The following is a 144179-nucleotide window of genomic DNA, read 5'->3' on the forward strand; positions in this document are numbered from 1 at the left end:
TGGAGATAAGTGGCTCCTTTCCTGGCCTTCTTGACACCAGGTCATCCTCCAAAAGTCTTCGCCTCACTGTGCATGCAGATGCACTCACACCTACCTGCTGCCATTTCTGAGCTGCTGAATTAACTTTAGGAGAAGGTCCTGGTGCTTGCAGGACGTTCTTAGATGCCCTGAAGACTTCTTCACAACTATTGAACCTCTCTCCTTGAAGTTCTTGATGATCCGAGAAATGGTTGATTTAGGTGCAATCTTACTAGCAGCAATATCCTTGCCTGTGAAACCCTTTTTGTGCAAAGCAATTATGACTGCACATGTTTCCTTGCAGATAACCATGGTTAACAGAGGAAGAACAATGATTTCCAGCACCACTCTCCTTTTAAAGCTTCCAGTCTGTTACTCTAACTCAATCAGCATGACAAAGTGAGCTCCAGCCTTATCCCCGTCAACACTCTCACCTGTGTTAATGAGAGAATCACTGACCTGATGTCAGCTGGTCTTTTTGTGGCAGAGCTGTAATGCAGTGGAAATGTTATTTTTGAGATAAAGTTCATTGTCATGGCAAATAGGGACTTTGAAATTAATTGCAATTCATCTGAAAACTCTTCATGACATTCTGGAGTATATGCAAATTGTCATAATAAAAACTAAGAAGCAGACTTTGTGAAAAATAACAAAAAATAATATTTGTGTCATTCTCAAAACTTTTGGCCATGACTGTACACTAGCAAATTATATGTTACAACATGGCCAAAATAAAGACAAAGCCAGGGTATTGCTAAGCAAGTCTAACACTAATTCAACTTGGTCACTAGGGGGCACTCTTTTGATTGTTGTATGAGGATATTTTAGTTTATATCATCAGCAGATTGACAGAGCAAATATATATGTCAGTTATTTATCTGATAACTTTCATAAAGCAAATAAGAGTAAACTACATCGTGCAAAACATTCATATAAAAAATGAAGTATAAAAACGGTTTGTGAATTGGGCTGTAAGCTGCTCGGCATTAAGTTCCTTAAATTGCAAAGCTGGAAGAAATGAAAATATATTTCATGGTACTTGGGAGACACTCCTCCTTATTTTAAAAGGAACTATCATCTCACTGTATTCATGAAGCGTCGTTCCCCTGCTAATTGTGTCACGTTTTGCTACAGCAAGGAGCCTGTTGTTAAGTGATACCCCACGCACAGGCAAGCAGCGATGTTTATGTAGATTGATTACATCGTATTTGACAGTCCATGCACGATGGGACAGATGCTTTAAGAAGTTGCCCTCCTCCCCAGCGTCCCGCCCCCACCTGGAGAGCCGCTTTGCAGACAGTGATCGCGCAGTGTGCTTGTAGGATCACCGCTGGGGAGATCTGCACGGTGAGCAGCCAAACGATCGGAAAGCTGTAGATCCTCTCCAGCAGGGTAATTCCTGGTCAGGAAAAGCAGCACCACAGTAGCCATAATCTGGAATACAGTGGGAAGGGCAGGGTGAGACAAGACCGATTTCATGCAGTATTACCCGCTCTAATGATATCCGTGCATTGATGGGAAGGATTGCAAAACTATACGGATTCTAAAGCCGTACAAATCAAGACTGGTCGTGTCCTGCGGAGCCCCCACTTCAAGCAGCACCTGCTGCAATCTGGCGTGTGTAAGGTAAAGGGTTGGGGTCTGCTGGGGTAGTTTGAGCTGTCCAATTCGGGGCATGAGACTGCTGCCTGAAGGATATGTTTATGTGTTTGTCTTATTAATGAATTAGTGACTTGATAGAGAGTCACACTGTCGCACAATTACATTGGACTACACACTGTCGCACAATTACATTGGACTACACACTGTCGCACAATTACATTGGACTACACACTGTCGCACAATTACATTGGACTACACACTGTCGCACAATTACATTGGACTACACACTGTCGCACAATTACATTGGACTACACACTGTCGCACAATTACATTGGACTACATATTACACGACTCTGTTTTATATATAGGCTAAAGCACTGGAACCAAAACTTTCTCAGTTTGAGGCACTCTTAGGGTCTCCATATTTATTTCAAGGCATCCCCTAAGCCAAAATAATTACTAAGTAGTCCCCCACCTTGCTTGCCACCAGCCCAGGCCACGAGATCTCTGTGGAGCTCCAGGGAGCCATGGCACACAGTTTGGAAACCGTTGTGCTAATTGTTTTTAATCATTGCAAATGGCAGTAATGATTCAAGTTTGGCTTATGTTAAGTTGTTTATGCTTATTGAATTATGTATTTTTTTGTATTTAAATAGTATGCATTTTTTTTATTTGGTCGTTTTACTTTAAGTGGCTGGGTGCTGAAAATTTTTGACAATTTACTTCTTTCAAACCTTTCCATACCTTTGGAAGTCTCTGAGGTGGATGGAGACAGTAGCAAATTAGTGTATCTGGCGTCTAATGCCACCTTTTTCATTGCACCCAGTGCTATGATCTGCCATAATCCAGTAGTCCATTTGTGTATAGCTTGTGTTGTATTTGTTTATTTTTATTTTTTTTAACTTTGCTGCTTTCGGTCATATAGACAATTTTATGTGGTGCTTATCTACATTACTGTGTTAATATACTGTGACTCTTTATTGGATAGTGGATGTAATAATAATACTAACAGTTTTTAGTGCCAGTACAATAAAGTACTTTACTGATGTATTCATTTATTTATATTGGTTGTTCAGTAAATGCCCGTTGTTTGATAAAGCCATGGCTCATTTGTTCATTTGTTGTAGATATGTGTTGATTTCATTGTTCATGTGCTTTAACTAACAAAGACTTAAATACTGTTTGAAGTCTGTGCCAAAAAATTGCATCAAAATTTCTACTTTTCTGTTGTGACTCTTGGAGACCCAGGTTGCTCAGTTGCAATGGATATTACACCAGTGACAATACACTGGGGCCTATTTATTCTTGCTTCTGTTCATGAAAATGCCCTAAAAAGGGCTGCCACCGCACATTAAAGTACCATGCCCATTTATTGCAGCAGATATCGTAGATATCATCTGCTGCTTTACATTTTTCTTCGAAATCCAGAGCAGTCCCCATAAATGTCTATGGAGACTGCCATATATCACAATTTAACAAGTTCTAAAAATCTTGGATGTTATCTTGAAAATCTTGAATATAACTTTTATTTCTACAAGGCCCTGTTAAATACAGTAATGTTACTGTAGTGATGTCATGTGTAGGTCAGTTGGGGTGAATCACACCTATAAAGTTACTGTCCTAAATGTTGTCAATGTAAAATGACCACTAAATACTGCAATCATGTAAAATAAGTAATTATGATATAACTGGCTCGGGTTCCCATGTGTCCCGGACTTGTTAGGATATTCAAGGTTATTGCTCTTGTAAATATGTGATTTGGAACTCCAGTTGTCTTACAATTTTGGGCTTATGGTACTCTGTAACATAATTTGTTAGTACAGGGTGGTTCAAAAGTCGCAGTACACCCTTTTATTTCAAAAACTCTACAGGAATTGGGCCGATTGGCCGATTTCAAGATGGCGCCCATGTTTGGTACATACCGTAAAAGATAGACCACGTCACCCATACCTTACTGGAGTATTCAGGTTTCCCAATTTCCTGTAGAGTTTTTGAAATAAAAGGGTGTACTGTGACTTTTAAATCACCCTGTATAATATATTACACTTTTGGCGAAAGCATGATGTGTCTTTTGGACATGGACATTGTATAAACTTTGTCTTGCTTGCTTTTATTTAGAAGTATGGGAGCCATAAGGATGGTTATTGAGTAGTCACAGGCTGTTGTGAGCTGCCATGTTGGTCTATTAAAATCCCTGGCTCTATATAGTATATGTTTATTGTGACATTTTGTGTGCCTTAATAGAAATTCAATCTAAAATTGTTGTAAAAGTAGTAATTAAGTTTATTGTTGCAATAATTGACTAGCATGTTAAACGTGTAACTTTATAGAAGTTTACTGTGTTGTTGCAGGAATAAAGCCTAGCATATCACCCACTACAACAGATCACAATATCTTATTTTGATATCATGGAAGCAAGTAACTGTGGTTTGCTCATTGCATAAAGGTCTTGCTTCATCTGTAAAATGTTTGTTTTCTTCAAGCAGTTTTTCAGAACCCTTTTTTCTGTCTGATTTGAGATTTTCCATTCTTTGAAAGAAGTGTTCATAACTTGCGTTTTCCCTGTGTTGTCAAAACATTTACTGTACTGTTTCTGCTACAGATGACTTACAAACCAGTCATCCTTTGTAAGTTCCGGAATAGTATTAGAAAAATGAAAGGTTAATCTAACCCATAAAGGATATTTGAAGAAGTTAAATTATACAGGACTTACTTTTTTTTCTTCTTAGAACAGCTATAAGCAAAAGTCCTTTACTTAACCAATAAATGAAAACAGTAATAAGCTGCTCAACGCAAGCTGCCACAATTCTAAAAGCATATACAACAACACAAGTCACAGATTTATTTAGATGGATAAAAGGATTTCTGTCTTGGGTGCAATGTATAACTGTAGATATTTTTTTTTTTCACCTCCTCTACTTGTCAACTTCCTGCTACTATATTTAATCGCAGTACAACCTTTGCATTATGATAACATCTTTGTGGCTACTGGCATATATAGCTTTATAGTGATCACTTTAACAGATGACATTAAGGAAACAAAAAATGATATTTTAGTAATGCAAAGATGAATGTAACATATTTGAATTTCACATAAATTAAATATTTATTTTTACTTCTAATGTTCAAAATATTTAAATGTTTTGGGGTTTGCAGTTTTCCCCTCTTTCTGCTGTCACCTCCCACCTAGTGGTAGGCATATCTGTATGCAAATGAGGAGAGGGGAGGTTCAGCAGCAGTCGAATAGTGTATAGCAGTGGTTCCCAAATTGTGTGCCGTGGCTCCCTGGGGTGCCGCGCCAATCTCACAGGGGTGCCTCGGCCAGGGCCGTTTGTAAACAAGGCAGGGGGCTTCTTGTAAAATATTTTGGCTTAGGGGTGCCTTGAAAAAATTATGGAGACCCTAAGGGTGCCTCGAATTGAGGGAGTTTGGGATCCACTGGTGTATAGTGACTGAAGCCATTTGCCACTGTGTTTTGGGAATGGAAGTTAAAACCATTTATCTTTCTTCTTACCCATAGCCATCAAGACAAATTTATCATGTTTCACAGTTGTCAATTTTCACTAGTGTATTTGTGATTGTTCCAATGCTTTGGTACAAGCTAGCGGACAGCAATGTGTTGTTTTACACTCCAGCTGAGCTAACCATACTTAACAGATAAGATAAAACCAGAGAAGTGTGTTTTACTTTAAAAGCAAATACATTTTTTTTTCTCATGGTTTCCACCCCCCCAAACATCACCTATCCCATCACCACCAACAATAGAGTTTGTCCTTGACCTGATAAGGGAATCTTTTGAAGCTCTTACCAGTTATTGACCATTATTATGTTATCTTATGTTAGGTATTTATAATTTATATAGGTTTGTGTACACTGCAGAGTTGCTGCATCATGTGTGTGTTCAACTTTTATTTTTATCTGTCCCTGCAACTTTTATTTGCTTTGTGTAGTTAATAAAAAACACATTTTCTTGGTCAAATCCAACTTTTGGAAGTTTTGTGGTATTGTGAAATTGAACTGGAGACAGATATGAGAAGACTAATTGATTTGGTTGAAATAAACTTCAGTTAAATCTGTAGCATAATACTTTGTTGACATTGATACCATTGCCAATAATATCACTCTTGCAATACTGGCTTTTGTTTAGAGGATTTGGTGACTTTCCACTTAGTTTTTTTGCTATTTGTGTACATGGCCAAATTGAAGGGTTATGCATGCTCCTGTGATTTGAAACAGACACACAGTATAGTAGTGTGAACAATCCAAAATAACAGTTTCTAAAAGCTTAAACAGAAAACAAAAACATTATAGTTACCTCTTAAAGGACTAACCAATCTAAAAATGTGAAATGGGCTACTAAAAGAGCTTCTATTACCAAATATGCCCAATAAATGTTTAGGAACGGTTTCTGTAATAAATCATTAATCATCGTGTGTGTGGGGGGGGGGGGGGGAGTATTTTCTGTTTGTGTTTTTTTTTTTGCATTTATTTCACAAATGTTAATATCAATAAACAAAATAAAAACAGTGCAGGCATAATTTTATACTGTCATGTATGGTTGAACAAAAGAACATGCATTTAGTAGGAAAGCATTGTTTAATTACGTTTTAGCAGCATATTGTAGTGCAAACCCTCAGTAAACTAACTGAATGATGCTGTAAGCCTTTCAGAACCAAAAATGGAATTAGTAATCATTGATGTAGATAAAATGTTGCCGACAATATCAAATTACAACTTCAGTAACACCTTTACTTATATTCCTGAAAAATACAATATTCCATTTAATTGAGTATACTTATATTTTCGTTATACTAGCCATTCAAATTGTAACTTTGGGGATGTATAGAGCACTCAGTGGCCCCCTTTATTAGGAGCACCTGCTTGTTAATGCAAATATTACATCAGCCAATCGTGGCGGCAACCCTGTGCATACAAGTATGCAGACCTGGTCAAGAAGTTCAGTTGTTTAGACCAAATGCCAGAATGGGGAAGAAATGTGATTTAAGAGACTGCTGAGCTCCTGGGATATTCATGCACAACAGTGTCATAAAGTGGTGCGCAAAAAAACATCCAGTGAGTGGCAGTCCTGTGGGCAGAAACACCTTGTTAATGAGAGATCAGAGGGGAATGTCCAGGCTGGTTTAAGCGGAATGTGGTGGAGTGGGAGATATTATATATAACAAACAACTTAATCTCTGGTGCTAATAGGATGTAAATGCAAAATAAAAGAGAACCTCGGTATTGCTAATAGGATGTAAATGCAAAATAAAAGAAAACCTCGGTATCGCTTTTAGTAACACAATTTTGTGGTTGTTGTAACGATATTAAACCCATTATTCGGTGATTCTGCGCAACTCTGTGTTTTTCCTTTGCTATATAATATATATACTCAAATTTTAACATAGCAGTCGTCTTCCCTGCGAGGGGGGAGACGTGTGCAGCAATCAATATCTGTTCTTAAACACAACGGGCCTGATTCATTAAGGATCTTAAATGAAGAAGTATCTTATTTCAGTCTCCTGGACAAAACCATGTTACAATGCAAGGGGTGCAAACTAGTTTGCTATTTTGCAAATAAGTTAAATACTGTCTGTTTTTTCATGTAGCACACAAACACTTGATAGTTTATTTGTACACTGAAATTTAAAGTTGATATTTGTGTGCTACATGAAAAAACAGTCAGTATTTAACTTATGTGCAAAATAGAAAACTAGTTTGCACCCCTTGCATTGTAACATGGTTTTGTCCAGAAGCCTACTTTACTAAAAAAAAATTTTAGTTCACTTTCTTTGATGAATCAGACCCAACATACCAAATGTCATTGAAATGTTCATATTCTATTAAATATGCCAAAGATGTTCTTACTTCATCCACCCATCACTTCCTTACTTGTATTCGCATCAAAGTGATCACAACATTGAAATAGTTTATGGAAAATTGAGTATGCCTATGGGTCTTTCCAGAAAGTCCTGCTGTAGCAATTTTCTGATGGTCTTCTAATGATCCCTGTTTCCGCTTTTTCCGGCACAGTGGAATTAAAGGGAACTGTAGAGTTTGCTCACACCAATGCATTGTGACACTTGAACCAAAACACATTAAAAATTAATCTACAAAAGCACATGCATTTTTGATGTGTTGAACAGGATGCTAATAAATTGTTTAAAAGGAAAAAAACCTACATTTCAAGCATTAATTGGTGCAGTGAAACTGCATTCCAAACACATTGGTGTGAAAGAGCCTTTAATGCATCCAATTCCCCAGATGGCCACATCTCTTATTTGGATGTAATAGTTTGTGGACAGATACGAAAGATCTTTATGTTCAACCTGCTGAATTGTTAGCAGGGTGAGATGCGATGATTGCCCAATAGAAATTAGTGTCTCCTAACTGACATCTGCTAGTTCCTGATCAGATATTGATCATTGGTCTCTTTTTGCCCATACATTTGTGTTCATTTCGCTCTATGCCTATTTGACCTTTAAAATGTCAGCATAGATGTGCACTTTCCATTGAGCCAACCACGTCCTACAGCTTTAGTGCTTCCCATGTTTTATTGATGTCTTGACTTAGCTACTTATTTGTTGGTGTCACTATGCGCTCACCATTTTAACAGTAGAAGTTTGGTTTCAAATTGTAAAACCCTAAAAGGCCAGCTTCAATTTTAAGTATAATCTGCGCAGTGTTCCAAATTAAATTCCTATTTGTTTTGCACGAAGACTGAATAGTGTATCTTTGATTTCTAGATGAAGATTGCACTGTTTGGGTTCAGTTTGTCATGGTAGAAGTGACACATATTTTGTGTTGACATTACTAATTCATGTGGTCTTGCTCCAGTGGTTACACAGAGTGATAAACTTAAAATATCTGGGGCAGAATGACCTTACAAGATGTCGGTTGATGACTGAATATATGTCAAATCTCAGTAAGGAAAGCATTTAATGTAGAAAATGGTTGTTAAACAAAGCACACAATGGGAATTCTTTAAGGTCATTAAATGTTAGGTGCTGCTTTCTGCTCCCAAAAATGTCTGTCTAATACTAGTAACCTGGTACATTATTAAGACCTTGGCAGTGGAGGAAGGAAACCCCAAGTATGTTTATACATATAGTATACATGAGGGGAAGGATGGATCCCCCACTAGATACAGGTTTGCAAAGTACAGATTATAACTTTAAGTATGCAGGAAACTGAAAGGTCACATTTTTGGTGAAACAAATTTCTTTTTTCTTTATTCTTATTAGATTTAGAAGCAATTTTAATAATAATGGATCAAAGCCAATTTGTTCCATAGAATATTATTTATAAAGAGATGACATATTATGCAGCACTGTGCATTGAGGGGGTCATAATACAAACAAATGAAATACAATGTCATAAAACAGAAGGTAAGAGCCTATATACTACATTAGGTGTGAGGGACAATTGATCCAAAAGGCAGCGGAATAACAATTGTTGCTGTTGGGGAAAGCGTATTTGTCTACTGCTCAGCAGAAGCAGCATCAGCCACCAATATTAAAGCAGTGATTGGCTGTTGGCATTTCTGTGCAGCTACCATTGGTGCGGTACAGGGTGGGAGAGGGGCGGGGGTGAGACACAGTGGAAGGTGGAGGCATGGAAAATGAATCTGATATAAACATCATAATGCAGTGTGCTGATATATTTTTGCAACCGTGACAGTCCTTTACCATTTCTATTTAATCTATTTCCTGTTCTGGTTCTGGAGAAGGCTTTTGTGCTGCACTTGGTACTATTATGGTTATTAGCAAACTCTGAGTAGCTGTGTGCAAGGTATATTTTTTTTGGATCATTCTCGCTACAGGACACTTGTTCCCTATATTCATCATCATCATTTATTTATATAGCACCACTGATTCCGAATCGCTGTACAGAGAACTCATTCACATCAGTCCCTGCCCCAATGGGGCTTACAGTCTAAATTCCCTAACACACACACACACACACACACACACACACACAAGGGTCAATTTGTTAGCAGCCAATTAACCTACTAGTGTGTTTTTGGCGTGTGGGAGGAAACCGGAGCACCCGGAGGAAACCAGGGAGAACATTCAAACTCCACACAGATAAGGCCATGGTTGGGAATTGAACTCATTGATAGCCACCGTGCTGCCTAAGTTGCGGCTGCTGCCAAAGAAGGTTGCAGTGGAGGAACAGAGGTGGCTCACTGGGTTCAGCACCTGAACTGAGATGATAATCCAGTAGATCTATGGAACCACCCTGCCCTGAGTTGATTACACTCCTATGCTACACTTTGTAACCTCCCACTGCATTTACAAATGTACGCCTGTTTTTATAATTGTGAGAAGATAATTAATGCACAGGGATGACCTGTAGAACAGGCCCATGCCTTTCTGACACACAGAAAACCATGACATTTCTTCATAAATTATTTAAATTGTTTAAAATGATAACTTGAATCAGATATGCTGTTGTGAACATAGCACCAATTATTTTATTCTAAGCCCATTAGTGTATTTATAGAACCAGTAAACAGTTTGCCAAAGGATACCAGGTAAACATAATGTAAATGGCAAGAACAGGGCTTGCATCAGACAGAAGTGTTACTGTATGTCATGAAGTATAGCAGAAATGATGATTGTACATCATTGAAAGGCAAGGACCTACACTTTAATAATTTGCCTTTACTTTTGTTTTTGAGAGACAAAGAAATGGACTTGTGAAAATAATGATTTTAGAACATTATAGCAGGATTTTGCAAGCATTTATTTTACTTGTTTAATTTGGCGACAACAGTAGTGGCAAACATGATTGTAATAGATGTACTAGACTCTGGAGTAATAATTTGACAACTATGTTCTCCTTGTGACTTTGTGGTTTGCTTCTAGTACATAAATTTCTTTAAATCGCTTAAGCTGGGTACACACTACAGGGTTTTTGTCCAATAATCGGCTCAACCAGCCGACATACGACCGTTCGTTCAAAAGTCGGGTCAGTGTGTGCAGTGACACGATGGTTGAAAGTCTGCCCAAATGGACGATTGTGTCCTCATTTGGTTGGTCGTACCGTTAAATATTTTCGTTCCAATCTCCTTTCCGTTGTGTAGTGTGTGTGTGTGTGTGTGTGTGTGTGTGTAGGTTTCCGACTGATCCACGACAGTGAGTGTGAATTTACAATCATTGTTCATGACAACATGGCTGTAAAAAGTCGCTAACGGGACACCTGCTCTTCCCTTTATTGTCTAAAACAAGGCTAGTGTGTATGCAGTCCATGGACCGAGCGATCGGACCATCGATCGGGTGTAAAATCGATCGGCATAAAAAGTTGGTGGAAAATTCTGTAGTATGTACCCAGCTTTACACAGGCAGTGCTTAATGTTGACTAAAGTGAAACGTACAAGGTATGTGTTAAGGTGCTGTGCTTACTAGGCTGTATGCACTTTTAAATCTAGATGCCACCTAGCTCACAGGAACCCATTTTTAATACAAGAAGTGTGCTGTTCCTCAGCATCTTAAGAAGGAGCAGCTGTCTGTTTGGCTGATCCCATTACATGCCTCTGAAATAGGTGACAGTCTGTTTGCCTTCGGGAATTACAGATTAAGATGTGATCTGTTGGGGGGGTTGAGCTATGAAAGGTCAAAGGTTCAGTCTCCCATTGTATTTCCAGAAAGTACAATGTAACATAACGAACATAATTACCATTTCTCAGACAAACTTGATTATATCTTGATTTATAAAATCCTTACTAAACTTTCTACATTTGCGGTTTATATAGTTGTAAATATGTAATTTTTTGTCAGTGTGTCTTTGGAGCATATTTGAAATGTAGAGAGGTTAAATATTCTAAATCTACTGTGTGGACCTAGCATTAAGTGTTTATTATTTACCACTCCAACTTTGTGTTACGATAAGCTTTATATATGTGGTAACTACATGTTTATGGGTCACAGATGAGTGAAGAAAGTGTAAGATGCTGTAGATTTCCTTTGGATGTTTGGTCACTAAAATATGATTTGAGGCGTAACCCTTGGACATTGATCGAGGAATCTCCCCTTAACTTTTGTCCCAAAAAAACCTACAAAAGATTTAATGGAATGCATAGGTCTGTAGAAAGTGTATGTTGGCCATGTCTTTAGTTTGTGTGGTATAGTTACTTATTAATAATAATGCTAATATTGCTATCAGTATACATAAGGTGTCACTAAGCCTTCCATTGTCGCCACATATTTTCAAGGCTAACTAATGATCTGCATGAACACTGGCATGTTGACAACTATTGGCAAGGTAAATTTGTTTTGGAAATTTTATGGCGATATTGTCCAACTGATAGAAAAATGTGACAAGGGTGAAGATGATATGTTGGTCTGTCTGCTTTTGTTTAAATTGGGTTTCTACTTTTTGCTAATTTTGAGGTATTGATGTTGATGTTTAAAAATGTAACATTGAAGCCTGAGTCAAAATAGATCTTCTCTCCACTTTCCTTTTTGAGGAAGATTTTTATGTCCCTCCTTGAAGGGGGTGGGGGCGGGGCAGAAAAATGGCCCCAAGTTTAATGCTAGAGGACCTTTCTTCATCCATCTGGTGAGGGGTGGGAACAGGGCTGCCCCCATGCCGTTGATGTTTAAGTAGGTTTGGGTAATATGGCTCTCCTGTTGTTGTGGAACTATAAGTTCCAGTAAATGTATACTGGGACTTGTAGTTACACAACAGCTGGAGAGCCACAGGTTGCCTGGATCTATTACAGATGAAAAAGCAAAAAAATAGAGATAAACAAAACAATCCCCAGGAGCATCTTTTTTGTTTTTTAAATGCTGTTTATTACACCCCAAAGTACCTATATTGGCTTACATTGAAAGCTTTACATACATGAGAAGGTGGTGGGAGAAATATTTAAACTCATAAGAACTTTTGTGGTGCTCAAAACACAATAAAAAGCAAAGTGGAAGAAAGACATAAAGTTAAAAGCAAGTGAAATAAGAGCATTGTAAGTAAGTTGATTGACTGCATTTTTTTTTTTTTTTGTCCCAGCTTTACTAAAGGTAAGCAGTGAGTTATTCTTGGATAACCATTCTGTTTGGAGTGGAGTCTCCTCAAATAATGGTAACCTGCCCTGGTGAGCTAGTATAGAGGCTTGTGTGTGTGTGTGTGTGTGTGTGTGTGTGTGTGTGTGTGAGAGAGAGAGTGTTTTGTGGACCTTTATGTTGTCTACACAAGGTCCCACTTATTTCCTGAACCACCACACCACCAGGATGGCTAGTGGGATGGTTTCAATTTGTAGAGGGATCTACTCTCTGGTCTCATGTCCATTAAACACAGCCCTGCTCTGACCAGCATAAAATGTAGTCCCTTTAATAAGATAGCACACAATAACCAGGTCTTACACTTGTAAGGCTGCACTGGTCATTGTATATCTGTGAATTTCAATTGCTTGTTTGCCTAAATGATCTCCAGAGTGGTGGTATTGCTAACAATATCTATATTTTAGGTCAGACACTTTTAGAAATGTGTGTAGAGTTTAATAACCACTTTGGCTGCGTAGAGGCTGGAAATAAAGGATGTCACTATATGTGGGATACAGTAGGGTAAAAAAAGAAAATCATAACCCCACTATACCACCCTATAGGCGCTATAGATGATGAATAGTCTCTAAGGAAGGGTCCACTTTGTGCAGAATGCAGCAATGTCCACACATAAAAACTTCAATTTGGGGATGACTTGATTCTTAGTTCATACGATAAGTTTAATGACTATTGTTCCATTTGGTTTAGATGGTTAGAATTCCAAGAGTCTGGAAGATACGCTGCCTTACCGTGCCTGGCAGCACGGTGGCTAAGTGGATAGCACTTCTGCCTCACAGCACTGGGGTCATGACTTCAATTCCCGACCATGTCCTTATATGTGAGGAGTTTGTATGTTCTCCCCGTGTTTGCGTGGGTTTCCTCCGGGTGCTCAGATTTCCTCCCACACTCCAAAAACATATTAGTAGGTTAATTGGCTGCTGTCAAAATTGACCCTAGTCTGTGTGTCTGTCTCTGTCTGTGTGAGTGTGTGTGTATGTTAGGGAATTTAGACTGTAAACTCCAATGGGGCAAAGACTGATGTGAATAAGTTCTCTGTACAGCGCTGCGGAATCAGTGATGCTATATAAATAAATGGTGATGATGATGATAGTCCTCCTTCTGTTATTCCATTGAATTGTGTCTATTGCTCATTTTTGAATGGATCTTTGCTCTTAGGTCCCTTCCCATCCCTTTGCTTACCTCTTTTTTCTTTCACTCTGTTATATAATTTCTCTCTCTTCCCCCTTTCCTCTTCTCTCTCGCTCTCTTTTCTCTTCTGTCAGAACTTTTAAGTAATACTAATGTTTAACATACAGAGGCAATTACCTATGCAAAGGCGAAACATATAACTCTGATAGTTACATGCGGGTTAATTTAACACTAAAATGAATAATACCTATCGTGGTTATGTTCTCCATGTACTTTGATAATTGTCATCACATGTGATTGCCCTTGTTCTTTACGAATGTATTTCTGCAATTGTATTCAATAAAAAGATATTGTATAAAACAAAACAAACTTCAATTTGCCAGTATACTGAGCAGTGTGAATGATTCACAGGTGTTGGTAACTATGTAAATCGTTACTCGCGAATACTGTAGTGTTCAATAGAAGAACCGACTTCCGCTAGATCCTCAGTGCTAATAAATATTGAATGCGTCCTGAACAGATGTATTAAACAATTCCAATCTCCAATACGAGTGAAAATACAGCGGATAGTTCTTTAGCAAGTGGCAGATAGAAGAAGCCTCTGAGGTAAATGAGAAACTTGTCTCTTCGTAAGTTAGTGCCTGTAGTGCACATTACATTCACACATTCAAAAACCACTTGATACAGCTGGAGAGTGCTTAATGTTCAGGAGCTCCAAAGTGTTCAATATCGCATTTTGTCATACGTGACCGGATGACATCGGGACTATAAGCACTGATTAGCTTACCGGCAGGGGATCCTCTCCAATCAAAAATAATATTTTTATTCAAATCAATAAACAGGAATATGGACCTTGACGGGTTTCAGTGCTATATGCACGATCATCAGACGGATAGGGGTGCCCAATATATACATAGGCGATATATGCAAACTTTTGTGGCCTCCTATATTAAAATGGCAACTAGAGTAAGTCCATCATATTCAGTGTATAGAGAAGAGGAGAGGAGGGACGCGGCGCCGCGGTCACGTGAGTATTTTTTTTTTTTTTTTTTTTTAATATTGGTCCAGCTCCCCCCACCAACGATCTGACAATAATAATAACAACCAATAATGGTTTGTTCTTGGCATAGGAGAAAAAAACAACTTTTTTATTTATTTTTTTCCTCCACAACTCCTCTTTATAAAAAGCACCAATCATATTCTCTGTTAGCATCTTTTAAAGGTAAGGTAGTAGTATTATTATTATAGATTTCTAAGGTGCCACAGTGCTTTGCAGCGCCATACAGTAGTGAAAACGGAGACATACAAGGTAGATAAAATAAATGCAAACATGAAAACAAAGGGTATGGAGGACCCTGCTAATTAGCTTACATTCTAAGTGGAAGAGGGCACAGCTGAAACAAGAGGAGCAAATGTGGTTCAGAGTAGAGATTGGGACAGCTGTGAGGGTGCATTAGTGTGAATAGTGTTATCGGGGATAAGGTCACCTTTAAAAAAGATGGGTTTTCAAAGAGCATCTAAAGATTTGAAGGCTGTGGGAAAGTCAGATTGATTGTGGTAGGGAATTCCATAAGTGGGGAGTAGCACGGTAGAAGTCTTGTAGGTGGGAATGAGAGGTAGCTACATTATACGAGACAAGGTGTAGGCCAGAGGTAGATATAAGCGGGCGGGAGGGGGAGTTTTAATGTGAGATTTGAGATGTATGCAGGGATAGTGTTGAGGGACTTGCAAAGTGGTGCAGCAGATGTGGAGCAGTCAATGTGGAAGATCAGTCTTGCAACAGCATTTAGGATGGATTGAAGTGTGGATATATGGGTATCGGGAATGCCAGATAGTAGGAGGTTGCAATAGTCAAGAAGGGAGATGATGAGAGAATGGATAAAAGTTTTGGTAGCATGTTGAGTAAAAAAAGGGTGTATTCTGCCAATGTTTTGAAGGTTGAGTCGACGGGACTGGGAGAGAGTCTGAATGGGAAGAATAAAGCGGAGGGTGGAGTCAGCTGTGCTAACAAGGCAACGGGCTTGGGAGACTGAGGAAATTGTGTTATTGACAGATTCGAGGGCAGGTGGTGACTCTGACAGGAGGGAAGATAGTAAGCTCTGTTTTGGACATGTTGAGCTTTAGGTTGCGTTGGGACATCCATGTGGAAATAACAGAAAGACAGTTGATTACACAAGATAGTATGGAAGGAGAGAGTTCAGGGGAAGAGAAAGATTTGGGTGTCATCAGCGTAAAGGTGGTATTGGAGGTTGAATGAGCAAATTAGTGCCCCAAGAGAAGAGGTGTACAATGAAAAAATTAAAAGGCTAATAACAGAACCCTGCGGAACCCCAACAGATAGTGGGATTGGAGGGGGTGGGGGGGTGTGCCAGAGGTAGAAACACTAAAAGAGCGGTTCGATAGGTAGTAAGTGAACCAATGGAATGAAGGCCAATGGAATGAAGGGGGTGATCAACATGTCAAAAGCAGCAGAGAGGTCCAGAAGAATGAGAGCGAAGAAATGACCCTTAGACTTTGAGTAAGTAGATCATTGATCACTTTTGTGAGAGCAATGTGCAATATGATATAGCACGTGCCCTTGTGTATTTGTAAGTTTGCGAGCAGGGTTCTCTTACCTCTCTGTCTGTATGTATTACCCAGTATTGTTTTCTTAATGTTTGTTCCCAATTCTAAAGCGCTACGGAATTTGCTGGCGCTATATAAATAAAAGCAGTTTCAGTGTAATGTTGGGGAGGAAGCCTGATTGCAGAGAGTCGAGAATGGAATGAGAGAAGAGAAAGTGAGACGGGCGTTTAGTGTACAAACGCTTAAGTACTTTGGAGGTAAAGGGGAGGAGAGAAATACGGCGAGAGGCTGGAGCGAGAGATGGTTTCTTTAAATTTGGTGAGATGAGCGCATGTTTAAAGAGGAGATGGAAATGTGCCAGTGGAGAGACAGGTTGAAGAGTTGGATTAGAGGTGGGCATTTAGTAGAGGAGAGGGAGCCGAGCAGTTTGGAGGTAATAGGGTCAAGGGGACAGGTTGTACGGTGAAATGAGTGCAGAGACTTTGTCTTAAGTTACTGAAGAGAATGAATTAAGAGTGGATTGAAGAGTGTAAGTAACGGTGGGGAGAGTGTGTGGAGTGAGTGGAAATTGGCATGAAGAAATATCTTGTTGAATGGTGTTGATTTCTTTTTTTTTTTTTTCTTTTCTTCTTTAAAATACATGGCAAACTCATGGGCTGTGAAGGGGGAGGAAATGCAGGTGGGCCGAGAAGCGAGTTGAAGGTGGCAAAGAGGTGACGTGGGTTAGAAGACTGGGTGGATACTACAGATTTTAAGAATGTTTGTTTGGCAATTGACAGGGCAGTGCTGTAAGATGAAAGGATGAATTTATAGTGGAGGACATCGGAATCGAAGCTAGATTCACTTCAGTGGTGCTCTACAATATGGGAGCACTTTTGCAGGTACCGGGTCTGTTTGCTGTGCCATGGTCGGGGTTAGGATTGTCAAAAACTATATGTAGTAGCTGGAGCTGCATTGTCTAGGGCTGAAGTGAGTGTTTGGTTATAGAAAGAGACAGCTTGATGAGGACAGGACAATGCAGTCATTGGAGGAAAGAGTTGTTTTAGTGACAATGAGAAGTGGATTGGGTTAAGAGTACTTAGGCTACCTTGATTCATAGTGATTCCAAATGGTGTTAGCTAGACTAGGTACCGTTCCTTAAAAATATGAGGGAGGTGACAAACTGTTCTCTTTTCATTTGCTGTACTAAGCAAAGTTTCTGTTATCCCAATACCATTACATTCTTATCTAAAGATGGAGGGGTGAGTATTCTAGTCCTGGGACTGATTGTTTTGAATGGTTGTTTTAGAAATAGTGTGTTTATTTTATTCTATCCTAATAATATGAGGTAAATAAACCAGTGGACAAAATGGACCTTAGTCTTTGTGTGCGTGGTAGGATGTTTTAGATTGTAAGCTCCAAATGGATAGATACTGAGGTGATTTATAACCTATTTTCTGTACAGCTCTGCATAATATGATTGCAGCTATAAATAATCAAATATTGACAAATCTTCTTGAATGATAATGACACAAAGCTAAACCTGTGCAATCTTTAGATGCCAAATTATTTAGTGCAAAGTCAAATGAACTATTGCCTTTATTGCATCCATTTTCTCCAGTATGGTTTTGTTTTGTTTTTTGTATTTATTACAGTTGAGGTATCACCTAATTAATCCCCAGTGCTGATTGATGGGGCTTCCAGCCTGGCTCTCACCCTACTTACTACAAGTTAGAATGTTGGATTCTCCCAGAAAAATCACTGTGACTCCGTGACAGTGTGGCTTATTCTGTTATCTACTTTTGGTAGGTACTACATGCTGCATACTGGGAACACCCCACAAGTCCTGTCGTTTTGAAGATGCTCTGACCCAGTTGTTTAGCCATCACAATTTGACCATTGTCAAATTCTCTTGGATCCTTACGCTTGCTCATTTATCCTGCTTCCAAAGCATCACCGTCAAGGACTGACTGTTCACTTGCTGCTTCATATATCCTACCCCTTGACAGGTGCCATTGTAACGAGATAATCAATGTTATTCACTTCACTTGTCAGTGGTTTTAATGTTGCAGCGCTGTATGAAGACTGTTACACAGCACTATGTGGCAATGGTAATACACCCTGGGGTAACCAATCCAGGTTTGTTCACAAATCTTGCATGTGAAATCAGTCACAATCACAAAAGAATGGGCAGCAATTTGTGAAATGCAGAACAAGGCAAATGAATTGATTTTCACTAAGGGTAGAATTTCTGCCTGCACATCCAGCCAGTATAGATGATGGTGACTGCCTGTCCAGTGTTCTGTGTTTAGAGAAGTGCTAGTGAATGACTGGAAATCCCTCCAATGTTAAGCGATAAAACCATAGTCCTAACTGTGAGGTGATCATTTTCAGATCTCCCGGTAAAGTGTCTGTGGAGTATAAAGAGTGAGCTATCTAGGCAATATATTTTGTATATCTTAACCTCCTAATTGGTGCTCCGGCTTGTAAGCTCTCCTCATATATTGGAGCTTCCAGTTAGGATGGTACTCAATGGTGTCCCTTTTAATCCAATACTGTTGTTATAGAAGTTGGACTTTCACCAATCATTTGTGTGTGTTCAAGTTAAAGCCCTACATCAATGTTACATTCTGGTTGATGTAATGGATATATTCAATTAAGCACTTGTGGAAAAACTTTTGTACAGCATTTCCCTTGGTGATATAGAAGACTGTACCCATGAGACTTATGTACTGAAAATATGATAATGTCTGGATCTGGGCATAGGAGAAGTACTGTGTTAATAGTATGTAGTATTGTTGTTTCAAGCTGCAAAGTACTTATAGATGATGGAGGTTCACCGGACAACAAAGTCCAAAAGTGTTCTCTGCCAATACGTGACATCTTAGCGATGTACGAGTTCACTAAGATGTGATAAAATATACAGCTCTGATATCATATTTATAGTTCACTTCAGTAACTCACAGATGACGACTTTCCTCATACTATGTGTCATGGTTCATGATTATTAAGTATAAACATATCTTTGTTCTAATTTATTTACTGATGTGTACATGTTTGACATTCTTCAATAAAGAAATATAAAAAAAATAAATAAATAAATATACAGCTCTGCCTAACTTCAGTGCGGTGTTCCCCAATTCGTTGGGTATGCTTGAAGGGTCATCTCCTAAGGCAGTTGTGTCTGTGCCTCTCCCCCATGAGATACAATTGGGAATATCATAGGGGAGAAGTGATGATTACCCTCTGTATGTATGTTTGAGTCGAGCAGTAGTAGTAATAGAGAGGAGGTGGCACTGGTTCATTGGATCCTTGGCATTGGAGTCATAGCCTAAAACTTAAATGTAAGAAAACAAGTAATTTGACTTTATTACTTCATATGGTGACATGAGCATGATTCATGATAATTGGATTGAAGTTGCTTGGATCATTATGGGGCATGTTGGTAAATGCAGCTGGGAGCTGACCACTATAGGTGTGTGGTCGCCTGAAAGATGTCTTGAGAGGATTCGACCGCTTGGCCTAATCGATGAATGGCAAAGCATCTTCTTGTGCAAGTACGCTTATTTGTCCATGTTGCACATTTTTAAGTGAACTCTCACTTCAGTTCTTAGAAATGCCCCCTGACAATCAATATGCTCCTGAGTTTGTGTACCCATCTGAAACTGCATGTAAAGCATGAAATGTCACTTCAGAATGCAACCTGCGATCACTTTATTACTACCCATTTTATTCATTTAAACCGTTGAGTTTTTCACCTGAAATATTGTTCAGGTTATCCTTATTTCTTACATTAACTGTGAGAGTTAGGGGATATTGTGATGTGATCCTTTCATGTGTTTGAAGGTGGTGTTACATTGGTTGATGTTGAAATGAAAGATGCAATAGGCATCCTATTGAAACTATAGGATGAGATCTGATTTTCATTCATTTCATGCGTTTTTGCGATCTCCTGTCAGCATGGGATGTCCATGTAAATGCTCCCTCTCCATCCCTGTTGCCTCTTGTAAATTCTCTACTTTTGCATCTTGGCAAAAAGTAGGTGCACTCGTGAGCCTAATCCGTGCTCGATAAGGAACACCCTCCTTCCGCCCACACTTTCCACCTACTGGTGCAAACTGCAATCATGGCCCGAAAATCCATTTGTTCCTGTAACTTCTTTTATATTAGTACTGTAATGCTACCAAAGAGCATTTGTGCTGCAGGTTTGCACTTTAGCGACTCCTAAATGATCCTTAATAAGTTTGGGGATACAATTCTAGGTTCATGTTCAAATAGAAAACCTGTCCTAAGTCTTCCTAATCTGTAGAATAGACTTGCTCCTCTTTAATAGACTGATGCTTGTTACAGGACATTTAAAGGGCATTTTTTTTCTAACCTCTTTAAAAACGTAATATTTTTGAGTTTGATTATTTGTTCTATATGAAGTCATTTAATTTCAGAATTGTTGGATCATCAGGACAGATTATATTGCATAGTTACTATATTTTTTAAACTTGTTTGTGCTCTACAGTATGATACTGTGTAGATTATTTAGTTTATTTATATAGTGCCATATTACACAGAGAATATTTAATCAGCCCCTGCCCCATTGGAGCATACAGTCAACCTACCAGTATGTTTTTGATATGGTGATTACAAAACAGAGTTGATCAAGGTGTTTCCAGATGTGTGGCAAGAGGAAATGCTTATCGTATGTTACTTGTATGGGGTAGACAGACCCGGGTTACAAATCAGAAGACCATCTGTCCTGTTGTGCAACTTCCTGCTAGTTGCCCTTTTGTTGCACTCAAACAATGGCTTTTTTTTTTTACCCTCCTCAGAGAAGGGATTTTACAGTTCTGAAAAGAAAGGGCAGCATGACTCCTACACAAAATCCCCCCAATAATATCATAGTCAAGATTGTGAAAATAGTGGAGACCTTTTGTATATCAGCTTTTGTATGACAGCTTTCAGATGGATGTATTATAGTGTGGTTCAAAAAGTAAATTATACGGCACAATTACAAATGGTACATCAAAAACTATTTTAATTATTACTGATAATAAACACCAGAATAGGTGTGAAAAATATTTCACTTAATTAAACCACATTAATGTGGTGTACATCAATGTGTGACTTTTTTTGCTCCTTATTTATTATTTCTAAGTGCCCTTGTTCGAAGAATTGTCTCCAATTTAGTTTTTTAAATGTGAAAATTTGTCATCCACAATGTGTTGGTGAAAATGTGTGGTCAGTAATTTTTTTATTGTCTGTAACAATATTTAATTTTTTTTTATGTTTATGGACCTTTCCTCTGCACCTCCATGTCTGCACTGTGTTGTACAGTGCTCACACATACAATGTGGATGGAGTACATTTTGCTTGCTTCTTACTGACTAAGATGCAGTAAAGGAAACTTGTATTAGCCCATTTCTGTTGGGTCAATTTTGCAACACTACTCGTTTCGTTTTGTTTTTTTGTTTTGTTTTGTTTGTTTTGTTTTTGTTTTTGTTTTTTCTATTTTTACGTAAACTGGCTCCAACAAATAACTCCTATTTCCTGGATGGCTATTGGGAAATAATGATCTTCCTTTTATATTTGATGTGTTAATTGGATTAAAAAGAGTGATTTCGAAATGCCACATTTTGTAGCTTTGTACCCATGTCTTCCTCTCTGGCCTTTGTTAACCATTCCTGGTTGTTTCTAGTCAAACCTGGTCTAATGGTTGTGCATAATTAGTCAGGATTAAGTCAGGATTTGCTTAGTTGTCATTTGAGTTCCCCTTTTGTTTCAAAACCCAAAGACCTGCTGAGATAAACACAATCTTCTATGGGCTGTTTTCTAGACAGGAGAGCAATGGTAACCCCCCCCCCCCCCCCCCCCAACCTATGTCTTCTAGGTTTCTAAGGCAACTGTCTCTCTCTTAAGAATCTGATATATTGTTAACAAACACTTTGGCTGTGTATGTGTTCTTGTTCAGTTTCAACTTCACGTGTATTGTAAATTTGAAAAATTCCCAATGCAATGTTACTAGAAATTCAAATGAACAAAAGAAAATTAAGGCAAAGAAAATTAGTCAGGACTTATTTATCATAGGGCATAAAATCCTATGGCCAACTGAAACTGGTATTTTCTCTAGCAATAGGGCTTTGTACTATGCATTAAGCGGTCACCGGTGATGATATCCCTGCAGTCAACAAGGTTCGCCAGAGTGGAGCTTTGCATAGAGAAAACCTACTTTGCAAACATTGTGGCGGTACATGTACCGTGCAATACTTGTATTGTTAACAAAGGAAAGTGGATGAAAAAATATGTTGTTCTTTGACTGGCCAGGTAAACGGTAAGTTAACCTTTACCCCTCTGGACCAGTATCGTCAAGGCAATATTTTAATAATAAGTTGCAGTGACAGATTACTTTTTTTTTTTTTTTTTTTTTACATTTGAAGTGGCACTCTTTCAGTTTTAATTGTCAAACTATATTCTTTTCATCAGCCATTTTGTAGCCTCTTAATTGCAATGTTAGTTACTCGCTGTTATTTCCACCTACCACCAGGAATATACAGTGTTTTACCAATAAAAACCTAGCCCAAACTGGCATTAAAATGTACATTAAAGATTACTTTTTAACACATATTGTATGTGAGTGGATGTGATGATAAAAAAAATTGTTGTACCAAATCAGACCGTATATATTTGCATATTTAAAACATACATTTTTAACTTTTATTACGCTGCTGTGCAGCTAATGCTAGTCAATACAATTGATTCCTATTCATCGTAATGGGAGCACATTGTGGATGCAATAAGAGAGGTGTTTACATGTACGTTTCTGACCGAGTTTGGCTTGAGCAAGATAACGTCTCGTCACTGTTGCATATTTTAAGAACCAGTTAAGCGCATCTAAACACAAATATACATAAATATAGTATGGTTTTATTTGCATTGTAAGGAGATACATTAAAGCCTTATTCATTGGGTGTGCAAGTAACTTTTTTTTTTCTTAGCAAGACAAACACAGGCTGCTTCTGTCATCTGGCCCAAGCTCTGAGTGACAGAGTTCAAATCCAGTGATCAATTTGGGTCTGGCTCTCTACTGGCATAAATTAGGGATATGAGATGTCCTAATTTCAAGAAGAAGAAAATATTATCTGGGAAACCCCAGCAGCCAGTCATCTGTGTCAATGGACACTTTTATTATAAATGATTTCTCTTGAAGTAGAACAGAAAAGAATATTTAAAAAGCTCATAAGAATAGAAACGTGAGTGATTTTACTGATGATCCCAGCAAATGTCCTATTCAATTGCATGTTCAACCTCAAAATCAACTTCATGTTTAGTCTATTCTGGGTGTCAAGTTGCTATGTCCATTTGTCTATGATCTCCTGGCATCTCTCTAGGACAGGACTAAGTGGTAATTGTTCGCTCTACTTTAACACTTGGCTGCAGCCAGTGGGTTTTTGTTCTACAGGATCTGCTTTTGTTTCCTTACTCCTGTAAAACTTAACACTGCTCCATCGAAATCTGTTAGTTTGTTAACCCTGTGGCTGTATATGTTCTCAGGACAGCCAAACGGTCAGCCAGAGAGAGAACTACTGCTGAGCTTAATGATGATGTGTGTGGACATTGTGTCCAATGTATCCTAGCAGAGCAGTTGTTGAAACCATGGCTGATATCAATATACCCTGTTGTTCTTTGAAACCTGGGCCAGGGTGCTGCAGCTGTGTTCATTCTGAGATCACCTGGCATGCACTGAGGTGCACAGTGTGTTCTTCCTTTTTGGTTCTATTGTGTGTTTATGCTATGTATACCTCCGTAACACCTTCATCTTTCACTCTGCATTGATGAATGTTCCTGTTCCATCTACAATGTTATTATTTTTGTATTTTTGTTAACTCCTTATACGTAACTGAAACTTCAGGGTAAATTGATTACCGGGCATGAAACCCTATGGCAGGCGAAAACTGGTGTTTTTGTCGGCAGTAGGCTTACCCCTTAACATCAGCCAGTAATAGAAATTAAATGCTATTGAAGGCAGTAAGATTTGCAGCAGTATTTGTACCATTGCAATATGTATTCTTTTAGGAAAAAAAATCATTATAAAATGCTTTATTATTTTGAAAATGTAGTTTAAAATTGTGTTTGTCCATGTGCATATTGGTACAGACTTGCCTGGCGAAGCACTGTGGTGCCTTACAAATGGATGGCAATAGTAATAACCTTGTACTGTATAATAAAAGTATATTATGTATAATGATTGAAAAAATATATTAATATATTCACAGCTGTGTACTGTATGCGTTATGTCATAACTTAAATATTTCTCATTTCAAATATCCACTACCACCTACCATAAAAGTTTGCTAATGTGCTCTTCCCCCGAGCGGATACTGCTCCATACTCCCGTTTTTTGGGTTTTTTTTTTTTGTTTTTTTTTTTAAAGAGATACTCAGGCTCGGTTCCCCAAGAACTGAACACACCCGAACTTAACAGATCTGAGTACCGAGCCCTCTCGTGCGCCCTTGGAATTGAAAACGAGGCAAAACGTCATTATTACGTCGTCGGATCTCGCGAGCTTTGTATTCTATAAGTACCGCCCTCCACTGCGATAAAGCACAGAGGGACACAGAAAGGGTAGCACAGTTCTTTGCAGTCTCTAGTGCAGGTTGTGTTTGTTGGTAAAAAGTTAGGTGTTCGAGCAGCATGAACCAATGGACAAGTATGTGGGTCTTTCTTTATTATATTTGTATTTAAATTAGTGAAATACATTTTTCATAAATATTTACATAAGTGCACAATACAAACTTGTAACAAAGACAAACACATTGATTTAATACTGATACACAGTCTGATTCATCTTCAAACACAATGTGAACGCAACCCAATCATAAATACGTTTTTATCAATGATGTCTCAATTTAAGGGGAGAGAAAAAAAACAGAGTGCTTCCTACATAGTAATTAGGAACTGACACACAGAGCAAACGCCAATGCTCGTTTCGCTTAAACAGCTTTTTCAAGGCAAACCAGAGCCTCAGTATCTTGGACATTAAACAATCTATCAGACCAGCCCCTATAGTAACATAACAAATCCAAACCAATCACATCATGTTCCTCATGACAGTGATGGACATTCTTGTAATCCAAAGCGGGACAAATCAGTCAATTTGGTCCCACCTATCATCTATCGAGATTGGGATCATTCTTTATCATATTGTGATCATTGATATAAACATACTTATTTATGATTGGGGACACTGATATTTCAATAGAGTTTCAACCTGCATTTAATCCAGTCTGTTCAACCCACTATTATATGAGGATCAGACTGAATGTTATATATTTGTATTATTACCAGCATTTGATTTTGATTAGACTTAATCTGGATAGCTCACAATCTATCATTATAAGAGTAGCAGAAAGGCAATAACTCTACAGCTGCTTTGAAATTTATAACCATATGATAGGATCATAACTATCTGGGGCATTAGTCCTGTACTCTACCCTATACTCTCTTTATTTACAGACTATGATATAAGTCTCTTATCGGATAATTATTCCTACATATATGTGATTATTATACCAAGACATACTGTCTTAATTATTTTACTAAGAACATGACCGCAGAGTAATCTTGAAGTTTGCAATATTAATTTATGTCTTGTTTTTAATATTTCGCTAGCTTTATTTGTTATTAGGATGACTCTTTATTTTTAAGAGGTAATCAATAAAATATGTAGGTTTTAATTTAGTTAATAACATATCATTCTATACATCCTTGAGTGTCCCTTTTAGTTACCTTCTTTTTTCTTTTCATATACTGACTATATTTAGGTGCAAGGGTGACTCAGGGATTCCTCTATGTTTAGGTAGACTGGGAAATGAGCTACATATTTGTGAACTCATTATAGACATACTTGCCAAGTCTCCCGAAATTCTGGTCAGTCTCACGGATTCCCGGGAGAGCTGGCGACTCTCCCGCATCTGGCCCATCGGCCAACTTCAATAAAATTAGAGCCGGATGTACGGGCGGAGGGGAGGGGCTTTGCAATTTGCGTCATTGTGGCCCCGCCCCCAGTGATGTAATGCTGCTTTGGGGTCTTTTTACACTGTAAAAAGACCCAAAACAGGCATTACGTCACCAGGGCAAATTGCGAAGCCCCGCCCCCTCCACCCATACACCCCTCCAGGATCTCCCGGACCCGGCCAACATACGTTTGGCAAGTATGATTATAGAATATACGGTTCTTGATATACCTAGTGCGGATATGTTCCTTTCCTTTTGCACATGCATATGTGCAACATCAGAATGCATACAAAAAAATTATTTTTATAAATTAATTTACAACTATTAATACTATAATCACTCATAAAAATATCACATTTATTTTTTTTACATAAATCAGGATGTTCTTAATGCACACTGTGCATAAAATGCCTTTTTGTAGTTTCTCTTACTTGCATGTTTGACATGCCTGCGTGTTGGTCATCATGATCATTTGGCACTTACACCTACCCTGTACATGGTGCAAGTGATGCTGCTAAAAAAAAAAAAACACGTGTACCTAAGAGATGCCCTGTACTGGGATTGGACGAATGTACGTGCGATCAACACCCTCTCAGTACATTGTCTACTTGCATCTCCCACCTCTGTTCCGCCCTTTAAAACGGAGGCAGTCGGTGGTGTCATTTGTGTTTGGACATTGAATTCACTGGTATAAAGTCCAATTTTGAGCATGTGCAGAGCAATTTCACGCAAGATACGGCGCAAAACGGAACTTGCGTCCAAAGACGGATCGGGCCCACAGTGTTCTATTTTGCACGTTTTTGGTTTAAATCTACAGGAGTTTGAAACTATACATTTACCTGCTTTCAGAAATCTCTTCCAAGTATTGTTCTGTTGTGAAATTTAAATTACCAGTCCAACATTCAGAAATATCCTGTGACAGCAATGTTTATTATGTTATTTTGACTTCATTACTAGTTTCAACTCCATTTATTTTTATTTAATGTCCTTTGGTTGTGGTGTTGTGTACAGTTGGAGGAGATGTTTCATTGATCAGTAGAGAATTGGGGGAAAAAAACACAATGTTGGTTGACGCATTGTACAATAACACCAATATGTCATTTTGACAATTACGTTTTGGTGGCATGTGTCCCTCAAATTACCTGCCCACTAACCTTAATCCAGACTCAGGATGGTTTAAACTGTTGATTTTGTCACTGTTTTATGAATCTTGGCAATTGGACCATAAGCACTGTTGCCGACAGGCCAAGCTGAACTTGGCATCACAGGTACAATCTGTTCCAATGTTGAGAGGTGAAAAGGTCAATCTCAAGTGAAGTTTCTGGCTGACATATCGGGGAACATAATTCATCCTGGCATTTTGTTTTTTTGTTATTTAGAGCAGACAGTGAAAATATGTAGTGCTTCGTACAAAATGTACTGCTCTCTGCAGATAAGGGTTGAGTTTTCTTTATAAGCCTGCATTGTAAGAGAACAGCGTGAGCTGAAGTACAAATGAATCATTTTAAACATAATTTGGCTGTGTCACTAGGGTAGATGTAGTCATCCCTCCCCCCTCATAGTGTGCTCAAATAATTTCTGCATGTGGAAGGTTTTATGTGGGATGTCCAAATTATTTGTAATGTAATTATTGTGTGTTGTTGTAAATGTAGCTCGTACCTACTGCTTCCTCTCACTTAAAGGATATTTTTCCAGTGCCTGATAAGTAACCCTTATCCCCTCAAGAGGGTTGTGTATTAGTTTTGCACATAAGCATCAGAATAAATTAATAGCTCAGAGCACAAGTATGTAGTGTTCACACAGCTAAGCCATAGGTGATCTTAAAGTGCACACCCTTATGTAAGCGCTGATCACTGGTTTTGGGAGATTGTCCTCAGAGCATTAAAAGGTGGAGTTGCTGCCATCCATATATGATTGTCCATATAGGTCTGTACACCCATATGTGTATTGCTGTCGGAAGAAGGATCGGTATTTACAGTAGAAAGGTTGTACCACCCTCTACTTTAGCATGTAGCTCACTAAGCCTTCACCTGCAGCCGCTAGCTCCTTACTGCTTTGTCAGGTTTGTATGTTATAGCTTGTTTACACTTGTTGATCTTGCATTAATATGCTGATATGTTATTATAGATGGTTGTGTTTTTTTTATTAAATGTATTGTTCTAATCTATTGGTAAGATTAAGGATAATTTGTGGCCCCTTTTGAGGACAAATGGCTGCATGTAGCATATCCCAAGGCTTTGGTGGGGTGGAGTGGGCTGGAGGGCTATAGTGTATACCCAGCCTTACTTTGTGTGAGAATTACCCTATTTCATTTATGATCCAGAAATCCCCTCAATACCTTGATGATTGACTGACCCTCTGGTAGTATGATTTGTACATAACCTCGAAACCTGTTGAATGAAAAATGCTCAAATTTTAGCCACCATCCCTAGTTAGACTACACCACTATAGAGTAGAATGTAGGTAGCTAATGCACAGCGTATGTGGTGACTGAATGGAATCATCAGCTGTGTTTTTAAGACTCCTCTTAAAATACCTATAACAGATTTCTGGTGCTCTCATCTCCCTTCTGCCAGAAGTAGTGGTCTTAGAGTTGTGTGCATGGAATCAGGGTTACATATTGAAGGTTGGGGAAGGCTGGCCAAATGTGGGCTTTTCTCAAGTGAAACCCAACAGGAATGCAAACTACACATTCACTGGCATTCATGAATCCTTCTTCTCTGGATTGTTAATACCATTCAAATCTCTCGCCACAGCGCCAGGAGATGTTTCTTTGGTAAAAGTGGGTTTTAACTACATTAAGCAAATACATATATACCAATATATTCCAAACTAAATAGATTGCACCCACAATCCACGCAGAACAATTCTGATTAGCCCATGACACACTCCCTATTTCAGTAATGCCATGCTGGTTTCTGGTATGCCACACCCATTAGAAACTCCAAACACAGGCCCTGTCTTTCTAAAATCATAACTCCATAACTCTTGGAGGTGGTGCAGGTAGAGTAAAGCTAGGTACACACTACAGGGTTTTTGTCCAATAATCGGCTCAAACAGCCGACATATGACCGCTCGTTCAAAAGTCGGGTCAGTGTGTGTAGTGACACGATGGTCGAAAGTCTGCCCAGATGGACAATTGTCGCCTCATTTGGTTGGTCGTACCGCTAAATATTTTCGTTCCAAACTCGTTTCCATTGTGTAGTGTGTATAAACTTCTGACCGATCCACGACGAAATTGCAATCAGTGCTCACGACAACATGGCTGTAAAAAGTCGCTAAAGGGATGTCCGCTCTTCCCTTTATCGTCCTAAACAAGGCTAGTGTGTATGCAGTCCATGGACCGAGCAATCGGACCATCGATCGCATGTAAAATCGATCGGCATAAAAAGTTGGTGGAAAATTCTGTAGTGTGTACCTAGCTTAAGTGAGAATGTCTTTATCTGTCTGGAGTCCGTTTACAAGCCTAGTTATATATTCCATTGCAAATGTGTGCTTTAACTTCTTTATTATTCAGTATTCAGGCAATTTAACGTGACGTAAGATTTCATTTGTTACTTTAATTGTATTTTCTCTCTTCCATACTGATTTAATTTAAATCATGTTCAGAACATACTTGGTATGGGATCACAGATGAGGGGTAGCTCTGCAATGACTGAATTGCCATCCATCATTTGTTATTATCTATTAAAACAGAACCCAAACTAGTGTATAGTACTGCTGTTGGGAATATATGATTTTGTTTGCTTTGAACACTTCCAAGGCAGAGTTTGGAAACACAATACTGAGCAAATATTTTTGTGTGGGCGTGTGACAGTCACTGGTCAGGGTCAGAGCAGGGCTGATAAAATGCTCTAGGTCAGAGAGCCCCAGTGTCTAGAATTAAATAGCACTTCGGGAAATACAATAGAAAGCTGCATGAATTTGGTGGCCTTTAAAGGGACCCAGTCATCAAAATGTAATATAATGCTCTCTCTATATTTAAACCCGGCTTTGACCAAGGTGGCTAACGTTCAAGGATGTGTTGTAAATGATACTAATTTCTGCATCACCTGTCCTATTCTGCACTTGTCTTTTCTCTTTCAATATGAGTGTTAGGATTGTTTGAGAGTGGACCCAGTAGATCCAGAGAACAGCACATGCTCAGCCCTGTCTACCTTCTGTCTCATGCCTGCACCTCCTTCGTCAACCTCGTACTTGTTGTTTTTATGTATGATTTATATATTTTATGATTTGTTATTCTGTCCGATGCTTCTGCTCCTTACATATAAATGATATTGATTATTAAATCCCCACCAACATGTGATTCAGCTCCTTTAGTTGGAGATTTGTCCAGACCCTCATCCCAATAGCAGTAATATAAATGGAAGGCATTTGTATGTGTTCAGTATCTGAGTGTTCAAGCACACTGTACATTTCCTGGAGGCATAGTTGTTCTACTGGATTAGGGGGGAGATCTCCCAGATTCCTGAGATTCAGGGAAGGGCGGGTGGTTATCTGTCTGTGAGATGGGAAGGGAGGTGCAATCTTCAGACACAAATCATATCTTCAGGCCCCGCCCACCTCAGGGTGAATGGCATGATAACTAAATAATCAGCATTATACGCATTTGGCATGAATGGTGTCTTGTTTCATTACTTCACCTCAGCATCACCCTTTATGCTTTAAGCTGAGTACACACTACACTTTTTTCGTCCAATAATCGGCTCAAACAGCCGATATACGGCCGCTCGTTCAAAAGTCGGGTCAGTGTGTGCAGTGACACGATGGTCAAAAGTCTGCCCAAATGGACGATTGTCGCCTCATTTGATTGGTCGTACCGTTTAATATTTTCGTTCCAATCTCGTTTTCCGCTGTGTAGTGTGTATAAACTTCCGACCGATCCACAACAGGGAGTACGAAATTACAATCATTGCTCACGATAACATGACTGTAAAAAGTCGCTAAAGGGACTTCCGCTCTTCCCTTTATCGTCCTAAACAAGGCTAGTGTGTATGCAGTCCATGGACCGAGCGATCGGAACATCGATCGCATGTAAAATCGCTCAGCATAAAAAGTTGGTCGAAATTTCTGTAGTGTGCACCCAGCTTTAGAGACCAGTATTTTATACTGTAAAGACTAGGAATTTTTTACCATGCAGCTAACTACAGTTTTGTGTATTGGACAGCTAAATACTCATGCTTTGTTTTTTCTAAGTGCTAGTGGTGAGAGATCTCCCATATTTCTTCTTTCTGATGCTGTCCACCATTAAGTTGCTATTATGTATTTTTTTTTTATTTGTTGTTGTATAACTTTTAATAAGTACATTGCTTTATTGTTCTAGTTACTACCTTTGCTTTTATGCCCTGTAGTTATTTATTGATGTTCACTGCATTGGATGCAGTTCCGTCCAGATCGTAGCTTTGTTATATTACAGGACAAAGAAAATAAACCAGTCTACCTGATAAAGCAGATTATGGTTTTTATTTTGTTTTATGTAGTAGTAGTTCAGTTGGAGAATTGCATTTTATACTTAGCTTTGTTTGTTTTGCTTTTTTTCATCAGGTTACAATGTTTTAAAAGTGCTTCAGTTACCATGTTAGAAACAAATATTTTCTATACTGGTAGTTGGCAATTAGCATAGCATAATTAGTTTTAGAAATTAGTTTGATTACCTCATTTAGCACACTAACCCCATTTTTATTTCAATTATCCTAAGTGAAGTTGAGACCATTTTTAAATGTAAATTTTTTTTGTTTTGTTTACCAGCTTTAAAAGCTGTAGAACTTGCTGTAATTGCATTAAGAATGCATACCACCCTCCTTTTGATATGCTAATCTGTAAGAACAAAACCAGCCATTACTGTTGTGATGAATGACTTGACCTACAGTGATGGATGAGATAGTCAAAATGACTTTGCACTGTAAAATCTCCTTGAAGGCTGAAGACCATTTGTGAAGGTAATAACACATCATAGAATCATTTGCACCCATTTGGGGACTTTTTTGTTCCACATGCTAATTTTCTTGTGCGTTTTTTTTTTTTTAGACAGTTTAGTTTTACCCTTAAAAGAAGGTAGTATATTTTGAAGCTAAAATTAGGATGACTGAGGTATATATGAAGATACCAATAAACATCTATTACTGTAGCTCCAGTAGTGAATAGGACATCTTATTGTAGGACTGAAAACTGGAAAGAGAACAGAAGGACAGACTATTGGGCTGACGTTCTCAACAGTCATGACAGTGAAACAATTTAAAGTTCACAGTTCTCTACTCACTTTGGTATTGCCCTGATGTGACCTTACGGTATATTTTCACCCCCACTCAGGAAAGTTACTGCACACTGCCACTTATGTCTCTAAAATACTTTTTATTTCTTTTACAGTATAAGACATTCCACTGAATTCTCTCTTCAAATAAATGGTGTGTATATTTATTAGCGGTCCGGAAAGCTAAACAAAATAGGTCATCTTCAATAAAATGTGTACAGCAATTTAGAAGACTCTTACAATTATGTGTTGCTACTTTGTTTTTTTGTGTATATATTTTCAGCTTTACTTTTTTTTTTCTCTTCAGTATTTACATTAATATTAGGAAAACTTGTCTTAATCCTCATATTTGCTTGCTTGTTGGTTTTTCTGAATTTGTCTTTTTTTTTTCTTTGAAAGAAGTAGTTTATTCTAATTGTCTCTGGCCTTCATGAGATGTCTATACAACAGATAATTTTTGGCTGCGTGTAAGATTACAAGACCACATAGAGAAGCAGCACTACTTTTTCTGCCTTCATTTCTATATTAACTTGGGTATAATTCCAGTTGCTTTGTATAACTGCCACACATGGCCACTGCTTGACCTTCTGGTAGGTGTGCATTCTTATTTGCAATTGCTCCGTTTTAAGACCTCACTTTCATTACTAAATTACTTTTAGTGAAGAATGGGTTGTTTAGATTAGCTTAACTTGGTCACAGGCTCATCAATGCTTTGAGTGTCACTAATTTAGTTTTATAGTGGGCCCGTAACTTAATGATTATGGCTTTTTCATATGACAGAATAAGTGGTTTTCTCCCCATCCTTTCAGCCTAGGGCTGATCAGCTATTTAGGCTCCCCAAGCTTAGAGAATTGTATAGGCTGGTTCTAGCAATGGCATTCAGAAGGAATGTCCCAGTCTTTTGTTTACTGAAAATGAACTCTGAGTCTTCACATACAGGAGCGCTCTGCAGGTAGTCAAGATAGTAAGGGATTTAGGACCTGACCTCATACCCCAGTGGCTAATTAACTCTGGGAAACTCTTTAGAAATAAATTGACGCTTTGGAAACTGGAAATGTTAAATTCCTGTAATGTAGTGCTCAGGAGGAATGTGACTCTGCCATTACTAGCAATTTCCAATGTCTTACCAGTTTGATTGTGGGTAGGATATTTTTTATTTTTCCATCCAGCAACTTAAATGTATTTAGAATTGTTAATTGCAGGGATAATTTTCAGTATCCATTTGTTTTGTTTTTTTCCCCAAAAATTTTTTTGTCGACGGAAGTACATTTTTATTTTTTTCAATTTTTTGTTACAAGAAAGTTTGATTGGTTTAGGATACACATGTCTAGGTTCTGTAATTGGATTTATGTGGACAAATCCTATTCTTTTTGGAGGGCATAAAAGAGATGGCTACGGTGGCCATTCAAACCCCCTCCATCCCACATCCTGGCTATGTCTCCTGCGCCAAAATGCAACCATTTTGCATCAGCATTGGTGGGGTAGAGGCAGTCCTGTAACTAGACACTTTAGTGCCCTGGGCGAGACAGGGCACCGGCGCCCCCATCTTAGTGGGAGTGACCTTTGTTGAGTGGGTGTGACCAACCTACTATGGAGGTGTGGCTAGCAATTTTCCTTCTATGTGTCTTATTCCTGAAAGCTGTAAAGAAGCCCAACGATGGAAAAAAACTTGTATCTATACACAAAAACTAATAAGCCGTGTCTCAGTGTAATTATGCGTTATATATGAGAATTTGACTTATTGTCCCTCTCTCAGTGATGGGGTGCAAATGAAGACCGGTCCGTCCACTGTGCCCTGAGACAGGTCAGGTGTCTTGTTTCTCCTTCTCTTGTTGTTCTACCATGTCCCGGACTGAGACACAGGGGTAAGCCGCTCTAGAGGGGTTCCAAAAAATTGACTTAAAATAAATATAATATAGCAATCCCAGACAGTGTAGCCTTTTTATATACCGTATATACTCGAGTATAAGTCGACCCGAATATAAGCCGAGGCACCTAATTTTACCACCAAAAACTGGGAAAAATTATTGACTCGAGTATAAGCCTAGGGTGGGAAATGCAGCAGCTACTGGTAATTTTTTATTTTTTTTTAAAAGCTCACTTCTGTTTAATTACTGTAATTTCAGTCAGAGTTTTAAACAATCAGGATAATCACAGTCTTAACAAATTATTTCATAACTCAAACATTTCTATAGGGATTCTATGCACATGGAAACACAAAACAAAAAGACAAGATGATTTGGAAATCACCTGGCAACTCCAACTAGGTAAATAATTTTTTTTTCAAATGTGTACTGTGAAACAGGAACAACAACATAGACCAAAAACAAAAAATGAATATGATAATGGTAAAGCAAAAATCAATGTAGGGTGCTGTCACCATAACGAGGAACCCACAGGCTCTTTATCTGGGCCAACTTTTGGAGTGTGTAACCAGGGTTAACCAGCAAACACACACTGCACCAGATCACATCTTACCAGGCTAACTGCAGCCTATCATTCACCTCCAGTAACATGGAAATGGAAAAATATTTTCACATTTAAGAAAGTAAAGAATACATAAGTTTATTAATGCAAAGCACCAAGAAAGCTTTTAAGGAAGGATTAAGTTACACATGTAACATAACACATAGTACAGTACCATTCAGATGCGCTGGTAGCCAACCCTGGGGTATCCCTTTTTAAGGCGTAATCCTTTGTGACAGAGGTGTCACCCCACAGATCCACAACAACATCGCCAGAGATTCAAGAAGAAGTCCTCAAAGTCCTTCACTTTATGCTCTGATTCTTCAATCAGTTCAGCAGCAGCTGTATTCCCGCGTTAGTCCTGACATCTCTCTCTCTCTCAGCCCCGCAGTGGAACGCATGTGCGTTCCACATACAGGAAGTTCGGCATTTCTGTTACAAATGCAAAACTTCCTGTCAGTGGAACGCACATGCGTTCCACTGCGGGGCTGAGAGAGAGAGTTAACAGCTCAGGGACCGGACACCAGGTAAGTTGACCCGTGTATAAGCCGAGGGGCCTTTTTCAGCATACAAAAATGTGCTGAAAAACTCGGCTTATACACGAGTATATACGGTACATATTACTCTCACAATCCCAAGCAAAATGTGCAAACAACACTCTTGACAGAGTGAAAGGTGATGGCATATTGGGAGAGATGCAACTGATTTGATGGCAATATCAGCCATATATTTTCCTGCATATTAAAGATATGCAGTACAACTGGATATATATTTTTTATGCATTAATAAGCATCAGGCTCCACTTAAGCAGATGACCGCGTTCTCATTCCGGTGTCTTGGCCATGTGAAGATGTGCGCTCTCTGATGTTAAAGATGTCCTGACAGGAATAAATAAAATAACTCCTTGTATTCTTTTTAAATGTGGAAATATATAAATTGCGGAGGTGGAGAGGTGCTTGGTAGCATAGGGAGAGGAATCCGTAGCAGAAATAAAGAAGTAATAGTGCCACTGTATAGGTCATTGGTGCGGCCTCATCTTGAATACTGTGCTCAGTTCTGGAGGCCATATCTCCAGAAGGTTATAAATACATTAGAGACAGTACAGAGAAGGGCAACTAAAATGGTGCATGTCCTACAGCACAAAACTTACCCGGAAAAACTTAAAAATCTTGATATGTGTAGTATGGAGCAGAAAAGAAGAAAAGAGAAAGGGGGGACATGATAGAAACGTTCAAATATATCAAGGGTATAACAAGGTACAGGAGGGAAATATTTTTCAAAGGAAGAGAAGTATTAGAACACGAGGACATGCACTGACACTGGAGGGAAGTAGGTTCAGAAGAATTCTGAGGGAAAAACTACTTCACAGAAAGGGTAGTGGATAAGTGGAATAGTCTCCCATCAGAGGGGGTAGGGGCTAATGCAGTAGAGCAATTTAAATATGCTTGGGATAGACATAAGAATAGCCTTACAAAGTACTAAGGGTCAAATAGGGTTTGAGGTTACCATAGGTTAAAAAATGGGCAGACTAGATGGGCCAAGCGGTTCTTTGTCGTCAAATTCTGTGTTTCTTTGGAGAGATGCTAGCAAGGTGTAGAATATTAAATGATTGGGTGTGCTGGGATATTAAAGAGGAGTGTGGTGAAAAAGCACAGACTGTGTTATTAAAGTGACTTTTATTTGTCTTCCATATTTTGCATATGTGACTTTGGGTAATTTATTGCTTCATATTTACCTTTTTCAGCTTCTCTTCTATACTGCTCTATTCCTCTTCATTATCCTTCTGTGTTCTGCTGTCTGAAGACAGTCCTCTTCTACCTTCCCAGTCCAGCCACCGCTGTGCTTAACTCCTGGCTCTTCTCTGTTCCTCTAAGTCCACTAACAGCGATGCACACGGAGGGAGGCAAAAGCTGGCGCGCACGCACACACACAGGGAGGGGGGCAGAGGCTTTCACAAGCAGAGAAGGAAAGGGGAGGAGACAAAAGTTGTCACTCATGGGAATTTGTTGAGGACACAAGTATATTTGGGTGAAGCTCTGCCCACTTTCTGACAAGCTTCGCCCCTCCTACAAAATGGGAAGTGTGCCGACACTGTCGCACACACAGAGATGGGGCGTGATTGAAGGGAGAGAGACTGTCGGAGGGGAGGGGAGGAGAGAGAGCCTCACCTACCGACGACACAACCCACACATGCCTAGTTACGGCTCTGGATAGAGGTGCTGTAGCATGTGCTAGTTCTAGGCGCTATGACTGTTATACCACTGTCCACACAGAACAGCAGTAACATTTGAGAAAGCTTTATTTGGATCATTCTCTGTACTTCATGTGCATAATGCATATTACATTACTGTCTGTTTGGGCAGCACACATCAATTCTTCCCTGCAGAGGCGGAACTAGTGAGCTGTGGGCCCCCGGTGCAGGGAACCAGGAAGAAGGGAACCGGGGCCTACAGCTCGCTAGTTCAGTTGAACTAGTGGCATTAAAGTAATAGCCTTTACTGGTTAAGTGAGTAGTTTCTGTATGCAAAGTTTATGATTGCTGAAAACTGTTCACATGCTGCAATATTTGGTAGTTGAATTAACATTGTGGTGTCTGTACCTTCAAAAATGAACCCTATAATTAAAATCGACCAGGTTAATGTTGAGCATGTTGGTAAATGAAGTCAGCGGATGCTCAATATCAACCTATGGAGTCTCTTTATTATCGGCTGATGAGCCTTTGCACCTGCCACCATAGCTGTTTTCACCAAAAAAGGCAAATTTTTAATTTGACCATATTAAAGATTTAACACCAGAGAAATCACTGATTTTTTTTTAAAACTTTCTATTTATAACAGCAGATTTGTGTAAAGTACAACAGTACAGGTCATACAAATAATCCAAGAACCAAAAATGCTAAATATGAAGGTTTCATAAGAAAAATAAGAAACGCATACCAATAACGGAAGAAATAAAGGTACAATTTTCTTTTCCGGGTGCAATCCAAGAGGGAGTTAAGGATCTGCAGAGTGAGCAATTTTTTTTTATTTATTTATTTTTCCCCTCAGTATCAAAGGTGTGTCTTGTACCATTGTACTTATCTAGCGGATATAACACACTGCTATGTTTTTTTATTTTTTTGGGGGGGGAGAGAGGTACGAGGGGAGGGAAGGAAGGGGGAGGGACAGAGGAGGAAAGGTAGAAAGAGGGAGCGCAAGTAAAGTAGGAGAAGTAAAATTATAGAAATTTTAAAGAGATCAGGAGGGAAAAGCAGCTTAAACTTATGATAGACCTGGCATAGTACTGTTGTTAATGCTGTACCAAGGATCCCACACTTTATGGAACGTGGGAACCTTGTCATGAAGGAGACTAGTCACATATTCCATGGATGCCGTGTGCCAGGTTCTTTTCATAACACCCTCTCTAGAAGGTTGTGAGGCCTTCTTCCATTCACTGGCTATTTGTAACTTAGCTGCATTATAGATGTGTCGGATCAACTTATCTGATGTTTTAGTAATCGCCTTGATAGGTTGGTACAAAAGCACCGAGAGTGGGTTCTTAGGCACATTAATTGAGGTAACCTGTCAAACCAGTGTTATAACTTCGTCCCAGAATTTAGCTACTAAAGGGCAATCCCACCAGATATGAAGGAAAGAGCCCACCGCCCCACAATCACGCCAACATAGATCTGAAGTTTGGGGGTAGATAGAATGTAGTTTCTCGGGGACCATATACCATCTGGTGTATACCTTGTATGAGTTTTCACGAATAGCTGTGTTAATGGATGACCTTGAGATTCTTTCACGAATGAGCGACCATCTCTCCTCGTCTAGGGTCACCCCAAGATCCTGTTCCCAAGCCTGCTCAAACGGTTCTTTAGGAGGTGATGAGAAGGACACGAGTGAACTATACAGGATCGAAATGTAGCCTTGGAGTCCCGGGCTATAAATACAATGTCTCTCGAAAAATGTTGGCAACCGCAACCTCGATGAACCGGTCTGGGCTTGAATAAAGCTTTTAGTTTGCACATAATGAAAATAAAGGTTGCTTGGAAGTGCGTGTCTCTCGCACAGGTCTGTGAAAGAACGTGGAGCATGCTCACCCATCAAATGATAAAAAACGGTCTAACCCTGCCCTTCTCCAAGGATAAGCAAAAGCATTGATGCACCCCTGTGGGAAACGAGGGTGTCTCCACAGCTGGGTTAGAGGCGAAGGGAGAAATCACTGATTTTTGCAACGCGTACCCTGTTTTTGCCAAATATTGCCGTCCGCATAGATTTCTTACAGGGATGGCAAACGGTGTCAGTTTATCAAGCAGCAAAAGGTTTAACTTTTTTTTCTTAGCTGTGATATACTTATCTGTTGATGGAGTTAACCACAGAATTATACAGGTCAGACGTGGATTTGCCCCAGCTCTGCAACTTATCAACATTCATGTAGCGGCAGCAGATTCCATAGCGCTTTACAATTGGGAACAAGCAGTAATAAAACATTACTGGGTAATACATACATACATACATACATACATACATACATACATACATACATACATATATACAGACAGAGAGGTAAGCAGGCCCTGCTTGCGAGCTTACAATCTATGGGAAAATGGTTTGATACACAAGGGTAAGTGCTACATCATATTGAATATTTGTTCAGCTAGAATGCAAAGGTTACAAAGTATTTAGTGGGCTGTATGCTCAGGCACACAACTATGTTGGTCAGAGGGTTGTTGTCTTGTGTTAGCTGTGTAGTGGGTGGTAATAGGGTAATCTAGGGAGATTAAGATGGTGGTTGAGGAATATCATAACCTTGTCTCAAGAGGTGGGTTTTCAGAGACCGCTTGAAGGTTTGAGGGCTAGAGAAAAGCCTTGTGGTGTGTGGGAGTGAATTCCATAAAGTGGGTGCAGCCCGAAAAAAGTCCTGTAACCGAGAATGGGAGGAAGTGATGGGAGTGGAAGAGAGACGCAGATCTTGTGCAGAACAGAGGTGTCAAGTTGGGAGATCTTTGTAGACAAGTGAGGAGATGTATGTTGGTGCAATTTTGTTAATGGCCATGTATGTTGGTAGAAGAATTTTATATTTTGATTTGTTAAAAATCAGGCAGCCAATGTAGAGACTGACAGGGTGACTCAGCAGAGGAAAAACGATTTGCAAGGAAAATCAATTTAGCTGCTGCGTGCAAAATAGATTGTAGGGGTTCAAGTCTGATTTTGGGTAGACCAGCAAGGAGGAGATTACAATAGTCGATGCGGGAGATTGAGTGCATGAATTAAAGTTTTTGCAGTGTCTCTCATACTCCTTCATACTACACCTCATCTCCCAAGAGACAGTGGTTGTGAAGGAAAGCAGAGGAAGTGGGACAAGGGAGGAGGTTCTGTGAGGTTTTCATGCTCACTGTGCATGGGTCTTTGGGTTTTAACTTTCATTGGGGTCTTCTGGGCTAAGTCACCCTAAAAACACTCAGCTATGTGATTACCATTTGGGCAGTTGCAGACAGACCACGGTGCAGGGAATCCCAAAGACTGTGCTCCTAATCGGCAGCAAGATCTTAGCCGGGCGCAATGAATGAACCGCCCACAATACACCAACACAATAATTTTTTTTTTACTTTATTTAAATTATCACCCGGACACGTAGATTCTTTCCAAAATGACCAAGTGTAGGAAACCAAATTGATAATGTTTTGGCAGGAAAAATATTCCAAAGGGATCACCCTAAAGCTGTAGGTATGCAAACTTTGATTTATTTAGGCTATTTGTTATGGGGACCAAGTGGTCAAACCTCATGAGGGTCTTAATGGGAGTTCTTAATGCAGTCAGATGACCACACCTTTAGGATAATAGCGTGCCTGATGTAAAATATACAACTGGTCTTGTTTTGCTTATCTCACTCATTTTGGGGCCCATATACAGTGAAGAGGCACCATTGTTGTTTGTGTGAGATGAGCTTTACACAAGTATCGGTGTAATAAATGCTTTTAGCTAGCTTCAACACACACACACACACTAATGTATTTGCAGAAACCAGAATTACCGGACTTCTGTATGCACTCCAGACATCCTCTTCGGTAGAGAAGACGTTTCAGAATCTCTTAAGGAGAATTATAGAAGATAGTTGCTTCCATTCAGATCGCTTGTAAGATATTGGCAATTACATTGTGCTCTGTTGTAGTAGATGTTTCATCTGTACAGGCTAAACTTCCTGTCCAGCACTGCATTCCTTGGTGTTGTAAAGTTACAGAACAGACCAGTGATGGGGAACAACTCATGGAGCTTTATAAGAAGACCTTTCTTTGCAATGATATTGCCCATATTTTATAGTTTAATGAAATGTATTAAATTGTTTTCCAAGCCAAGTAGGTGGTGTTCAACAGCTACATATTATGCAATGTTGTGTTGTAAAATGACTTCCATTATTTAACAGATTTACTAATATTAGAGATAAGGGTTTGATCAAAGGGATTTTTTTTTATCACCGTTAAAAGATACTTACTGCAAACCTAAAATGTCTGACATCCAAGGGCATTTGTTTCACATGAGGTTTTTAAGACAAGACGGTTACATACAATGTCAAGGTATGCAGGCTTTAACATACACTTCAGTGACTGTTACAAGATCCTTTTTCTTATTGGATTAACTTGTATTTTAAGTTTAAGGGTCCTTTCAGAGTCCATTGACCATCTTGGATATTGCAGCAAAAGCATGTCTGTGTCTAAGAGGCATTGCATCAGACGACTGCTTTGTTCATGTAAATGATCATTCAAGAATTTAGAAACTGTTAAGCAGCCTAAATGCAAAGAGATTAGAGGAATGAAGCTGAATTGATCTAGTCAAACCTTGGGGTCTAGCTAAAGGGCTCATGACAATCTTTTTTTTTTTTTTTTTTTGAAATGCAAATATGGTGGCGAAGAGGAGGCGATCTCTCATTGTGTACTAATGATGAATGTCTGTCTTTTCCTGTCTAGATTTCACCTAGCTTGTGATCTAGACTGGGTGCAGTCTTTTGTTTTTGGTCATCCAAGCAATAAAGAACTTGAGATGTGGGTGTATATTTTCTCTGTTAGTGTCCACATTTTGTTTAGAGGGGACTAATTTAATTGTATTATTTGTGTTTATTTTTTAATCTTTGTTAAGGGGCATCAGTTCCTGGTAATGATTTGCTAATCATTACAGCCATACTTTTAAAGGTATCGCTTTTTATTCACTTGTTTTTTTGTTTTTATTTTTCCCATTTAAAAGTGCTCTACCCTCATCTCCATTAAATAAAGCTGGATCTTAGCAAAGCTGTCTTCTCAGTCACCTGCTGAGTGCTAAGCAGCAGCATCATCCAAAGCTAACACACCAGAAATATTGGAATGAGTGTACTTGGTTCTGTGTCATACTGACCTGGCTGTGACTCTGAGTGTTTCTATTTCAACACCTTCTCCTATAATGGATTTGTCATGGTTTTTTTTTTCTTGCCTTTTTTTTTAACATATCATTCAGGTCTCTCTCTGTTCTGCCTGGTAAAGTAAATGTCTCCTTACGTTCATAACCTATTTTAGTCCTGAGGGCAGGCAGTACTTTTGGCCAAGGAAAATAGCCTTTTGTAATTTATCTGTTTAATAAAAGCCAATGGTGTGCGTTCGGCAGCTAGTTGGGACCAATTAAAAGCCAGCGGCGCAAAGCTCATGTCATATCAATTGATTTTGCACATAGGCATCTCATTGTTGGAGAGATGAAGGAGGGTGGGTATCAGTAAAGACAGGAGAAGGAGGCAACTGGGGAAGTTATTCTGATTGTTTTCAGGCCATTTGTATTGCTGGGTCTTGGTTAGCACTGGGAGGGCTGACAACATTTTGGATGGGGGACAAGCACAACAAAGTGGCTCGGTGAGCAGTTTCTTTGGCCCATTGAAGTCTGTATTAATAATTTTTATCCAGTTTCCAGGCAATTTAGGCACATGAAAACTTAAAGCAGGCCTGTCCAACCTGCGGCCCTCCAGATGTTGTGAAACTACAAGTCCCAGCATGCCCTTCCAGCTATCAACAGGTTGTCTACTGGCAAAGCATGCTGGGGTTTGTAGTTTCACAACACCTGGAGGGCCGCAGGTTGGACAGGCCTGACTTAAAGGAACATTTTGTAAAATGGAATGAATAGACTTCTATGGCACAACTGAACGGTGTTAAAATCGAAGGATAACAAATGTTCATCTTCTTATTATACATTTTAATGCTCTAAGGATACAAGTGTGAATGGGCTGTGATGTCTACTGCTATGCTCACAGTATTTAGTCATATGCCCTCTCTATACAGAAGAGCTGCCATATCACTCCTTGTTGTGCCACTGAAAGGGCCACACGCCGCATTGAGCTGTTAGTTACCTGTCCTGTTGTACTTGTACTTTCATTCTGTAAACTCACAATTTTCTGCCACAAGTCACAGAATGTGAGGCACCCAGAGCACTAATAACAATCCAGAATAACTTATCCAATTGGCTCCTTCTCCTGTGGTTACTGCTGCCCGCCCTCCTCCATCTCTCAAACACTGAGATGCTTATTGTGCAACACCAGTTGATATGACATGAGCTTTGCGCTGCTGGCTTTGAATTGATCCCAACAAGCTGCCAAATACATGCCAGTGGCTTTTACCAAACATCAGAGAAATTACAAAAGGTTATTTTCATTGGCCAAAAGTACTTCCTACTCTCAGGAGGAAAATGGGTTATGAAAGTGAGGAGATAGTTACTTTACCAGGCAGAACAGAGAGCGAGAGACCTGAAGGATATTTAAAAACCAAACAAAATAAAAACGAGAAAAGAAGCGCTCCTGACTGTTGGCACTGAACTAGTTTCTTTTCTAGCCTTACTTAGACGCAGGGCCGGATTAAGGGAATGAAGGCCCCTGGGCTGTAGCCCAGTTAGCCCTATGGTTAATCCGGCCTTACTAAGACGGAGGGACTTTTGCTCAATTCTAATAAGAACCAGTGAACATAAGAAAGACCCCCCCCCCCCCCCCCAGAAAACAGTGATGACGCCTACCTCAGTCTTTTCTTCTATGTTTTTCCTTTACCTTCCTCCTTTGTCTCATATCTACCTCTTGTTGTCTCTACTGTCCCCTTTCCTCATATCTGATGCTCCTTGTTTCATTATCTTGTCTGCCTTATGTTTCTTTCACTCTGTTATTTCTTGGCCTATTCAATTGTCCATACTCTTATCTGTTCCCATGTCTTTTTTTTTTTTTTTTTTTTTTTTTTATAGGTAGTTCCCATGTTGTCCATGCTTATTTTTTTATTTTACTTTTGTTCCTACTTGACTCACCCCTTGCAAACTGTTGTCTGGCCACTACCTAAATACATATTATTTGACCCACGTCTGTTGTCCGTGTGTGTTCTCTGTTCCCCACAACTTTTTCTATTGTCTGTCTCTGATCCTGGACACTCTATGGTTATGATAGGAAGTGATGAGCAGAGCCCTATTTGTGACTCTTGTGTCACTCAGAGGTTATTCTCGACTCTTGTCCCGACTCTTGTACCGACTCTTGATGTACTTTTGGCTGCATATCCAACAGGGAAGTAGATGCCTTACTGTCTAACACTTCAAAAGTCTACAGTATTCTATAGCAGATCTTAAGGGACAGTCATCAAATTGCCCACATGGATATGCAGACGAAGTATATCAGGAATTGTGACAGCCTCTTCACTCTTTTACATGTGCCCTTGGCCATGGCCCATTCCTAGAAACTGCATGGGCATCTCCAGTCTTTTATACTGCTCTCCTCCCAATCCTCCTACACCTTGCAACACTGTGACATGATGTGATATCTCGCTGGACTGGGAGGAGCAGGCAGAGAATTGAAGCTCCCCATTGGGTATATAATTCACCCATGTCTGCAGCGATACAGTCCTATTGGAAGAATCTATAGTGAGAGTGGTTAATCAACATCCTTTCACTTTGTCCTACCTATGCCTCCTTAATAAAATATACACCAATGACAGCAGATATGCCCTTCAGTTTTAAGCACTATCAGACCCTACTATATACAATATTACTCTTTCCAGCCCACTTGGTTGCTGCCCATATACTAGATACTGACCAGGAATTGTTACTTTTGGCTGTATTGTAATCTTATTGAAACCCTGTGGAGATCCCCAATCTATTGCAGCTGCAATATTATTGTATATGTATAAAATGCTTTCGTGTTCAGATCTATTTAAGCTTTATTTGTATTTTGTGAAATAAATGATAGATGCCCGTTAACAGAAGGGGCCCCATTTCAGGTGGTATATGAATTCCTGCCACCCCCCCCCCCCTTTTTTTTTTTTCTTTTTTTTTTTTAGTCCCACCTATTAAACACAGTTGCCCATATACAGTCCAGCCAGGCTTTTTGTGTACTCACTATTCATGTGGCTACAGCCTATCGATTTACAAGGAACCAGTTCCTCTTTGATATGTCTATTGAAATGAAATGTTGATTTCCCATCAATATTTATTCAGGCCACACAATGGTTGAATCTACTGTGCAAAAATGATCTCTTAAGTAGTTACCTTGAGTTTGTTGTGCATTTTTATTTTTTTTATTTATTTTAAAGTTCTTCTGCAAAAGTATGCTATGATAATTCTCCTGCGGGTGAAATCACAATTTTTAGTAATTGTATTCTCATGAAATGTGTTGTCCTTTTAGTTAGATGATAGTGATGAATGATAGGCTGCCTGCATGTGCTCCCCAGCTCTATCCTGCTTTATGTCCAAAATTCCTTTTTTTCTCTGCTTTAAGTCCTGAACTTCACCTATGGAATTCTCGGCGAGTAAGAAGAAGACTGAACTTGACTTTCCTTGTCCAGAGCCGCCAACCTTCCATGTCACATGACATACTCCACACAATACAGCAGTACATTTTGAGGTCCAAATAGGGGGTTGTGCAGTTTGTGCCGCATGGTCTCCCTATGCTGCATGATTCTTGTTGTTCATTACAGCACGGTAAGGAATTTTAGGCAGACCCTGATTTGCACCAATGTGCTGCAGATTTGTTGACTATTTCTGGTTCTACTTAGATATGTGCACATGCATTATCATGAGGCACATTAAAGACAATGAACATAATAGGTTGGGGCGATGGAAACCTCTGTATTACATGCTTGCAACATTTGAAAATCTGGTCTAGTCAAATTAAATTGACAGCTTTGGTTGTTGTTGCTTGTAATAGCATAAAATGACTGCTGATATGTTACAAATGGTTGTATCTTTCTTTGGTTCTCTGTACTGTTTAAACTTCTTACCGAGATGAAGACTAATGGTCGGCTCTTTTCATGATTAGAGGGCTGCACGTGTAGGCTTACAGTGCACTAGGTTGCCCATCAATGTTATATGGGGTCACTGCATTAGGAGAGAGAGAGGCTGATTTAGGAGCTGCTTACAACCAATAAATGCTGTCGTTAAGGCATTGAACTCTTCCTTCAAATGTCGCCCAGGCAATTGCTACCAAATTCGGTGTTCATCATGCTCCACATGAGCCAGCAAATTGTTGCTATGCTTTTTTTAGTTTGTGATTGTGTTTACTTTTAAAAATTTTTTGCTGATTGGATTAGAAAGTGGACATATGTGAGCCATGTTAATCTAATATCAAAATACTTGGCATCAGGATTATTCGCTATTCACATAAACAGGTGTGGCTTTATTATCACAAAATAGTAGCTGTTTAAGACCTCTTTCCTGCCTTTGCCCCCTCCTTCATTAAAATATATCATAGGTACGAATTTAGAGAAATTGCCTGGTTAAAGGAGGCACTATCGGTTCTAAAACTGTATCATAGTAATTGTCGCCACGGTGTGAAACATTAAAGCATTAATATGATAACTAAGTCTTCCACCGAAATTTTATTATTTTTTTTCTTATTTTTATAGGATTTTTTTAAAATATATATTGGGGCATATTCAATTAGATGCGATGTGCGGATAAATATTGCTGCTGCGCATTTTTTACGGTAATACAGTATAGCAACATCGCATTGTGAAGGGAAATATACAGAGTGTCTTTGCGCCCTTTTGGGAGCCACTCACTGCACAATTGAGTGTGCCCCAGAGTGAAGTTTTATTAGCCACTCTTTTCCATTTAATTTCCAGGGATTTTTTTTGTTTTGTTTTTTTGTTAATTTAAACCGTGATGGCATGGTTTATGGTTATAGTTTTATTCATTGAGGAGGGGGGGAGGGTTATACTGAAATGTATACTTCAAACTTGCTTTGCCCTCAATTTAATTCTGCATAGATTGTATGTCTGCTACATTCTTAATAAGCAAACTTTCTATGTTAATACTTTTTAAACAGGTTTTTCTCAAGTTTTATAGATTAGTTTGTAGTTATCTTGTTCTATCCATTCATATGGTTTGCTAACTAGCAAGTTGACCTTCAGTGGAAAAGTGAGCTTGGTCACCAAATAGTTTTTATCTGGCCTTGATTTGTGATGGGGTGTTCTGTCTTCACCATTGTTTGATTTCTGCCTTTGAAAGGTTTATGGTCCCTCTGTCAGTTAGGACAACCTCTGGCTGCAGATCCTGGAGATGTTATCTGGTGCTCACTCACCACAGTATGCTCTCGGCTAAAAGCATCTGTCACTCCAGGCATTGTAAGATGGATGGGTCTCAATTGAACTGCTGCTGCCAGCAAATGGTGAAACAAAAAAAGGTTTTGGTGATTGGCGGAATGGCTAGGGAACAGACAAGGCAATTCTGTAAGATATCGAGAGCAAGCAGTTTAGCTTGGAAAAGAACAAAGATGGATCGCATGTCATGTTCTAAAGGTCCTGAAAAGTGAGAGCATCACGTGTTTCCTTATCCATGGTGGTCCTTTTCCATTGATTTCTGTTTCAGCTTGTGCATCTTGTTGGCGGCTTTACTTGTTTTCTGTTCTTGTTTTTTGTGTATCGGATAATTGTTTTATTTATACAAAGATACTGCATCATAAATAAATTGCACTTCAATAACTATTTTTTTTTTTTTTACTTAGCAGCTGCTGAATAAATAGTATTTGATACATTTGTTTAAATATTTTATTTATAGAAATCTACAATAGGGAACCTTAATAATAATAATAATAATAATAAGCCCTTTATAAAATCTGGCTTTCTGGAGAAATAAAGATTTATGCGGTTGGTGTCATACTATAAGCATCATACGCATGGCAAACAGTGATACACTGAATCCTTTTCTTGCTGCGTTAAGACGTAAAATTGGTTTCTAAAAAGATTCAAACACTCATGATTGGGGACTGCTGAGGGTTTAGTGGTTTAAATAATGGATGAAAGAGTAAATGACCACAAAGGAGAGCCGGCCATTTAAGAAAAAGTGTTCTTTGAATGGATGGCTATTGCCCAAGGCCAAAGGTCTTTGTGTATTTTCATCTGATTATACTGAATACTAATATCTTCACTAGCAGGTGAAGTGTGCAGCACGTGTCACGGGGTAAAATGCTCATTCAGGCCCATGAATAGCAGGATTGGATTACAGTTGTTACAGATTTTGAATCATTAAGATCTTTGTGAAAGCCTACTGTTTTCTCAGAAGCAATATTCTTTGACCTCGCTGGCCATCTGTGACTGTCTTCATGTTGGTGGAGAGACAAGGCCACCCGCATCAGAATGGCAGAATGCAGGTCTTTAGAGAATTCTGTAAATTGATTTTTTTTCTTCTTCTCTATTAGTTGTGAAATTGATTATTTGGGGGAACTGATGCAGCTGTAACTTGCTTTTTACTTGTATCATTTTCTTTACTTTTCGACAATTTATTTTATACATCTCAATTTAAATACATATGAAAGTATCTGAAACTTAATTATAGTGAAGAGCATGTTCTTCAAAGTAGCTTCCCCCTTTTTTCTTTCTTTTTTTTTTTTTTCTTTTGCACTAACTTTTTAGTATGTGTTTTGTGGTTTTTTTTGTTTGTTGTGTGTGTGTGTGTGTGTGTGTTTCCAGTACATCTTGTGAAATGCTTCAGTTTAGGGGCAGTCTCTGGTGCAAGGGCTTAAAATATTACTTACCCACAAATAGGTCTACAAACTGAAAAAGTTACTTTGTTGCAACACTTTATAGGGAGAGACATGATGTGTAAAATTATGAGCATGTCACACAGAACTAAGGTCAACTTGGAACATCCAAAACCCCATTTCTAACCCTACCCCCACCCTTCCCCTCTAGCTTTCATGATGTGCTGCCTTATTTGCATACGCAGCACACCATGGGAAAAAAAATGTTCATCTTTGTTTGTCCCTGGACTTCATGTGTGTTTTTTTTTTTATTTTTTTTTATTTATTTATTTATATTAGAGAAGCTGTGGCATCAATCATTGCACAATAGTTTTTCTTCTGGAGGTTGTTGGGAACGTGTGGGATGTTCAAATTATTGGTAAAATACATAGAATCCACAAAATCATCTAGTGGTTCTGTTTTAAATTTGGGTGCCAATGGGATCATCCATTACATGTATTGTGTATTTGTTTAATATTGTCTTTTTATTAAGATAGACAAATGATGGGCCTAATCAGTGGCGCACGCAGGGGGGGTTTCTGAGTCTCTTGAAACCCCCCTCCCTGCGCTAAGTGGCCACTGTCCTATACAGCAGCCGCGGCGCTGTCAAAGAAGAGTCCGTGGCGGTGCTGTATTGTATACAGCACCGCCGCAGACGCTTCTTAGACAGCGCCGCGGCTGCTGTATAGGACAGCGCTGGCGAAACGGAGCTGCTGCAGCAGCTCTCTCTCGGTTTTTTTTTGGATTGTTTTTGGTTTTTTTGGGTCGGCGGGGGGAAACCCCCCCCTCCCCCTCCCCCCCCCCCCCCCCCGACAATCCTCCGTGCGCCGCTGCTAATTACAATTCAGCTACATGTGATTTAATCAGTTATCGGTTTGTAAAATATAAGGAACATTTTACAACTGTATGATTGGACCAATCATACAATATCCTGCCTTTTTATTCTATTTTGTTTTTGGTATGCTATGTTCCAAATAATTTAACTTTATGGGAGCGTAGACACTCCCCTCCCCCCTTCTGAATAAAACCAAAAGTTCAACAGGAAGTATCAGCAATTCAAATGTAGACTTGAAGTTAATTTGGGGTTAAGTGACACTCATATTAGTTGAGCATTGTTAATTAGAACCAATAAGAAGACACAAGACGGGGTATTCTCCATAGGAGTGTGAGTTACCAGTTGTTTTGTAGAGAGAGAGTGAGAATTAAGCTAGGTCACAGCTACAATGTAATGTATTTATTCATAATGAAGTATACTTTAATAAAATGTAAAAAGGTTCCCTGATCTTGGGGTAATGTATATTCATTTAAACTGGGTACACACCTATGGAATTATCGTGCAGATTGCACGATAAATGATAGTTTGGTCAAATATTGCAAGAGTGAATATCCTCCTGCGATCATATTTTATTGTATCAAAACACGCTGCATCGTTTGAGTTGGATGTTCTAACCTTTCTAGAAATCACGATCAGTGATGGAACATTGACTCAATAGGACTACTGTGAATAGATTGGTACAGGATTTAGGGAAAGACTGCAAACACACGCTTTCTATTTTGAGATACAGGTTTTATACCTGAGAGAACATTGAGGTTACTTATTTTGATCACTTGTGTCTGTAGTGTTTTTTGCACCATGTGAGTTTATTTATACATCATATAGAGTTTATGGTCCGGAGCTTGATTTCTGAAGCTGGTATTTTGCTTACTTAATAAATTGTTATTATCGTATCCCTGTTCTTACTACGAACACTCTCCATCCACCTCTTATACACCAAATGCGCCAGGGAAACTACCATCTCTTGTCCTTTACAGAAAATGAGGGTTAGTGCCCACCTCTACCCACACTCTTTCCCTTACGGCAGCACCCTACATATCCTTTCTATAGGGAAGCGCGGACTCCTCAGTCTATTCTACCTTCAATGATGGAACAATGTATGACAAATGTAGAAGTGTGTATGTATTCACGGTCAGCAGATACTTAGGGGCAGATTAAATTCTGCCACGAATAATGCGGCGTTAGCAGTATTACTGTTATTACGGTAAAACAGCACATAATTACCCTTAATTTTTACATCTCGCGGCTCCATATTAACGGTAATACTGTTAACACGTATTTGCGGCAGAATTGAATCGGCCCCTTAGAGTGTGTACAGAGTCAGGATCTTTTCAGCAGATGGTTATGAGAGATGAAGTTCACAGGTCTAAAGGTACATTGTGTAAGTGTGTACACATGAATCTGTATTGTCATTGGGACTTTCAGTTGTTTGTAAAATTGTTACAGAAATTGCATATGATGTAAGATTGCCTAGGTGTATAACCAGGATTAAACGCATTTGATTTGAAATTTCACAAGTTTATGTTTCAAAGTTGCATGATACCAACTTTGTGTTGCTATATGAATTAGCGGACAGTCTGTAGTTGCTTCTTTTGTTTTAAATTAATGAAGGTTTTTGTTTTTTCCCATAGGTTGGTGAAGAGCCTGTTAACAGACTTTTGCTCAGTAATGATGCTATTCATGTTGTGCAACTGAAAGCACATAGGTAAGTCTAGAGAAATGCTCAGTGCGCTGCTGTGTATTGTCCTTCATTGTGAAACTTGTGACTAGGTAATCATTTGTGAGGAGTGGTGAGGTAGTGGTAGTGTCCACACATGGGTTCACTCCCCACTGTGCAGTTGTAAAGTAAGGGTAACTTTTGCTCTGCGGCGTTACCCTGTTGTACAAACAGGGCTGAGTTTATATTCCTCCACCCCCGAATGCCACCCTAACTGGACCCCGTCGTTTTCGGATCCTCCCTCCCCCTTCCCCGCCCTCTCTAGCTGTGCATTGAGCGTACTGAGTTGCTGTGTTTACTGTACTGTGCTGTCTCCCATTGTATTGTGATTTTGTTTGTCTCTGTACGGCGCTGCGGATGCCTTGTAGCGCCTTATAAATAAATATTAATAATAATAATAATAATAATAACTCCCAGGCCACTTTTGCATTGGCTCGTTCTTTCTCCTCACAGTCAATCCGTGACTCTGGTTTACCACTATATCTAAACTGTGTAAATTCTTTTACTATATTGTACTAGAATTAAATTTGACCGTGGATTAATAATAGTGGACAGGCCTGTATCTGCAAACATACACACACTCTCCTAAGCTGCAGAAATACAGATACATATGGAATATGAGGTGAAACATATATAATATATATATATATATATATATATATATATATATATATATATATATATATATATATATATATATATATATATCCTATAGATATATTTTTAATCCCAAACCACTGCCCATACAGTTTTACCGCCATATGCAACGCACTGTTTGCCTTTCCACATTTCAGGCCAGAGTGCAAAGGTGAATGTCACTGTCCAGCACATACTTTACCTTGTTGACTTCCTCTTTCATTAAATTGGACATTTTTGGTACTTCCCGAGTACTGCTGGTTTGACCCTCATCAAGGTGAATTTATTAATGCTGAAAAAGTAAGGTGGCATTTTGTGAAGTTTTAAAATATTGGTACAGTTCTGTATGCTAGAAATTATTGCCTCTTAGGTGACACAAAAGTCACAAGTCTTTGATCTTCCTATAAACCCTGTGACGGAATGAAGCACAGGTGTATGTGTGTTTAATAGACTTACATTCTGTGATTGTTGCAGAAACCTGAATATATTTAGTTACAGTACAGGGTGATTCAAAAGTCGCAGTACACCCTTTTATTTCAAAAACTCTACAGGAATTGGGCCGATTGGCCGATTTCAAGATGGAGCCCATGTTTGGAACATACCGTAAAAGATAGACCACGTCACCCATACCTTACTGGAGTATTCAGGTTTCCCAATTTCCTGTAGAGTTTTTGAAATAAAAGGGTGTACTGCGACTTTTGAATCACCCTGTATATGCCCTAGCTGGGTGCTGGCCATGTCTAATTGCAGAACTAGTTTATAAGTCACATAACCAGAATCCCAGCACTGAAAAAAATCTAATTTAGTCTGTAGTTCTCCTGACTAGACATAATAGCTATTCTACTGATACCTTGCTGAATGCATTGGGAATGAAGCACAGGCAGCCGGTTCAAGTTTGCTCCCTCTGCATCTCAGTATAAAGTACTCATGTGCAGATATGTCTTGTACTTTTCCTTCAATATATATCTAAAATGTTGTAATATTTCCTGTTATGTTATAGAACGGCATGCATGGTCTGCTAAAAGCTTGTAAGCTATCACTGGTACCCTGGCAGCCAGAAATGAATCAAATAGGGCATGGAAAAGCTATACATTTTCAAGTGTTTGCTGATTTTCAGTAATTCCTAGGGCGATGATGCCATGTCGGGCTTGTTCCTAATGTGCTTTCACCTTATTTTTTAGTACTTTGTACAGGAATCAGGATTTTTGAATTGTTTTTGGTGCTTTAGTTTTAGCTGAATACAGGTCTTTCAAAAACTTTTAGGATTCAGTATTTGTAATTTGTATGTAATAATCCATATACTTTTAGTTTTTAATATAATATATTTAATATAGAATATTTATTTATACATTGATAAATGATGACTAATATTGCTTCAATGTATATTGCTCGCATATATTTGTATGTTTCTTGTTTTTCTAGGGTTGAATAGTAGTGGAAGGAACAGTTTTCTTTGTTGTTTTGTGTGTACATGGTGTGGTATTGTCCACAATATATGTAACCTACGGTAATCAGGTAGGTATCTGCAGTGGTTTTCATGAAATGCTGATTTGATGAGGTTTCTATGAATACACATTAATAATGCCTCTTTTGTCTTTTGGCAAGATGAGCCATACACCATTTTCAATTTTTATATATATATATATATATATATATATATATATATTTTATATATATGCGTACCGTCAAATTAGGATGTACAATCTTGGACAACGCTATGTCTGCCTTTTCTGCATTATCTTTTACGAGTTGAGATCCAGAGTCACAGTTCTCGAAGAAGATCCACTCTATTCCGAGTGGATCTTCTTCGAGAACTGTGACTCTGGATCTCAACTCGTAAAAGATAATGCAGAAAAGGCAGACATAGCGTTGTCCAAGATTGTACATCCTAATTTGACGGTACGTATAAATACACACACTCAGTCTATTATCCTGGAATTACACTGAGGCGCCTGGCCTGTGCTTTATTTCAGTATATGTATATGTATATGTATATGTATATGTATATGTGTGTGTATATATATATATATATATATATATATATATATATATATATATATATATATATATATATATATATATATATATATATATATATATATATATATATATATCTCAAAATAAATAAAATGTTCAGCAGTTAGTTTCTTTAGTACTGTGGGGTTTTTGGTTGTCTGTATAATTTGGGTTTGGTGTTGCTTTATTTTGGAGCTGTGCTATGTGAAATCAGGGAAGTATTTATATGATCATTTGGCATTATTGAGAAGTCCACTCTTAGTATTGTGCATCCCATGTGCCCTTGTAGACAACATCTGTACTTGAGGAAAACAGATTGGAGAGGTAAAGTAATGATAAACATAAAATAAAATTAATCTAAAATAAAAATATGTTTTGTCCTCTGAACTCTGCAGCCCAAGTCATGCACTTTGTGGTAGACACAGCTGGTTTTTTTTCTGACCGAATGTCAAACTACTAAGCAAAACATAAACTGGTTGCTTGTAAATGTAATTAGCTACTTTTAAAGAGTACTGTGCATGAAATGGCTTAGAAAAGTGCTGGGCTTCCATCTGCTACCCAGCTCCTTCCTGCATTATCAGGTTTGTTTGTTACAGCTTGTAACACTTGTTTAAAATAACTGCTTATATATTGTTACATATAGTTGTCTCTTTGATTAAATGCATTGTTTTAACTTATTACTGAGATTAAGGGTAATGTGCGGTTTTATTTGAAGATTAGAGAGATGCCCATGCGGCTACTGAAGTATATCAGGATGCCCATCACTGGCATAGAACAAGTTTAGGCACCATTTGGCTCTTCACAGTGATTTTTAGCAAAAAAAATAGGGATTTTAGAAAAAATAGGGATCCAAAACCAAAACACGGGGGTCAGCCATCTCTAGTTTTACAGGAATGTTGCTTGCGTTTACTAGACTTTTATATTCTGGTTTCTGTAACAACTACAAAATCTATTTAGTTACAGTATGTGCTGTAGCTGTGTACAAGCCGTGATATGTGTAGAACTAGTTTATAAGGAACATAACCCGAATTTCATTTCTGAATAAATCTAATTTAGTCTGTAGTTCATCTGACTAGACAAAATAGCTGTTCTACTGATATCCTGTGTCAAGCAGAGAAACGTTCTGTTTGCAAACAAAAGCTTTGCAGCTGAACACAGTGAACTTCAATGTTTTGGTTGGTCTCTGACTTTTATTTATTTTTTATTTTATTAGTAGACTCTATTGTGGGAAAAGGTTATTGCCACAACCAGTCTGTACAGAACTCTTCTGCATTATAATGTTTACAATTTACCCAACGTACAGTTAGTGGACCCTCAATAATACCTATATGATGTTGCTAGATCCTAGAGAATTGATAACTCTCCTGAATGAAGGGGTAATGTGATGTCTGGTTCATACTTGCCAACTCTCCCGGAATGTCCGGGAGACTCCCGCATTTTGCGAGAGTCTCACGGACTCCCGGGAGAGTGTGATAATCTCCCGCATCTGGATAAATAGTGAAGTGGGCAGAATTAAGTCCCAAACGCTGCGATTCCCGGTGAATCGCGGCGTTTGGCCCCACCCTCCGCTGTCAAATGACGCGTTTTGCGTCATTACGCCATGGGGCGGGTCCAAAATGAAGCGCATTTTGGAGCCCCGCCCCCCGTTACGCCCACCTCCTCCGCAGGCTCCCGGATTTGAAGATCAGAAAGTTGGTAAGTATGGTCTGGAGGTGAATCCTATTTAAATATTACTATTTAAATTGGAAATCTGCACCCACCTAAAAGTATTGTCAAAAACCTATTTTCAGGGCACCTGTACTGTTATATGTAATAGGTGTCAATGGCGCTGATTGTAGATATTTAAACCACAAGAAGCTTTTAGACTTAACCAGTTTGTCAGAAGTTGTTGTAAAATAAAATATAATAAATATTATATATATATATATATATATATATATATATATATATATATATATATATTAATATTCACAGTTGATACTGAATGCAACTGTGTTAAGTACATTATGCAGTCAACGCACTTAACATTATTACAGTACATTCACATGTACATATTTTTTTTTTTTTTTTTTTTTTTTTTTGTTCCTCCGTTCACTTTATATATGAGTAAGTTTTACACACAAAGGATGCGGCTCAAGTTCTATTGTCCTTTCAGTTCATTTGTCACTTGGAAGAACCAGCTGAGAGCCTAACTTTCTGTCTGTGCATTCTCAGTAGAGCGATGTGGATGGCTGGAGGCTGTCCCATTTCCTGTTTGCACCAGATCACAGGGGACCCCACTACCAAGATGGGAGACGCATTGTAGTGCTCTATATTAATAAACCGCATTTGGGGGGCTGTTCAGATATACTTTATTGTTGTCTTTATCTTTTGATTGACTTCACTGATTGAAATAGGTAGCATAAAGCACAAAGAGTTGAAGAAAAAAAATACAAATGTATTTATATTGGGGCGCACAGACCCTTAATAAGGGTTTATCTGAACAAGTGAAATACTAAGCTAACCAAACTAAACCCTACTTGCGAACTCTCCCGGAATTTCTGGGAATCTCCTGACTTTCGGGGAGTCCTACCAAAAGAGTAGGCAAACCTCCCAGATCCTAAAAAATGCAGATATTCACGGCATTGAGTATCGGGGCGGGGCTTATTTGCATCATTAAGCCCCATCCCCACTGTTAAGTAACGTTGTTTTTTGCATTTTATAGTGGAGGCGGAGCAGTGGTGATGCAGACGTCACCACGCCCCCTCCTATCCCTGTCACATGACCTGTCCTCCCGGAGGACAGAGCCAGAAAGTGGCCAAGTGTGAACTAAACATGACATGAATATATCGTCGGGCATTTACCTCTGCTTTTTCGGGATCTATTGATCCTCATGGACAGCAATTAATTTAGGTCGTGAGCTGTCTTTTCATTATGTATTTTTTCCTTTGAACCTTTTTAATTGTCTATTCACTCTTGGGGGGCTTTTTTTTTTTTTAAAAAAAAGTTTTTTTTTTGGAGGTAAATAGAACTTATATCTATTGTATAGTTATGTAGAAAAGTTTTTTGGTTTTTTTTGTATATTTAATAGCCAAATTCCAAGTTCCACCCATATATCGGGCCTATGCATATTCTCATTGGAGCAGAACAGGGGCCCCAGCATGATAAATAACCTTTTAATGCTTCGGATCGCTTCATGGTAGCAAATGTTGAGTGTCGCTTAGCAACGGTGATTAAAATGTTATATTGCAGTAATAACTTTTTTATTTTTATTTATTTTTACCACCACAATGGGTACATTTAATAAAAGGTCTTAAGTTTTGTACTACAAAAATCGCCTACTAGGATTAATTTAATCGGAAGTCCAATAACCTACTTGTATGTTTTTTGTACTGTTTGTGATTTTCTTACAGGTGCTATAGTTTTCTCATAAACATGGGGAGAACATACGCACGGTCATCTTAAAGCATGGGTATGCTGGACAGTTGCCCAGGGGCCCCCACAAGCATAGGGGCCCCATTTTCTTGCCAACTTTTCAGTATATTATTCCGGGAGATTTATTCAGAACCTTCAAACCCTCTTTAGTAAAACGTTTAGGTGGATCAATCGCCTCAGTATCAGCTGTTATCTGTACACGCCATCTTGCTGTTGCTAATTCACATCTTGACCTCGATGAAAGCAGCGTACACGTAATTGTACTATACATTTAGTATGTGTAGAGCCCCAGGGCACTGCTTTGCCCAGGGGCCTATAATGCTGTTAAGACAGCCCTGAGCATACGAACTCCACAGAGATGGTCAACACAGTTGTCAATCCTCATACTTACTGATGCAAGTGTATATATGTGTGTGTAATATAAAAAGAAAATAGATGCGCACACACACTTAGTTCTACCTGTAGCTGGTATTTATACTGGTATGGTGTTAAACTATGCTGTGTTAAAAACACATTACACCACCTTTTCCACTAACAAGGGGTAAAATACAAGTGGGATTAAGAAAATAACAAATAACAAAGTGGTTAGCACTTCTGCCTCACAGCGCTGGGGTCATGAGTTCAATTCCAGATTTTATCTGTGTGGAGTTTGTATGTTCTCCTTGTGTTTGCGTGGGTTTCCTCCGGGTGCTCCGGTTTCCTCCCACACTCCAAAAACATACTGGTAGGGTAACTGACTGTTAACAAATTAACCCTGGTATGTGTGTGTATTAGGGAATTTAGACTGTAAGCCCCAATGGAGCAGGGACTGATGTGAATGAGTTCTCTGTACACTGCTGCGGAATTAGTGGCGCTATAGTAATAACTGATGATATAACCACCGCACGAAGTCCTAATGGTTGATAGAACTGCTGGCATACTCTTTTATGCTATGAAAGAATAGGTAGGTGTAGCCATTTTGTTATGTGAGGTAAGTGCCCTAAAGTCTTCCACGATGATTGAAGGTCAGTGGACAGCTGAGTTAGGTCAATTAAACACCATGTGCTTTAGTTTAATAATTGGAGAAGATCCCTCCTTGGATTCTCTTGAATATGTTGCTGTGAATAGGTTTGAGTATAAATCCTGATTTATCTCAGGAATGTTCTCCTTTGTTTAAGGAATGGGATAATTTTTTGCCAAATGTGAGACTTGAACAACTGAATTAAATGTACTTTGATTTGGAAACTTTTGGTAAACCAACTCTTGGAGCTGTCTTTTATAATAAGTATGAATGTTCTTTTCTATTTAACATACACTACAGGAACTTGTGAGTTCTGAAGAAACAGCCCTATTCATACTATAATTGCATTAATATTGTGTAGACTATTATAAGGTACGTGTTTTGTGTATTTTACATGGACAGTGTTTTTATTGCCTTGCCCTGTTCTGAATTCTTGGGAGTAGATAAGCACAGTCCTGGTCAGAACAGATGTTTGTAGTAGTGGTATTGTTTCCCTATCAGAGCTGCAGGTTAAAAGTTTACGTGAGATTATTTTGCTTGTATGCTGTTACCTGGTGTTTTGTCGCTGGTTGTGTTTATGTAGGTATTTAGTGTATGTATGTAACCTGGAAACTTTCAATTTTCGTGATATTGTAGTAGTTTATGTTTTTGTGGGGTCAAAAAGAATGGCATGGATTTATGGATGCTAACATGCAGAGAACATACTTTTTTAAACTTTATTGGTACTTTTCTATACTCTGTTTAATTTCTTCTGTATGTATTCTGTTTTTTAGCTTTTGCACATCTCCATTTCGAATTTGAGTCAGGAAATGGCTGTGGGCAAGATTTAGCTACCATCAGCCTTTGTCTACTTGTCTACTTTATAGCTTGCCCTTTGTCCTCAGGTCCCTTTTACTTACAGTAAGCCGATGACTCCATCAGAAACTGACATGTTCATGGGTGAGAGGGGTGTGCAAGGGGTGAAACAGCAGTGTATGCAAGTAACCTCTTTAAAGGGCATTTTTTATTACAATTTATTTTAATACCTACTATGTTTTTTGTTGTATTTTAAAATATAGGGTAATATACTGTAGTCAATGTTAATATAAATTGGCAATTGATTATGACCATTTGCAATCCTATTTAAAAAAATAAGATAAATTTTTTTTTAAAAAAATTGCTCAATACAATTTAATCTAGAGTAGGACTGTCCGCCCTTTTGTGATGGCCTCCATGCAATCTCTTGTAGAACCCTTTTTTTTTTTTTTCTTCTTTGTCCTGCTATCAGAAACTGGGGCCCAGTGCTAATTAATCTGGCGGGCCCCCCCTTCCCCATACATGCGCCCCCCTTCCCCATGCATGCGCCCTCCTCTCCCTTCCCGATGCATGCGCCCCCCCCATTCCCCACCCATGCATGCGCCCTCCTCTCCCTTCCCCATGCATGCGCCCTTATCCCCCTCTCCGCTCCCCGCAATCACCGTAAATGTCCCCCGGCCTCTTCCCACCCCCCCCCCCCCCTCAAAAAAAAAAGAATAGCTGATTAACTTACCTATTCCTCCGCGATGCTGCAGTTCCCTGTCACTGATACACTGGGAGCGGGAAGCGCAGTGATGTCACCGCGCCACGCTCCCAGCCTAACCGAGTCTCGGAGGCGGAGCTGCAGCATCACGGAGAAGAAGGTAAGAAGAAAAAAAAAAAGGGCAGCACAGTCGGTGACTGCGGGCCTGGACAGTCCAGGGAGTCCGGACAGACCTCCCTAGTCTGTCCGGGCCCCCCACAGCAGTACTGGCCGTACTCCCCTGATGCCGTGCCTGCAATTGTAAATACTGCAGTTGTAACAGATCTGCAACTCTCTTCACAATAAAGGATCATTTGTGCAGTAGCATTAGTATGGTATCCATTTGATTTAAACTTGTTTTTACCAAACAAGGTGATCGGATTTGCTATGGATTCAGCTTTCTGCATGACATTTTGCATTATTTGACAGGCGCGCACACACAGTTGCCCTTTTTTTTTTTTTTTTTTTTTTTTTTTTAAATACATGAAAAAATAAATCTTTACTTAATAACAATGCAGCAGTTTTTAGTAAGACCAAGAAAGCCTTTGAGACATAAAAATTACACTAATGCCAGCTACGGCTTACATTAATAATCTGACTTGTGCAAAAGGTTCTTCATGCAAAATAAATATGAACTACAACTTGTTTCTTCGTTAGACTTGAGAACTAATTCGGCTCAATCGACAGCTCTACCCTGTTAAGCTTAAAACATTTCAATTCCTTAAACCATAATGGTCCGTTGAAGGAAGCATGGGTAAAATATTTTTTTTGACGTATAATTTGGGAGATACTCAATCCACTGCTGTTGAATCTTCTCGCATGCGTATTGCTAGGAATATCTGAAGTTTAACTTTCTTACATTGACAGGATTACAATGGAGATTGGACATCTGAACCAGTGATAACTATGTACAATGGCTTATGATTATTATTATTATTAATTTTTATTTATAAGGCGCCACAAGGTGTCCGTAGCGCCGTACAGGGACAAACAAATTACAATACAATGGGAGACAGCACAGTACAGTAAGCACAGTAACTCAGTAAGCTCAATGCACAGCTAGAGAGGGCGGGGAAGGGGGAGGGAGGATCCGCAAACGACGGGGCCCAAGAAGGAGGGCGTGGAAGACAGGGAGACCCCCAGGGGGGAGGAGGGAGCGAGAGTGGACGTGGGGTGGAGGACCCTCAAGGAGGAGGGCTAAGTAGCTGGAGAGCAGAGTTAGAAGTGGTGGAAACAGGAGGAGAGATGGCCCTGCTCAGAGGAGCGTACAATCTAAGGGGAGGGGTGGACAGACAGAGAGACGCAGGGGAGAGAGGGAGAGTAGGGGAACGGAGGCAGAAGATAAGGTAGGAAGTTAAGGTGAGTTTTTAGGGCCCGTTTGAAACTGGACAGATTAGGGGAAGTTCTGATGGAGGGAGGGAGCTTGTGATTAGTACCATAAAACATCTGGTGTATAAAACTATAGTTTGAGAGCAGTGACTGTGTTATTTTCAGCAAAGCTAAGGAATCAATGCCACAGTCAAAGGCTGATGGATGACTGGCAATGGAGAGACGCACAGATCATCCTCTTTACAGGGAGAAGGATGAAGTCTCCTGTTGTGGAAATGGCTTTTCAACATTCTGCGCAGCCAGAGGTCTCGGGCTAGATGAGATCATGAGGTCACAGTGGCAATCACTGGCACATTAGTCGGATATTAAGCAATGTAGTAAATAAGTAACATAATGGTAACTAATAGGCTTTAGTCACTGGATTTTGTCAGACATATTAAACCTTTATATGTCCTAGAAACACAGTGGTACCTCCAATTCAAGAAGTTCTTCAATCTATTATGTAATTCACTTTGGCATTAAACATATTACTACATACAAAAGAGCGGCTTGCTATTGGTTTAACAGATTATGGGTATCTTGTATAAATTTTCACATATTTGGGATACATGGTACAATAATTACCATCACAATGTTGAGAAGCCTTGATTATAAATTATTGTCCCTTACGCTCTATTTAATCCATGAAATTGCTTTGTTTGTACTCTGTATTTTCATTACTGACTGCTTGTAAACCATAAGGTAAAGCTTTTAAAGCTCTAATCTTGTGACTTTTTTTTTGTGTGGCATCTCCACCTATTTAATACTAGTTTACAGTATTTGTATTGAATGACACATGTAGTTTGACCCACTTCAGTGATTCTGTGATTGCTCAGCACAGTATGGAGAAATTATATGCATTGCTATTTACCGTGTTTTTTTAGTATGATTTCCCATACTCTCCCATCTATGACATTCCTTTCATGGCTGACATTAATGTGATGTGATGTGACTATGGCCAGAGCCTCTTACTAAAGATTACAAGTTCTGATAAATTCCAGGTACTTTTTATGCCAACTGTTTGTAAAAACATTATTTTCTTTTTGTAGAAAGCAACTTGCACTTTTGATTGGATGACGTGAATGTTAATTCTTTCTGCAGCCTTCAGTGAAAATTGAAAATATATTCTGTTTTATACTATTATATTCGTTTGCATAAAGTTTGTAACACGTTTATACACTAGTATAGATTACATTTTCTGTGGTGCCCATACACTGATCATTGTCTGGTTTGGTTACAAGTATGTGGGCATATTGGAAAGAATCAGCTGATCGAAGCTGACGGTCAATGGTCTGATTCTATGGGATCAGATGAGGACTACAGGGATCAATGTTTGACTGTTTTATGCCAGTCCTGATCAACATCTTAATGTTCCCATTAAATTTGCAGCATGTGTGGACACCATACGTGACCCCACTCAAGGCATTTGCGCAAGGAGCAAGTATTCTGTTAGTTGGCAAAATTAAATTTGTTTAATCCATTAATTTTGGCCATTGATGAATGTTGTTTTTCGGGGAAGGGATCACTTCAGATTATGTGTTTCTCTATAAAGGGTTGTGATTTGCGGGCATTGCCAGCTGCAATTAACGGTAGTACAAGTACATGATTTACACGGGTGTGGACTTCACAATCCACATTTTTCTGGATCTTTTGAGGTAGAGCCCTGCCAACCCATCTCCTCCTTTATGTCCATCCCCTCTCTGTGATTAGCTTGTTTTTGTTTGGAGAGGTTAATGGTTCAGTCCCTTTTGCCTTTGCTATATACATGTTTTCTTGTAACACTTCCAGTTCACATTGGCCTTTATAGTCTGGGATGTTTGATGGGGCATGCAGATTGCCTGCAGTCATTACCCCTGCTCTGGAGATTATTGCCTGCTTTTGTTTACCTTGCAAAAGAATCTCTGGAATTCTTAGGGAAAAGGAAAGTTTTATTCTTATCCCTGACATTTGATATATTACTGTTTTATTGGGCACAAAGAGATTGCTATAATTATAGCAAGTGTGGTGGCAAGTTCACAGGATGCATTTGGATGAGTTATTACAGCTCTGAATGGAAGAATATTTTTCTTGTAGTGTTTTGGCCGCTTTCATGTAAAAATAAATTTAAAGAAAAAATGTTTCTATCCATTATTGTTTTTTTTTTTTTTTTAATTTTATTTTAGATAGCTAACTATATACGTGTTTTTTACACATTTTAAACAAATTTTGCTCTGTGAATTTCTGATATAAAGTAAAAATTGTCTGTCTATGCAATGTAGCCTGTTGGCAAAGCTTACATTTTTATGTGCATTCTCTAAGATTATATATGCGTGGTAGGCAGGGGTTGTTGAGGTTTTTTGTTTGTTTTGTGTGTTTTTTTGTAGTGGTTTTTTTTTCCGTCTTGCTAAAGTTTGGTTCTCAATTTGAATAAACAATTGCAAAAAGTTTGTGGTTTTTTTTTTTTTAAAACAAAAAGGAACTTGTTCTATATGTAATCGCTGTTTTCTAAGGACTCTCTTTACAAGGGTTTACTATCTTGCATTATTTCAGTGTTTGTTGCTCTCTTGGTACACGACTTGAATTTTAAAATGATCAAAATGTGCAGAATTTGCATCTAGAATATAATGTGAATGTCTGAGGAAACAAATCTGCTTTTATGACTTGTAAATAATAATATAAACTTTGTGCTGGGATCCACTTACTAAATCAAGTCAGACCTGCCTAATTGGTCACTAAGCCATAGAGCTACGATTTAATTTCATTAATGGTAGATGGAAAGATCCAGAACGTCTGTTTTAATGCAGTACATTAACAATTTAAGAAAATAAAATATATGGCCACAATCTATTCTTAACTTGGTCACTGCTGGATCTTGTGGAAAATCTTTAAGAAGTCCTGCAGTTTATGTAAATGAGGCCTGGATCTGGAAACAGCTGTGCAACAAATAGATTGAAAGTCTTCTCTGACATGTCCCCTGTGATGTTCTTCACCATATCACACGTGCCTCCCCCACACCTTCCAAATCTCTGTTTGTCATGTTTAGCTCTAATTCATTGTCTTGCCTTGTGTTGCTTATTATTGTGACATGTCCCCTGGCTTCTTTATGCTGACCACCTGCCCAGAATTAAGGAGAACAAATTCCCTCCCCCCACCTACATTTGACAGATGGGACTCAATAAGGAAGCACAGAAATATTGTAACCTTCCGACGACTACTAGTTAGAACAGTGCATAGAAGAGGCATGCAATGCCGAAGACAGATTTGTATGTGTTAAGAAGTGACATTCAGATAACATTGTGTTAGCATCTACTCAATCCTTTATATGTGTTGTCTAGTCTTTACCAGGTTGCAAGGCGCTCTCAGATCCAATTTTTTTTTTTTGTTTAAGTAGCCTTGTCAGCCATTTTGTGACTGAATCAATGTTTAGTTAATGCATCAAAGAACTAGTCGTAATTGGTGCTACTGTGTCACATGTCTGTCCTTAGTGAACTGATTGGCTGCACATTCATAAATATTGTTTCACTACAAAAAATGTCTGCCAGTGCTGTGTTTGGGAAAAATCAATTGAAATGGGGATCACCCAAATATCAGAAATGCTGCTCTTAAACATTCTTGACTATGCATTTTGATCTGTGATATAAACTTGTCTTTATATGTACCATATATAAATGTCCCAAGTATGTGCGTGAAGGCAATTTCTTATCTGGAGCTCTTTATATCCTATGTAATAGGTCATGGGGAACTCTTATGCAGGCCAGCTGAAATCTGCCCGATTTGAGGAAGCTCTTCACAATTCTATAGAAGCTTCCCTAAGGTGTAACAGTGTAGTGCCACGCCCGGTGTTCTCCCAGCTCTATCTTAATGCAGAAAGCGCTGCATTCTCTCCAGAAGGTAAGTGTTCTAAGTTAGTGTGTAAATCTCTTACTGCAGGGCCTGGGCAGCTGAAACATTTCAAGCCAGGATTTCTAACCAGACATATGGACACCCTGGAAAGCTTTGAATGCATTGAGCCTTGCTAGTGTGTCCAATACCAGTTATACCACTTTCATACTGCCGCCCCGGCAATATCCCGGGTTTTTGCCGGGGCTCGGAGCGTCCCAGCTCAGAAACACCATTCATACTGCACCTCGGACCCGGGAATTTCCCCGGTTGACCCCATTCATACTGCACAAGTCTGTGCCCTGGCAATTTGTGGGAGTCATCAGCAGAGCAGTTTGCATTGGCTGAAAAATGAAGACTGGATGCTGCTCCAGTGTTTAAATCCTGGCAGAAAAACCTGAACTTTGCTTCCTTTCACACAACTAGTATTTCCCAGACTTTGTACCTCTGTAATGTGGGATATCGGCTACATCAGACACCCAAATAAATACACAGCACTGCACTTTATTCAGGACAAGTAACCTTTAAAGGGAAATATACTCTATCTATTAGCATGATTTATATATATATATAAAAAAGTACAATAGTGATGGTATGCCTTCTCTATATATCTCCAATCATGTATACCCAATGGTATATTTATGTATGTAATAGCCATTAATAAAATTTCTGTAAACTGCCCTTCTTTTCATATACATTCTTTGTATTCTCCTGCTTTAAATCCTCCAGAGACAGGCAGACAGCCAATCATCTTGTTTTCTGTGCAACCCGGGTTGAAAAACCTGGGTTGCACCATTTATAGTGCAGGCAACCCGGGTGCGACCCGGGAATTACCCCTCGATAAATCCCGGGTTGAAGACCCGGGTTGAAGACCCGGGTTTTTAGACCCGAGATTTTTGACTTGTACCATTCATACTGCACCAAGACCCGGGTTGTTTGAGCTTGCCCCGGGAAAAACCCGGGATTTTGGTGCAGTATGAATGGGGTATTAAAGGCTATCCAGTCACACTGCTTTCTGTATAAATTAAAAAGTTCTCCACAAACTGTTAAGCCCTGAAGATCTGACAATTAACAGGCTGTAGCAGGGGTTAGTACAAGGGGAACTAGTTGTCCCTGACAAAGGAATCCCTTGATTTACAGTAGTCCAGGAAATATCTCTATCTCATAGATATAGGGAGATAGATATAGGGAGATGGATATAGATATAGAGTGAGATACCCTTATTCAAAGAAATGGAATGTTTAGACACTTATTGAATATTATGATTACTATGAAATCTACTAATCTATAGATTTCATCTAGTCGTTAAAAAAAGATGATGGAGACTCACTTTAATTGGTCACATGTCCACATTTTAGGAAATGTCTGTGTTGAATGTTTACCTTCAAGTAACTTCTAATATTTATATTTCCTTAAATTTAATTTTTTTACCATGTTATCTTTATTGTAACATAAACTCTTTAGATTATATACATAAGAAACGTGTGTAAAGGTTGTGTATATGTGTTTCTTATTGATAAGGTGTAGATGTAAAGCCTAAAGTGGAACAACTAGAGAAGGATTTTTCCCAGAGATACACCCAAAATGGCAGCCTGGATTTCTCAAACAGCCAGATGGTGTGTGAAATAGATGACGAGGATGAAGATGATATCTCCGATTCAAATAGTCCTCCTTTGCCATATGCCCAGAAGCCCGCTCCTGAAGGCTCTTGTACTTTAGATGGTAAGGGCCTGTCTGTCTTATAAAATGCTATTTCAAATTGTCTAAAATAGTGATGGGCAAACTGGTACACTTCACGGGCCCTCTAACCTACAAAAGGGCAGTACATTACCCTTAATATCAGTAATAAGCTAAAACAGTTCATTTCATGAAAGCAACAGACACTTGGAAGACAAACTTTTGTCTTAGTCGTCCATTTTATTTTTCCATTTCACTTTACAAGGTCTGGATGTACTGTGCAAGAAACCTAATGTCCATATATTAGGATTGACCATAATATTGAAATATGGCTACTTAATTTGTATTAATGGGAACATTTATGTAAAATGAGGCAAATGAAAAAGTGCTGTTACCCTTCATTTATTGAGGTACTAAGGTACAAGAAAAATGTTTACGATAAGTTCTAGCACCTTTTTTGTGCACCAGTTTTCATAATGTCACTCTCCATATTAAAATTATAAACCATATTAGAATTGTCTCTGTTCATTCTCCACAGTATATTCATGATGATCAGTCTGCTGCATTATAGAATAATTAAGCCGTGTGAATACCTGTAAAATATATCCTTATCTTTGTCATGCTCTGGCTATAGCTAGAGTCATGAGTTTGATTCCAACGAGGGCCCTATTTTTGTGGAGCGGGTGTTATGCATGCATTTAATCTGGGAGCTCTGGTTCCCCCCACAGTCCAAAAGACATACTGGTAAGATAATTGGCTTCTGACAAAATGGACCCTAGCCTAAGCATGATGGGGAATTTAGGCTGTTCCCTCCAATGGATCAGGTACTGATGTGAACTACTGCATATTCTCAGCACTGCCTTCTATTGTGATTGTTGCTTCATAAACGATAATGTATTTCACTATGGTGGTCATGCTTGACCATACATCATCCGCGCCAAAGAGTGATGCACTATTTATATATAGTACTTTCTACAAATTTAATATAAAGGTAATGAACATACTAAAATGTTAGTTTCCCTTTGACATGTATCTACTGCTCATGTATTATAAGAATTAATGCACCCCTAATGGGACATAAAAGGGTAAGAGAAGTAACCACTGAGTTACAAGGTCACTGAATTTTTTTGTGATTGTTAATATTCTCCTATCCTTATTTTCCAACAGGGGCTGCTTTATTCCATGTATGCAATATGTTCATTATATTCTCCACTTGAAAATTATGCCTCTCTGTTTCACATGGTTTCTGAAGTAGTCTGATTATGATTTCCCAGCGCATGCCCTTTTGGTATTTATTTCCCCCAACGCTCAAAACAAAATGGAGTATAATACGGTTTCATTTCTTTCAGGCTTCTGCCAAGCAGGGAAGGATTTACGTTTAGTTTCACTCAGCAAAGAACAGATTGACGTTCCTTCAGGGTTCCTTTTGGTTGGAGTGAAGACTCAGAGTATCCCAGAGCACATTCTTGTCTGTGCAGTGGATAAAAGGTTTCTCCCTGATGATGACGGGAAAAATGCACTTTTAGGTATGTAGTGTTCAAACCCATTCTGAGATGTACATAAAATTTTCTCAACTGTAGTTTTCTTGTGCGTAAGTAAATTCCAGCTTTAGGATGGCTGTTTAATTATTCTGCACTTCTCCCTTTTTGTCTATCTGGCTTGTGCACTATCTTGTCTCTGGCTGGGTCGCACACTTTTTGTCAGGCCGTTGGCCTATAGAGGACTACAGAGAGCAGGGCACTAACCGGTATTAGCACTACTGAACCAGCAGGTGCGGAGTCTAACGTACCCCTGGTATTCGCCAGGGACCCCCGCAAGGAGATTTGGACTTCGCTGCACAGGGTACGCAGGTCGTGGTCCTACTAGCCAGTTACCGGTGTAGTGTAGAAGAGTCAGACGGTCCGGGTCGAGCCAATCGGGAATGCAAGGTACCAGGGAGAATCCAGAAGAATAGTCAACAAGCCGAAGTCGCGGGAACAATATGGGTCACACAGATGCAGGAATGGTCGCCAAGCCGGGTCACAACGGGAGAGCAATAACAGGAATCACAAACGGGAAACTAGGAGCAGGAGAACCAGGAACACTAGGTAGAAACCTGTTACTCTGGCACCCTAATGGCGCAAGAGTCAGGTTTAAATAGATGCAGGAAGCAGCTGATAGGAAGATCCAGGGGATGGAAGCATGGGAACCGAGTAGCGACCCGTTGCTAGGCAACGGGCCGGCAGCAGGGCGCATGCGCCCGACAATGGAGCTGACCGGAAGCCGCACCGTGTCTGTTGCCTAGCAACATAGCGCTGCTGAGGCGCGGGGGGTAGTCGTCTGTTCCCGACTGACAGGGGATCAGCGTGGACGGCGCGTGACACTCTCATGCTCTCTCACTCTCACTGTGGCTGGGTCGTGCACTCTCTGGCCGGACCGGGCCGGGCCCTGCTCTTAGGTGTTCAGTGCATGTCTTTTATATTTTATATGTAGATAATCTCAATGTTTTTTTGTTTTTTAGGTTTCTCTGGAAATTGTGTTGGCTGTGGAGAGCGGGGGTTCAGGTATTTCACAGAGTTTTCTAATCATATAAACCTGAAACTTGCAACTCAACCAAAGAAGCAGAAGCACTTAAAGTATTACCTAGTGAGGAGCTCTCAAGGGGTTCTCTGCAAAGGTTCAGTTATCTGCTGGAAAGGTAAGTCAGCTGGTTTGAACAACATTGATGATAATTTCCAGTTTAGAAAGCCAACCCTTTCCTGAAAATTCAGTTTGTGGTTGACTTTCATAACTTAAACTTTAAGCCATATTACTTTCCGGGTTTTCACTGTTCCAGCTGATCAGGTGAGGGGTCCCTAATGCTTACCATGTATTTGCACCCACCCAAGGGTGGAGTTTGACAACACACTGTATGTCACTGGATTGCAGCAGACATTTGTGGCTTGTCGTATCGGGTGGAATACCAGGCCCCAGGAAAACAATATTTTGGACTAATGTTTAACTTATGAATTTGGTCTACATTTTCAGTTTTGGCTGGAATTAGACATTTAAAATTTAAATGGTCCAGTATTGCAAACAAGGTAACTTTTATTTTGTATAACCAGCTATTTTGATCAATATGACCTTTGACTGACAATACTTAGATATTTTACAGATATTTTCTTATTTGTGTTTGACCTTCAATATAGTTCAATCAATTGTAAATTACAAATTGTAGTAACATGAAAACTCCCCTCATAACTAAAAGCTTCTGTTGCACCTATGCTCATTCTTGCTCCTTTTTTTTAGAGTCACGTAAGTTGCTTTTGCTTTATGTAATTGGTAGAGAGGTGGTGCGATTTTAAGAGAAACGTTGCATTTTGTGATCCTATGGAAGTTACACCACTTTTCTATAATTTGTTGCAGCTAAATCTTGCTGCATTTTATAAGTGATTATTATGTCATTAGCAAGTTCAATATTATCTCTCATTCACTGTTTGGCTGGCAGTGTTGTGAGAGGGTTTTTAATTATATTGGGAGAGTCTGTCCGTTTTTTGATACTTTTTATTCAGGGCTTCACCCCCACAAGATTTATTCAAAGAAGGATGTTGCTTTTGTTTTGTTCTGCAGTCTTTGATTTGTGAAATATACCACTAGACGGACAGTTACAGATGTACATTTATATTGGTAACCTATTATTTTGGTTCTTACTGCTTCTGATTATATTATATCCTATGCCGTTAAGTTACTGTTTGATCTTAAGTATTGGGCTCCTTTTTGCACCATATATACTACATTTCTTGGATACATACAATGATAATGACACAACTAAACCTGACACCTATTGTGTATAATAGAGATTTCTTATATTAGGTTTTATTGGAATGTATTGCATGAAATGTACCTTTTTTTTTTTTTTTTTTCCCCAGCTATTTATATAGCGCCACTAATTCCACAGCGATGTACAAAGAAAACACTCACATCAGTCCCTGCCCCATTGGAGCTTACAGTCCAAATTCCCTATCATAGACACACAGAAAGACTAGGGTCAATTTTAATAGTGGCCAATTAACTTACCAGTATGTTTTTGGAGTGTGGGAGGAAACTCTCTTGCAAACACGGGGAGAACATAGAAACTAAACACAGATAAGGATATGGTCTGGAATCAAACTCATGACCCCAGTGCTGTGAGGCAGAAAGGGCAAATTATAGAAGTGATTGAGGGAGCTATAAAGCACCATAAACTGATTCTGTTTTTCAGAACCTCGTAGTCGACCATTTCCTGTTCCAGTTGTGAAGCCAGCAGTGACTTCGATCTCGCTGTCCTCCGAGAATGGAAACAGTGATGAGTATAAGTCTGGATTCTTGCAGACAGGTAAAGTTGAAGTAAACAAAGAGGTGATCCACATAACTAGGTGTGTTCTGTCTTCTACGACTGTTGCATTCTGTTGTGCAATGTTATCAAAACGAGTCATATGACAGAAGTGTTCCTAATTGACTGTGTGTCTCAAATACACAATATTTATATTTGGTATATAGAGATGCTGAAAGAGGCAGCAAAATTGTTAACTTTAGAGCTAGATGAAACTAGTTTCCTTATTTCATGACTGATTTTAATATCACTTTTGACAGAGATGCAATCTTACGCCTCAATCAAAGCACCTACTGCTCTTAATTCAAGTACTCCTCAGGATCTCTCCCGCAATAAGGGTATTGTGAAGCCTTTCCCGCTACCAATGCATATTGTGGGAAAACCTTTTTCTGCAGGTGAGTTATTCACTTTTTTTTTTCTATACATTGTATGTTCGGGTAGCCGTTACAGAGTTAATGTTGGATATATTTCTTCCAGCACCTGTTTCATTTCAAGTGCCAGAAGTCTCCAATGGTAGCGGGAGTGGGGCAAGATCCACTGTGCTAAATCCTCCACCGCCTCAGCCTCTCGCTCACTCAACATCTCCGAGTCCTGGCTGCATTGCTGGGGACAATGGTATGGAGTATTTCATGCTGGGAGTACTTCTTTTTATACAACATGGATGTGTTCCTTTTCATGGTGTATACCATATATTCAGGGGCGTAGGAACAAAAATGTTCATTGGGGTGGCAAAAGGCCAAGGACTACTATAGGGCTTGGAGACCCTTTTTCTTGTGTTTGGCATCTTGTTTTATGACAGTTGTAACAGTGACTGTATGTATGTATGTATGTATGTATGTATATATATATTTGTATATATGTGTGTAATATGTGTGTGTATGTATGTCTGTGTACAGACAGACAGACTCCCAGTCCTATGTTAATGTTTTTCTGTGTTTCAGGGGTTGGCATTAAATGTTGTTAATTACCAATTGGTACAATAGCTGTTGGGAAAAAGAGAAATTAAATTGTTCATCTTAAAAATTTACATTTTTCATAGTCATTAACCTAGTTTTTGTATTCAGATTTCGTTGACCACCTAATCTCATTTGATTGGGAGTGTTTTTAAATCTGTAGTCACTGCCTGGCTGCTTATGGTATGTGCTATAAATTTAAATTGCTGCATCTCATGTTTCTTACTGGATGCACCGCACGAAATTCAGGGTAAAACTAAAGTGAATAGTTGTTCATCGTCAATACAGGTTGTTTATTAAATGTTTAAAATAAACAAATCAATCATTCTGTATTAAGTTTATACTTAGCTAATCAATATTAAAGAACATTTGGTAGTTATAATAAGACACTGGTTACAGTGAGTGTAACCAGGGCTGTCCGATGTTGTTTAACACTTTACATGTTATAACCAGTGGCATTCTATTAAAAACAAATAACTTATATGATGAACTGCTCTTGCTTCAATCCATCATTTAGAAAATGTACTAAGACGATTTATTAACATATTTTATTATTTGTATTTAATATTTTTACCACATTTTGGAATAATAAAGGTACAATTTTCTTGATTTGATATGAACAGCAACGATTACTTTTTCTGGCCCACCCAAAAAAAGACACAGAGGGTGGCCTCCAAGCTCGCCAGTTCAAGCCCCAGTGTTGCCCTTTTCTACACCACCTGTCCGTCCGGTTATAAGACCAGGTAAGGAGTTTGAGGGACTTATCCACTTTTACAGTATTGATTTCATTAAATCAAGCATGTTCCTGACACCAACTTGTTCGATAGATTTGGCTACTTTGCTTAAGCTGGCGACCTGTCTTGGAGTGTAACATTTTCCCCTATTTCCCACTATATGTTTTGCTGAGAGTAAATGTGAAGTTCCTGTCTCATCTGTAGCTGGACATGGTAAGCCCTGTGTCTGCACGATGAGATGGACAGTTCTCATTAGAACTTCATGGTCTTAAATGTCAAGAAATGTAGTGTATGTAATGTATATGTGTTTGTGTGTGTGTACACTTATACATATTGTGACAAGGAGGGTTATTTTCCACACCTCTCCTGCATAGGAATAGATAAAATCCCAGCAGGTCTGCAGGTACAGGCTGCAGACAGGGTTAAATTCCCACTCAGTCTTCCCCAAAGCACACAGACACACAGAAGCACGACATGAGTGTGATTGCTGTGTTGTGAATAAAATAAAAGGATTCTGGGATCTGGTGGGCGGGGCTACCTACGCTGAATAGCAGCCGGACGATAGCTAGGGCTGGTGGGTTTAGCTATAGTGTCAGGAAGCCGTGGAACAGTTATGCACTAATTTTTTATTTTTTTTAATGTCGTTTGATAAGGTTTGTATCAATGTCGTATTACCTACTATGTTCTACAACAATCATTCTGAGTGAACTTATTGCGCTGTCTATTTTAGAGATGAACTTTCTTTTTCCTTTTAATACTGCGCTACAGTAGTAATGTTTTCTATACTTACTTTTTTTTTTTAGCCTCTCTGCCACAACCGATTTTGGGAGGTGTTTTCCAGCCACAACCGATTCCAGCAGGAGAGACTGTAGTTGTGCCTGAAAATTTGTTGAATAGCTCTGGCGTGCGGCCTGTTATATTGATAGGTGAGAGTTCAAATAATAAAATTATTTGCATTAAGCACCTGCCCCTGCTGACTTGATAACATACTGATATGATATAAATATATTGATAGATTAATTGTGTAAACATTTTGCGATCAATGTATAATATTGTAGTGTACTTTTCTAATTAGTACTGCATAGTGACCAAACAAACAACTAGATCTGGTAATAAAAACACAATATTGAACTGTAAATGTGTGAATAAATGCTTCCTGGATACTCACGAGCCATTGCTCAATATTCTAAAGGGACATATATGTACGTTGTTATGGAACAATCCTGTGCAATCAGTTTGGTGAAGGCAAACTTCCTCTGGAGAAGTTGACCTATACCATTCACATGTTGGTTACAATTTTCCTGTCACAATGTTTGGCTGGTCTCTTAAACAAATATTTAATTGACTAGGTAAATGTAGAGTTATGGTCTGTTTCAACTGCGAATGAATTAACATTTTCTGTAATAAACATATGGACTTTAGTAATTCATCTGAGAGAACCGTTTTTCTTGTGTATTTTCATTTATTGGCATAACGGTCTATTTGATTTGCCTGCTTAGTGGTGGTGACCCACAATGGATAAATTCTCCTATTTTTTACGCACTTTTTTTTTTTACATTTTAATAATTTAGTGTGGGGTGTGCAGCTATTAAAAATAACTAAATAAAAATATGTAGTTGGCTTGATCCTGCCCCCTGCATTGTGCTAGCGCTGCTTCACTGTGTTTTTTTCATGGGTGTCAGATACTGTGCAGGAGCCTAACAACTCAACCCAAATCTAACTCAAATGTGGCTATAGCGATCTAAAGCCACCATGAATAGAATGGTGACAGGCTTACTGTGATGATGCCAGACTACTTGGAAGGGAAGAAGGAAAGTATGTATTTTCTTTAAACCACTGCACTCCATAAAATAATTATTTAAATATATATATCTTGTGTGAAATTACCCTTTAAATGTGATCGAACATCATCTTGGCATAAGAAAGCTTGAACAAGTCACCTCATTTTTTAAACGAACATTGTTTTATTCAACAATTGGAGAACATTTATGAAATGGGAAAAAAGCGATGTTGGTCGGTCTGTGTGTGTGTGTGTGTGTATATGTATGTGTGTGTATATGTGTGTGTGTGTATATGTATGTATGTGTGTGTGTGTGTGTGTGTGTATATGTGTGTGTGTGTGTGTGTGTGTGTGTGTGTGTGTATATGTGTGTGTGTGTATATGTATAATATTTAACTAGTCACTTCCTTATTTCATATTGACCACAGTCCTGAAGCATCAGGGGAGAGGTGCATACAAATTAATTGACCAAAAAAATTAAGAAAGAGACAATGTGTATTTTGGGGCACTCAGTGGTCCAAACTAGAGATTCTTTGCTGCCCAAGTAACAATGACCCAGGCAGTATAATTAATGCAATCCTAGCAGGCACTTTACTATCTTCTGCCACATTAAGAGGCACCTTGTATCAATGGTTTATATCTATACAAAGGCATACTAAAGAGCTTGCAGGAGCTCATTACAATATTTGCGGCGCGCTATAGTAGTGAGGAGCTGCTATTTTTAACAGTTAGACATTTTCATTTTATGTCTTTTTTAATTCTTTTGCTAATAAACATTGATCCACATCTGGAAATTCTTGGGATTAACTGAGAATGTTTTAATGCATATCAAAGCTTGTAAGCATGTTTTATTTAGTTTGGACTACTGAGTGCCCCAAAATGCACATTTTCTCTTTGTACAGTTAAACATCTGATTGGAAACAAATTCAAAGTTCAGTTTCTCTTTGAGTGGTAAGAGCTGTATAAATTTTAACCCTTTATGACAAGTATTTGTGCATTCTGTTACAGGTTATGGTGTCTTGCCATATTTCTACGGCAATGTTGGTGATATTGTTGTAAGTCCGTTGTTGGTGAACTGCTACAAGTTACAGGAATTGGAGAAGAAGGAGCTGGATCAGATGGGAGTGGCCAGCAGTCAGTTCTTGAGCGTAGAAAACCTGATACTTCTGACTATCCAATATCTTGTGCGGCTCGGTGAGAATCCTGTGCTCATTTCCTTGTTTTTCCGGCTTGTATTCAAAATGTATTGTGGATGTGTGACAGGATGGACCGCCTATGCCACCCTGTCTGTTGCTGCTGGAAACTGGCTGGCCTTACTTTGCCACTGTTCCTTTTTGTTATCCCAAATGCGCCCTCTTTCTGCAGTAGGAGGGGCTTACAAATGCTGCCACCACTGGACTCCTATACCGGCATCCAAAACCGGGATTCTTCTGGGTAACCGACGCTGCTAGTGTATCTCGTTGCTGGTGTACCTGGGCTGGTACTCCTGACCTCTTGGATCGGGGATGCTGTGGATGGATCCCCCCATGCCTATCACACTGACTAGGGCTACAGGGTAGCAGGCAGAGCGGTGGTCCAGGAAAAGCTGGGTCCAACCTCAGAAACAGCCAGAGAACGGATTAGATTTAGGGTCTAATCTGCAGGTCACAGAAATACAGCAATATTGAAGATGTTTTCAAGCAGGTCTTTGAAGCAAGATGTTTATTTGCTCTTACACTGGTTAAAGGTACCAGGTGATCAGGTCAGATGAAACAAGAACAACTTTTCAATACAAGCCAGTGCCTTTTATACAGTTTGGACACAGGCTATTTTTAGAATCAGGAAGCAATGCGTTTACACAAACATAGATTTACATGCATTGCAAAGCCAACAATATTTACTTATCTATGAAATTCTAGAGTTGCTGTGATGTCCTGCATCAGATGCTGTTTACAATGTTCAGAACAGTTTGAACACTCTGACAAAAGGCCACACAGTAACGACCTCCTGCTGGGCCTTTTGCCAGAGCAGGCATTTGACACTTCATCACAAAACTTACTTAGCAATTCTTGCTATCAGACTTCCTCCCGATAGGCCTGATTGGAGGTTTCCACTAGCAACCTTACAAACCGCAAAAACAATGACGCTTCCATACAAAACACAAGACCTCCGTCCACAAAGGCTCATTGTATCAGATATGTACATCAGAAATAAGGCATTTCCTTTAGAAAGGTTAAAACAGAAAAACACATTTTCTACCCTGGTCTCAGAAATAACGATTTTCTGTATCAAAATATACACAATATCAAAAATAAGTGCATGGCTAATTATATAAATAAGAGGCCTCCGCTATTTCCTTTAAATAAATTTATACCAGAAGTTATTTATCAGTGATCCAGACACAGGATGATATAATGCTTTCTTGCAATTACCAATGGATATACTGCACAGAGCATAAAGCAAAAAATAAATATCTGTAAAGTCCCTAACACTCAACCTGTTCTCACGGGAAAAGGTCCATGTTGTGTAACCTTGAAGATCAGAGACTGGTATCACAATGTTTGGGTTGTTTATTTAATTTGCTTTTTTAAACCATACAAAATTGATGTTTTCTGTTGACTTCTTAAAGCTCTGCAAATAAATTGCATATATAAAATTGTCCTAATTTTTGTCCTTGTTTTAGGTCCTGCTCAGATACCGATTCGTGAAGTCTTTGAACAGATTGTGCTTAAAGCATTGCAGGAATTTACTTCTAAAGAGCGTTCCTTGCAGATGCAGCCGCCAGGCATGTCCTTGTCACAGGCTCAACTACCCTGGCTTGCTCGCTTATTGGCCAGTGTTTCTCAGGATTTAGTTCATGTCCTTGTGACCCAGAACTCCCTGGCAGAAGGCATCTCGGAGACCCTTCGATCTCTAAGTGATTTGAAACCGCAGCAAAAGCTCCCTGACTATGTAGTAGCAATCTGTTCCTCAAAGGTGCGAGGAAATGAATTTTGTGTTATTGCCCTTGGTAAGAAATAAACTTTAACTTATTTGAGTATCTAGTTTTATTGAAACTTTTCCAGTTGATGCTTGCTTTCTGGTGTATCGGTAAATATTGGTGGTTGTACTAGACTATGCATCTGAATTGCTGGTTCTTTTAGACTGAACACGCGTCATGATCATCATCTTGCTGCATTTTTACCAGTCCTGATTTATATTGGCAGTCGCTTCAGGCCTCCACAGACAGTGGATACTGAGATGATCATAATCACTCTTTGTATGAGCACCTTAAAAGACACAGTAGGACCCGATTGGCAGCGTGTCATCCTGCTGCTTCTGTCAGCCGACATGATGCACAGTAACTGTTGGCACTGGGACTTTTGACAGCAACGTTTGTAAGGCTAGGGGCTAGACACAAAATGCTTCTCTAGTGCCAGCTCTGCACATTGGGCCTGTACTATTGTGGAGGTCCGATTGTCATCAGTTGCCTCCGCTCCCCCAGGACGTGAGACCAGGGAGGGACGCACCCACTAATTAGCTACAAGCAGTAATATATTGCTTTTTATAAAGCTGACTATACCAACTTATTAAAGTGTCCAATGAAGCCACAGGCTCCTAATAAGTGGGCTGCAATTTCATGAACCCATTCATTCAGCCCACAGAATGGCTTCCTCAAAGGGCCTCATCCGACTGTACCAGTTACACAATGTGACTGTGAGCTATATTGCTTTTCTGAGATAAAATTATCATACATAGATTTCAAAGTATAGTGCTGTTAACTTATTGTGCTCTACTTAAGTTTACCAGTTAATAATTGAAAGAACAAAGCAATATTTAACATGAGAATGTCCTTTTTACTCGGCAATGATTTAAAGTACATTTTTAATTTTTTTATTTTTTTTTACTGTATGTTTTAAATGTCCATTGTAAAATGTATTTCTGCGTGTTATATGCTTTTGAATATTTGTACATGTTTTTGATTAGTTGATTTATTCTGATGTCATTTCAACACTAAGGGGGGGTAATTCAGTACAGCCTCGCTCAACGCATCGTTAATTCTATTACTGTTAATAGTCATTTTAACCCTGATTTCTGCTCGTGGCTCCCTGAGCTGAGAGCAAAAGGCAGTGTTAAAGATTACCATATTAATGGTAATAGTGTGCAGGCCGCGCTACTTTCGGCAGTTAAGCGGCCAATTGAATCCCCCTCCCAAAAATTATTTTTTAATATCGCTCAGCTGTCAAAATCCAGAATCGCTACCATGTTCATGTAGTCATTTTTTATTTTATTTTTTATAATAAACTATTGGCTGAAAAATGTCTGTCACGGTGATGTCATCAGATTGGTGCATGTGACGCAACATGACTAGCAGAGCATTGAAACCAGCACAAGATTTTGGCACACAGAGATTTGTTCATTACATGACCTCTGTCTGTGCTTGCATGTCATGGCACCATGACTTACACTAGAAAGGATTGTATTAGTTTGGTGTTCCCTTTTATTTGTTCAATGTGTAATGCCATTATAACGTCACAAAGTCAGCTGGCACTGCTCGGTGGTTTCATTTATAGGAGGTAATGTTCAATGTTTTGAAAAAAAAAACAAAAAACATAAAAAATGTGTCCGTTTCTAGGAAAATACCAATCTCGGGTGCTTGCAGAGAGCATGCTGACAACTAGTGAGTTCTTGAAGGAGATTAGCTATGAGCTCATCACAGGCAAGGTCAGCTTCCTAGCCTCACACTTCAAAAACACATCCATGGGTAAGTGGTATATGTCTGGGCATTCTACTGTCCTCCTGGCTGGAATTTATAGATAGCATGTTATGTATTTTTGAAAACTGGATGCAGACATTAATGTAACTTGGCCAAAGATCATTTTTGTGGCGGGCTCATTACGTCTTTGCAACACACGAACTTGCAACTATATCACAGCCTGCACAGTCTGATATAAGTAGTACACATTATTCTGTATTTTCATTAGAGGGAGAGGGAACTTAATATGTTGAGTGCTGGTCAAGTGGTCATTGTTCCTCTATAAATGGATAGGCTGACTTCTGATAGATCAAATATTGCTATTTCTTGGAGTATAACATTCAATAACCACCCATAACTTCATAACCAAAAGAGATTGACTTTCTTACTAACATGTATATTAATGATGGATAGTATTTTTCACTGATGAACACTTTTTGACTGATAAAATAGAAGTGAAAGTGGTCATTCTTTTTTCGTGTTTTCGTGTAACACATCAGATTCTGTCTTTGAAACAGAGCAAAATATGTAGGCAGTTTGCCTACCATTGTACAGTATTTTTAATATAGTAATTGTATTTATACATTGATGTTTTTTTACTAGGTGACAATTTGGATAGATTGCTGGAGAAAATCCAAAGGAAGAGAGGAGATAATGTCATTATTCCTTTTAATGGTGATGTAAAAGAATGTGTGTCCTCTCAGGAAGCAGCCAGTATGGTTCCTACACAGGGCAAAGGTAACATTCTGCAATTACCAGTTAATCACAAGCTTGTTGTCCTATTTATCCAGTTGTGAATTAACAAATTTAACATAACCAACACATACACATGAGAGGTTAGACACCTCCGAGCAGGATGCAACATAGTGGAATTGCTGCCTATATTCTACCTATATATGAAAGAAAAAAACCACAGCCAATAAAAAAAACAAAACATAAATAAGACATCTTATAATAGATCTGCTTGTAGTAAAGTAATACAACACAAAGGGAACAAGTATTATAATAGAAGTTATACGTTGTTAATATTACACAAAGTTGCAAGCAACACCAGTTTGCTGTCTGTTCCATGAGCTTCCATAGCCCATTATTGGCGACCAATAGAAATCCACATCACGGGAATAAAACATGGATATGTCAAAATAAAATACATAGAGACAGATCTAAATTGATTAAACATATTGTGTCCGTCAGTCTGTGTATGTCTAGCATGAATGGTTTATTTTAAATGCTTGCAGCAAGAAATGTGCAATGTGTTCTAGGTTGTAACACAGACAGCTTCCAGATCTGCCAGTCTCAGCTGATGGTTGCCCGGAAGCTCCTGTCCCAGGTGTGTGCCATTGCAGATAGTGGGAGCCAGAGCCTGGATTTGGGGCGTTTCAGCAAAGTGGACTTCCTAATAGTCGTTCCTCGGTCAGAAGTACTGGTATATCAGACTCTGCAAAGAATTAGACTATCAGGTAAGATGAATACATTTATTGTGTACCTGGTCAGAGTTGTGCCCAGCCATTCTGCTAGTGGGGGAGGCAGTTTTTTAAAAGATTGATTTAATTGCAATTTTTAAGCATTACATGATTTACCAACAAGCTAAACTTCACTAATTTTAGAGATTTTAATCAATAAAATTGGGATTATTAGATTCCCATCATTATGCTTTCTATGAAGGTTGCTACCTTGTGCATCATTATGATCATTAAATACACCCATGATCAATTTAAATGCATATATTTAGAACATTTTTTACTTGGTCTTTAAATAACAAGGTTAGGAGAACACGAGTCAGCAAACAGTATATTCTCCCTTCATTTCTTAATATATGCAATGATATTTTATCCAGTGACCTCACTCTGGATCTGAACTTTTGGCAGGGGTGCTGACAGATTTGGGCCTAGAGGAGTCTGTATACGCACATCAGCGAGCTGAGAAATATATTCTACGATTAGACGGGGATGTCCAAGCCAAGTTTGATGCCTTTATGAAGAAAGTGAAACAAAATCCTTACACACTTTTTGTTCTAATACACGACAGTAGCCATGTGGATTTAACTAGGTAAGTGTCTTAAAGAGCATCTGCCATCTACACAATAGAGGCATCCATAAAGGCAATCAATGTTCAATAAATACAACTTTGCCCTTGGTTCAGTAATACATGTCTTCCCCTTATAAAATAAATATTCCAGCTAATCAAAAATTAATGATATCAAGTTTGTGTATTGGTCGTGCTCAGTGATGTGGAGAATGTTACCTTTTAAAAAATGTATTGGCCAGGGGGGTGATTTATATTATCCAGCATTGGAAGATTGACCCTCATGTGCCTTTATTTCATCCCAAGAATTAAAATCACAATATGTGAAGTAGTGAGTGCTGCCTTCTGTACATAGCCATTACACTCGCCAGCTCTCTAGAATGAAATAGCCACATGCTCTTGTGGGCTCTGCTGAAAGTGGTGCCACGCCGGAATAAGAGCTCTTATGGGAAATGCTAGTTACCATGTAGAACACCGGATGGTATGATGCTATGTCCTGCAAGTATCACTGTGATGTGCTGAAAGCTGCTCTTGGTACTGCATATATCATCGGGGGCAAACGCAGGATTTATAGAGGGGGGTTTACACACCACGCCGCCAGTGGGCATGACCAGCATGCATGGGGGCGTGGCTATAATTTTAGAGCGTGCTTGGCTGCTCTACAACTCTCCCTATCCCCATAATATACTTGGGCAATGCTGTGTGCACTACTGTTAGGTGCATGCAGAGCTGTATGAAGCAGGGGCAGTGTCCAGCCACCTCAATTATACAGTGCCCCTGGCTTGGAAGGGGGTTTCCAGTCACTAGGAACCCCCCCCCCTCTGGTTGCCTATGATCATTATGATTTGTTTTGGGATAGTTTGGTCTACTGCCAGGCACCGTGCATTGGTAAATATTTCAGCTGATGGTGAATAGGACAGGTTTAGAGAGTATGTTATTATGTGTTACTTTAGTATGCACAGTTTGGTACGCATGTTGCCATTACCTTATCTTGTAACCCTATGGCATTGTACATTAGACTTGGCAACATGTATGTCTGCTTAGCTCTTAACTGAAGCGACTGTGTGGCCACATGCAGTCCACTCCAGTGCGGTGAACATGGAAGGAAGGCTCCAGGAGGCAATAATGGCAACAGAGAACAGGAATGCATTATAATGCACAAAGATACCCTTTTAATCTTTAATAAAATGCACTACACACACCCTATTACATATGATCACATTTCTCACACATGATTAGAGCACTGATTGATTGGGTACATCTTAACAAGGTTAGCAAGCCTGCCATTATGTGTCTTATAGTTAACTACACTTCATTCTCTCATTGTCATATCTAGTGACTTAAGTCACTAGACTAACTGGCTAATGTTCACCTCAACTTTGTAATTTTAGGATGAACCAGGCTCCTTTTGAAATATTACAACTATATGTATTTATGGGTTTTGGAAGTTTTTTGTTTTTATGTATTGCAAGAGGGATGAGTGTTGCTGTCAGCCAGTGTCTGTGTAAAGCTGAACTACAACCACATTTCTGAATAATTGTAATTGTTTGCCCTGAAAACATATTACATCTTACTTTAGTTAAGTTGCTCTATTTTTGACATTACCCAGCCTTCTGACCTCTGCAGTAACATACATACACCAAAGTAATGTAAGTTCTTGGTTCTATTTAGATTAGTTGATGCCGTTACACATAGTTTGAGTGTAATTTGTGGACAAGAGCAGTTACAGAAGAATACAAAAAACACATAATTTTGTTTAGGGATATGCAGCTGCCAGATCTGTATTCTAAAGTAATGTATTTCCCTTCAGTGCTATGACCGGAACGTTGACTCATGGAGATCCCACTCAGGGGCTGTCTGACCGGATTGTTAATAGCCGTGAAGTGCTGGAAGCCCTGAACCTCATTGTACTACAAGTCAGTGCCTTCCCTTATGCCTTACAGACACAGCAGTCTAAGATCAGCCACATCAATGAGGTGCACTGGATTCAACCAGACTTGACAGTAAGCTTTTATTCAGCACAACATTTTTATTCATTTATTTTGTATTCCAAAACCCTGTGAAATACTTACTTTCACCTATCTTCTTTCACTTATCTTCTTCTCTTGTCATTACTTGTCTTGCTATAGTAAGTATGTCCTGCCTACCTGCTCAGTACAGATTGGAGCCAGGATCTGTGATGTTAGTTGCATGTTTTAATTCACATATAGCAGGCAATACTGCCAATGACATCGCTACCTGACTGCTTTGATTCAGCCAATTAGAGGTTATTTACATTTTCCAAACTCCTACTGGCTGCTGCCATTCATTGATTAAAAACAGGCACAACTCTAAATGGCTTAACTACCGGCTATTCGTTAATGGCTTCCTGTTGGCCCATCCATACTGTATCTTGGTGGGCCCCAAATACTGATGAACTTTTCCTGGTCCAGCAGGGCATGCTCTGCTGCCTCGATAGGACTGTGCATTATGTCTGCTTGACATTATTCGTGCATTTATACAGTGCATTCACTGAATATGTATATTGTCTTTATTAGTTTTAAAATGTGCTGTAAATCTGGCTTTTTTCACAGAAATAAATATGGTTTCTGAGCGAAGGGAGAGAGCAGGTGCAGTTTGAGCATCATTCATAGTGAACTCTATGGGCGTGAAGCATAGCACAGGAGGTGCGCTGTGCATAGAGAAGTAGTGTGTATAGACTGCATTGTGAAGTGGGCGATGGTAAATGGTGTCATTTAGATGCAACCTTATAAGGGGTATGTAGCAACCGACAGTCACAGTTTTGGGGTGGGGAATAAGAGCTAATGTGCATCTCCCAAAGTTACCATACCAAAAAGAGCCCAACTTGACCTTTGCTTGCCTATCTGTAACCAATTATGTTGATGGTTGAGTTTTCCACACAAAACATTGGTGTATATATGGTGTATATAATATATGCAAATTAAGGCACAATCCATATTATAGTATATAAAATGGTTTCCATGTCAAGTCCTTTTTTTCACTTTAACTGTTGTCTTTACTTATTTATTTAAGCAATGTACTATTTTTGTTACTGAAATGACTCTCTATCACTGTTTATGCTGTTAAAAGTTCGAGTGAAGTAATTCCATATGGATAAATTGCATGGCTAACCTTAGTATATTCAGCTTCAGTGTGTTTGTTCCTTTTAGGATAAAACCATCCTTTCATGCACCTGCTATAGCCTATAAATTGATTTGAGCAACTTCCATTTCTTTATATTCAGCTTAAATAAGGTTGTTGAAAGACTTTTTTACTAGTTTTCTTTTGTATGTGTTCTAATTTGTGTGACCTAGGAGGAAGTAAGCAGTGAAGAGAAACTTTACTTTGGCATTGATGAATACAGCAAGTCTCTACAGTGGGGCATAACGAGTCCACTTCTGCGATGTGATGAGACATTTGAGAAAATGGTTAACACACTCTTGGAAAGGTGAAGTTCTAAAATGAAAACCCTTTCCCTTTTTTTGGTGTGCTAAGTGTCGGCATTTCTGGCCCCCCCTAGAATCATATTGGTAGACCTACAATGAATTAACCCACCCTCCCTCCCTCCCTCATAGAAATAAAAATATATCAAAGTATAAAGTGTGTGTGGTGCATATCTGCCACACCTCTCGATTTAAGGCGTAACAGTCCCAATTTGAGTGCTCTGTCCCGCCATTCCGATCAGGACAGATCTTTTTTTCTCAGGGCAGCCTGTATTCCACCCAGAATGAAGTGAGGACTGACATTACAAACAGATTAATTATTTTACACACACACACACACACACACACACTATTCTAGAATAACTTCTTTGTACAGTTTTGCAGTACCTTATATGCATTGATTATTAGATGGACAGTTGGGCTTTACCATAGCTGTGCTTGGGGAGTTTGCATGTTCTGAAAGCTAGGATTCCTCAAGTTACATCGTCAATGTTGACAAATGGTAACAAGGCTTTCCCCCATCTCACAGCCCCAGAAAAAAAAACCACCATGGTTGGTTGGTTGGTTCCGCTTTTACACACAAATGTATTCTATTGAAAGAATGACCGTGTACTGCAGTGCTGTATAGTCAGAAATAACACAGTTTCTCTGTAGGTACCCCAGGTTACACAGCATGGTGACACGATGCTACCTACTCATTCAGCAGTATTCTGAAGCACTTATGGCTCTAACTACTATGGCTTCACTCAGAGACCACACCACCCCAGAGACCCTGAGCATCATGGATGACCTCCTCGGCTCCCCTGGAAAAGACAAAAGTGGCCGGGGACACATGCTCATAATCCGGGTTCCATCTGTGCAGCTGGCGATGTTGGCAAAGGAAAGACTACAGGAAGTGAGGGATAAGCTAGGATTGCAGTATCGGTTTGAAGTGCTCCTTGGTAATCCTGCTTCTGAGCTCTGTGTTGCTAAGCACTTTGTGACGAGATTAAAGGTGAGAAAAGTGGAAACTAAAAATTACAACACACACACACACACACACACACACACACACACACACACACACACACGATGGATTTCAGATATCGGTAGAACGGTCTTTACTTGTGCTTGAACATGTTGCTGAGTAAAATGCATTTTATGCCCTTTGGTGTCAATGCCCCATCCTGGCTGTAAATGTTTTTTAGTGGCATGCCTATGTGGTTTATCACCCGTAAGAGAGTGTCAGATTGCCTCTGGTTTATATGTATTTTCAACCCACAAATATATATGGTGTTATACTGCAGTAGACAATAACTGCTAGGTGAATAATACCTTACAATTGTTATTGGTGATTCCTCTTTCATCCTATCTGGGAGACACTGCTACCATGGGGTTATATGTGGGGATCTTGGAGTTGGCACTGAATAAGTTAATTAATTTTGTTTAATACTTGCTGGCAGAACTCCTCCCCTGTGGCCCTCAGTGTTTGTTGCGTGCCCAAGGAGTTGGGCTTACTGTGGCTGCTCTGCAGCTACATCTTGCTGATTTTATTTTAATTGTAAAATAAATGAAAATAAAAACTGTCTGTGCTGCACTGAAGCACATACACTGGCAGCCATTTCTAATTCAGATCATGTCAATCCCGGAGGGGAAGTGGGGATCACGATTCGGCCCACACAAGAAGCCTAGGAGTATGAGGTTGATGCAGATTTACTATAGAAGCGCCACAAAAAACAGCGTTTTTTTGACAGATACTGCAATAGCTAAGGGAGAAAGCACGGTGTAGCAGCCCGAATAGGTGTTTCCCCACCACCTACCTCTGCTACAATACAATGGTATATTCCTGAAGTGGGAACTGCAGACAGGAAGCCGGTTACATGGCTACAGGTTCCTCTCTGTCACTGATGGTCCTTGGCCACTAGGAGGGCTAAGTACTTTCATAAAAATTTTTTGCATGTGTATATATGTATATCAATGGATATGTATATATGTATCTATACAGTTCACTAATATGATATTCAGCACCTATTTGTGTACATATGTATAGATATATTAAATACTCTTAAGTGTCAAATGGTATTCCACAGTTTATATACACTTTGCTGTGTACAGTAACACAAACTGCTGTGCCGACACTGAGTTTGTAGAAATTCCCCAAACCTTCATCCTATTCAGGTTGGGTCTCATTAGGACCAAAGGCTGACATACATTGTATGGCAGCCCAAGGGAGATAAGTGCCCTCCTCCCGTGGTATATTTCAAAACAAACTGGCTCCGAGAGTGACTTTTTTCCGACGGCCCCTCGGGGGCGGTGAGTCTGACAACGGTTAGTAGTCCAAAGACAGACCCCTTTCAGCCAGAGCCATTCCTGGGGTAGCTGATTCTTTTTCTCAGAGTTTTAGCTTCCGGAGGCTGTCAAGAGCCGTGTTCCGGATTCTGCTTAGTCCATGTGACAGGATGGACCGCCTATGCCACCCTGTCTGTTGTTGCTGGGAACCGGCTGGGCTTACTTTGCCACCATTCCCTTTCTTTATCCCAAATGCTCCCTCTAACCACAGTATGAGGGGCTTACAAATGCTGCCACCACTGGACTACTTACAGGCATCCAGAACTGCGGTCCTTCTGGGTAACTGTCTCTGCTAGTGTACCTGGGCCGATACCCATGACCTCTTGCTGTGGGTTGAATTCCCCCTGGCCTATCACACTGGCCAGAGCTGCTGGGTAGCGCGGTGGTACCGGAAAGCTGGGTTCAAACCTCAGAACAGTTGGGAACGGATTAGAGTTGGGTCTAATCTGTAGGTCACAGGAATTTAGCCTGGAGACGTTTTCAAGCAGGTTTTTGAAGCAAAAGATGGTTAATTAGCTCAAGTAGTCTTAACAAGGCCAGTTCAAATGCCAGTCTGTGGTACTAGCAATCTTTCCAGAAGTATAGATGGACACAGAGGAAATCTAACAGCAAGTCTAATTAAACCTTCCTGTGCCTTCAGGTGTGTTGGACACTCACACATCAAAAGGTCTAATTAACATGGGTCCTTTCTTCAGATAGTTGCAGAATACACATTTTTTTCCAATCTATTGCTACGTGGGAATTCCCAAAGAAAAGTTACAAAACCCCAAACAAGTCATTTCCCTACATAACACATCCCAATGTAAAACGATAAGTGCATTTGCAATTATACATTGGTGCCTGCACCTCTGATTTGAAGTATATTACTACAATAAATTATTTCTACATGATCCAGCCACAAATAAGTTATTTATATGTGATCCAGACACAGTCCAGTACCACACTATTACACGGGATCCCGCAAACAGATCAGCAAGGCTTATTTTTGCCGGGATGATACAGGGCAGAGGAGTTATACTACATCCTCCTTCGGCTTCCCTAGCCAGCCAGGCCGTTCAGTCTCCTACTCTCTCTACGAGCCCTCATTATGTATCTCTACTCGACTTTTGGGTTAAGATCCACTGTGGTCTCCATTCTTTTCAGTTGATATCTGATATGCCGCTTTTCTGGGAAAAGTCTAGGAACGGGACTTGTACAACAGGGAGTGGGTTACTTTTGAGTGAGGTCTGTAACGGTAGGTGTGAGCTTAAAATTTCCACACTCTTATCTCAATGGGGGCCTGAGACGGAATCATCTCAGAACAGACAAGGCCATTGCCCTGTGTATGTAACGGTGACACTGAGGCCGGCCTTTCGCCACAGAGGGGATCGGTATCTGACTTCAGGTACATGACTTCAGGTACCTGATTGTGGAGAGTGTTCTACGGATATAAATTGGACCATAAGGTCATGTCACTGCCCCAGCAGGGGGCTTGGTCACTTCCTTAAGGGTTCCAATCCTCCTTCTGTGTGACAATATCATGGTCGTGACATGTGTCAACTGACTGGGCGGGACCAGGAGCTCCTGAAGGCATTAAATTACAGCCTTTGTTCATTGGGTAGACTTCTTTTGCAGCAGTCCCGCCGAGAAAGGAATCTTTCCACGCAGAGCTTCAGACGCTGTGCCGGCAGTGGATTACCTGATATACATCTCAGGGCATCTTGCCCAATGTCACCAGGATCCGAATTCTGTTCACGACCAGGGCTCCTACTGTTGAGGTAGACGTCATGATCATGCAGGGGACCTTCCATCTGCCACTGTGCAGGGTCTATGAAGGAGGCCCCTTCTTAGAATTCTTCTGACTTCAATTTGGGCATTTCAGGTCCGGGAACAACCTTGGCGGACCCCCCCTTGTTCAGGACCGTTATGGTCTGCTTTTGACGGTTCAGGGGATTCTCATCCAGAAACCTGTTGCTTCCATAGTATCACAGGGCGCACAGTACTTCGTAGAGGGGTGTGAGCATTAGTCTATCTCACAACTACCTTTTTTTAGTGTTCCTTGCTTTCCACGGGTGTCTGTAGACGAGTCTCCGTATCAGTTCCTGACTGTTCTGGATTCTGCTTTCCCTCTCTGACTTGCTCTGTTTATCGTAAAGACCTGGGAATGTGGAAGAGGTGCGGACCTCTCTCTATGGGTTCTGCACCTGGGGGTGGCCTATGGCATTGGGTTTTCATTCCTTAACACCTTCATTGCGTTCAGCTGAAGTACGGTTACCACGTGGTAGTGGTGTTACTCGACCAAGGACCTTGGTGCAGGGTATAAGGCCAGAGGCCCCTTGTGGCTAACCATATTCTCCATTTTATGCAATGTAAGGACTGTTGTGTACAGTCCCTTCACTCAAAGCCAAATAAAAGGTTAAACAATTGGGCTGCATTTTTCTTTAGAGTGCCCGTGCAGTCTGTTCTTTTCTTTATTCAGTCCCTTCACTCTGCCTATGATGCTTTTTAGGGTTCAAATTGAATCTGGAGGTTCTGATTCCAGTCCTTCGGGAGCTGGCTGTCTCTTTGGACCTTATCTCAGCTGGCTTTCTGTAAGATAGACTCTATCTCATGTGGTGTGGGCGTCCAACATTAGGATGACTGGTTTCTGCTCGTATGGTCCCATACGGAGATCACGAAAGGCTGGCTGCTAAGCAGACCATTGCTAGGAGCATTCTGTCCTCTGTCCGACAGGCCTTCTCTGTCAAGTCGGCCTATGTCAAATTGTCTTGGCGGCAATTCCACCTATTCCGTTGGGGTGATATGGGCTGCACTTTGTGTTTTAGCGAATCAACTGGTTTTTGGCCGCAGTGTTGCATGCTGGGCTTTAAGAGTGGTCACTCCCTTCAAGGGGCTGCTTTAGAACGTCCCCATGGTAGCAGTGTCCCCCAGATAGGATGAAAGAGAAAAGGGTGTTTTTATATTTACAATAAATCTGTTTCTCTGATTCCATCTGGGGCACATCTCGTTCCCTCCCTTCTGCTCTTCTGCTGTTTTTATCTTAAGTGGTGGTTTTCCCTTCCCTGGGGCTTTCTGTATTACACTGAGGCTACAGGGGGTTGCAGAGGGAAGGAGTTCTGTCAGCAAGTATTAAGTTAGTTCAAGTGCCAACTACAAGCTCCCCACATACAACCCTGTGGTAGCAGTGTATCCCAGATGGAATCGAAGAAATAGATTTATCATAAGTATAAAAATCCTTTATTCACTGAAGAATATTTTGGTGTTTTTCTAGAGGCAAAGGTAACATTAATTATATAGTGCTACATGTTCTGCAGCTCTTTACAGAAAATATTTAATCATTCACAGCAGTCCCTGCCCCAGTGGAGCTTAGAATCTATATAGCTCATGACTTAATAGGATAGGACTTAAGCTAGCCACACACATGCAGCTATTGTGATTTTTCTAAACGGACAGGCATTTGGGATGCAAGTTCAAAAATGGTTATTATGAACTCTCAATCTGATCATTATTGATCAGTTTGAGGAAAATTCTGCCTGCGGTGACTTTGTCACTGATTAACTTTGTTCCTGTGCAGATTAATTTATTCAATCTGCCTCCAGGTAAGTGCATCTGCCTAAATTGGCTGTAATGTATGTGGTCAATATTTCTATATTTTTATGGGGTTTTTTATGTTCAAATATCTTGTATTTTTAGAAGTTTACGTAACTAGATTGCAGGTAACAATGTAATTTATTTTTTTACTTATCAAGGTGTGGAGGGGATGTGAACAAGATGACTGGCTTCCTAGAACATTTAAGGACTTGGAAGGACTACCTTGCATTGTAGTTCTTACTGGCAAGGACCCCCATGGAGAAACGTTCCCCAGGTATGTGAATGGACTGATCATAGTTCTCTTTTTTAAATATTTTTTTCAAAAGAAGCTTAAAAATATGTTTTGTATTTTAGATCACTAAAGTACTGTGATCTCCGGCTAATTGACTCCAGTTTTTTAACCCGAACGGCATTGGAGCAAGAAATTGGCCTTGCTTGTTGCTATGTTTCCAGAGATGTCATTAGAGAACCTATGACTGTTCTGGACCTGAGCGACAAGGATGTGGACAAAGTTGAGAATGACTCTGATGAGCTGTTTATAGACTTGGACAGACCACATAGTAATGGCAGTGAAGTTACAGGCACTTCAGGTTAGTATTTACTTGTTGGTGGTTGTTTTACTTGCGTGCAAGTTGCGTTCTGATTTGAATCGGGCCCATAATGTGCATGTTTTTCTGCTAAAAGAAATGGTCATGTTAATATTTAATTGTACACATAATGGAAAATGCTGATTGAAAATATATTGCTGGAGTGTATAAAATGGACATCTGAACTAACCTGAAGCTGAAAAGTTAGTTAAGCCAAATGGTGTTATGTGGTTTAAAGTGTAGTGTTTTCTTTGACACAGGTTCCATTGCAGAAAATGGAGTCAGTTCCTCAAGTGCAGCTGATGAAACCAAGAGACAGCCAGCAAACCATGACTTTCAGAATGTTGCCAACAGCTCAGTGGATGAAGGCACTTACCCAAATTCCACAGCTAGTGATCTCAAACCAGAATGTGACTCACTAGGAACACAACTGGCCAGTAGTACGACCTCAAAATTATCCACCTCATCATCACAGACTTTCCAGTGGACTCATCATTCAGAGCGCAAACGCAGGACTTTGAATTTAGCTTTGCCCCGTATTGTGGTTCTTTCAAAGGCTACTTATAATCTCTTGGCTTCTCAGAAAAACGGGCAAACACCTTCTGCAGTTTTCCTCTTGCCCCATTCCGATGTCAGTTGGTTGAGATCACTGAGGCCTTTAATTTCTAAAGACTTAAGCAGTGAAGAACAGTCACTTTACTACAGGCAGTGGACATCAGCCAGACAGCATCATGCCGATTTTGTGAACACAAGTGAGCCTTTAGGAACAAGGAATGTTCATCCACGTCGTCTTCTTCTCACTGGACCCTCACAGGTCATTACTGGCATGTGGTTTATTTGTTGTTTTGTCACAAATCTTCTTGTATTCAGCTAGATTTATTTTACAATATTATTGATCATTTTCCTATAGTATTGACTTTACTCTAATAGGGCTACGAAGGCATTAAATAAATTTATACTTGTCCTTTTATCTTGGATTAGGTGTTGGATTGATCGTGTTCTTAATTTGTAATTTCTAAGTGACTTTGCATTTGAAATCTTATTTCGTTAAATTCAATCTTCAATGTATTTTATTTCTAACACAGTTTCCCTGTTTTTTAAAGGTGGGTAAAACCGGTGCTTATTTGCAGTTCCTCAGGATACTCTACCGTATGCTGATCCGGCTTCTGGAGGTAGACGTTTATGATGAGGAGGCTATAGATGCAGGTAGGACTCTTAGTCATTATAAGGTATAGTAGCCGGAATTTGGTTTGTGTGTGTCTGTATACTGGTGGGTATAAATGAGTTACACTAATCATATTGAGCAAAGGACTTCTACAAGGGAGTGGTTTATGCTACTTTAAGCACGTAACATCTCATCATGACGCAAGTAAAAATGTCCCGGAATCACTGAATTTTCAGCCATTATGGGAATGAGAGAAAACATCATTTTTTAAAATATTTGCGACCATATAAAAAAAGAATATTTTATTTATAGAAAGAGAAGAGTACACATTTTGTAGTTGGACATTAATACTAGTCAGTTTGTACAAAGTCATCACACAAGTTCCTAGGTCATTTGAAAATGGTTAAGGGGCGCATGGCAAATTCCTGTATGGAATCATAGGTTCAAGTGAAGACACCAGTTCCGCATAACTGTTATGAATCTTTCACGTGAAAAGATAATCTTTTCTTCAAAAATGGTACATATTTAAGATATTTCATTTTTTCACAGCTTGAAAAGAAAATAATGTTCCTAATATAATAGTTTTAATGCATAACCCCTATTTTACAGTTTGTCATGAGTTGCAGAGTAGTAGGAGTTCTAAAAACAATCAGGGGCAGGCCCCATAGTGAGCTATCTTGGGCTAGGTCACTGGGCTACCCACATTTTCCCACAGTAGACCAATCAGGATATATTTTTAGGTAGTTTTAAATCATTTTCTTAGTATCGTTCATAAAGTTGTTTTTTTTTGTTTTTTTTTTACTCTTGCAGGTGGGGAGCAGGAAGGAGATGAAAAGCGCACAACAGACATGGAGCTATGGCCAGATATTGAAATTTTCAGCAAAATTCCCTTTGACATCACTGTGCATGATCCAAAATATCGACACATCAGCCCTTTGTACAATGAACACATTTCACAAGCTAAACAAGGTGCAGTAGTTTAATAATCAGTTTCCAAAATCAGTTTGGCTTGACCTGTAGGGCAGCATGGTGGCTTAGTGGTTAGCACTTCTGCCTTACAGCACTGGGGTCATGTGTTCAATTCCCGACCATGGCCTTATCTGTTTGGCGTTTGTATGTTCTCGTGGGTTTCCTCCGGCTGCTCCGGTTTCCTCCCACACTCCAAAAAACATACTAGTAGGTTAATTGGCTGCTATAAAAATTCACCCTAGTCTCTCTCTCTCTCTCTCTCTCTCTCTCTCGCGCTCTCTCTCTGTCTGTCTGTCTGTGTATGTTAGGAAATTTAGACTGTAAGCTCCAGTGGGGCAGGCACTTATGTGAATGAGTTCTCTGTACAGCGCTGCGGAATCAGTGCCGCTATATAATTAAATGGTGATGACCTGGATTCTATTTTGTGTACTTTGATTAGTCTGCTTGGTTTGCATTCAGTTCTGATAGAGGAGCAGTATTTTCTATAGAAAAGTGGCAGATGAATTTGCTATGAGCTGTATAACTTTGTTGTAAATTGACATTTCCTGGAAGTTCAGATTTTTCACAGAATAATCTAAGCTGAAAATACTAAACCATGTAAGGAGTTGCTGAGCACTGTTTAAAAACCACAGCCCTTCCAGTGCACAGAGTAGAATGTGATGCTTTTATAACTTTCCTTCTAAATACCCTCAGGATATAATCTATTCCACAGTCTATTTTTAGCTCTGCCATAATTCACAGTAATACTATCGAGTGACTGTGTGCAGAAAGCCGTATAAACGGAGAGCATATCGAGACCAGCTGAAAGTCTCTCTTGTGCAGAAACTACATTTTCAATGTTATTTATCAGCTATTGCCGGTTAAACAAAAAACTACATATAGTTTTAATAAATTGCAGGATTTAGTTCCTGTTTCTTGTCAGTTGCAAAGATAATCACGTTACAAACTGCTTGATTGCAACCTTGTTCATGTGTATCCATTTTATTCCAACTCTGTATTATGTAAAAGTAGTATTGGCTTTCAGTATACTTCAAGCCCATGAATTATTATTTGCACTATTATTTCTACATTTTGCAAATAAAAGTAAAATGCCCCCCATTTCTTATCCAAAATTTCAGACTGCAAATACGTTCGTATTAATGTTCAATGCACAATGTACCATCGTATGTTAATGTGTGTTAAGCAATTTGTAGCTGTCTGTTCTAAAGAACCATTGAACCCAAAATACAAATTGCTGTATGTAATGGTTATTAATAACATTAACGGAACATGTGTAAACCTTCCCAATTACATAAAGTCTAATTTTTGTCAGATTGCAAGCTGCTCGGTTATCATACATTTCATACTGGTGGAGAATGGCTGAAGTGTTAGTAGATTTAGCAGACATTAGATTTAAAGACAATGCACATATAAAATGTTACCACTGATCATCACTTTATCAGAACTGAAAGATATTTGCGATGATCTCCTGAATCTGTTACATAGTGATTAATTAATCATTCGCTACTGTATATGGCAGCTTTACTATTTATTTTTTTAAGATTTCTTCTTCTCTTCTGCAGAGTCACTGGGAGTGCGACCTAATGAGCCCCGGAAACGTGAAACCGTTTCTATGATGCTTACAAAATATGCATCTTACAACACTTTCCATCATTGTGAGCAGTGTCATCAGTACATGGATGTTGGTTCCACATTACAGGTAAAAAATAATTAAGTTCCTCTTGATTTCAAGAGAATCGATATCCAACATTTTGGAAAATGCAGACAGCAGATGACCGCTGCCGTCTCTGTCGTGTCCGGTAGTCTTCCAACCACACTAACTGGCTGCAGTGACCCCACAAGTGGTCCAGGTGACTCGTCCTAATGGCCTTACCAGGTCCAGAGAGAGAAATGAGAAACCATGTATACGTATGCTAATCCTAATGAAGTGGGAGGAGGTGTTTAAATGTTTGTAGTGTTACCTTTTTAAAGTCACTATTGCAGCAATGTATTAGTATCGTCACCACATGCTTATAGTCCGAAGCTATTGACCTATTTATCCAAGTTGCAGAATTGAGTAGATTTCATCTAAATGGTAAAGAAGGTAGAACCAGCATGATTCATGGGATAATATAACAGTCTGCAATGAGCACAGCTTGCACTATATTCATACATTTAGCTAGACAGGGGCCAATTTAAGAAGCTCCTAATCTCCCTGAAAGTGGCTGTTTTGAAGGGAACAGCTGCCACATTAAGGATCCCAGCTATTGCCCACTGTTGTTGTATACAAAAGCAGTCGTCCAGATTGCTATTTAGCGTTATTTAACAGATTCCAAAAATCAAAGATTTTCGGAACTTGTGCCTGATGGCGGCGTTACTCATTGACGCCTATTGGGAGAGCATCGCGGTAAAGGGATCTTCAGGTCGCTCACCGCATCTACCTGCTCTCCTCTCTGGTTACTATTGTAAAGGTGGCCACTTTGCGCATAGAGGCCGGTTATTGTTGAATATGTCCCACAAAATGAAATTTAACACATGGATTGGGTTGCATCTCAGTGGTCTCTAACGCAAATGTTCCATTTAAAAAAGTGGTCATGATGATATCTGCATCACATGCAGACTTAAGCATTTGTACATACAATCTGTAGTGTGTTCTGCATTCCCTGAACACCAAAGAGTACATACCATAAGAAAGTGACAATTCACATTATACCCAGGGGCAGGGGGGCATTTGCCCCCCGGGCTGGTTCCATAGTGGGCTACCTTGGAACTGGATCACAGGGCCACCTTCATTTCCCTTTTAATAAGTTCCTAAAAGGCTGCTAAGTCAAGTCTTGCCCCCCGGGCTAAAATTTGCCAGCCCTCCCCTGATTATACCCTAATAACCTCTATACCTAACGTTTCTTTTAGACGCCTGAATCCACCATACACGCCTTCACTTTTTCATCTTCAATGCTTGGAGAGGAGGTTCAGCTTCACTTCATCATACCCAAGTCCAAAGAGCTTCATTTTGTGTTTAGTAAACAGGGCAAGTACCTGGAGAGCATGATGCTCCCTCTGGTGTCTGATAAAGTAAGTGGTTTTCACTGCACTTTGCAGAAATGACAGTGTTGGATTTGAGCAAAACTAAAATGTAAACATTTATTTTATTTTTTTTACCCACCAGCAAAACCCAAACATGGTTAGAAGTCCAATTTTCACCCCTTCAAGCGGGCGCCATGAGCATGGTCTGTTGAACCTTTTTCATGCTATGGAAGGCATCAGTCACCTGCATATCATGGTGGTGAAGGAATATGAAATGCCACTTTACCGAAAGTACTGGCCAAACCACATCATGCTAGTTCTTCCTAGCATGTTTAATAACGCAGGAGCCGGTAAGTCATTTCAAGTGTAGACTGTATATATTCCTGTTCATCCCTGATCTGATGAAAAAACTGACTTTCTATGTGTTTAAATAAATAAACAAAACAGTTGTTGTTTTCTTTTCAAACACAGGAGCTTCTAGATTCCTTATTAAAGAGTTGTCTTACCACAACTTGGAGCTGGAGAGAAATCGCATGGAGGAGCTTGGAGTCAAACGTCCATGTGTGTGGCCCTTCATTGTTATAATGGATGACTCCTGTGTCTTATGGAACGTACATAGAAAGGTTCCAGAGCAGTCAAGGTTAGCATTTATTTATTGTGTGGAAATGGATTGTGCCAAGAGATTGTAAAGGATTTAACACATATCTTAATTTAAAAACCAATTGGTGCCATTTAGATTCCTATGTATTCCATATGTAAATAAGGCAGACCACACGGAATGCTGTGCTAGAAAGAGAAAAAAATTCTATGACAAAGCTACATCTTGAATGTCTTCATATCTATATAAATGGGTATAAATGTTTGGCATTTTTTAATATTTTTAGTTCCTAGATTTAGTCTGTTTGCAGACTGTCCTGGCTTGTGACGCCTTGGTGTAATGGGTGACTTTGTCCAACTTACAAGGGCTACACTTTGCCATACATGGTTTTGAATAAATTTTCTATTTTATGGATCTTATTAATATTGTATTTATGTGTTACTTGCAGCCAATCAACAGAGACGGATGCTTGTGGCGTTAGGAATGTGTCGCTGAAGCATGTTTTACAACACATGGAAGCCACACCCAAGATCAGCAATTATGCAATGCTTGGGATCCAGAAGTGGAACAGCAAGTTAAATGCCACCTTCCCTAAGTGTCCATTCTCCCGGGGTCATGTTCATGACTTTATACTGCTCAACGTAGACCTGGCCCAGAATGTGCAATACGACCTGAACAGGTGAGTTGTTTTAGTAGTTGGATATACAAAGCATCGGTCTGTCCATTTATCAGATATGTGCTTATTTTTATAATATTTTCCTTACTAAAGACAACATCTATTGCGCATATTTGTCTGTCTGTCCCTATTCACTCAGAATTCGGCGTCTGCCTACTTATTCCATGTCATTCATGTTTAAAGGCTATATTCACCACATTATTCACATGGTTTTAGTGAGGAGTCCCTTTCCTGGTGCCACAAGCTTTACGAAGATACTTGCTACCGACATTTGTATTGAATTCACCCAAGGAGCGTGCCTATCTCTTGGGATTGTCTGAAGCATGCAATTAATATTGCCTTCGGGTTTGGTTTTCTTGTCCCCTGTGTAAATTTTAACAAATAAGAATCACATATAGGTAACTACACCTGGGGATGTATGTTTTGGGCAGGGGTAGGCAACCTGCGGCTCTCCAGGTGTTGTGAAACTACAAGTCCCAGCATGCTTTGCCAGTAGATAACCAACAGGTAGGTGGCAAGGCATGCTGGGATTTGTAGTTTCATAACACCTGGATAGCCGCAGGTTGCCTACCCCTGGTTTTGAAATGGGTACAAGACACCTACCTACATTTTTTATTGAGGTGCACCTTCTCCTAGCTGCAGCCCTGAGAGCTGTGACCTGGAGCAGTTTTTATATGGCCGCTTCTAGTTCTGTCATACAGAACTGGCAAATCCATTTAATTCAACAACTTTACATTACAGTGGAGAGAAAGACTTGGGCTGCCAGTGTTGAACTCCAGCATATAGCAGCAGCCGATGCTCTGGCTATGGAGAGGATCACCTTGGTAAATCTTTTACTAGATGGTCATGCAGCCTTAAATGAGCAATAGTCATAATTTGAAGATCAAGCTGAGCTTTACAGTGATGACATCAGTTTGGACATAGACTACTTGTTTGGTGAGTTACTTTGGCCATAGTAGTTTTAGGTTCTGGCAGTTCAGGTTTCCTGTAAAGGGATGTACTTCATAATATTTATGTAAACTAGACAGACAACAAATGGTAGTGTCGGAGGAAAGGAGAGACTGATCCAAGATTAAAAAATAAATTTTCTCTGACCTCCTTTAGGGGACACCAGGGACATTGGGGTATAGAGAAGGCCAGGTGAGCTGGCACTTTAAGAAACTTTTGTTAACTAAGCCCTAGCTCCTCCCTCTCTATACCCCACTTCCTGGTTCCTCAGTTTACTTTAAATGCCTGGCAAATGGGTTGTGTTTGGGCTGAGCAGCAGCCCAATTCTGTTACTGTTCATTTTATTTTCATTAATTTTTGTTTTGCCATCGGAGGCTTTTGCCTACTGTTGTTTGACAGCCAGCGGCTCTCAGTTCTTTGAGCCATGGCCGCTGCCGTCTGTAAGGCTACCTCTTGCTAGGGGCAGCCACTGGATCAATTAAAGAAAAAAAAATAAGACGTTTAGCTTAGCAGAGTGCGTCAGGCTAGGGTCACTGATAGTGAGCCCTGCTAGGCACTGGATTGGTGGAGGGGGCTGGACACCTGCCAATCCAGTGCTGGGCCCTGGGGAGGGAGGTGTTGTTCCTCTTATGCACTTCTTCCTTGGTGGTGTCTCACTTTCTTGTGTGCAGACACCAGAATAGGCAGCCATTTTACAGCTCCAGCTTCTCCCCTTTTCTGTCTTGTGTCCTGTAGGGTAACTGGTTGGGGATGGGTTTTCTTTCCCAGGGTTTTGTACGTAAGACTCTGGGGGCTACTTGGCTGTATTACAGGCTCACTTTCTGTACTTGATTTGTGTGCTGCTTGTCTTTACTGTGTTTTTCACTGTTTATTTGTCTGTGTTATCTGTGTGTTTTGTCCCATCTGTTAACATATCCGGGGGAAAATCCATGCAGGTTAAGGCTGGAGTAACTTCTAAGTTGAAGTTCATCTGTGCCGCCTTTAATGTTAAGTTACCGTCCGGACAGTCAGACGCGCATGCCTTGTGGGCGGCTTGTCAGTCTCAAGATCGCATGCTGTGTGCTCCAGGAGGTTCTGGTCCCAGCTTAGCCCGCCTTGGCTCGGTCTCTTTCCAATACTGTGGCTGAACTTTTTCAATTGGTGTGGTCTCAATCTGTGAGTGGAACTTCAAATACGCCTTCCTCTGTGGCGAGTGAGGTAGATTCTGGTCCCGATTCAGTAAGTCCGGGTCCAGCTGGACCTGTGACAGTGGATTCTGATGAACTGGCTTGGGTACTTGGGCTTGTGTCCACAGTACAGGGTTTGGTTTCGTCTCCTCCTCCTTAGAGCGGATGTTTAAATCTGCTACACCCTTCCTCCTCACCTAAGCAGATGGCGGCACCACTGCAGGGATCAGGGTGAATTAGCGATGGATTCTGATATGGACTCTCCTTCTGTGGTGGAGGATGTTCATCCTGATTGTCAGAGTGGGGAAGAATTAATACGTGCAGTGCGTCAGGTTCTTGAGATTCCTGAGGCGGCTGTTGCTGCTGAGCCTTCTGTCTTTGAACGGCAGACAAAGCAATCTTTGTCTTTTCCTGCTTCTTCCCAATTGAAAAATTTGTTGCCTGAGCCTTGGGCTTCACCAGATCGAAAGTTCCAGGTGTCTCGTCGGCTGCAGCCATTGTTATCCCTTTCCTTCTGAGGTTCATGCAAAATGAGAGGCGGCTCTACATGTGGATGTTCTAGTTCCAAGACTGGACAAGGTTACTATGATTCCTTTTCCCAACACAGCCACTCTTAAGGATGGTACAGACCGTAAACTTGAGGCTGTCCTTAAGTCTATTTTCGTGGAGGCTGGTTCCTCTATGTGGCCCACCTTGGTTTCGGCATGAGTCAACAAAGCTGCAAAACACTGGTCAGAACAGCTCTCTTGAAGGTTTGTTGACAAGAAAAATGCCTTCTGAACTGCTTCCTTTGGTGGAATAAATTCAGAGGGCTACAGGTTTGCAGCATTGGAGTCAGGCCTGGGCTACTCGGTGGCCGCAAACTAAGTCTGCGGACAAGCCCGCATGACAGGCATTTTGCCCCTCCTTCTCTTTTTCAGGGATTGGTGGTTTCAGTCTACTACGAATGCCTAGGGGAGTTATGGACTATAGGTACATAACTAATCAGCTCTGTCATTCTCTCAGGTGGTTCTTTACCACAGGGCTTTCCACGTGTCCACGAAAGCGGCTGGCTCTATAAGAGGCAGTCCAATCCCTTATTTCTTCTGGAGTGTTTATTCTGGTGCCGGATTCCCAAAAAAGTTTGGGATTTTATTCCAAACTAGACTGCTTATTCAGACCCATTCTGAATCTGATTTCCTTGAACACTCAGGTCAGGGTATCCAGGATCAAGATGGAGTCTTTGCAGTCAGTGATTTACAGCATGGAACAGGGAGAGTTCATGGTGGCTCTGGACATCAAGGATGCCCATCTGCATATTCCCATCTAGGAGGGTCATTAGCCCCTCCTCAGGTTTGTGGTTTGGTCAGAGCAATTCCAATTTCAGGTACTTTCCTTTTGGTCTGGCCACAGTCCCACGGGTCTTCATCAAGACCATGGTGGTCATGGACATGGATGATCTTTGTTTGAAGGCAAAGACTCCAGAGGTATTTCTCTCTCATATCCAGGTAGTGATCCAGACTCTGGAATCCCACAGTTGGTTTCTTAACTTCAAAAAATTAAATTTGACCCCAACCCAGTGGATGATCTTTTTGGAACTTTTACGTGACACCCGACAACAACGAGTTTTCATACCACCGGACAAGATTTTAGCCTTGCAGAAGATGGTAATCTCTGTTGGCTGCAAAACAGACCTTTCTGCATTTCGGTATAAGATTATGGGCAAGATGGTATCAACTTTTGAGGTGGTCCAGTTTGCTCATACACTGGAGTTCCAGTTGGAACTGCCGGGGCTGTCCATTCTCAATCTGGGATTGGACCTTGATCAAAACTGATGCCAGCCTTCAGGATTGGGGAGTTGTCTGTTTTCGCGTGCTGTTTCAGGGTCTTTGGACTCTGCCCACAATTCCATCCGATTTATCGGAAGTTTGAATTTCTTCAGTGTTACGTGTTCTAATCAGCGTGCAATATTTGCTGCAGAGCTGGGCGGTGAAGAATCAGTCACACAATGCCACAGCGGTGGCATACCTCAATCACCAGGGCAGCACCAAAAGTCCCTTAGACATGCGCGAGATGCACCAGATTTTGCAATTGGCCGAAGTTCACATCCCACCAGTTATAGCCATCTTTATTCAAGGGGTACAAAATTGGGAAGCCGTGTTTCTCAGCAGGCAGACTCTGTATCCTGGTGAATGGTCACTCGATTCAGAGGTGTTTCGCCATTTGGTAGACAGGTGGTGTCAAGCGGACGTTAATAACCACAAGGTCCATCTCTTCTGTTCCCAGGTAAAAGATCCTCTGGCTGTCTCAGTAGACTCTATGTCTATTCCTTGGTGGTTCCTCTTTGTTTAACTGTTCCCACCTATAGGAATGCTTCCGAGGGTGTTGAAGGTACAGAGGGGAAGTTGCTTCAGTCCTTCTAGTGGTGCTGGATTGGCCTGATACACAGAAGTTCTCTCCATAGCAGGGGGTCGGTCGTGGTACCTGCCGCTAAGCCCAGACCTGTTATCTCAAGATTCATTTCATCAAGGTTTAGAACGCCTGACTTTAATGGTCTGGCTGTTAAAGCCGTGATCCTTTGAGCTAATGGGTTGTCAGCGCGTGGTGCAGACCATGTTTCGGGCTAAGAAACCGGTTTCGGCTAAGATAGATAATCGGGTCTGGAAGACTTATATTGCCTAATGTTAAAAGAAGGGGTTTCCTACCTCTTCTTTTTGATTGTCCTGGTTGCTCATGTTCTTGCAGGCCAGCCTGGATGCTGGTTTGCACCTTAGTTCTCTTAAGGGTTAGGTGTCGGCTCTTATTGTCGTCTTTCAAAGAAGACTAGCTGTAATGCCTGATGTGCAAACTTTTATTCAGGGGGTGCTTCATGTGCAACCTCCATATGTTCTTCTGGTAGCACCTTGAGGTTTAAATTTGGTGTTTAATGCTTTGCAGCATCCGCATTTTGAACCCTGTAGAGTTCACTTAAATCAGAACATTGTCATTCTTGCCCTGACTACGTCTGTCTTTGGAGTGCGAAGTTTCTATTCGTTCTATCGATGTGGTTCGTGCCTTGCACATTTATGTGGGTAGGACTTGGGATGTGTGCAAGAAAGAGGATCTTTTGATCCTCTGATACACACAAGAGAGGCTGGCCAGCTGCCAGTGTAACTATTGCTTGATAGATTATGGCTGTAATCCATCGGGCTTATAACGTGGCTGGTCAGCCTGTTCCAGGTAATCTTCGGGCTCACTCCAGAAAGTCACTGAATGCTTCTTGGGTAGAACACCACGGTGCCACTGGTGAGCAGCTGTGTCGGGCAGCCACATGGCCTTCTGTGCACACATTCATTCGGTTTTACAGGTTTAATGTGTTTGCATCCAAAGATGCAAGTTTTGGAAAAAATGTGCTTCGTGCAGTTTCTCTGATCGTTTCCTCCCGTGATGCAGCTTAGGGATGTCCGCAATGTTCCTGGTGTTCCCCAATAGAGGCCAGAGAAAATAGTATTTTTATACTTGCGTGAAATCCATTTCTCTTAGTCCATTGTTGGACATGGGGCACCCACTCTTGATGCTCTGGTTTCTCCTACCATTTGACGTTGTCTTGTTTTTAAGAGTGTGTTTTTCTATTTTTTTTATTTTTTCTGTTTTCTCTCTCTGCGGGTTTGGTTAAGCATAAACTGAGGAAACCGGAAGTGAGGTAGATAGGAAGGAGCTTAAGGCTTGGTTAACATAAGTTTCTTAAAGTGCCAGTTCAAACTGTCCTTCTCTATACCCAAATCTCCCCGGTGTACTCCAGTAAGAGAAATGGATTTTACATATGTATAAAAAATATTATTTTGACAATAGAAGAAAGCTTTATAAGGAATATTTCCAAGCAGGTTTTAGTTTAAGCAGTTAATGATTCACAGATGATATATCTCATACAATAGATATCTCAGACTCTGTTAATGTCTGAAGCAAGCACAGGGTAAGTTTGGTTCCTTCCAAGCGGTAGCTATTTGGCAGTTTTGTAGCATTCAATCTATGTCTGAATAGTTTTGCAAGTTTGCTTAGAAATTCCCATGATCGGCAGGGGTAGCGGGAAGAATTTGAGGGAGTTGGGAACAGACACTCTTGTGAGGTCTGTATCAGCCACCTGTTAGGGTCATTTTCACACATATGGTGGGAATCATAACTGAATAATGCCTCCAAAAGAGATTGGGGAGAAGGAGTGTATGTTGGAGGGGACTTGATGTCACTGATAACAAAGCTTGTGTGCAATTTTTCAGATAGAAACCCAAAGCTTTTCGATTGTTTTGGTCAAGGTCCATTTCTCGCTCCCATTTGACCTCATGCGGTTTCTTATCTTGTTGTGTATGTATTACTGTGATTGTCATTACAATATTATTTATTATTTGATTTTTAAATCTTTATGAAATTTAGCAATAAAACAAACAAACAAGGCAATACAAAAATCACACATTATTAAAAAAATGTATATAGTGCCAGCATCTTCTGTAGCTCTTTACAATGGGAACAACACAGTAGTAAAACAAGACTGGGTATTACAGACAGGTAAGAGTGCCTTGCTCGCAAGCTTTACAATCTATAGATATATAAGAAATGATTTTTCCTGGTCCTGAGAAAGCTGAGGTCAAAAAATCTGGGGGTACAGGATCTAGAGCACTTTGGTGGTAGAACATATTTAGGTACAACTATGCAATGTTCACTCATAGTTTGTCACCAGGGAGAGTGTGGACAGACATCGTATAGTGAAATGAGCTAACAATACTTATTGTCAAGGACAGGAGTCAACGCAGTATGTTCACCTTAACGGATGTAATCTGACCTATCCATGACATCAGAAGTCTGTTCCATTTTGCAAGATGGTTTTTAAGATTTAATGGTCTCCATTAAGAGGGGAGGAAGATAGCCATGTATAACTGGTCGTAAAATTTGATGATGGATAGATACTCTATTTTAAATGGCAGTCTTTCAAATTAAAATACAAAACTTCTTTTCAAGTAACGTTTTTATAGTATTGGTTATATTCAAATCAAGACTTGAGGGGTTTTTTCCTCATTAATTGGCCTGAGAAGTAAGCCGAATGTTGTTGGCACAAAATGCGCCTGCTTTAACTCCAAGATTATTGGGTAGCCTCTTATTTTAGTAGAGGCTCTATGATAGTGATATGACAACTTGATGCACTTCAGGGGCATCATGGGTGACCCTCTAACCTTCAAAAGAGGCGCACAATAACTTTAATCTGAAAGAGATCCTTTTCTGTAATAAAATATCATCAGACATTTACACAAGTGTTACAAGCTATAATAATCAAGTGACAATAAATCAAGAAGGAGCTGGTGGCCACAGATGAAGGTTCAGAAGCCCACATGCAGCACTAGGGCGTCCTGTTAACAGTCACTACTCGAGGACAAGGGAAGAGATAAGAGGAGAAAGGGAGCAGCCCTGACAAGTGCTGTTAGAAATTTGAAACTAAGGGTTTGGGAAGCCTGTGATGGATTGTAGAGGATAGATTATGGTACAGTGCTAGATTACAAACTAGGAACTGTCCTCCAAAACCCATATAGGCTATTGTCTGACATAGTGTGCTAGAATTTTATGCAGTAAAGGCGCTCTGGCATCTAATGCCATGATCAAGGATTGGATTTTATTTAATTTTTTACATTTGCAATATGGAATAGTTTGTGCACCTTGTGTTATCCAGGGCCTGCCTGCATGTAGGGTAAGGCACACCTAGTCTGGATTAGCCTGGTGCCAAAACCTTAACAAAGGATTTAAATCCACATTCAGCGATGAGATTGTGTGGTAGGATGTGCAGTGACTTGGATCTTTGTCCAGCTTATTTATTGCTATGATTCCGATGTGCATGGTGGTGGGATCATAATGGACTTCCTGGGGGAGGGAATTAAACATGTTTGCATAAATTGCTATGCTTTCCAGCTATTAGATCTGATTGTTTTCCATTTGGGTGGGTGTTAAGCGAGGTAAGTTACAAGATGGGTAGTATTGATCTATGAGGGTGGTTTATAGATTTAGCTTTCTGCGAAGTGTCCACCATGTTATAGACCAAATCATAACTATCGGGGTTTGATTACATAGTTAGAGCAATTACAATTCAGGGACAAGATAAACAAGAAATAAAAAGCAGATCATAAATAGAAAACCTTCAAAAAGTAGGGAAAGGGTATTGGGAGGGGAAAGGATTGCAGTCTTTTCTGTTTTCTGTGTTTAGTATAAAGTAAAATAATTATGTATTATTCTTGCTCTATAATGGGATCTTTTTGTTTTAAATAGATTTCTGGGAAAGATAAGTTTCAGGGAGTCTTAAGTGATCATTCAGCTGTAAAGCCTGTCTTTCCATAAATAACTCTGGAGCTCAAACTAAAATAAAAGCATTTTCTCTATCATGGTAATAAGTGATATTTTCCATGAGTGCAATAAAAAGGGTTTTAAGAGGAGGAGCAGGGTGGCTCAGGTCACTTCCAAGATTTGACAATTCGCCATTTGGCTGCTGCCAGGATATAGGAATCTAGTTTAGCTAAATGTTATTTACTCCAAGAAACAGTCAGAGTAAGATCTAGGGGTCTTTAGGAACAGATGGAATAGTGGTTTCAGGAGATTTTGGACTTCACCAAAATAGGGTACTATTTTTGAACAAGTCGTCCATATTTGGATGAAAATATCTCCACAATTTCTGCAGCAGCCAGGTTTGTGGTGGTATTGATCACTATTATTGATTTTTCAGAAGTGTAGTACCATCTATAATAAGTTATGGGCATTTCCATTGCTCAATGTTGAAATAGAGCTATGGCTAGTTTTTCCCTGCTCTCCCAGTAGTCTTTCTGTTGGGGGTTGAAGGGGGAGGGGGGGGGAGTGGGATCCAAATCCTTCTCCCATTCTCTCCCGTGCCTGTCCTGAGACCCAAGAGTACAGTAGGTTGCTCTATAGAGATGAGTTCATACCTTTGCGGTACAGTGAGATCTATCATTTTTCAAAATAGGTCAAATCTCGAAGGACCATTGCTTATTTTTTTATTTGTGTTGCTGCTATTTCAGGATAGTTTATTGTAGGACTTTTCTGCATTAGATCAGTGACACTTTCCATTATTTCAGGTACTTCTGTGAAGATATAGACTTTAACCTTCGAGTAAACAGCGGTGGGATGCTGATCTGCTGCTTCAACAACTTCAGCCTAATGAAAAAGCATATTCATATGGGAGGACACAAGGACTTCATCATCAAGCCCAAAATTGTGGTAAACATTACCTGGCTATTAACTTTTTAATGTAAAATCTGTAAACTATAGTTCCCTCTCCTTTTTCCTTACATTGTCAACACCACGATAGTACAATATTCTGCTTTTCCCTGTCTGCACTACAGCAATATAATGCTCTTATTTATCCTTATATTACAAGCCCTGCAGAAAATATTCTGCTCTCCTTTACCTTCATCCTGCCAGCCCTGAGATTACGCTCTCCCCTCCTTCTCTTTTTGTCTCTGTTTAGACCATGGTCCTCTGATCTTAAATAAGATTTTAAATTACCAAAACTAAACTTGATTTATTTTCTTTACTGTTATTTAAATTTTAGTTTAGCACCTTCTAAAATGAAATCTGTTTGTTTACAAAAAATTTTTGGTAGATTTGTTATTACTAGAACTGTTAAATTCTGTAGTTTGCTGTTGATGCAAACCTGATGTATTATTTTTTTATTTATTTGAGTACATTACCTGACTGAGTATTTATTTCTATACAGGTTACAGAAAGTGCTGGTCCTATTTCCCCCATGCAGTATGTGTGCGCCCCAGACAGCGCGCAGACCCTCCTGGCTGCCCCAGCTCAGTTCCTGCTTGAGAAGTTTCTCCAGTACAGCGCTCACAAGCTATTCCCGAAAGCCATTAACAATCCGAGGAACCCATTACTGGCTATAGACTGCTATTTGAATCTGGGACCTGAGGTAATAAGGGACTTCTTGTTAAAGACAGAATGTAGCTAAGAGGGGTGGCAATTCCTTAATAGTTTAACTTTTTATCCATGACACCGCTCCTGATGCCTTTCCTACCCCCTGCCCCTTGCTTGTTGAGCTCCATCCCATATTTTAATACTTGCCATGAAGCAGTACTGAAAGACTGCATGTAAAAGTCTGTTATTTATATAGCTATGACATGAACTGTTGTGTCCTGTTGCAGGTGACTCTGTGCTATGTGAGCTCCAGGCCACACTCTGTGAATGTGAACTGTGAGGGAGTGGCGTTCAGTGGACTGCTGCTCTATTTGTGTGACTCATTTGTCTGTGCAGGGATGCTAAAGAAGTTCAAGTTTCTTAAAGGTATGTGCTGGCATCCAGTTTATTCAGGCATGGTCTTTGCTGGGGCAGGTAGCTCAGTGTACACTGTTGTATGACTGGTAAGCTGTGCTGAACTCTCCATATTCCCTTTACTTTCCAGGTGCCACTCTGTGCGTTATTTGTCAAGACAGAAGTTCTCTCCGGCAAACGATTGTGCGGTTGGAGCTGGAAGATGAATGGCAGTTCAGATTGCGGGATGAATTTCAGACTGCTAACAGTATTGATGACAAACCACTTTATTTCCTTACTGGACGCCACATTTGAGCTTAATGAGGAAGATATCGGGGGGTGAAGGGGGGGTTATGAAGTGCCAAGACGGTGACTTTACACATTCATCTGGAGCATGTGCAAAACAGTCGGACGTTGTCTATAAAAACTTTCTCTTTTTCTAAGATGTCATGTGGAAAGCAATTTTATACGGTTTTAGAGGAAAGACTGTTTGAGTCGCATATGGACCAATAAATACCACAAAGCTGATTTCTCGACTGGCTTTGAAAATCTCCGGAACCATAACAAGAATTGTCATGAACATGCTCAGTGAATGTACCTGTTCTGTTGCAGACTGCTTCTCAGGGGTTCACGATTACCAAAAGTTGGGTAACGGAGCAATCTCTTCCTGTGTCAGGGTTGATCTTTTTTTATTCTTGAACAATGTGTTTTGTGATGAAGCAATGCAATAGTTCTATGGCTCTCCACATGTAATAGCAGTGCCTCATTCAGCAATTTTATGATTTATAATTCGGTTTATTTTGACAAAAAGCCAGTGACGGAGCAACAATGCAGCGAACGTCTTGCATACAAATCATTGATGGTTGCTCTAGCAGAGTGTGGATGTACCATCCTTACTCAAAATAGGCCTTTTGGGGGAACATTTGTCAAGTCCATAGGGCCACAATATTGTCTGATTGTGGACCCTAAACTTCCCGGTACCCACCACGGCAATGAACATACTCCCTCATCATACTTCAAAATGTGCACGTATCATACCCATGACTCAAAAATGCTAACCTTGCAGAACGTTAAGTGCTCTTGTTACAGATTTCCATATCATAATTAAGCATGTACTGGTTCTCTGACACAATCTTCACACACTTTCAGTAATGTGCAGTCAATTTGGTTAAAGGGATTAAAATGTATGTAAAGGCAATTCATGGATATCACTTGTGAAAAGGGGACACTGATTTTTGGGGAGGACCTGTGTAATATTTTAATGAGGCTTCAGTGTACCCCTCCTGCTTTCTTTATTACCCATGTGTCCCTATTAACATAGTGATGAGATTCATTCTCTCTTATTTAAGTAATTTGTGCACATCCAATGTTAACACCTTTAGAAGGCCTAAACCAAGTTGGCTGCGCCTAAATACCATGTCCACACTTTGCTATTAACATGCAAGTTACAATAATTCCTTAACATTTCACACAGTTTGGATAATGTAGCAATTCAAATCTGCAAAAGTGTTAACCATGAATTGTTTACAAATGAGAACAAAATATTTAATATATTAGAAAAAAGGTTTGCATACTTGTATCATACATTGCATTGATTTGTGTTGCACACTTTTAGATTAATGTTTATTTTTCAGCTTTTTTTTTTTGTTTTGTTTTTTGCAAAATGATCTTGGCCTTTGGTGTACTCCTTAATGAATGTGCTTTCTCCAGACTGTTCAAAAACAGGAGAGTCACGATTATTTTTGTCTATGAAGAAATCCATTTCAAGACAGGGGTTTTCCTAGAAGGACTATACACCAAATGGGCTAAGAGAAACTAAAGGATAATATTTAATCTGTGTTTTTTTTTTTTTGTTTTTTTTTTTTGTTTTTTTTTTTTATTGTGACACGTATATTGTGATGTTTGCAATTTTCTGTTTTATAATATTGTTGCCCTTAGTGCCAGACGTTCCTGCAGTGAAGTATGTGGTTCCCTTCAGCCTGCTGTCATTTTTCAATTTGCACTAAATTACTTCATTTTCAGGTTTGTGAAAACCATGTACCCTGCGGGACACGTTTTGATATGATGGCAATTCTGCAATCTTTGTAAATGCACCCACCTTCTACCTGCCACCAAAGAAAGCATGAATGTACTATTTTTCTCTAGTGTTACTTTTGTTTCTAAATATGGCTGACAACATGCGGACATTGCCTAGGTCATGGAAAATGCCGATATTGAATGTAAGCTGAAAATTGATAGTATCCATACCATGCCTATAATGTTATAACTTATACAACCAATTCTTTTGAGTACTGAAATATGCTGCTTATAAAGATACTTTGTTGACCAAAAACATGGTGAATTTGGCTTCACTAGTCAGTCTACCTCATGCTGTTTTTATTGTGTGCAGATTGGTTCATTTTATCATTTAATTGACCTATTTTTGACGGTATTAAAGTTATTTACTGAAACACTGGTGGTGTTACTTTGTACATACAGACAAGTTCTCACTAAAGGTAGATTACTGGATTGGCTAACCCCCACCCCAACATAACCAAAGAGTTTAGTGGCGTTTGAAGAGAATGGACTGGTAAGGGATGCTTCGGATCAAGGGACTAGGTGGGCTAACTCCATTGAAAAAGTAAAGTGGCCCCTCACCTGAGAAAAAGTGTTTTCTTGTATCGCGTAGGAGGTAGGTACTTTTTCTATGCATGCAATGAATCTGATAGCTGATTTAAGAAAGGAAACGTAGGGTGGTTCTTGTTTCATCCAGAATTTAATAATCTGGCATTTGGCTGCGGCCAACATGTGGGAAGCTAACTTGGCTATCGACCACAAGACCCAGATAAACACTCAGCTAAGAAAAAATGTCCAGGGTCTTTAATCACAGGGCACGGAAGTAATGAGGTAAAGAAATCCCGAACCCTGTATTAGAAGGCTGTTTTTTGGACATGTCCACCAAACATAGAAGAATAAGCCCTGCTGGCCACAATCTCTCCAGCAGTCCGAGATGGCAGAAGGGTAAATAGCTTATTTGGGGTGTAGTACCATCTATAATCAACCTTATAAGAATGTTCTGTCATCGAGATGGATCTGGTAGCCGTTTTTTCCCTAATTGTTTCCCAACAGTCCTCTACGAGAGGACGGCTGAGATCCCTCTCCCACTCCCTTGTGTGCCTCCTGTGGGACCCCAGAGCCTTTTCTAGTGAGATGCCATAGTGTATGCAGATCATACCTCTTCACAGGGAAAGGGAGAGTGGCGTGTGGCTGGACCTAGGATACTTTTTATTCATCACCTGTTTCTCACAGACTGGACAAAGGATTAAAAAGTGCATTCAACTAAGTATAAATACCAGAGTATGTGTATTTTTTTTTTTCATGTTGGGTACATTTTGCCCTTGCTATTATCTGCAATATTGTATGTATTCGAAATTTAAAGACTATTGCCATATTGTGTGAAAATAGCAGTATAGTAGAAGCCATTTTGCTTGTGTTAGCTAAGGTAATCGCCATTTGTCTCAAATGTCCAGTGTTATGATGTGTGGCTTAGATCTGGGTTATTAATAATGAACCATGTCTGAATGACTGTCAAGATAGTTAACTGGCAGCCCAAGGTAGTTATCTAGATCAACAGGTAATTAGGTTTGAACTTCCAGACAATGTGCAATGCAGTACTATACTGGCTGAAATAGCATTGGGAAATGTATTCATATGTATCTATATAAATGCTGTTGCATCAAAATGTATCTCAAAATGTGTCAAATGTCTTAACACTTTACGCTTGCGTGAAACATTATTCCCTGATGTAGTATTGTAACCCTTTGTTAAGTGTAGCCAAATAGCTGATTTTAGTCAAGCCATTCCATTGTATAATTAAGGTAACAGAGACTGTGTGTCTAACAGTTAAATAATTTAAGTGTCCACTGATATCCCAATTCCCCCCTTTCAGGAAGGGTCTATCTTGACCCTACTCCCCGATGAGACAGCCAGGAATATAAGGAGAGCAGTATGTCAATGGATTCTTTCTAATGTGGAGGATCCTGGTGTACAAGACATCAGCACACAGGACTCTGGGCAAGGCATCGTGGTGCTGCGGGACAGGGTCTTTGTGCCTAGGCTGGGGGACATAGGACTATTTAGCTAAAATATATTGTAATACTGCAGGATAATAAGACTCTGAGGACTTCAAAGAAGCTGTGGAGGTTATTAGCTTGGGGTGCTGACTGCAAGAGCCTGCAGGTATACAATACCATATACCCTGTATCTTGTGAACGTATTAGGGTGCTGTTGTAATAAGAAAAAAATATATATATATTTTTTAAAATATATTCTGGTCTGCCTGAATGAATGGAATCCCATGGAGGGTAACAAACATTTTAGCTAAGGATGGTAATTTTTCAGGTGTTCCTCTGTCTGGGAGATCAAATGCAAAACAGTAGTCCTCTTTTATCCAGGGCTTGGAGCACCCAGCAGTGTGTCCTGGGGGAAAGTTGGGATTATCTCATATTGAGAGGATGGGCAGAGCGTGAAGTGAGGCAGGATTTACACATCTCCAGATTGTTACGGAAAAGTGCAAGGTGGGAAAAGTTTTTAAACGATTGGATCTAGTTTGTTTAGGGAGTCCCCCGATGCCAGAAGTAGGAACTATATATTTAAAAATTAACTCTGGGACAGGGAGGCAGAAGGAGCAAAAGAACCTGTGATCTGACTAAGATGTGCTGCCCAATAATAGGGGCTGCTCAGATGTTCAACTTCTTATGGAGGGATAGGCAAACTTTGGGTGGTTTGTTATTCCAAATGAACTTGGAGAAAAACTTTTTTTTTAATTGTTGAGACTTCTGAATAGGGTTCATTAATTGGTAGTGTCTGGAAGAGGGAAAGAAGTTTATGGAGAATTTTCCTCTTTATACCACTGATCCTGCCCAGACACGAAATACTGAAAGACTTACAGCAATGGAGGGGGTTTGTTTTGATCCTGGAAAATAGGTTAGGGAAGTTTTCAAAGTATAATGAGTCATATGAGCATGTAATCTAAAACTCCTAGGTGTTAAAGTTGGTGGCGAGGGTCTGTCGTTTGCGAAGGGAGACGTTTAGAAGCCTTGCCTCTGACTTGAGTGATTTATTTTATAACTGGATAATTTGTTGTATGTATCCATAACTTTGAAGGGATTGGGGAGGAAATTATGGGGCTGCTGGAGCATGAGAAGCACAACATCTGTGAATAATGATGTATTATTCTACCAAGTCACTGACCTTCACCCTTGGAACATCCACAGAGGCTCTGACAGTGGCTACCAAAGGATCAATAATAAGGGTGAAAAATAAGATCTAGTTTTGTTGTTAATGAAAACGGCGCCAGAAAGGGGGCTCTTGATCATAAGCTTGGCAGAAGACAGGTATAGAGGGCCCTGATACCAGCGAGAAGGCGTCCCGACAGTCCTAAGTGTTATAGTGTCTGGAACTTATTCTCTAACTCAATGGACAGAAGACTTTCAACAGGATATCAGGCCAAAATATGATCCAGGGTCTTTCAGGTGTTCAAAATGTGGATTAGATCAATAGACTTCTCGTGTTGTCCCTTGCTTGTCTGCCTTGGATGAAGCTCACCAGGACATAGTGGATTAAGGTTTTATTCAACCTTTTTGTTATAATCTTGGCATAGAGCCTGAGATAATTATTTACTAGGGAGATAGGGGGGTAACTAGCACAATTATAGGAGTCTTTGCCGCCTTTGTGAATAACAATTTTTTTTAGCTTCTAGAGATTCCAAATACCAATGGGCTCCCTCCTGTACAGAGTTGAAGAAGGTTTGAATGTGGAGGACCAGGCTGTTAGAAACTCATTTACAATAGGAGGATGAGAAGCCATCAGGTCCCGGGCCTTGCCTAATTTCTGCAATTTTATATTTTGGAGAGAGAAATTTCAAGAGAAATCTCTCCACTCAAAATAAACTACACCTCAATGAAGAGATTTTAGCGAGATTCACCTCTTTTTAAGAATATATTGATTAAAAATGTCTAGGAGGTCCTGGCTGATGAGGGTCTGGGGTTGAGGAAGGATGTATGTCATTATAATATTTTTGAAACTCCAAACCAATGTGCTAGCACTTTTGTTTACGAAACAACTCCTGTTAATAAAATTGTCATCATGCTTTAATATGAATCTTCTGGGGTCAAAATTTAAGAATGCCTCCTAAGTCTCTGACAGACAAGAGGTTGTGAGGCGAGATCTTTGCATGGAGTTTATAGGCTAGAAGCTTGTCCTCTTTATCGCAAATTCGTTTGCCGAAGCCACCAGAGCTTGTTGGCTACATGGTGGGAGAGAAGGAGGTTGAGTTCCTACTTATTTTAGGTTTCTGGAGGGTGGTGGGCTCAGGGGAAAGTTTTGTGTTGCATTTCCAAAATATATAAACTATTAGTCTGGTGAAAGCAACCCACTTATCTGCTTTTCTTTTTTTTTTTTTTTTGCTGTGAAGGTCATAGAAATCAGATTGCCTATTAGGATGTCCTTGTGGGAGTCCCAAATAATCAATAATCGTCTGGAGTTGTGTGATATGGGAGGAGTCATAGAGCAAAAATGTATTGGCCGAGAGTTTTAAGAGCTAGGTTTGAGAGATTAACTGCAATAGGTGCATGACTCAACCAGTTCTGTGAATTATGTGGGTGTTAGAGTTTCAGTGGTTGCATAGAACCATCTAGAGTCTTTACCTTTATTTCTCCTCCACATAACTCTTAGTATAGTCCCAGGACAGGGGTTTCCAGACTCTACAAAAGTTGAATAAGTGATGCAATTTTAAAAACTCTGGTAAAGCTTTGAAATTTTGGTTGTTATTGGAATCAGGCAAGGAGGAGGACCTATCAAAATTGGGCATGAGTATAGTGTTAAAGTAGTCCACAGCGATCAGTTTGCCTTTTCTAAGATTCAATAACAAATTTTCCAGCTTCTTAAAAAGTATATGCTGATTTTGGTTGGGGGAGTAGATGTTTATGAGAGTGCAGGGGAGATTATTTAGTGTACCTCTAATAATCCGATATCTGAAACACCAGGTCACCCTTCATGTGCCACAGAGCAGGGAAAGGTTTTGTGGGGCGTTTAGCTCCTTAACATCTTAGGACAGCGGTTCCCAAAGTGTGCGCCGCGGCGCTGTCACGGGTGCCGCGGCCACCCTTGCAAAAGAAGGAAAAAAAAATAATCTTACCAATCCAGCGCCGGATCCTCCTCCTCCTCCTCACTGATCTCACTGACTGCTGGGTGTGACGTCGTCATGTCCGACCGTGTTAGTGAGGAGCAGCAGAGAGGACATCAGGAAAGAAGACGGCAGAAAATGATGAAAGAAGGTAAGTATAGGAACGGAGAGAAGGGGAGGGGCAGAGTGAGATGCTGAAGGGGGGGGCAGAGTGTGAGCTTATGAAGAGGGGAAAACGGTGATAGGATGAAGGGGCACAATATGATGGTGAAGGGGGCTAAATACATCTTGCGTTTTTTTGACTCAACTACTTAAAAAATGGGACTACCTTGTAATCATTTTGGCTTAGGGGTGCGTTGGAAAAATTATGGTGACCCTAAGGGCGCCTCGAACTGAGAAAGTTTGGGAACCACTGGGATAGGGTATCTTTTTTTTTTTCTTTTCCCTCCCATTCCAATGCTTTCCTGAGTACTCTGGAGGGTCAAGCAGGGAGGACTCCCAGTTATACTGGTAACTCCCCATTGGCACTGCAGGGTGTGGTATGCAGACATCCTTTTCATAGCAGTGGGACAAGGACTTCATCTGCCTCTTCGTAACAACCGCCTTCTACAGGGTCCTTTTCAACATCAGGACCTGCCTCGGCTGGCTTTGACAGCATGGCTGTTGAAGTCAGCCTCTGGTGGTCAAAAGGGTTTCCTCCAGAGTGGTGAATACCCTGTTATGGGCTAGAAAGCCAGTGTCAGCCCGCATTTACCATAGAATCCGACACATTTACATGAAATTTACTTGTATTGTGTGACCGGTCTTCACACCATTTAATTTCCCCTGGCTGCTGGGTTTTCTTCAAAACGGTCTTGATGTAAGGCTCCCCCTGGGATCCTTACAGATCCAGGACTCGCCCCTTTTTATCTTCTTTCAGAGGCGTCTGGTGGACCTTCCGGAAGTCTGTACTTTTTTACAGGGGGTACTGCACAGTCTGTACTTTTTTGCAGGGGGTACTGCACATTCAACCTCCCTTTGTTCTACCCACGGCACCCTGGGATCTGAATTTGGTATTATCTATGCTTCAGGAACCTCCTTTTGAACCCTTACACCTTACAGGCAGCGGACCTTCGATTTATGACATGGAAGGTGGTGTTCCTGCTGCCCATAGCGTCTGCTAGATGACTGTTAGAGCTTGGGGCTCTTTCCTGCAGGGAGCCTTTCCTGGTCTTCAATGATGATAAGGCAGTGCTTTAGACTATCCCTACCTTTCAACCAAAAGTAGTTTCCGAATTTCACATCAATCAGGAAATAGTGGTTCCAGTGATCCAGGATGCTTTCGCAGGTTCTTCCTTAGAATATTTAGATGTGGTCAGGGAATTATGTATCTATGTCCAAAGGACTTTAGATATCCGATGTACGGACTCTTTTTGTCCTAGTTGATTCCCAAAGAAGAGGCTGGCTAGCTTCCAAGCAAACCATTGCTGGATGGCTTACCTTTACAATAAAACAGGCATATCTTAAGGCTAACCGGACTCTACCTAACCACATTACGGCACACTCAAATTTTTATACTTGCCATAAATCCCTTTCTCTGATTCCATGTGGAAGATACTGTATGCCCTCCCTTCTGTTCTTCTGTTGTTTGTTTCTTGGTTGTTTGACTACCTTTCCTTTAGGGCAGGCCTGTCCAACCTGCGGCCCTCCAGATGTTGTGAAACTACAAGTCCCAGCATGCCCTTCCAGCTATCAACAGGTTGTCTACTGGCAAAGTATGCTGGGACTTTTAGTTTCACAACACCTGGAGGGCCGCAGGTTGGACAGGCCTGCTTTAGGGCTTTAGAATTACACTGCCTAGCTACAGGGCGTTGCACAAGGGAGGAGTCTGTCAGAAGCCAACTCCACACTCCCCAGCTACAATAAACATAGTAGCAGTATCACCCAGATGGAATCGGAGAAAGGGATTTATCGTAAGTATCAAAATCCTCTTTTTAAGTTATATAGATGAACCTTTCTTACTTCCTCAATGAATCAACTTGGCCCATGTTTCTGTTCAAGGATGAATCACTATTGACTTGGATGGTATTCTTGTTCAAGACTTGTGTGAGAAAGGGAAAAGAGTGGGGGGGGGGGAAGAGAGTGTATGAGAGGATAAACATTGGCTTGATAGGCCCTAAAAGGCCCATCTAGGTAAAAGCCCACAATCACCTGTAAGAAAAGGCGAGTCATTTTGTTAGCAATTATAATGTATATCATCAATGGGATTAGTTGAAGGATTTAAGTGGCCTGCACACCAAGCCAGTTAGTCTCTGTCTAAGGTAAGTACTGAGTAAATTAGGATAAAAATAAAACGAGATCCTGGGACCCTGTTAATATTTACTTATGTTTATTACAAACATTTGTTGTAGCAAAAACACATTGCATTAACTAGTTATAACAAGCAATATTCACCATCTCTACCGTGACACGGTATATTTTTGGGTTGGTACATGATTTTGAAGCTCAGAAATGTTCTTACATCTAATAGTAGTTACTGCAGTGCCAACTGCTTTCATGTTACCAAAACAGGTTGCTATTATCAAGTGTCAAGCACACACATTACAAAAAGATCCCATTTCAAAGTGAAATAATGTGGAAGACCAAGCAGCTCATGATTTTGCATATTTTCATTATTCCTAGTGAACAAATATCGATGTCTATGAAATCCGTTACTCCACAGGAAATTTCCAACTGGATACAAGTTCAATTGATGCCAGCCGGTTATGGCGCAATAGTAACATAGTTGATTAGGCTGAAAAAAAAAAAAAAAAAAAAAGACACCAGTGCATCAGGTTCCATCTATTTTGTATCTCCTGCGGATCTCTTATATTTGACAATTACGTCATCTGGACCAATTTTCGATCTGTTTCAATCATGTAAAATCCCTCCTGACCCAACATTGCAGTCCTATTTCTCCCTGGATCCACTACTAACCTTCATTGTAATTTAATGGACATAACCCGGGATATCTGTTTTCCGCTAAAAATTTGTCTAACCCTTTCTTAAACATATCAATTGAATCTGCCATCACAACTTTCTTTGGCAATGAATTCCATATCTTGACTGCCCTTACTGTAAAGAACCCCTTCCTTTGCTGGTGAAGAAACTTCTTCTTCTCTAACCTTAGGGGGTGACGGCGTGTCCTGTGTACAGTCCTTGGGGTAAAAAGTTCCCGTGAAAGTTCTCTGTATTGACCCTTAATGTATTTGTACATAATAATCATGTGCCCTCTTAGATGCCTCTTTCCTAAAGTAAACATGTCTAAACTAGCTAACCTCTCATAACTTAATGACTCCATACCCTTTATCCAATTTGCTGCCCTTATCTGATCCCTTTCTCGTTTCAAAATGTCTTTTTAATACAGTGGTGCCCAGAACTGTACTCTGTATTCAAGGCACAATCTCACCAATGATTTATATAGTGGCAAAATTACACTCTTCCCTTGCATCTATGCCTCTTTTTATGCATGCCAATACTTTATTGGCCCTTGCAGCTGCTGCTTGAGCACTATTGCAAAGTATACTGTCTACCAGCACTCCCACATCCTCTTCCATTATAGATTGCCCTAAATTTATCTCATTTCATTTATAAATTGCATGCTTGCTTTTGATCCCTAAGTACATAATCTTACATTTGTCTATGTTGAACTTCATCTTCCATTTGGCTGCTCAATCTTCCAGTTTATTAAAATTGGAGCAAGATGTAGTTTCTATGCAGAGGGAGTTGATTATTTTGAAAAGTTTGGTGTCATCTGCAAAAATGGAAACTTTAAACCATCGCAAAGGTCATTAATAAATATGTTGAAAAGAAGTGGTCCCAGCACAGAACCTTGAGTTTTGCCACTTAAAACTTTTGACCAATTAGAAAATGTTCCATTTATCACAACTCTCTGTTCCCGGTTCTCCAACCAGTTTTCGACCCAAGTACAATTGTTATTTCCTAGACCCAGTTCCATTATTTCACAAACCAACCTCTTTTGTGGCACTGTATCAAAAGACCACAAACTGTACTACCATCATAATCATTTATATATAAAGCGCCAGCAGATTCTGTAGCACTTTACAATTGCGAACAAACAGTAATAAAACAATACTGGGTAATACATACATACAGAGAGGTAAGAAGGCCCTGCTCGCAAGCTTACAATCTATGGAACAATGGGAGTTTGAAACACAAGGGCACTTGCTACTATACCTTCCAGTAGTTTCTCCACTATTGATGTCAGGCTTACATGGCTATGATTCCCTGGCTGCGATCTTCTTCCCATTTTAAACAGCACCACATCTGGTATTTGCAAATCCCTTAGTACTGAGCCAGATAAAATTTAATCTATGAAAATTAAGAATAGCGATTTCTGAATTTAGCGCCATAAGAAGACTTGAGTGTATGCCATCTGGATCTGGAGCTTTATTTATGTTAATTTTATTTAGTCATCTTTGGACTTCTTCCTTTGTCAGCTGAATATCAGTTAATGGTACATTTGCATTTCCATTTTTATGTATTATTCCAACCATTTGTTCCTCTCTAGTAAATATTGAAGAAAAGTGTTTTCAATACCTCTGCTTTTTCCTTTTTATCAATCCACCCATCTCACATCTTAGGGGTCCTATTTTGTCTTTTGCCATTTATATAAAACTTTTAGGGTTTGTCTTGCTTTCTTTTGCAACTTGTTTTTTATTTTCTAATTTAGCGAATCTAATTTCCTTTTTGCATGATTTATTACATTCCTGGTAGATACAGAAAGACTCCTCAGTCCCTTCAGACTTAAACATAGAAAAGGTGTGAAATGATGGGCATACACAAACAGTTGCACACAACTTATCAAGTGTAGTGGAAGATATATAATTTTGTCTTTATAGTCTAAGAGTATAAACCAGACAGACCTACAATGGGCAGAAGATTTGTCTTTAGCTTTGCATGCCATCAGGACTACACCCAGAGGCCCCATTAAGATATCATCTCATGAAGTACTTTGTAAAAGACCCAGCTTGATGATGACACCAGCCCATTTCTTTCTCCACTAGAAAAAGCTTGGAGTAGAAACTGGTGTCCCTGTGATTGATTGCACTTAAAATAAATAAATCATGTTATTTTCTTAAAATATCTGTAGACTGTTGCTCACTTTGTGGCAGGGAAACAGCAGAGGCTTCTGCTGAGCTCATACTCTTTCCCCCACCCTTGTAATCACTAAACATGGACTGTGCCCAGGGAGGGACACAGGACAGGGGGGATAAAGACGACTCCGGAGGGACAGAGGTGGATTTTCTCAGGAAGAGAACTTTGACTGAGGGTGAGCTCTCACACTCTATCAGTGACAGAGAAAGCTGTTGAACTTAGAAACCCTGGGATTCAGATTGGGTATTTAACTTCTTGAGAACGGATACATCTTCCATCAGGAGATACTTGTGATCCTGGGGGACTGGTGAGTCTACATCGGTAGGTAGACTGGTACTCAGAGTCCCACAAAGCTGGTGAAGAATTGGCCAAGCAGCCGGGAACATCCAATTGGGTCGGACAACTGTTTCATCTTGTGGAGTAGTTTGAGACTCTTTCGGTTCTGGAACTCTGAACCTGTTGAGAACTGTGCGGAGAGGATATTGATGTGGTTTTGTTGGGGATTTGATAGTTACTGCTGATTTTGTAACACTTGTATATTTGGTGGGTGTGTTTATTTCTATGTGACTCACTATGTGCATTTATCCTGTGTGTACACTTGTGTGAATAAAGAGATTATCTTTTTCTTGTCTTTCCCGTGTGATGCCGTGCAGCTAGAGGGCCAGGTACCTAGTGAACTACGGTTCTAACCCAGATGTCCTCACAATCAGTATTTCAAAATTATCACAATACACTGATTACTTGATAAGCTAGGCATTTTACTTTGGTAAGCATTGGATGTATCAAATTCCTCTCTACTTAGACAGCTTTTATTAGTTAACTGGCAAAGCAAAGTTTTTAGGAGAAAATTGATAGATATTGTTGCAATCGCATGCCACCATTGTAAGAGACGCACCTAACCTTTCACATTTCAATTCTCAGACACTTAAGTTGGAATGAGAAAGCCCTTTAAAGAATTTTGTTTTTTATCCTTTTAAAATTGGTAAAACAGGACAATAAATGTAGAGTTGAAATGATCAGTTTAATTACAGAGTTAAAGATCAAGCAAAACATAAGTCAAGAAAGGAAAAAAACAAACTGAATTATTCTACACATTTACAGAAAGGCCACAGCAGTTTATCAACATACAGTATAAAAACCCCTTAAAAAGAGTGACTGAAAAGAAGACGAGTATCATGCTGAAGTCCTCAGCGGTATATACATTGCACATGGCTATATAAGTAGACATCTTCCATGTAACAGTGAATATTTATTTTATGTCAATCCAGGATTCCAGAAATATCGGCTGCATTTTGTTCAGTCTTCAAGGGCTGTGGATGTAGAATATCTATTTTATGTTCATGCTGATCATATTTGTCCATAACTTGTATTTAGGAGCAGGGGGAGAACAATTCACAATGCATATTCATCCCATTTATTTTAAAGCAGCATTGTGACAAAACACTCCAGCAGTTTTAACAAGTATGCCATATAGACAGATTTTTCACAGGCACCTACGGCTATATGCTTAATGTCGATAACACTATTCAGTCTTGCTGTATATAGATATGGTTTTGTTTTATATCTTCGATAAGCACAGAAAAGCTGGCAGGTATTTTTTTCTTTTTACTTAAACATTAATAATCTCCTTTCAATTAGTAGGTTAATGAACAGTTTGATAACATTGCTTACAAATGGACTCTACTTGAATATGGTATCAAGCTGTTTAGATAATACATTTTAAAAGGCAATTTTTAACCTTCCTTAAAGTCTACATTAAAACTGTCCACCTCCCATTAAAATACGTTTTCTAATGTACATGCAAACCAAACACTTACCTATTCTAACCATCTACTGCTGGAACCAACAGAGGCTCAGAGAAGCAGCCAGGCTGAATGTGTTTGTTAAACATGTATATTAGAAATTCTATTGATTTCTAAAAGTCAAAGTAAACTCAATGTGGAAATCCCCTTTAATAAACCCAATGTGCATTTGTATATACCCACATAAGGATCTTCAGTTTACACTGAAAGTCATCCATCTTTACAATTAGTTTAGTCCACTATGAACAAAATAATTTGCTGCATGTAAACATGACTAAAGTACTGTATACAAAATACTTTGAACCATGATCTTTTGGAAGAAAAAGATATCAAAATATTTGCTTTAAAAATTAAGCTTTATCCAGTTTTAAGAAAAAAACAAAAAAAAATGAACAGCCCTTTGGGTGTTCACATCCTGAGTTCATTTATAGGATCATCCAAAAACGCAACGCGGGCTTTGTCTGCAAACTAGAGAAGCTGTGAAGTCCAATCTTCAGCTCACCTGATGTCCACTGACAAAATTATATACTAGAAACTGACTGGTGCCACAATAGTGTGTTGCAAACAGTTTGCCATCTGGCGTTGGATCTGAGAATGCAATTTCATCTTTGTTCAGATGAGAGCCATATATGAAATGATTCCTGTCCGGAAAGGAAAGAAATATAATTGTTACAAGAAGTATAAATTCCAAGCTGATGGTGAGGAGCAGGAGAGAGCTGGCATATGATGGCAATCTAACAGTATACATTAAAATCCCACAAGTGTATACATACATGTGGCGCTGCCTCTACGCACAATAGATATAGAATATGGTATACGTATCTGGTGAGATCTTCCAGACAATATATGCGGTGTGCCCTTCACCCACACTGTTGGATAATTGCAAATGGGCAACCACAGTACATTCCTTAACGATTATCTGAAACACACGGTATTTTCATACCCAGACAAAACAGCAATGATAGTGCAAACGGTTTAACATTAGTCATCCAACACCATGTAGCTATGACCCAATGACATCCCGTGTGTGGGTATATTAAATGGCACCCCGATTTGTGACGCCTCCCCTTTGGGTATATGCTTACTCAAACACAGCTGTAATCACGCCCTCAAATATTGAGTTAATTCTCCCTCGTCTTCACAACTCTCACCGACGGAGTTTCTTACCCAGAAAAAATGAAGAAAACAAATCTAACGTAGTACCCTTTAATTAAAACAATATGGGTAAAAACATCTACAGATGGACCCGTACCAGGGGAAGGAGGTAAAATTGCATCCAACAATATAACTGTTTGGCCTCAAGGTCCTCTCACCACCGCCAGCTCCACCGATATCCTCCACTCTGTCGGGTCTCTCTGTCCTCCAATTAAAACCAACGCGTTTCGACTTGTAGATAAAGTCTTTTTCAAGGTATAAATAAAACCAGTCTAATGCTCCTTTTATCGGACACGAATTAGGGTGCCGTTTAATATACCCACACACGGGATCTCATTGGGTCATAGCTACATGGTGTTGGATGACTAATGTTAAACAGTCTGCACTATCATTGCTGTTTTGTCTGGGTATGAAAATACCGTGTGTTTTAGATAATCGTTAAGGAATGTACTGTGGTTGCCCATTTGCAATTATCCAACAGTGTGGGTGAAGGGCACACCGCATATATTGTCCGGAAGATCTCACCAGATACGTATACCATATTCTATATCTATTGTGCGTAGAGGCAGCGCCACATGTATGTATACACTTGTGTGATTTAAATGTGAATGTTTTGAAGTACCAGTGGATCTTCAGGTATACATATTTGGCTGCTAACCAAGTGAAGCGCCACATTGATAGTCAATATACATAACAGTATACCTTGTTGTAGCTGCCAAGATTCTTTTCTGCAAATCCTACCACAAAATGCTGAGATGTACAATACCTACTTTCTTCTAATGTGAGATGGCATATTTATTCCTGGTTCTATATGGTTAAAAATCACCTAGTGATTGAATTTGACTCTTGGACACCTTGTATATGGAAATGAAAGCAGGATGCATAATCATGCCTTGTCTTCCTGGCAACAGTGTTTGCTAATAACCTGCTACCGACTCTACATTCATGATTTCCAAATACTTTGTCCAGAAAGGTTGACGTTCGATGACTTAATACTTAATCTCTCCCTCCAACATACTGATTTATGTTAAACATTTTATGATCAGAAGGCCAGTAAAAAGACCATAATTATGATTTTTTGATAATACTCTTGTTTCCCCCCCCCCCCAAGAAAAACTGACTTTTGAAATTAAAAAATGTTTTTTTTTTTCCATTTTAGCAACCTCAAAAGAAATGATTCACAAATAAAGGAATTACCATGCTGTAAATGTTATATAGAGGAGTGAAAAATATTCTTCTATGCGACATGAGATTGTAATATCTTCACTGTGAGCAATCTCGAGTATGCCAATAGTATTTATATGTACATTAGATGGTCTCATTCTGATACATTATGCTGAATATCTAACAGTGCTTATATTTGTGTACATATTTTGGCAATCTTGCTTTCCTCATTAACACACAAGCACAGCGCTCCCTTATGCTACACCTTTGTATGTCACCCTGACTAATCAGCTTGGTTATGGTCACAACAGTGCTCTGATATAGAGAGTGTGTGTGAGTGTGTGTGTGTTTTTTGTTTTTAATAGAGCCAATATAAATAGGGAAAACAATAAGTAGAAACCAAAATCCCATACCAAAGACCAAAAAGTGCCAATGGTGAAAAACAAAAAAAAAACCCCAAAAGAGATACCCAGTCATAAACAAGATTTTAGTTTCTTATAATAAACTAAAATCTATATTTCATGACAGAATTCTGCTGAACACTGCACCGACATAGGTGACCTAATAATAATATATTACCTTCCATCGTTCATGACTTCATTATATCCATTATTACCTTAAACACTCAAGCATCCTGGATGCAATTTTCTTCCGCCGCATCATTGAAAAGACCCAGATACGACTCACTCCACAGATAGCCGGCTCAGGGGTGGTGGAACAGCACCAAGCTTTCACTCGCTCAGAAATTACCTGATCCTTATCAGAACTACCACTTGGAATAAAATCATCAATCACTCTGTAACCCTACAAAATAATGATAGACAGAAAGATCAATGGATGTATGCCACTTGGACCAATTGTGCTGCTTTCTCAATCATTATAAAATATTGTTTTACACAGATCAATTAAAAGAAGTCTAACGCTACACTTCTAGCTACACATAACAGCCCTTAAACACGGCACTTTTATTGAATACTTAAAAGGTTCCCATTGAATGTGAATCTGATTATTGATCAATCTTGAAGTTAAAAGTTAGGCAAAAACTTTAGCCGCCCTATTAAAAGAAGGATTTTTGTACTTCTGTTTTCTCCGATTCCATCTGGGGGACACTGCTACCATGGTTGTATGAGGGAGCACAGAGTTGGCACGTAAATAGCTAAACTGTTAATGTAACCTGACAGAAGCTCCTCCCCTCTGCAACCGCTGTAGCTCCTCCGTGTAAATGAAAAGCCCCAAGGAAGGGAAACAAAATAGCATGCAACCAACAAACGCAACAGAAGAGCGAAGGGCGGGAACGCAGTCTCTCCAGATGGAATCGGAGATACATCGAAAGGGCCGATACCTGCACCTTCAGGGAACCAATGCGAAAGTCCGCCTCCAAACCACCCTGGGAAAATGCCAAGAACCTGGGGAGTCGAAAGGATGCCGTATGATAATTCCTGTGTTCGCACCAACTGACGTAGGTCCGCCACACTGTGATAATTTAGGGCAGAGACTGGTATTTGCCTTCAACAAACCTTGGGGGTCAGGGTGCTGAAATGGACCAACCATCGAAACACCTCCGTGAGTAGAGACCACTCCCCTAGCAACATGGTGCATCTGCTTAGGTAGTCAGCCTCCCAATTTTATACACCCAGGATAAATATATTGCAGAATTTGCAGAGTCATTCATTTACACCGAGAATAATATCTGGGGAGTCTCCTTCATCCGGCTCCAACACTCCTGTGACTATTATCCAGGACCACGGGACAAAGGACCACCGTCAAGTGATCCGCCACCAACCAAGGGAAAGGCGCATCCTAGGCGACAACTGGAGCGTCTGAGAGGCCAGCTGAAGGTGGGATCCCGACTAGTTGAACTATGCGAGAGTGGAACCGTACGAAAACGTTTCAAATGTGGAGACCATTTCACCTATTAGTTTCATACATAATAGGATGTAGACCTGAAGAAAATGCACCTTGTTCATTGGTAGAAACACCTTCTACAGTCTTGTGCCCAGTATAAAGCCAATGAAAAACATCCTGACGGGCCAATTGGAATTTTTGTAAATCTTGGTTCCAGCACTTGTTTAAAACAGCAATAGATGGAGCTGGAGGGGTCTGATCAGAGTTTGCCTTTACTAGAAAATCATCCCAGTATGGGGTGATGCAGACTCCCAAGGTAAACAATCGTGCTGCTATGACCAGCATGATATTTATAAAGACTCTGTAAAAACTTATGGTCTATACATGGCACTTAATGAGATTTGGAAAGGAAAGGCCTAACGAAATTTAAAGTGGGAGTCCTCCACTGCAATGGGACGAAAGGAGCCATCTGGCTTGTGAACCAGGAAGAGGTTTGAATAGAAACTTCTGTCCCTTTTTCCCTCTGGGCAGCAGTCTTAGAAGGCTGCACTGATACATTTTGAACCAGTGATAATCCCATCCACTGCGGGTATCTCTGCAGGATGGGTGAGCAACTGAAATAGTGCAGCTATATGACTGACTCTCCCAATGCAGTCGCCTACGCTGGATTCCCCAACCAAGGGATGCCCTCGTGTGAACCCGCTCCAGCCATCTGCATCACGCCCTTGGGTGAACCCGCTCCAGCCACTTGCATCACAGTCCACACAAACTGACCCTGGATCCAACCATCCACTGGGTAGTTTGGTTTTACATTTTGCAGAGGTAAAATATTCAACCTTGTTTGTTTTACCTTTGTCAGACATGTTTCACAATATTTATGATGCAACAGAAATCGGTATCTTGCAACTCTATCAATAGTTGCAGTTACACTACATTTATTTTTAATATACACATATAAATATGTGTGTTTATATAAACACATATCTATATATAGCTAACTCTATAGGGATAAACCAAGAGTTGTACTCCCCAACACAATTTGTGTTAATATACATAACAGAAAAATCTTCACAATAGAAAGAATCTCAACAGTAAGACTATATATGTGAATTAGTAAAAGTATGTAAATATTGTACATATGTCTATTTGTACAGATATGTTTAAGACCAAACTGATGTAAGGCTCTCATCCCACCAGAACCAGGTCTAGGGCACAGGCTGTTTTTTTAAAGCGGTGTCTGAGGTAAAACTGCTCAGGAGTTTCTTCAACTGTCTCTTCTCCTGCACTGGCTCCAATGGAACACAGCAGTTTGTGAGGGGGGAGCAGTGCTATATGAACATGACAGGCTCCTCCTCGGTTTGTAAGCACTATATATGTGTAATAGTACTTGTATCTGTCAAGTAAAAATGTGTTATTGTTTATAAGGAAAACAGACAGGCCATAAACAATCACACCACAGAGATAATATATAGTATAACTACTTTTGTTCGGGCCCTGGCTAATGCCTCAAAACAATACGGAAATTAATCTCTGGATAATAAAATGAATGTCTCAGAATAATTTAAATGAACACTCATGTAATATACTGTCTCCATTAACTTTAGAGCCTTCTACAATAAAACTGTAGATATATATATATCTAGAATATAAATGCTTAGTGGCGTGTGTTAGTCTGTCTGTGTGTAAAAAATAAAACCAAGCTGCAGCGCCACCTGCTGGGCGGAGTTATACACTGACCTACTAAATTCTTAGTGTGTGTGTAAAAAAAAATTCAGAAAGGGCTGAAATTTGGTATACTAAGATGTTTTTAATTTGTTAATTTAATTTGTTAATTGTTAAAAGTGTTTATAAAGATTTAAATATATATATATATATATATATATATATATATATATATATATATATATTTCTAGAAGGAGAAGTGACAGTTGGGAGTGGTTGGTGGTTGCCGGGGGTGACAGTGGGGAGTGGTTGGTGGTTGCCGGGGGTGACAGTGGGGAGTGGTTGGTGGTTGCTGGGGGTGACAGTGGGGAGTGGTTGGTGGTTGCCAGGGGTGACAGAGTGAGAGGAGTGTGATACTCAGGACCGCTGAGAGAGATCCCTGTGTCTGGATAGACATCTGGATAGATGTGGCGATGAAAATGAAGGATGAGGTGATGGAGAAGAATGATGAGGTGGTGACATGTGGACAAAACCACGTTAAAAAAGGGCGCTTACGTCGGGTAGTAATGCTCTTCCCCTAAAGGAGGCCTGGGCTATGGCCCAAATGCATGACAAGAACCTTTTTAACACCTTAAGTAGCTTGATTTGACTAGAATGCATGAGTATCATGCACGGGTTAACTTGTGTATATAATATATATATATATATATACACACACACACACACACACACACATACACACAGTTTTCTCTCTCTTACAACAAGGAACCTCATTAACTAGTTATTCCCCAGTGGGGTACTTAGCTGCTAAAGAGCTGTCTGAGGATGAAGAAGGAAGGAGCCAGCCGCTGTAATTTAATAGCTGATGTGAGGGGAGCTTTCTGTGAGGGGAGCAGTAAACTGTGCGTCTGTCATTTAGGTGTTGTGGGGGGAGCCTCTCTGCTCACACTCCCTGCACTGTTTGCTCTCATTTTTCTGGCCGGTGAGATCAAAGCTTTCCCCTCTGCCTCAGTGGTAGACTTGGTATCTCCCTGTAATGGTCGCTCACAGATCAGGGCACAGCGCTCTGTGCCTGAGGCAGAGCAGACCTGGCAGGAGAAATCAGCGACAGCTTCGTCAGCGCACGGCTGTCACTGCCTCTAACTGAAGAAATTTTCCAGCGTAATTGAAATGAACGGAGCGGTGCTGCGCTTAGTCCTATGGGTGTATGTGCAGCTTACAGCACTTTCCCCGTCTGAAGTAAAAAATAAACAAACAATAAGAATATATAAAGGAAAATCTATTCTAACTAACTGCAAGTACTGCAGAGCAGTACTGAAAACAGCCCAACTCCTTGGGCACTTAAATAGTTAAACTGTTAATGGAACTTGACAGAAGCTCCACCCCTCTGCAACCCATGAAACTCTCAGTGTTATTAAAGTGCCAACTCCATGCGCCCTCATACAATCCCATGGTAGCAGTGTCCCCCACATTGGATGGTAAATTACATCTATTATTCTTGAGGATCAACAGGTTTCACGTCTGCATGGGCTGCTGATATTAACATAAGGAATCTGTTAACATAATGTAATATTTTCCACAACAGTATTACACAATATATTATTACATTTTCACACATTTGAAGAACAATTACGTCCAACCTAGGAATGCTGTACTTCCAATAATGGGATTTAAACTCCATCAAAGCATAATTTTCAATAATTCTAGGTGACTGCATTTACTGTTATTTCTGGAATTCTCTCCCAAACACCCTGCACTATATATTGTGTATTTCTCTTTACACATGACTGAACCATTTGGGACTCTGAAATAAAAGACGAATGCAACACGATTCCACGGACTACCCTCGCCACTATCACATACTAAAGACATATGTTGCTGGAGGCTGTTCAGCTATACATTTGATCAGATGTGGATGTCCTGAGATATGCTCTTCTTTGTCAGCTGCAGCTACTGGATAAGAAAATCACAATTTATGGAATAGCTGTACTATTATTATAAACTGACTTATTGAGCTGACAGTTTCAGGTAAATGAAAGTATGTGACTGGGTGCTGTATTGTATTGTTATAGCACACACAATCATTCAAAATAACTTATTGTTTTAAAAGACAGAGGAGGTTACAGACACAAATTCAAGGTTGCTCAGAGTCTGCAGAGTGATTACAAAAATGTTCAGCATATTAAGTTCCCCGAGCTATGCACAGTTAAGGAAAAACATTTTTTGATATTTCAGTCCTTTTACACATTTCCCTATTGATTTCAAACATATTAAGATCCACCAAACAACCAACATATAATAAGATTGGAGTATGTTTTGTGGATATTTACGAAATTCTGAATATTTCATTGAACCTATAAGCTGCTAATGGTAATTGTGTATAGAAACATAGATAAGTAGGATTTATATCCAAAGCCAATATGTATATAATGATTCTGTTCCAACACCTACCCACTGTATGTGTTCCGCTATTAAACAACCAACAACTTTCTTATCACTGCTAATAAACAGAAGGGTCTTTGTCCTGGAATGAAGCCGAAGAGGAACCTGTTGGAACCCCAAATCATTATCCACCATTTCTCTAATCTCCTCAACCTAGAAGACAAAGACAAAACAAAATAACTTATTCCAGCAAACACCAGAGTTGAATTGTAAAATTTAAAAGGTAAAGTAGTTCTTAGTCCAAAAAAGTAAAATAATAATACCACCAATATTCAAGGGAGCATGGGGGCCATTTCTAAATTTAGATGCTACCCCACACAGAGCACAAAAGGCTGCATTATACTAAGCAGCATAGATGGGCAGCGTGATCAACCCGTCCATTGGCTCCCTGAGCTGTCATACAAAAGGGAACCTAGAGATTGAGAGGCCCAACTGTGCAAGTTCCACTTATTAGTATGCAAGTCTCTCCTGTACACAAGACCGCTCAGCACAAAGGGACAGGGGGCCAATAGAGGGGAGATCGTGCTGCCCACAGATGCTTTTGTACATAATGTACAACTTATCCTAACTCCTGGGTGAATGGGGGGGGGGTTATAGATGGCATTTTGGATAACTAAAAGGCCAATATTCCTTTCTGGTAACAGGTCCACTTTAAAAATAGAATATTAAAGCTGTCTAAAACATTGAAATTGTACACATGCATACTGAAACTTAGAACAGAAAAATTGTCATGATATATCTTACAATTGTTGATAAATGTTGGATTAAATAGACACAGGAAAAGGAAAAACAAAACATCATTGTAGGGTTGTAAAAGAGATTCTGTGTAGTCTAAATGCATTTCATAGTCCTCAATTAGGTCCCTAGTTCCTACTGTGTTAGCCTGAATTCTTATGACTGTTTATTCAATTGATAACTTGGCTGCCTCCATTGTGTGTTCAGATGAAAAGGAACGACAAGAGACATAACTCCTTTGACATCACCAAAATCTGTAGAAACCACAACCAATTTAAACCTGTGCCCGACAGATGCACAACTACACTGCTCTGCTTTTGTGCACTACAAGGACAGAATCAACCATTACACACACACACTTTTAAAAGTAGAAATAATTTTAAATTAAAAGGGGAAACTTATCCTTCATTCTGGTCACAGAAACACAGTTTTTATATTTAAAAAAATATTGTTGCAGATCCTGACTGTTGTAGTGCTCAGCATTACCTTTTTAAGTGCATATTTAGGATCATCTGGTAATACCATAATTATTTTCCCATCTGGGTATTCGGACACAATTCTTTCCTTCTTCCAGCCCTAGGTAAAATAAAACCAAACTGAATGTGTGCACAATATATCAGGTCTACTGCATGCTAGAAGTATTCTGGAGAAATGGGCACACAAAGGATTCTTACCACATATTTAACCGCACTGATGAACTGGTTATGAAATAGGAGGTGCTGAGTCTCATCTTCAGGATTGGACGCTGTGTATAGCATGCCACACACATTACAGGACGTTGCACCAAACCGCTTTTGTCCAGCATCCTGAAATGAGAATGAAAATGGTTTAAATGACCAAGGAAAAGAAATGCACATCTGTTTTATTTCTGACTCCCCAGATTTAGCGAAATATCACACTAAAAGATTGCTTTGAATTAAAATGTCACAGTAGATAAGAAGCATCATTCTATGTTAGTATGTCCTAGTAATTTAATTAGGCAGAGATGCTCTGTGACGATACAAATGTATGTTGCCTCATCGTATGCAAAATGTACAAGTTGACCCACAACATTTACATGAAACAGAGGAGAGTATACTTTTGTAGGGTGACACCATTAAAAGCAAACCGTATAAGTCACTGAAAGTGCATTATCAGCAGCAATTTCTTCTGTCACAACTACTTACCTTTTACTACATGTAGTGCTGTATTCCTGCTGACATGCCCAGCTGTCATGAATTTAACTTGGTCCCCTCCAATCCATATAATTGTACTGTGGCAGGGGAGGGGGTTCCTCCTCTTGGGACCCTATCATTTACTGTCTTTAGCAGGGTTCTGACATATACCGGGGTCCTCTGCCAATCAGACTCAACACTGATAGGCTCACTCCATGGTAGAAAATATCAATCACAGTGAAAGCCTAATGAGATCAGAGATCTCAGCTATATTATGTATCGTGGCCCTGCTAAATATAGCGAATCGTGGGGGTACCAAATACTGTTCTTGGATAGGAGGGAATTTAATATTAATATTTAAAGAGGGGGGAACCTTTTACTGGTATTTGGTTAGAAATGAGAACAAACTCATGTCTAGTTTATTACAATACTTACTATGATAGGCTGATTGACACTATCCTTGTCAGCTTCTTTCAGCTTCCTAATTTCTTTCTGCAGGCTCTGATCAGATGACAGAGGGTCTGATTTTGCAGCCGTCACGCTCTTGTCCATTGCTTTCCTATAAAGACAACAGCAACGCTGCACATCATTCTTTGTTGCATTACCTTCACAAGAAGATTAAGTAAGGAAATAAGTGTGGCTAACATTAGAGACTGAATATACAGTATTTTCAGTGTGATTGACTAGGTGAAAAAAAAAAGAAGTACTGTAAAAGTAACATTGTGCAATGTTCTCTCACTATGATCAGCAGTATAAATGTATGACACTATTAAACAATGTATTTTACCATAATAATTTACATGAACATTTCAATGTTGTGGTTTTGTTGCCCATTAGGCCCATTGTCCACTGGCCTCCACATGCAATTACTAGCATTTCTTAAGCATGTAAAGGGGTATTGGAATGCAAGCTCAGTGGTTAGAATGACCCATTGCCCACTGCATGTTACACATGGTCAAAATGCAGCATGAGTGTAAGCAGCCTTAAACAAGCATTCTACCTTTCCTTAGGATATGTTGGCCATTGGGTGCTGTGATGTAATGGTTTCTACACATGCCACTCCATTACATCAAGTAATTCAGTTACACGTACCAAAATAGGCAGAGAAACAGAGCTCAGTGTACAAGACATAAAATAAACCCTACTTTCATATATATGTATATATCCATTTTATTTATTTAAGCATCCAGTGTCTGACATCCTGTACCTCAAAGTAATGTTCTGCTACAATTCTTGCCCTTTTGGTACTGTAACACCCATACACAATGACTGCAGCATAGAGGCGTTAAATAGCATGTTAGCACTTACCCCCTTTCAGCAGTAGCAGCCATCTGGTCTGTCAGCTGCTTGCAATCACTGCCTGAAATAGATTCCAATATCCACAGCTCACTTAGTTAGCAATTTTATTAATCATTCAAATAAACATCCTAAAACAGTTACATCTAAGGTCACCAGTTGCTGCTTTCACAGTAAATGATAAACAATTAAACAGTGAATATATAGAATATAGTAAATATCAAAGTATTTAATTTAATTGCACAATACTCTTTATTAAAAACAAACACGAAAAACACATTTGTTACCATTAACTTCCCTGATGTTAAAATATTACAAAACAGACCAAGACAGGAGTCATATGGTTACTATTTAGTTACAACCGCAGATGATTCTAATTTCATGAAACTGAATATATAAAATTTTCTTTTGAAGTTTTTTTCTGTACTTTTAAGCCAGCTGCCTGTAGTGCCTTTACCTGCAGCCTCCAGCTCCTTCCGGCTTTGTGACGGATTGGTTCTTCTCTCTACTTTATACCTTTCTCTCCCATTCTCTACATTATGCCTCTCCAAGCTTCACCCGATGTCCCAGCTATTATTAAGCAGTCATTGACAGGTGTTTTGGGATGTGTGTGGGTGGCAACTCTTTCTTTGAATACATGTATCATCATCACTAAGATTGCAGGTAACGTGAGGCCCATTTAAAGGTTAGAGGGCTGCACATGCGGCTTCCGGAAGGGTATCCGGTTGCCCACCACTGGGAGAAAGCGCTTTGAAATGCATATATGTAAACAGTGATATAATTACAGTTATTTAGGAATGTGTAAAGCACTTTAGTTGGAGATAATGGGGGCATTTATGAACTGATAACACTGTAGTGATAAGAAAAGTTTTCTGAACATTCAGTAGTTATTATGGAATCACCCCCATTTACTCCAGACATTGTGACTTCTGCAGTAGAGACATATTTGAAACAGTATTGCAAATCCATAGCTAAAAACTAAAGCCAAGAAGGAACAACATGAGAAATGGACAAAGACAGAAAAGGACAGTTTGCACACTGAGAGACAACAGTTCACGGTTAATGCATGTAGTAAAGTCACTTACATTGTGTCTCTGATGGAATGACCTGTGGTGAAGAAGAGGACACTGAAGGTTTTTTCATAGGAGAATTTTCTGGGCTTGAATCCAAATGCAACCTAAACCCCTATCAGACCGGAGAGGAACAATATATAGCATCAATATTTGACAAAATTTAAAGAGAATCTAGATTAAAGGAAATGAAGAGAAACCAATAGTTAGAAGGATATAAAAACAGTGATCAAGCCATGTGGTACTCTGTTAAATCAGTAATATGTATTGCCTGGTGACCAGCTACTGCAGCAATACCCATCATTAACTATACACCAATTTCTATTAATTTAACGGTGGTCCAAACAGATGCAATTAAAGGAGTATTACGTGGTTTGTCAATGGAATAAAAAAATAGCAGGGTTAAGTGTTTTGGTAATTAAAGTGTGTACTGGGTATATACCTTTCACAAGGATGCTAGTGTACAGGTTTGGGTTTTTTTTTTTGTTGTGTTCCCCATTGCCCTCCAGGGAGCTGTGTTGCAGATGTTATGTTTAGCCATACACACACTATATATTTGACAACTAATTTTCCAGCAGTGCTATCTCAGCAGATCACGGGGGAGTTTCAATTTTATATTTACCTCATCAAGTGCTATTTCAAGCTCATGCTTTATATGATTCTCCAATAGTCCGTTTTCTGCAGACGGCTTCCCCGATACACTTTTATGCCCCATGGCCTGTAAAGTATTGTTTTTCAGCCTTTCCGATAAGATGGTTTTATTTATTTTAATGTGCGTCGTCAATGTTGCGTCAGACTTCTTATTTGAGCTTCTGGAATTCAAGCTGTCGGTCACGGACTGTCGTACTTGTGAGACTTTAGCTTTAATCATCTCAAGATTGGGCAGCACAGTTTGATTTCGGAGTACGTTATTTTGAGCAAAGTTATTTTTTAGTTTTATTTTGCTCCATTTGGAATTTTTTATTCCTGGACATTTTTTTTGCTCAGGCTTACATTTCATTTGTGATGGCTTTCTGCTGGGAAAGAAACGTTTGTATTGGTTTACTGCAATCTCTTCAGCAGGAGGGGGTGGTAAGACATCCATCGGGCTGTGCTTGTCCTCAGTGGGAAGATTTGGAGCACAAGGCTCCTCTTTTGCAACTTCTACAGTATCGGATTCTATTTCTCCTGCTATTTCATTGCACAATTCCAAAATACTAATTCGCTTGGATTTCGGGTCGTCTTCAGCAGGAGTGGCCAGTTTATTTTTATCACACTCCGGTTTAACATCTTTCTGCTTTTTTACTTTGTTACTTACTCTTTTTGCCACAGGTTTAATCCTGTCCTTTTTGCTTTTTAAAGGCACTGTAGATGATACAGTTTTAGCTTTATTTTTGCCTTTAATTGATATTTTTTTACTCAACATTAAATTGGAACTATTACATGGCTTAGATTTATCATTCACCGGGATCTCTTTCTTTATGGTGCCATTGGGGACCATTCCAGACTGTGCCGCTTTCTCTGTTTGAACAACAGGCCGGTTTATACAAACAATTTTTTGGCTTGTTTCATTTTGAACTTTTGCCTTAGTTTTATTCACTCTTGTTCTTAATATCTTTTTAGAGACATCTATTTGTGCACTTCCTGGCTTAGTTTTGCTAAGTTTCTTATTAGACAAAGGTGAAATAACCGATTGCTGCTGTAATGGTTTATTCCGTGTCCTACGTGTACTGGACAACTTCGGAGCAGTGTGTGGTGGCTTACCAGATTCTTTTTTACAGTCCAATTTTGTTTTTTTGCCAACTGTTTTCACAGTTGGTACTTGCTTTTTAAGATTTAAAGCAGTTTGTTTAATTCTGCTAACTTGTCTTTTAGACTTTTCATTCAATTTCACTTGCTTGTCACCCTTATCTGTTTTGTTTTGTGTGATTTTGCCTTTTTTGGTCTCTTTCTTTGCATGTATAGATTTCAAATCAGTTTTATTTTGGATTTTCGCAAATCCATTCTTCTTCACACACTCAGTTTTTATACGTTTCAAAGATGGAGTTTTTATAGAATTTTTTATTATTTTGCTATTTTTATTTTGTACAGATGTTCTTCTGGCCTCTGATTTGCAGACACGGGATTGTGCCTTTTGAGTATTTCTTTTAAAAGCGGTCAATTCTTTGGCTGAACGTAAAACTTTCTCCTTTGCAGGCACATTTTTCACAGTACTTTTTTTGGTAACGTTTAAACTTGCGTTTTTCTTCTTTCGTCCAATTTCTGATTGAGACGATTGCGATTTCTTTATGGCTTTATTTGCGGATACTTTCGGGTTTTTTTTCTTTTGCGTTGAACACTGGTTCGACTTAGATTTGCTTGAAACACCATTCCTCGTTCTAGATGCAACAGAAGGACGTTCACTTTCTTCATTAAGTTTCTGACGCTTTGCGGTGGTTACTGGCAAAGAGGACTTCCGTTTTTGGGAGGTCATCACTGAAAGAATACAGCAGTCGTAAGTGTCGTACAGTTGGCCTTGGGACAGGCAATGAAAAATGCAGTAATGCCGGAAAAAAAAGCAATATACAGAACTTGTAAATAATATACTCCCAGCGCTTTATTATATGAGAACTGTGTCAAAAGAGCTGTATATCCATTGGAATAACAATTAATGGGCCTTATTCCGCAGATCAAACGTTACCCCTTTTGCAATTTCCCACAGGCCCAAATACTGTCAAATGGTTGCCAGTTTTGATCTTCATACAGTTACCATTTAAATAACACATGCTACTAGATATTGAAAGAGTTAAAATTAAGGAAAGCCCAATATTCTTAGAAAATGTTGCAGTAACCTGGGCAATTGGTACAACCAATGTTTGCTTACTTGTTTATTCTGTGACAATATGCTGTTATTTTTTTGGACAAAGTACTAATTGCCGATTCTTGTTTGTTTGTTAACGCTATTTTCTAAAATAAATAGTTAAAAAATAAATAAATAAGGAAAGCAATAAAGAATAGAAATAAAGACATTTATTAAATTGATACTGTAGTATCTCTTCCATATTTAATGTGCTCCACATGTGTTAATATAATGTTCGGTGCTATAGTGCCTCGTGTAGATGTTCTATGAATTTCAAAATATATTTATATATTTATATATTGTTGCAGGAAACATGAAAGCTTAGAAATGGCAGCGGGGAGATAACTGCCCTGGGGTCTGGCTACCAGCTCTCTATAGCCAATCTTAGCTTGGCAGTGGCACTAGAACTCAGAGCAGAGATCCTGAAATTTAGTTTGGGTGGAAGATATAAAAGACTAAAATAAATCAGCCTAGATTGGATTAAAGGAACAGAGGACTAGATTACCCAATGCCAACATGTGTCCACAAAACTGCGTAACAAAAAAAACCATTTTAGGTGTATAACTTCCACTATCTTAAAGTGGGTGTTTTGTGTAACAGTTCTTTTAAGAGCAATCTCTGAGCAATAAACATTAGTAATAGAGATTCTGCTCCATTCCGGTTAGATGGCCTGTATGCTTAACATTTTGAGTCAACACTCTGCCCACTATCCAGCAGTTCTGACCCAAAGTATAGTAAGTTCCAGCAAAGATGTATACACACATCATCCAGATACTGGTGAAGGAAGCAACTATTCTCCTACAACTTGGGATACCTCAGTGGTGTGAAGTTGACAATTACAGTCTAAGTGGTTGGTGGCCTTGCAGAATGGTCAGCATTGGCAGATTACTGATAAGTGAAACCACAACAATCTGTAAAGATCCCCAACAGGGTGGCAAAGTGGACACATCCTGTCATTGATCAGTCTTGTTTTTTAACATGCATTGTGGTAGCGCTTTTTTTTCTACATGTAAATGCATCTGAGATCATACAGTGAGCTCTAGAATTGTAGTAACACTTGATAAGTGTTTTACAAGCATTATAAACACTGGTAAATGATCACTTGGTATGTGGCCTAAATCACAGTAACTGAAAAGGGGAAGATTTCCTATAATGCTAAAGAAGGTGGAAAATACAGATAAACTGAGAAAATTGCTGTTTTTCACTGACCTGTTAGAGGAAAAAGATGGGGGCAATGTGTTTGTAAATGAGTAATGCTCATAATCTGCTAATATGTATCTTTACTCTGATAAATGGGGCAGCGCGGTGGCTAAGTGGTTAGCACTTGTGCCTCACAGCGCTGGGGTCACAAGTTCAATTCCCAATCATGGCCTTATCTGCATGTAGTTTGTATGTTCTCCCCATGTTTGCGTGGGTTTCCTCTGGGTGCTTCGGTTTCCTCCCACACTCCAAAAACATACAAGTAGGTTAATTGACTGCTATCAAAATTGATCCTAGTCTCTCTCTGTCTGTCTGTTAGGGAATTTAGACTGCAAGCTCCAATGGGAAAGGGACTGATGTGAGCGAGTTCTCTGTACAGCGTTACAGAATCAGTGGCACTATATAAATAAATGGTGATGATGATAAATGCCAGGCATGGGATGTGTTTTTATGGGCGGCACAGTAGTTCGATTTCAAGCAGGGCCCTATCTGAGTAGGATTTGCATGTTCTTCCAGTGTTTACACAGATTTCCTCTGGGTGCTCTGTTTTACTCGGACATGGTAAAAACATGAGGTCTGATTATTTGGCTTCCGACAAAAATAGACTCTAGCTTGTGCGTTTGTGTGTTACATTTACACTGTCCAAGGGGGAGCAGGCACTTAGGCACTTGTGAATGATTCATTATTCTCTGAAAATCACTGTATAATAACGGTGATGCATGTACATGTCAGTTCAGTAAAGACTGCCTATTTATAATGCCAACTTCTACAAATTCTTAGGCCTCATATCCAGTGGTGTTTAAAATGCTTTTTGCTTAAATATATTAAAACAAAGGTAAAAAAATGTAAATCGCATTGCATTTATGTATACATTTGTGTATATAAGTACGTTCAAATAAGTCAAACACATATGTAAATGTTTAACTGCATCTAATTTTGTTTACAGTGAATTTCCATTGAGATGGATGTAAAACTGACAGCAATGCTTAACACATGATATTACCTCCAATGCGTAAGCAGTCTTGGGGGGGCATCATTTTTAAATGTTTAGGGGTTTTATATAATTCTAAACATAAAGCTGCAAAACAGTGTGTGGTGATCACTTTCCTTAACAATGCAGCAACACACACACAAACCCTTAGTATAATGTCATCCTATTTCTGCTTGCACATACTTTGCATAACAATTATTATGCTTGCATTAATTATTGTTACTCAGAAATTTGTGTCACACGAGGATGTTCTGCAATACTACCCTCCAACTATAGTAAAAGCCATTTCTTTTTGCATGGAAACATAATAAACATGGTCGCACAGCTAAAGGATTATGACGATGACGACATTCTTTTTGAAGAGGATAAATCTGTGCACCATCGGGGCTATCCTGAAAACATGGCTGGGGTGACAAACTGCAGGTAGTATATGTGGGTCAGGAAATAGTGAACGATGTTGTATTATTTACTGTCAAACCTAAAAAAAACTCTCTGCATTGTTCGATCTACACTGGGCTAAAACTATATGAAGTGCTGAGAACATTAGATAAATAATATGCATGTATTGATCAGGAGGAGACTAGACAACCCATTCAGTGCCAGCTCTTTAGCAGTGATACTTACCGGCCTGAGGGGGGAGTGATCGAGTGTCCGTCTTCTCTGCTCATCGGGCCCTTCTTCCTTTAGCACTAGCCCAATGACACCTAGCCAGGATGTAGCCGCCACCGGCAGGTTAATAGGAGACACCCAGAGGCTCCCCAGTGCGTGCAGACACACACAGCGAGATCACCGGCTTCACACACATAGGAGAAACTTCCCGGGCGGAGCAGTACAGCGTCAGGGAAACCGTCTGGAGCATGCGCAGTGCACTCTCCTTAATGCCCCGCCCCTCGCTGCGTCTCAAGCCTCGTATACACTCTAGTTCCACGGCTGTTCCCCAACGTCCCCACGAGTGAGTCTTCGCGACGACTGGTCGACACGTGACGTCACCAATAGCGTTGATTATTACTTTGGAACTGTGAGTGCTTTGGGGAATGATGGTGCCCCCACAGGTTGGACAGGGGACGGGTTGGAAAGTACATCTACATTTTATTGAGGAATACCATATTTAGTTGAGCATAGAAAGTTATCCCTGTAAGAAAAATAAAAATATTTATAATATTAAGTGATTAACTTTTGCAAAATTGCAGTCATTTACACACAGCCAGCTATTTGATGATACTGTCTTTATTGAGCATGCTCAGATATACAGTCTGCAGACGACTGATCTGCATGTATGTGCAGTAATCCGACCTGCCTGCCACACTTAAAATAATAGTGTGAGGTCTTTCTTACTTGGCACTATACCAGCCTAGCTAAGTGTGTGTAACAATGTAAACCTGAAATAAGGCACAGACACAAATATTTGGAAAATTAAAGGTTGCAGTTTATTTAAATATTAAACCTTCATGGTGGCGGTGAGACTAATCTTCAACCAATAAACCGTGTGAGACAAATGCTCAATCACTAACCAAGAATCTCACCTTTGCCAATTGGCCGGTGCTAGTCTGGCGTCAGCGTGCCTGCTCCCTTCTAGACTCGACATCGCCGTGCCACGCAAAGCACGGCAAGGGACCCTCCGTGCGGAAAGGGTCAAGAGTCATGTTCTTCGAAAGGGGCAGTGATGAGCTGCCAATTGTGGTAGCACCTTGGACTAGTCGCCGACTGCACTGCTCTCCTACCCAACGCTGGGACTCCCAGCCCGCCACTAAAACTCCCCACTACAAAACCCAAATGGCTATATAACTGACCAATGAAGGTCCTTACACCCTCATCGGAGAGATGCACATCATCCGCACAGAACAGATGCACCTCCTGGGAATTGATGGACGGATGTGGTTTTACCATGCCTCCTAGTGGAGTTATAACTTTACCTGTGGTACTGTTCTTTTTTTTTTCTCCCGAAGAACCTTACGTAAAAATGGGGGGGGAGGGGAGATTGACAAACCTCCATGAAATTTGAAGAACTATGTGCGACCAACATAATTTCATATCCGGCCAGCGCATGCGCATGGCCTTTAAAGTTTGTCCCCAATTGTAAAGCGCTACGTAATATGTTGGCTCTATATAAATAAATGATGTATAGAGAGATCCCAAACAGCAAGTAACCCAGAAGCACAGCAGAAGGGAAGCAACAACAGCATGTACCAACAATAACCAGAGGGGAATACGGGAATGACAGGTATAAGAAGGGACACACCCAGGTGTAAGGGATAATTAATGAGCAGGTTAACCCCTAGTACAAATAAGGAGCACAATAGCAGCACCTCTGGTGATCAGAGGTACTGCTGCTAACACATAAAATGAAACACAAATAATAAAAGTCCAATAGTCCAGGAGGCTGGAGCTGCCAATACAAAGCCGTAAGCTGTAGGCGGATCGTTACAGTACCCCCTCCCTTAATTCCAGACGCCCAAATCACCAAAAGTGATTGAATGTCTCAGAATCATAGTACACTATGGGGGGGCCCCGCATGCAAGTCCTCGTCCAAGGGTGGAAAGGCAAAGGAGACCAGGCCAGATGGAAGTTCAAGCACCACAGACCCTGCTGTCTTCTTTTAGCTTTTCTTGCGAGGATTACCTGGAACAGCAGTATGAACCAATTGGGTGGAGCACAGCGGTATCTTTTGGCCAGGTGAGATTGGTGGTATTGCTGACAATACAGAGGCCCCGCAAGATGGCATAGCGGGAGGTGTTACAAACTTGCTGATTACTGCCTCAGTACAGGATTGCAAGTCCGATAAGATGGGATGATTCATCTCAATAAATGGGTTTGTCCATTCCAAAGCTTCCCCCCTAAAATGGGATATTAGAAATAGTACCTGTCTCTTAGGGTTATTAATGAGGCTTAGTACAGAGGGAATCTGAAGCAAACAACCTCAGAAGGACACTAAGTTGGGAAGGGTGCCCCTCAAAGAAAGGTGACGGTTCAGACTTGGCACACTCGGCAACGGATGGTTCAGACTGGGCAGCAGACTTGGCAGCAGGCCCGGCCTGGGCGGCAGACTTGGAGGGGACAGCACTGTGAGAAGCCTCAGGGCAGGCAGCACTGTGAGAAGCCTCTGAGCAGACAGCACTAAGTGGCAACTCGGGCTGAACCGCATGGACTGGCAACTTGGGCTGAACTGCATGGACTGGCAATGTTTCTGGAGGGACAGGGCCCCCTCTGGAGCAGACTGGAGGGACAGGGGCCCCTCTGGAGATGACTTTAAGGGCAAGACTCGGAACTGGAGACAGCGGCTCAAGACTTGGAACTGGAGACAGCGGCTCACGACTCGGAACTAGAGACAGCGGCTCACGACTCGGAACTGGAGACAGCAGCTCACGACTCGGAACTGGAGACAGCGGTTCAAGACTCGGAACGAGACAGCGGCTCAAGACTCGGAACTGGAGACAGCGGCTCAAGACTCGGAACTGGAGACAGCGGCTCAAGACTCGGAACTGGAGACAGCGGCTCAAGACTCGGAACTGGAGACAGCGGCTCAAGACTTGGAACTGGAGACAGCGGCTCAAGACTCAGAACTGGAGACAGCACGGTAGCAGGAGACTCGGAACCGGGCAGCACGGTGGCAGGAGACTCGGATGCACAGGCTGTGGCAGGAGACTCGGGACCGGACACAGTGGCAGGAGACTCGGAGCTGGAGGCAGAGGCTGGGACCTTGGAGCTGGGACCTCGCGACAGGCTCCTGGAGCTGGCGCCTCGGGACAGGCAGCTGGAGCTGGTGCCTCAGAAACGGTAACTGGGGTTGGCAGGTTGGACCTCATCCCAGGGAGCAGAACAGGTGAAGTGTAAACAAATACGGAATGCGGAGAGGAAACAACAGAAGATGGTAGAGTAGATTGTCGTGATCTGCGGAGGGGACAGTGCTGTAAGAAGTGTACATTACTGGCACAGTAGAGACACAATTTGTTAGCTATTCTGCGCCGCCGCTTCTCATCGGTCAGATGGGGGCGTGGACCACCTGTGAACCGGGAATTTGTTACACCATAGTTCTTAGTAACCTACCAATTTGTAGAAGTACAATTAAGAGGTGCCGTTTGCACAGATTTCACAGCAGAGAAGGTTGGTTGAGACAAATCAGCTGCTTCTGCATTAGTAGAGACAGAATCTGACAGTCTCCTGAGTGGGTCCACAAGTAGAGCAGAAAATTTA

At 39.9% G+C, this 144179-nt stretch overlaps 2 protein-coding genes across 2 annotated transcripts; one reads left to right on the forward strand and one right to left on the reverse strand.

Moving 5' to 3' along the window:
- The first annotated feature begins 1149 nt into the window (after positions 1–1149).
- On the forward strand, positions 1150–110803 carry GREB1L (GREB1 like retinoic acid receptor coactivator). Its single transcript, XM_075213393.1, has 34 exons — positions 1150–1644; positions 51514–51587; positions 65281–65440; positions 66950–67150; positions 68455–68631; positions 69606–69782; positions 71325–71438; positions 71696–71830; positions 71913–72050; positions 73012–73131; positions 73926–74048; positions 75911–76096; positions 77565–77891; positions 79497–79625; positions 80220–80354; positions 80879–81076; positions 81485–81665; positions 83452–83644; positions 84956–85089; positions 85739–86078; positions 91141–91256; positions 91337–91572; positions 91830–92383; positions 92673–92775; positions 93545–93703; positions 95266–95402; positions 96593–96754; positions 96849–97056; positions 97178–97346; positions 97753–97983; positions 107174–107315; positions 107815–108015; positions 108248–108386; positions 108505–110803. The coding sequence occupies exons 3-34, from the start codon at positions 65284–65286 to the stop codon at positions 108666–108668; spliced, it is 5886 nt and encodes a 1961-aa protein (XP_075069494.1). The 5' UTR covers positions 1150–1644; positions 51514–51587; positions 65281–65283; the 3' UTR covers positions 108669–110803.
- A 10853-nt stretch (positions 110804–121656) lies between these two features.
- On the reverse strand, positions 121657–140850 carry ESCO1 (establishment of sister chromatid cohesion N-acetyltransferase 1). The gene is made up of 10 exons (XM_075213394.1): positions 140613–140850; positions 135602–137433; positions 134995–135094; positions 133922–133973; positions 133049–133172; positions 132134–132265; positions 131946–132035; positions 130734–130877; positions 125392–125579; positions 121657–123097 (listed from the first exon to the last, which is right to left on the reverse strand). The coding sequence occupies exons 2-10, from the start codon at positions 137429–137431 to the stop codon at positions 122950–122952; spliced, it is 2808 nt and encodes a 935-aa protein (XP_075069495.1). The 5' UTR covers positions 137432–137433; positions 140613–140850; the 3' UTR covers positions 121657–122949.
- Between the last annotated feature and the right edge of the window lie 3329 nt (positions 140851–144179).

The sequence above is a fragment of the Mixophyes fleayi genome, chromosome 5, assembly GCF_038048845.1.
Source record: "Mixophyes fleayi isolate aMixFle1 chromosome 5, aMixFle1.hap1, whole genome shotgun sequence".
Lineage (NCBI taxonomy): Eukaryota > Metazoa > Chordata > Amphibia > Anura > Limnodynastidae > Mixophyes > Mixophyes fleayi.

Bases quoted from the DNA above. Each gene is read 5' to 3' on its own strand.
- ESCO1 (XM_075213394.1), bottom strand. From the start codon at position 137,431: ATGACCTCCCAAAAACGGAAGTCCTCTTTGCCAGTAACCACCGCAAAG. The intron at 135,095-135,601 runs GTAAATATAAAA...CCGGTCTGATAG, and splicing joins TTGAAATAGCACTTGATGAG to GGGTTTAGGTTGCATTTGGA. The intron at 130,878-131,945 runs GTAATGCTGAGC...TTTGTCTTCTAG, and splicing joins CTAAATATGCACTTAAAAAG to GTTGAGGAGATTAGAGAAAT.
- GREB1L (XM_075213393.1), top strand. From the start codon at position 65,284: ATGGGGAACTCTTATGCAGGCCAGCTGAAATCTGCCCGATTTGAGGAA. The intron at 86,079-91,140 runs GTGAGAAAAGTG...TTACTTATCAAG, and splicing joins ACTTTGTGACGAGATTAAAG to GTGTGGAGGGGATGTGAACA. The intron at 97,347-97,752 runs GTTAGCATTTAT...TGTTACTTGCAG, and splicing joins AAGGTTCCAGAGCAGTCAAG to CCAATCAACAGAGACGGATG.